The sequence below is a fragment of the Adiantum capillus-veneris genome, chromosome 14 (genome assembly GCF_014529385.1).
Source record: "Adiantum capillus-veneris isolate H3 chromosome 14, ASM1452938v2, whole genome shotgun sequence".
NCBI classification, from domain to species: Eukaryota; Viridiplantae; Streptophyta; class Polypodiopsida; order Polypodiales; family Pteridaceae; genus Adiantum; species Adiantum capillus-veneris.
The window spans coordinates 116,965,537-117,109,715 of NC_140944.1; the positions used below are offsets into that span (position 1 = coordinate 116,965,537).

Here is a 144,179-nt window from a genome sequence, read left to right on the forward strand (position 1 = left end):
TTAAACGAGTTATTATAACGAAGAGGTGTCTAAATGTATACCCAAATTTCAGACTTTCTGGAGGTACTTGAATGTGCAATATAACCTCGGCTCATCTTTCCATGAAAGTACTATGCTGACATACTCATCAGCAGCAACCAAGTCCTTGACTTGCTATGGTTTCTTGCCATTAGCCAACCACATCAAAATTGATGATTAAGGTTGATAACTTGAGAATAACAGGCAGAGACTAAAACTAGCCGTAACATGCCTTGCATCATATGAAGCAAACTCCAAACTAGAAAGGTAACCGATCCAGTTGTTCCACTTCTTGCTAACGTATGCACTTAGAATATCCTTTAGCGTGATTTAACGTATGCACTTTGCATATCCTTTAGTACTAAATAGAATGCTTGTAAACTGCCCATCCTACGCGGGATGAATAGCAGCAGTAAGAGTGAGGTACTTTCCCCCAACCACTTACAGAAAGTCGCCCACGACTGACTACAAACTATGACTCAATCATTGAGTATCCAGCCATATACTCGATATGGAATGGAGACAACCAACTAGGTTGAAAGCAGATTGGAGTTTCAAGCAGCCAATCACAAACACCCATACTCAGCCATCGCGTTGTATGGCAGGGTGTAAACTCATACGAAGTCTGCAAGAGAGATTGCACTGGTAGTGCAAAAAATTGCAGAAACAATAATGTCCATGAAGTTGCATGCCGCTCCGAATAAATTGGTGTTAAACACTAGGGCCCATAACACCTAGTGTGCATGCATTTAACACAAACATATTCGAACCGCAATTCCATGACGAGACTTTGGACCATAACAGAATGTGACAACCCGGTCACCTCTAGGTACCAACCATGAGACATTCTCATGGATATAACATACTTAGCTATATGTAGAAACAACCCTACGTTAAGGTGGTTTCATAGCACTTGTAATCGTAACAAGTTTGTACGTAGTACCCGACAATTTCTGGCCACTGAAATTGCTCCTGATACTGTGTGCTCAAAATGGTCGAATCCATGGATGTGACCAACACCTAGGGACTTCGTCGCGACACATTGTTAAATAGTTGGCGCCAGTGTCAGTCCCAAAGACTCATATTCGCCACGTGTGGAATATGTCTCAAACAAAGATATCAAAAAAAGAGACATCCATCAAGTACGAGCTGATACTTGTGTGTGGAGGTAACTACAAACACTCTGCGACAAGAGTGAGAGGGACCCTCATTATCATGCTCCACACTGGCTAAACTGAACTCCTTGAGTTCCTAGACCATGTTGTATCCCATGTGACAACATGCGCCAAATTGAACCCTACACTAGGTTCATAACAGCAGAATGTATTTTGGACGCTACGGTCCAAAATACCCTTTTCCAACATGCCCTTGACATGGCTTTGAAACATTCAAGCGTATTTATACGACTTGCACTGGAAACCGTGGGTGTTGCCTGCGCAATCCAACCCCTTTGGTTAACATCTACGTAGTCAAACCCCTTGGTAAGACCCTCTGTAGAAACTGCTCAACCAACAGGCAACGGTAACCAACATAGTTAACCGTGTACATTGGAATCAACTCGAAAAGTTGAATGCGTCCGCTACAGTGTGGTAGATTGCGGAATGCTTTCCTTGAAAGTTTAACTGGGAGAGATCAAACTGTGATCCTCAATGCCTATGGGGTGATTTAGCAGTCACCCTCCGGGTCGTACCCCAAACAATATGTCCATAGACACTGCGTAGTGCTATAGAAAGAGCAAGAAATCCACACAAGTGAACTGCCTAGCTCTTGTGGACAGCCATGCTGTCTCAACTGATTGCTGCATCTATACCTCCTTGTAGAGATCAGCTGTTGTGAGTTGAAGATTTATCAAAAACTCAACTTGAGTGTCGCACTGAAAACATGTAGTGCAAAAATGACACTGTATACATCCTGAATGAGAAGACCATTGCTTGTCCATTAACCTCGATGTATACTTCCCTGGGTAGATCTGTTCACTCTTGAAAACAATCACCCAAAGAATGCCAATAGTTGGGTCTTACCCTTGGCCTGACAATGGCTCTTAGCCTGTGTGGCTCATAGCCCTTATGCAAATTAGTGCTCAATGGACGAACCGATGAAGACTAATTTGAGTAGCATCTTAGCCACGTGCTAGCTGAGAGTTAGAGCACCTTGGCTCAGGTGAACTTACGAGCAAAACACGTATCAAAAGATTCTTAGAAAATTTTCATTATTCCCTTAAAGAGAGAGAATGAGAGAGAAGAAGAGCATGCTGGGCTGCGGAACTTTCCTTGAACGACTATGACGTGTATAGTTGATTGCCATGCTCGTGTGCATCTTATGCCTAATGTGCAGCGTATCCTATAAGCATGCAACAAGTTTCTGCTATGACTCTCTCATTGAGAGAGTTAACAGAAAAACACAACCACATCTTGATCTCCTGCCTTACAGGATTGTGATTGTATGCAAATGACTTAGCATTGGCACTTTGCCTGTGAAATAAGTCCTAGATTTAGGTGCCTTTTAGTGTTGGTGGGTGTTGATAGCAACCAGCCATCAGGTTCAACAATCCATCACTTAGTCTGTCCTTGACAGAGTTGCGAGTGTGATAGCGAAAGCATAATGCATGAAGTGGTGGAATCCATGCTATTTGCTTAGCATGCCTTGCATGCGAAAACGTAAGCCCTTGGCTACTATGACTGTCTCAAGCGTGAGAACCAAAACCATAAGTGCCTTGCATAGAATAAACTGGTAGGGATTCTGTGAGCTGACAGTCTCTATTTTGCCATCTCCCCAAACTTGTGTTCCAAAGCCCTTGATTCCAAATCAATGGCAGTATCTCGGCACAAGGGAGAAACCGTGCTTCATGTAAAATTGCCAAAGCACTTTGCTTTGCACAATGACAGTAAATAAGAAAAACTTAAACTTGGCTAACCTGGTAGTTGTTGCTGCAACCAGTCATCATGAAATTCCAAAGGAAAAGCTCGCGTAAAGGTGGCTCGTAGCCAAATCTGCCGTGCGAGAGAGAGTTGTCGCGTATGCTCGTACGCCCTCTTGTATCATGTACACCATGAAAGATCCTTCAAGCATAGTGTCAAATCCCTCCCAAGTTTGTATGCTCATAGCCTATACCAAACGTGAGCAGTTGCGATGCAAGATGCGTAAATTGAAGCCTTGCTGATAGCCAACTGAAGCAGTTGTTGACATACAGATATCAGGACAAAAAGAGTCGACCTTGTCGAGTGAGTTCAACTGAAATTAGCTAGTAATGTGTGGCAAACGTCCTTTGTCCGCTTCTGGACACAGTGACAAGGAGTCGGCCCCCCACAAATTGAAGCCTTGCTTCACAAACACGTTGTTGTGCTCATAGCCAACGTATGTTCCTGCCATGATATAGCTAGCATGGCAACAACGAATCAACCGTGTCGAAAATGACATCGTATGGAGAATCATGAAAGTACCATATGTAACTTGATTGCAGTTGCAAGGTGTACCTGGAATTGCGAATACCACTGCGTGGTAAGTATTCTTCGCCGTCTGCTAGAAGCGGCGATAAGGAGCCAGCCCTGCGGAGCACCTTGGCTCCCTTTATGTCAACGAGCAACAGGTTGTGCCAATCTCCTTGAGATTCTAGACCTTGGCGTTGCCATAGCAAGCAATCACATCCGAATCAAAAATGTAAAATAACTGCATACCTCATGAATTTCGTGACGACTTGGAGTACCATGGTGTCGATCTCTGGCAGCATGCATGAAGATATGGCGTGCCTTGACCTCTTGCTTCCATGGCGTCATAACTTACCCGCACAACTGTTTCTCTCATCGGGCATGTTGTGGTTTCCCCTTTCAAGCATGAGGAAAGGTAAAATTCCCCTTTCAAGCATGAGGAAAGGTATACTTCGATCCTCCTTGTGTAGTGCAAATACAACCTTGTCGTATCCATACGAATGTTCACTGCTGAAGCTCGAGCCATGCTCGAGTCCCTCAATCAACGCATCGAAGTTCCTCGAGGCAATCAACATGATCGTCTATGCCGAGCCATGAGGGGATCTGACAATCTAGGGTCGAACATCCTGTTGTCCATCTCGGATCCTGGACATGTCCTTGTGTGCTTCCATAGCCTCGCATGCCTGCCCTTGGCTGCATGTCACAAGTATGGTGGCCTTTGTGAATCGACACCATGGCCACTGCTTCCTTGAAGAGCTGCGCTTTTGTATGTTGCTCGTCCGCTTCGCCGTGGAGCGCAGCCCTTAGGAGAGAAGGGCCGTATGCAAAATCTGTCTATATCTACCTAAATCATGCGGGTGATTATGGCCCCAACGAGTGGTCCTCATTTTTTAAAAGGCCATTATGCATTGTTGTGGCCTCCACCGCTTGTCGCCTCCGCCATCTCCCCTCTACTCCTTCTGAGTCATTGCTTTCCTCTTCTTGCATCAAACTTCTCTCAGAAGCGCTATCCCTGTTCTTTGCTTCCTCGCAATAGTTGGTTGATTCAACTCTCTCTCTCTCTCTCTCTCTCTCTCTTTTTCTCCCCATTGCTCTACACTTCCACATCCTCGACTTTGGGGGGGAATCACTGTATGTAAACCCTTACTATTTTTGCATGGATAAAAGAACCTCTCTTGCTATTAAATATGTGTCTAATTTCTTAATTGGTAACCTTCTGTATGTGGAAATTGTGTAGAAAGTGGGATTAAGAAATCTTCGGTGCTATGTCTACATAGGAATGAGCCTCTTGAGTTAAAATCTCTCAAAGTTGAGTACAAAATAGTTTATAAACTTCATTCCCTCCCAAGGTTAAAAAAGTAAGGTCACACTACTTTGAGTTACAGTCATACAATCACATAAATGATCAAAATTGTGGGCGCTCTCTCTCTCTCTCTCTCTCTCTCTCTTATATATGGAGAACTATTTCTTCACTACCAAACATCCAAGTGGATTGGCAACACAGGTAAGAAACATTTGCTTCATATTTTATGGAAGGCTATCATTGTCAGGACACGGGTCCACCGGGCAGGGCCCTACCCTAAAGGGGGGTCACGGACCCCGGCCACGGGCCAGCTAGCAGTGTGGACAGGGGATCCTAGGGCTAAGAGCCTATAAGTATGGGCGGTTGGGTGGAGGATCCAGGTCTCTAGCTCCTAGGGTTCTCATATTGGTATCAGAGCTCAGGGGGAGGGAGGAGTCATGGAGGTGGGGGAGGATTGCATGAGGCATGCATGGTCTCTCTCTCTCTCTCTCTCTCTCTCTCTCTCTCTCTCTCTCTCTCTCTCTCTCTCTCTCTCTCTCTCTCTCTCTCTCTCTCTCTCTCTCTCTCTCGGCGGGTTTGGGCCGTGAAGGAAGCTATGCAAGAGGAGCAGGCGACCACGTGAAGGAGCTCTTGTGTCGAGGAGTCCTATGGCGGGATAGACAGAGCTCAGAGGACGCGGGAGTCAACCCTAAGCCGGGGGAAGGCGTATTTTCGGCCAGCACCAAATGGTGCGTTGGTGGAATCAGCGGGTGCGCCCCGACATCCTATGCAACTCCCGTCCCTGCTGCGAGCCCGAACAAAACCCGTGCGGGCCAGGGCGACGGGATTTCTCCCCTGCACAGTTGCCTGCGTCGCCGCCATGGCCAACAGGTTTTGCTGGTTTATTTATTTTATTTTATTTTTAACATTTTGTGGCTTGGCCGACTTGGGCAGCCTTGGGCGTAATATTTTGAGTGAAAATTGATATTTTCCTCTCTCTCCCTTTTCCGAATTTAAAAAACACTAAAGTTCCCTCCTCCTAGGGGCTATTAGGCATCACAAATACCCTAGTATGTGCCCCTATTAGGGGGCTATAGGTGGTACGACCAAAAGGTGCAAAAAGTGGTACCACCTATACATGCTTTTACCCTAGAACATGCAGAGGACACTGAGCAAGACTATATCTTTGTGAAAGTCTTTAATACGGCTTATAATAGACTCAAATGGTCTTTCATGATTGAGCACCTTCATATGATGGGTTGGAACCAAGAACAATCAGTTTTGTTTCAATGTTGTTTGGAAATGCCAAGGCAAGTAGTAGCCATAAATAATGGGACATCTGACCCATTTTAGCTATCTAGGTTGGTCCCTTGGCTTTTAATTTCTATTGTTGGTGATAGACTTAATTGTTTAGTTGGAATTGGAGCTGATCTCTTTAGATAACTGATTCTAGTGTTGGAATTTAGAGCTACTAGTAAGTCGTCAGTTCAGTCAGTGAAACTGGAATAAAGACTACACTGGACTGAAATAGTTATCTGAACTGAAATAGTATACTAAAATGAGAGACAAACTGGACAACTAAAAAGTGTTTGTAGTTTTAGATTCATAGTACATGAACAACCAATACAAGATATAACGGATTGAAGCTCAAATAATTATAACTGCAGTAATGATTACAAGGTGAAGTTACAAGCGAAGGGATTGTAGCTTAGAATACTTGAAAGCTTAAGCCAAGAGAACTAAGAAGCAAGAAGCCCGATTACAATGTAATGGGTCCTATTTATAGCCTTCTAGAAGTTACTATAGTAACTGCCGTGGTAATTACTACTGTGTGACTGATCCACTGTCCAGTGTTCCAGGAGATAGTTCCAGCATGTTGAGACTGTCTTCGCCTTCTACATCCTTCCCTCCTTTCTGAAATTTTGGTATATTTTCAAAATTTCTGGAAAAAAATCCACCGACTGATTCTGAATTGGTGTTGAGAAATCCATCGGGATTTTTGGTTGTGGCTCAAACCCTAAACCCTAAACCCATTTATCTGTTTCTGAGTTGGCCGATGTTCCTCATGGTAGTAGTCCTTTGGAATTGCTAGCCCTTCTGGTATTGCTAGCTTTATGCCATATTTCATGCTTGTTGAGTGCTTGACACCCCTATAATTGTAATTCCAAGGGTGCCCAACCAAAGAAATTCCAGCGCCTCATTGGAAAAATCCATCGTCTGATTCTGAGATGGAACTACCCAGTATCCTTCCACTGAACCCGCTTCCTCTTGCCCTTCTTTAGTGCTGGTGCCTCATAAGTTCCAGTGCTAGCATTGTCCTTCTGGATAAGTCGATAAATGGCCTCCTGCTCAAGTTGATTCCGCCTTGCTGTGGACATCTCCAATTCATAAGGCGTGAGAGGATTATATGTTTTGGTGTCGGGATCATACACCGTGCGTCTACCCTTCGTCAGCCGGCATCTGACCAATTTATGGCAATGCGAAGCTGTGTGGATCCATCCTTTTGGGAGAATTTGTTTTAATCCTAACTTCAAAGAGTATCTCAGCCATTTCTCTATACTGTGGCCCTAGACTTGGTTTAGTCGTAATATCCTTTTCAGGAATCTTAGAGGACTCTATAGTAAGCTGAAGCGGTTGATTGGTGATTTTGGTGAGACCTTTGAGCTGATTTTCCATTGTCCCATACAGAGCTTGACTCTCTTCATTTCTTCTTGCAGTTTCTGAACATCATTTAATTGGAGAGCATCATTGATCAATGTATGCCAGGTTTTCCATTCTACAGTGGCTCACTCATACCAATCCTGAAGATCATCAGTTATGTTATAGTATGTGAGCCGATTCACTGGTTCTAGATGTTGAGGATACAAAGCTGAAAAAAACCTAGGTAGCTCAGCCTTTAAGCAGGCAGTGCATACAGGAGAACTGGGGAATCAGGGACGAGCTCTAGAAAGTTGAGAACATCTTGGTTCTCCTGCTGCATCATCTTCGTGGTGACTCAACCAGCTGAAACAATCTTCGGAGAGCAGTTACATGTTCCCCTGCTTTCATTTGAGTTTGCGGTCCCTTACTGTTGGAAGTTTGATCTTTAATAATAGCTTGTAACCTCTGGTCCAGAACTCCTTTGTCAATTTGCATTTACAATAGGACTTCTTTCAGTTGATTTCTGACCTCTTTCATACGTTTATACGTAGGCCAGTTCCCAAGCAGGAGCTCTAATTCAATGGCTAGGGAATGACAGTCTGCAGTGGACTGCCGTTGCTAGTGTGGATTGACCAGCTTATCACCAGAGTTTAGTGCCCATTCAGGTACTCTCTCTAGCAGTTGAATTCTGCTAGGATGCTCAGGTAGTTGGCACAACTCCTGTAGTAAATGTTGTGGTAATTACTATCGTGTGACTGATCCACTGTCCGGCGTTCCAGGAGACAATTCCCGCCTTGCTGAGACTGTCTTCGCCTTCTACACTAGTCAAAGAGACGACAAAGTTTGATAAAAGGAATAGATATTCCCAACAACAAGCAATATTGCCTATCTCACTTTGCGGATGATACTAACACCCTTCTTAGCAATGACCACTCCTTCCTCAAACACTTTTGGGAAAGTTTGGAGATCTTTTATAAAGCATCAGGCTCCAGAATTAACCACTCCAAAACATGAGTTAGAGCAGCACATGTGCCTCACCCTTCACTCTTATATTAGGGTTGTGTCGTAATCCATGAGGGGAAGATATCAGGCTTCTCGGCATTCCCAGGGGTTTCTAGGTCACTCTCCCACAAAGATGGTAGTGGATTATGATAGATTCACTCTTCCTCTTGTTTTCATCCTATCAATAGCTTTCTACCATCTTTGCAGTAGAGAAAGCATACGAGTGTAGACATGCCTCTAGGAGGGTCTGGCAAAGACGACTGGTGTCCCAAAGAGGTCTCTAGTGCTCCTTCATACACTCATGTCTATATCTCATGGTCATACCAAATCCGTACCAAGCATGAAGGTAGAGGTGGCTGTTTGGGCAGGCCTGAGCTGAAATAGAAGGTGAGAGTGAAAGCTAGAATGGCATGGTCCACTACTACTACAATAGGGGGGTTGCTGACCACCATATCTTAACTACTACACTAGATCGTTTCTCGCTTCATCTTTCCTCTGGGTTCCTATAGATGTGTGCCTCATGGAGTTATAGCTCATTAAGGTTCTTTCTCACTTCTCTTTTCGCACCAGAGTTTGTTTTTGGCTTCTTGTGTTGAATCGAGTAGAATTATTCTTGAGAGGTCAACTGCAGTACGCGAGCCACGGGACTATTTGACACGACCTTGTCAGGTGGGATCGGCGGTCGAGGATCTCTGAAAGATGTGGACCGTCCATTTATTCCCAAAAATAAAAAGATTCCAGTCGTTCTGTCCCCGCGATCTGAACCCACCACCTCTTACACTAGAGACATCGGCTCTCCCATTAAGCTATCGCGCGCCACTTAAGAAGAGGGTGAGAACATAGTATGATATGGCAAAAGTGACGGGGTGGGGATCATACTGTTCACTTGGAGATCACTTTGGAATGTTGGGGTCACACAATGATCACTTGGAGTTCACTTTAGAATGGTTGGGGTCACATGGTGATCACTTTGGAATAGGTAGGTTCACAGGGTGATCACATCTCAATTGGGAATCACACAGGGATCACTTGATGTTCACATTGAGTTTCCTTGGGGTTCACTTCGATTGTGATCACATGACGATCACTTGGGGATTGATTCGCCATTGGACGGTGCAAGAATAATCCCGCCGTCCCCAATTAATAGTGATGATTGGTCCCACCTGACACAAGTGGTGTCAAATAATCTTGAGGGTAGGTGGGTGTGCAATTCTGTTTTCATTCATATTTTATTATAGGTCCTTTTGGCCTAGTTGGTCATAGGTGTGCCTCAAGTGGCTTGAGTATGTGTTTGATTAGTAATCTCTTGGTGCTTTCAAGTTGCTTACTTTGATGCTCTCTTCTTGCAGGTTGTCATGGCAATCAAATGTCATAGTCAAGAACATATGGGTGGTTTGCGTACTGGCATTCAAACTAAGCATGTATTTCAGCCACAAGAAAGATGGTAAGTGGTCTTATCTCTTGGTTAAGTGAGTGTTTGTGAACTTGTTGCTTTTTTCTTTTGCTTTCGTTAGATTTCTAGCTTCATTTAGTTAGCTTTTTTCTTGTTAGATTGCAAATTATACAAGAATGCTGGTCCAACCTCACAAGGCGATTGTTGGAGAAAATGTCAGGTAAGACACAAAAGTACTGTCTAATAAAGGATGGACTGTTGAAGGTCGAAGGAAAGCAAGAGACATTTATGCTTTCCTCGATGCAGGATGGATGCTCAAGTTTAAAGGCACTTACAAAATCCTTTCGCCTGATGATATCAAGATTGCTAGGGTGGATGACTATTTTCAAAAGTGTTTATGTTGAGCCATCCTCTTGTCAAATTTTCAATACAATGGGCGACATGCATTAAAATCTAGGTCTGCGACGCATCCAAGTGATGGCTAACTTTAATCAGCTTTTTTATTTTACTTAAAACAATGCGCAAACTGGAAGCATATGTTCATGTATTTACAAGTCAATACTCCTACCTTTTTTATACCAAAAATTGCCTGCATGCATGCTTGCCCATGTGTGTGAATGAGTGCATGCATACGTGTGCACGTGCGGCCCAAAAAATATGAAGGAAAAATCCTCTTGTTTATACTCTACTTTTTCCCTGTCTTGCTATTTTTTTGAAAGGCTGCAATTTTTGAGCACCTATGTAGAAGGGTGAAACCCCCTTTGAAGGTGTTTGATGCCTTCTAATCTTAGGATCGAGTGCGTACTCACATACATGTATATGGGTTGTGAGTGTGCATGTGCATGTTGGTGTGCACATGGGTGTGGGTGCTAGCACAAAAAGTTTTGGACAAATTCTCATAATATTTCCCACATTGTGACTTACCTCAACATCATGAACTTCTGTGAGGGAGGCGCCACATACCTAGCTAGGTACGATTGGGGGCAGGGGCGGCGGTCCCCTGCCCCCAATTGTACCTAGCTAGGTATGTGGTGCCTCTCGACTAGCAGCTCATGATGTTATGCAATGTACGAAAAACACCGAGGAAGACTTCATTTTCCTACATGAGAAAATTTCTAAATCTTCTTGTGTATATAGTGGCACGTTGGGGCATGGGCACTTCATTGGGGGGCCCGTGTGCAAGCATGTCCCTAGAGGACAAGAGGCTTGATAATCTGAGCTTCAATGGATATTGTGGTGTTGAGTGTGGAGTAGGAGAGGACTTGTATAGTCGTATCTCTCTCTCTCTCTCTCTCTCTCTCTCTCTCTCCATGCTCCTTGTCTCTCATGATGTACTGCTGCTACGGAGCTATGGCTATGACCATCTTCTATGTATTGCTACGCTATGGCGTGGGAGATAGTATGCAGGTAATGCTACAAGAGGAGGGACATATCAACACTGTAGTAGAAGGAGGTAACAAGGTGGGACATCAGGCAGCGGACAGGTTAGGCTTTAGATTAGAGTGAAAGGAGGTACTCGTACATTGATCGGGAGGAAAAACACAGAGCGAGAGAGCATGAGAGAGATTTTGAGGATAACGTGACAAACAACATGTAAGCGCTTGTAAAGCGACATGCGGCTAAGTTGAAGCATTATCAAAGTTTGCGTTTTTTTGCTAGCATCTTGCATTATATCCCTTAATTAACACTGTTTTGGTACTAAGAAAGACATAAAGTGTCCTATTTTCAAGGTTTCCTATAAAATGCTACACAAGTTCTAGAAAACATATCAAGAAACCCTTTTGCAAGCCTATAATATGGTATCCAATGTAATTAGGAAAATTATAATCCTTCATTTTTATGCTCGAGAACTCGAGTAACCACACTCATTAATAGCACCTATGCAAAACAAGAGTTGGTGTGCTCTGAAACTTGTACCTTAGCCTAAGAAGGAAAGAGTGCATACAAGAATCCGTGGTCAATGCTTATATTTGTGCTTCACATTTTTGCAAGTATCATGTGAAGGAGAATTGTGGCTAGAAATAAATATGTAAATTTGTGTGGATGTGCAATATGCAATTTTTGTGAATTGAAAGAACGACAATAAAAAACAGTTAGTTCATGAAAATTGGCAATGTCTTATGCTACATATATACTAGCTCTACCACTACATTGCTTAAGGTGATACTATTCGGTGTTTACCCAAGCCACGTTTGCTAAACTTTGTCACATCTCCAAAACAGCGCACGATGAAAATCTCGTCTTTCTTTTTACCAAGAAGCAGCCTTAAAATTGACTCTTGTTGAAATTTTTCTCGTTTAATAAACAAAAGTACTTCTTATGGACATGATTGGGAATCTACATGCACATTTTCATAGGTTTTTCATAGCAATGTTGGTTTTACAAGAAATTTTGCACTATATTGCTGTTGCAGTAAAGCTTAAAGTACGAGATACATGTAAATTTGAAACCCCAAAAAATGCTTCGTTGATTGGTCTTCGCATATGTGTATTATGCACATTAAGTTTTGCCCCATAATATTATCATGTTGATGAAAGAGGCCTTGACCCGCCAAAACCTACCCCTTTGTGAGCATTTTCAAGATTCTAGGTTTTTCTAATAATTATTACATCCCACATTCAATTAAGAACTAGGTTTAGAAACTCGGGTTCTTGTTATAATATATCCGTTTCTATCCATAAACTTAAAAACCTAAGAAAAACCTTGTCTTGATGAAAAGTTATACTCGTTTTATTGTAATTTTGGTAAAATCCACTAGTTTTTTATCTTTTAGGCTTAAAATTCATATGCTTTATCATAATATGGTATATGTAATGGAAATGGCCTATGAACTTTGAGAATATCGGAATTACGAGAATTAGAGTGAGCTTTTTTGTGAGATTATTTTGAGAACATAGAGGGCGAACTTAATTGATGGTAGCAACACGAACATAGTACTTAACTAACTTTGCATGAACAATACTTTTGCAAGAGAGAGAGTATTAGAGAAGATGACAATAGTTGAGGCCGGATTCACTTGAAGCCAATCCCCCCTTCAAAAGACGTTTGTATTATAGATTCTCCTATCAAAAGAGACTTGTTACAATACAATCTTTATGTTCCTTGTGACCTTGGTGATGCTATGAAGATGGAAAGATTTATGCATCACAAGCTTAACATAAACTTTGCAAAACGCATTAACTATCCCAAGCCTCAGTCCAAAGGCCTCAAACACCTTCGAAGGTGGAGAGAGCTAGCGGGGAATGAGGGTAGGGAAGAAAAAGAAGAATGATCCATAGGAGAAAGAAATAGTTCCTCACTTATCATCACTCTTTTTGCTTAGTATATAATAATAGCATAGTAATGAAGATGAAGAGGATGGCAAGCTGAAGCATTGAAGCATGGCTCTTGGTTGGATTTGCATTCCATAGCCAAGAGTGCTGGTGCAGGCTCTTCACTTCTCAACAAGCTTAGAGAAGGAGATTGAGCTCTTGCACTTTGCACTCCACACGATGAGAGAATGTGTGTGTGTGAGAGTATACCCCCTTCTCATCTCTCTCTCTCTCTCTCTCTCATTATTTTATTATTTCATTTGGACATGTGTCCTTCTCCGGGACTTTGTCGCGACACATAGTTAAAGAAGGCACCAGTGTCATTCTCGGAGAACTCATATGCACCGTGTGATATGTCTCAAAGATGGATGTTAACTATGAACGTCACTCAGTACTCGTACGTACTAATGTGTGGAGAATATATATACACTCTATAACAAGAGTGAGAGGGCCTCATAAAGTGACCCACACAAGAATTCCTTGAATTCTAATCACTGGCTTTGATTGCTTGGCTAGCTTGGACAACATTTGCCCACCCAAATTCTATGAATTTGATTGCTTAGTAATGGTTATCCACTTGAAGGCGACATGTGAGCAATATTTCTTCACTGAGGCCAACTAATAGATGATCAACATATATGCAAGAGGATTCCTTGAATTCCTACCAAAAAAGTAAACCACCTTGGTGTGGTGAAGGGTTGTGAACTTCTCTTGTGCACTTGAATTGCTCTGAATTTGGGTAAGATTGTATACTTAGGCATTGGGTTGAGAATGCTTTGCCCTTGTAGGCGCAAAGTATGTCCCAAAAAAGATTAACTAGACCTTCATGACTGAGAGATGCCGTGCATCAAACCATATATTGCGGATGATAGAGGGAAGATAAATGCCAAAAATTGACAATCCAAAGCTTTAAATAACTGATAAATAGACTCGACCATAAATGAATCGCTGAGACATAAAGAGGCAACGTAAACGCCATAAAAAGTCATAACAATATCAGGCAAAATAAATGCCAATCCCAAGTAAGGGATACACGATTGTGTATAAAAGGAGTGCTCAAGAAGCATATGGCCTCTCATGGTTCCAAAAAAGATCCACATGCCATGCATAGAATAATAAAACACCTTATGTATTCTACACTTACAACCGTGTGCATAGCATGTGTAGAGGTTCTTTAAAACTCAAGAATGAATTAAAACAATGAAATGTTCTAACGAGAACTTTAGAGGTTTCTATGTGAGAAGCTCGTAGCTTATCGTGGGAGAACCTCATTGTATGCGAAACAAGGCTTATAGCCTAGCTTCATGTCCGACAAGCCTTGCTTGCCAAACCTTATTCGTGCCTTACACTAGTCGAGAGAGACCAACACAGTCACGAGTAACTCTAGGCTTGCATCTACAAACTACCAACATGTCATACATGTGGTGCATGCTTTGAACGCAAGCCATGCTTGATAAGATGTTTTCACATAGATTGGAGAGATTTAAAGCTCACTTACCATCATAGATAGTAGAGAAATTCATGCACACCATCATAAGGGGAAACCATCCAAAGCGTTGCGTAGCAAACTGCATGCCTAAGAGAGACCATGCCTCGTCTAACTGTAGACAACGACTTGTAAACTTGCAAAGTTTTGGACCCAAACCGTGACATATGCCATGGATATATGTCTCATAGACAAGAACTTGACATATGCCTACTATATATGTCTCATAGACATGAGTGTATGCCTTGCATACCTTCAAAACAAGCAACTTGTTAACGTAAGTGCTTGCTTTGCCACACATAGCATACACATTCATAGCAGCATATCCTAAAATGCTGTAGCAAGTTGACTATAGTACATGCAATCATAAGGGAGCCATCCTCTTCATGCATCGAGAGGTGTACCCTGATCAAGAATACAAGATCATGCCCATGTCATGAGAGCAATCCTCATCATGCGTGCAGGGAAGAGACCTGTTTGTACAAGCAAGATAGTACCAAATAATGTCATGTACAATTGTCAACTATCACTCAAGCGGACTTGCATTTGTGTGATGGACATAACATGTGCAATTGTCCATCATGAATTGCACCCTGGCTCTAGACATGAGCAAGTAGATATCCAACATATAGATATGTATGTGTGTGCTTGAAAAAAGAGGAGCAAAAGCCTTGATCTTGCTTTGCTAACCTCTTGTACATAGAGAAGTGCAACGCATGTACATTATGCATAGCACAAGGATGGGTTTGACATGCTGTAATGGAAATGGCCTATGAACATTGAGATTAGCGGAATTAAGAGAATTAGAGTGAGCATTTTTGTGAGTTACTTTGAGAACATAGAGGGTGAACTTAATTGTTGATGGTAGCAATATGAACATAGTACTTAATTAACTTGGCATAAACAAGACTTTTGCACGAGAGAGAGTATTAGAGAACATGACAATAATTGAGGACCGGATTTATTTTGGAGACGGTTCCCCCTTCAAAAGACGTTTGTATTATAGATTCTCCCATCAAGAGAGACTTAATACAATACAATCTTTGTGTTCCTTGTGACCTAGGTGATGCAATGAAGATGAAAATCTTCATGCATCACAATCATAACATAACGTTTTAAAGAAGCATTAACTATCCCAAGCCTCAGTCCCAAGGCCTCAAACACCTTCGAAGGTGGACAGAGTTAGTGGGGAATGAGGGTAGGGAAGAGGAAGAAGAATCATCCATAAGAGAAAGAAATAGTTCCTCACTTATCATCACTCTTATTACTTAGCATAACATGATAGCATAGTAATGAAGATAAAGAAAATGGCAAGCTTAAGCTCTCCACTTCTCAACAATTTTGGATAAGGAGATGGCGCTCTTGCACTTTGCACTTCACCAAAATGAGAGAGAGAGTGTGTGTGTGGGAGAGTATACCCCCCTCTCATGCTTGGTCCATCTTTCTCTCTCTCTCTCTCTCTCTCTCTCTCTCTCTCGTATTATTTAATTATATCATTTGGACACGTGTCCTCTTTTTTCTTTTTGAGAGGAAGAACTTAATTATTTATTTTTATGCATCTAAATTCTCATTGGAACCCTTTAAAGCCTATTCAATAGGATTCAAGCACGTCATGAGGGCCACATGTGGAGGATCTTGACATTTGTCTTTTAAGATATCATGTTTGAATTGAACACTTTAAGCACTTAGTCATTTAAGCATGGAAACCGTTTATGCCTCTTGAGAGTATGTTTGAATTGAACACTTCAAGAAACTTAGTCCTTTAAGCATGAGAAGCACCTCAAGCTTGGGCAAGGTTCCCACAAACACTTAGCAAGCCGACAAGCACCTCATGCTTGAAGAGGATTCCCACCTCAAGGTCAGCCCTAGATTGCCTAAGGTCAAAGGACTTTTTAACGCTAACTTTTAGAGGTCTTTAATGAAGCTAACCCTAAGGTCTTTAAGCTCCATTAGGTAGCATTACTCTTTAACAAACCATCTCTCATTTGGACCCCTTTAACCTTGGCCCCATGTTGAGACAGATCCATAAGCACATATCTATATTCTAACCCTTGTTCATGTTTATTCTCCCACATTAAATGATCAGTTTTAATATGAAAAATTATTTGGGTTGGTTAGATATTAGATTTTATGACATGAATTTAGGCTCTTGAAATCATAGTCGTTCTCCACTATGAGGTAGAGGAGATAAAGTCTTAGTCATTAGTCTACATTTCTTAGAGGGTGGAGGATCCCTTTTCACCCTACGACATCATTCTAGAATGGATGACTAGTCCATTTGGTGCTTGGGAGACGTAGCTGCCGCAAGCGTGTCTGATCTTTAGTCCATATCATACTTCCAAAGTAGAGTGAAAAATCCTACTTGGTGTTTGAGTGACATCGTCATCATAAACATGATTCTAAGCATCATTAGGAAAAATCTGGACTCCCCATGGGCCTTGTAAGGATCCCTAATTTTAAGGGATTAGCTACTAAATTGTTGGCCCTTGGGGGACATAGAAAACTACTACTAGGGTCAATGGTGGTTTTTAGGCTCTTAAATGCAACACCTCATATAAAAATCTCTCATATTGAAGAAAGATATATATGACTTTTCTTGAAATTAGGTTGATAATACCTTTCTGCCTCAAAAGCACTTGCAAAAGTCAGTTTGCCAATTTGATTGGTCCGTGTGGCAGCTTTCAAATTTTGAAATGGTATAATTTTCAAAGGAAATCTTTTGAAAACAAGTTAAATAAAATTTCAAATTTTGAAATGGTATAATTTTCAAAGGAAGGCTTTCGAAAACAAGTTAAATAATTTATTTTTGTTCGTGAGCTCTAGGCAATTAGCTTATAAAGGGTAACCGACGAAGTGAAACTGTGACAGGCTGGAGCCCTGTGGAGCGTATAGCGTGGAGCCGTGGGAGCACATAACCTCAAGGCAACGTGGACCAGTAAGAAGTGCATGCGTATTAAGCATGTCAGGCAGCTTCATTGGTACGCGGCAAACCTTGCAGGTTCAGTGAATGGGAGAAGGCCGCGTGCGCTCTGAGGCAAGGAGGGAGTTAATGCAGATGACGCTAGGAGGAAGGGAGGGATGGAGCTGCATGCACTTGCGAAGCATCTTCTGTGACAGTTCCTTTTGCACTTTTGTCTTAGGCAGCGGCCCATGAAGGCGAGGCTTTATTCAAATATAAGTGGCTAGCATGGTCGTCCTGCAGAGCTGCCTCAGATAGTGGCCCATGAAGGCGATGCTTTATTTGAATATAAGTGGGCAACAATGATTGGCTGAGCTCATTTGCACGCCCCAAAAAGCCTTAAAGCCTTCGTATATATTATACTTTCCTTTGCCAATTCTGCATTTAGATTAATGGGCAATATGACTTACGAGAGGGAACTGAACACCCTTGGCCCACTTAAACCATGGTAATGGCTTGAGAAACCGCTTATGACTTGGAAAACCACAAGAGAAAAGGGGACAACATATGACATGCCTAATATTCTTGAGGCTCTAGGTGATATCCCAGCTCTCACCCCATTGGCTAGTTCTTAACCTCCCCTTAATCAAAGAGGCCCATGGAGAGTCCATCTTTTTCCTAATGCATGCATACTATTTAAATTTGTGCACAAAAGAGGATAAGTCTTATAAGACAAAAACATTGTTCATTTAGAAAGCATTTACATTTGCTTACTCTAGTGTAGCATTGTAAGCATGGACAAGGTTCACACTATCCTTAATTTGTATTCCTTGCATCGATCTAGCATCTTCAAAAGGATAATTTTTGAACTTAATAAGATACCGTCAGATAATCTTACCATGTTGTAGTACTTTGTCCTCATGACAAAGGATAGCTTCGGGTTGTAGCACCTCTTCTTGGTCTTCGATTTCTGGTGGGTCTTCAATAATTGGTTCTCTCGGTGGCTCTCCTTTGTAGGGCTTAAGTACGCTCACATGAAAAGCATTATGTATGAGCCAATGGTTGGGCAACTTAAGTTGATAAGCCATCTCATTGATTGGCTTCAAGATTTGAAAAGGACCATATTATCTTTTTGCTAGTTTAACATAATACTTTTGATAGCCTGTAGGAATTTTGCCCGTCATTTGTCTTAATAGAGCCTTGGGAAACTTGAGTAAGACCCAATCATTTTCTTTGAACATTAAGGTCCTTCTGTGCGTATCAGTAGCAACCTTTTCCCTTTGTTGAGAGATGGATATATAATCCTTAATCTTTTGGAAAGATTCTTGCAGGTCACAGCTATACTCATCAGCAACGAAGATCTTCGCATGAACTTTAAGTAGCAAGGGCCTTTTAGGTCTTCCCCTTTATGATCTTAAATGGTGCCTTTCTCGTAGTAGTATGGACAATATTATTGTACGCATACTCTACAAGGGGTAAGTACTTCTCCCATTGTGAGTGTTGATCTACTTCTGTAACATAAGTCTTTAGTAGATTGAGTATCGTAAGATTGACTAACTCACTTTGGCCATCCGTTTATGGGTGATAGGCCGAAGAGAAATTCAATATTGTACCTATATTGTCAAAGAGACCTTTCCATAAATTACTGGTCATTCTAGGATCTTTATCTGACACGATGGATGTTGGTAATCCATGGTGTTTGAAAATTTGAGAGATTAAGATGGTTGCCATTTGGTGTGCCTTAATAGTCTTTTTGATAGGAATAAAGTGTGCTTGCTTGCTAAACCTGTCAACTATTGTCCATATTCCTGTATTCCTATGGATAGACTTGGGTAATCCCCCGAGGGATTCACCATGGAAAACTTACCCACCGCGTGAGTGCAGGAGAGGGGGTTTTTTTAACAAGTTACATAAGAGTATAAGTTAGGGGTAGGCCCCCATAAAATTTATCTCCAAAGTTTAAAAATAATGGAGGGGGTATCATATTTATGGGGGGTGGGGGGCGAGTGAGAAAAGGGGAGCATGAGAGGAAGTTTTTGTGTTTCAAAATCATGGCTTCCCAAAAGATTCTTTCCTCTAACTTGTGAGTCAATAGCTACAAAGATACATGCAAGAACTAACAATGCTTTGTATCAATTGCTTGTTTTGTGATTATAGTTCATTTGTTGAGGGATGACAGCTATAAAGAGTTTGTATATATGCAAATTTACAGGAAGAACTTAAGAAAACTTTATAACATTTTATTGAATTAATTTAGATGGGGTAAGATAGGGGTATGATAGTTTTCTACATTGATTGTCGTATAAGCATAGAAAGGGGGGTCATATTTCCTAATATGAGTCATATATAGGGATTTTATCAAAGTTGTCCGCTCGCAGGTGGCATCCCGTTTGTATATAGAGTGAATCCCTTGGGGGTAATCCAAAGATAAAATCCATGGATATACTCTCCCATGGTGAATTAGGGATTGGCAATGGCTGGAGTAATCCAGGTTTCTTGTCTCTATCATACTTAGTTTTTTGGCATACCACACAATTTGAAACATACTCTTGTATGTCCACTTTCATGGTAGGCCAATAGAAGTATGTTTCTACCCCTTGAAGAGTAGGTTGAATGCCTCTATGCCCTGCATAGAGAGGAGCATGGGATTCATACATGACTTTCTCACGAAGGGAGTGGGTAATGTTAGCCATAGCTAAGTAGATACTTGAGTAGATTACTTACTGGAGAGAGATAATTTTCACACACAAGAGATTATAGAGTAAAGAGAGAGAGAGAGAGAGAGAGAGAGAGAGAGAGAGAGAGAGAGAGAGTATACACGATATACGTGGTTCACCCAATGTGGGCTACGTCTACAGGAAAACAGCCACTCAATGGCTTTAGTACTTCAAACAAGAAGTAAGTTACAAAGAGATTATACCTTTTGGAGCTCGTACTTTGCCTCACTCTCACCACTTCACATCAACTTCACAATGCACCACAATGTTTCACAATCCATTTTTGTGTGTAGAAGAGGCCTCCTTTTATAGGCCAAAAGGGTTGCCCTCTCTTATGAGAGGCAGCCATGTGTAGCCGCCCTTGTGTAGATAAGTCCAAATCGGACCCTCCAATCCACCCATGTGTGTCCGTCCTTAAAAAGATAAGTCCGCTTTTGAATTTGGCCATCAGCCACCGGCCATTATCGACAACATGCCACCGGTCATTGACTACCAGCCACACCGGCCAACCGATCAGTCGTTTTTCGACCACTTTCCGGCTGTCGTCCAACCATAATATTCCGGCAAAAAGGAATATTCAGGTTGCCGTGAAAATTTTGTTTTTCGACGAGTGATTTTAGTTTTCGGTGAGTAATTTTTCTTCACACACGATGGCTTCTCCTCATAATGGGGGCCTCACAAATGTGCGTTTTTAATACAATAAATTACAAGGGGTAAATCAGGCTCCATACTTAACAATCTCCCACTTGGAGACTAATCTCCAAACCAAACTTGTGACTGCTTTCCATCTTGGATTCTTATCCTTAAATGCCGATTGAAGATGAGCAAAAGCTCAACTTCTCCTTGTTGACTACCTTTGTAAACATGTCTGCATGATTTTCACTTGTATGTACCTTTCCTAGCTTTAGCTGTCCGTCTTCCAAAAGAGTGCGTATGAAGTGATATCTCACCTGAATGTGCTTTGTCCTTGAAGGAAAGGCTAAGTTCTTTGCAAGATGGATAGCGCTTTGGCTATCACTGTACAAGACACAATTGTTTTGTTTGAATCCTAGCTCTTCTAGGAATCTGTGAAGCCACATAATTTCTTTGCTTGCCTCCCTCATTACTACATACTGTGCTTCCGTGGTAGAAAGTGAGACCACTTTCTGCAGCTTTGAACCCGAACTTACTGTTGTGCCTCCAACCGGGAAGACATAGCCCGTAGTGCTCCTTCGAGTATCTTTGTCACCTGCCATATCTGCATCAGCATATCCTTAAAGAAAAATATCAGTTCCTCCAAAATACAAAGCATTTGTTGTTGTCCCTTTCAGATACCTAAGTATCCACTTCATAGCTTGCCAGTTCTCTTTACCTGGGTTGTCCATGAACCTACTTACAACTCCCACTGCATGTGCAATGTCTGGCCTTGTCCAGACCATAGCATACATAAGAGAACCTACCGTTGCAGCATATGGAGCTTTAGACATATAGGCTATCTCCTCGTGTCTTTGGGAACATATCCTTGGTTAGTTTAAAGTGACCAGCCAAATGTGTAGAAACCGTTTTTGCATTTTGCATTGCAAACCTTTATAGTACCTTCTTGATGTAATCCTCTTGAGATAGCTTTATTGTCTTCTTTGTCATTTCCCTTGATATCTTCATACCAAGTATCCTCTTTGCACCACAAAATATTTCATTGAAAAAGATTTAGACAACTCTTCTTTTAGGTCTTTGATGTCGTGCATGTTAGCACTTGACACAATCAGCATGTCATTAACATACAACATTAAGATGATGAAGTTCCCATCTCCCAAATTCTTTGTGTAGACGCAAATGAGCTGAGTTGCACCTTCTAAATCCATGATCAAGAATCCATCGATCGAACTTCAAGTACCATTGTCTTGATGCTTGCTTTAAACCATACAAGCTTGTTAACCCTCACGGCTCACGGACACCCTATTACCTACGACGGATGTTGTAACCTACAACAGACATTGTATTATTTATTTGGTAGAGTTAGGTACCGGGCTTGTCGGTCCAATAGGAAAAGGTAAGAGTGATCTTCGATGAGAGGCGCACTCTAACTGGAACATTCAAGGGATTAGTTGGCTAAGCATGGGCGCCCAAGTGTGAATGGGGTGAGCTCATAGCTCACGGACACCCTATTACCTACGACGGATGTTGTAACCTACAACAGACATTGTATTATTTATTTGGTAGAGTTAGGTACCGGGCTTGTCGGTCCAATAGGAAAAGGTAAGAGTGATCTTCGATGAGAGGCGCACTCTAACTGGAACATTCAAGGGATTAGTTGGCTAAGCATGGGCGCCCAAGTGTGAATGGGGTGAGCTCATATAAAAGTCAACTAAACCTAAAATTCACTCATTCTCTCATTTGTGCAATAGAAGAGTGCTCTTGCTCCATCTCCATCTTCTTCTTCTTCACCTCCTTGTGTATGTGTGTGTGTGTGTGTGTGTGTGTGTGTGTGTGTGTGTGAGAGAGAGAGAGAGAGAGAGAGAGAGAGAGAGAGAGAGAGAGAGAGAGAGAGTGCGATTGAGCATTGCGGCGGCACGGCGGTGGTGAGGCGGTTAGCACGGCGTAGCGGCGTCTCCTTCTTCTTTGCGGCGAGGAATCCTCCACGAAGCAAGCGTAGAGCGGTGAGTGACACACCATCACCTTCTTTGAGCTTACTAGTTTAGGCTTGTTGTGTGCTTGGAGCCATTTGTGGCTCGCACACGGTGTATCGGCAAGTTCCTTGCATTGACACGTGCGACATACGCGCACATTTTTGACGCCGTTGTCGGGGAATGCCATACACCAAGCTCGAGTAGCACTCTGTGCTTCTCCGTGGTGCAATTTATATTGTAGGAAAGGTAAGGAAGGAGTGTGTGTGTGTGTGTGTTGAGAAGAGGGATTTGGTGTTATACTGTGTGTTTTTTTTATTAATGGAGTTTTCAAAGGTTCTGTGTTTATTCTCTGTGTATTAAGGTAGGTAGTTTTCTGTGTACAGTAAGTAGGAAGTAGATTAGTGAGAGTTAATAGAGTGTGTTAGTGTGTAAGAGTAGGTGTATTAGTTAGAAGTAGGTAGAGAGAGTGTGTGTGTGCTCTCGCGCAGGCCGCGGTGACCTTATCCTTTAAAAAAAATAATATAAATAAATAAATATATATATAATTAAAGGTAGGACCGGGATCGGGAATATCTCCCAGACCCAAGCCCAAGCTCACGCTCAGGCCTAGGCCTCAGTCGCCTTAAAAAAAAACGAATTTTAGCTTCACACGTAGCTAAAAATCAATTTTTTGAGGATCAACGGAATGTCAGATGCCCGAAAATTATGCTGTAAAGCACACAGCGACCCTTTAAGTGATACGCTCGTTTCGAGCTATCACACACCTCAATCAAAAAAATCAAACATTAAAAAAACATCAAAAACAAGAAAAAATCAAGTAGAAAACGGGATGCAAAACACCCACAAAACAAAGCAAGTAACCTTTGATGGTACTTGCCGACACTTGTAGGGAACCCAAAGCACATGTCTCTACGCTCTGGTCATGTGCTAGAGTCCGAACAACTAGCTAGTGCTTCGATTTACGGGGGTACACTCACTATCCTTCCACGCTAGGTCTACGCCCTCGCGGGGACCCAAGGTAGTGCAACCCAAGACCCAAATATAGCGGCTAGCGACTCTTCCTCTGAGTACGATATTATGGAAGAGCATCTTACACAAAGCCCCGGAGGAACAAATGAAACCGTACCTAGCTGGGCCCAACAACCTGGAACTAGTGTTTTTCGCTGTTTGATGGAAACTTTTAGTAGAGCTACGCGCTCTGAACCTACGGCTAGTGAAGTAAACGAAGGGTGTGGGGAAGTAGAATCACCATTCACATCTCCTGTAGACCCCACACTCCCTCAGAGTGTCCACGTGGACATTCTACCTACCTCATTTAATGAGGGGCCTACCGAGCTACCACCTTCCAAAGTCGCCTCTAAGGTAGGGGTGACTAAAAGTCAAAACACGGGAAGCAACATTGCATCCACCTCACGGAAACCCTCTAGTACACCAAGTTTGGACGGGGTATTTCTCAATGAAAATAGGGAATATGACCTACACACGGAGACTTTGACCGACCTATACATGGGCTACACATAGCATGTGGGTTGGTTAGAAGTTGTACAATCCACATCTAGTGCCACTAGTCTGGAGGAACAACAACACATGATCTGCAATGTCATCCATAGGATTATCTAGTTCGAGAGGCAAAATCGAGGAATAAACATACCTTCGACGCGTCCTATGCGATTTTTAGACACGGGCAAAGGGAAACAACCCACTCTATCACAAATGGAGACTCCCCCAGTGAGTCCCATCGATCCCCCATATGTTGTTTCGCCAGGGGTCTCAATGCAATCTGAGCCCACAAGTGATAGCTTTACTTTTCCAAGTCTAGCTCATCTTTCCGTTGATGACACCACGGCTACCATGCCTACCCCAATGATGGGCATGCCAAGAAACACGCCATGGACCTCATTTGTTAGTAAAGCACCATTACATGGTAACTCAATGCCTGCAATAGTACCTACAAATGCGTACCAATCGTATGCACCTATGGGTCCACGTACTCATGTAGTCCCTACCCCTCCCATTGTTTCAACTACCTTTGCTCCACAACCACAATACACAAGTTCTTATTCCCATGGAACTATACAGGCTAGCATTAGCATGTCACATCTGACGTCTGCTATTGGGATGATGGAAGATCTCAAGATCAAGGTCTTTGGACATAAAATAAGGATTACCTTTATTGTTATGGATTTCTCCAAACACACTATGGCATCGGAGATGATCTTAGGATGTCCTTTCATGAGGGAAGCAAAAATGGTGCATGACTGGTCTAAAAACCATGTCTACTTGCAGTTCCAAGATTCTGTCATTCGAGTGGATCTTGTGACGGGTCGAGCACATCCTTTAGGAAACAGGTTTATAATCGATCATAGATCTGACACCACAGTTCACTCGGCCCCATTGCAGTATTGTTACACGTGTAAAGCGGACACTGATGTTGGGGAAGATTCTCCTTATATGGATGTACTACCTGGGATGACTAAGTCGGACAATGTGGATTGGGTCCACCTAGCAGCAACCATAGATACTTGGGGAAATAGGGGGACGACCTGGGTAACACCTGAGGGGGATAAAATACCACCACTTGTACCCTTAAGCATGCTAGAAGCAATGCATATAGCTTCTGATGATCTACAAGATGAAAGTTTGACTGGCATTGAAACCAGTAGCGCCTCACAAGACTATAGCCCACACGATTTGGGGTCAGAATCATCAGTTGAAATTGACTCTGAGGACAAAGAATCTGAGTTAAATCTTAGTGCAAATGTGGGGACAAACCATTGAGGGCCCAGTGGTAACCTAGATGATAATCTATCCAAGGGAGCAGAAGACACAAGTAGTGATTCATCTAGTGAGTCTTCACTAGAAATCGATTGTAATCGAGAATTAAACAAGAAGAGTACGAGACATAAGAGGCGACGATATCGAGAAAATGTGCGTGCTAGAATAAATGAAAAGAAATCTATCGCAGAATGGCTTAATTATATAGGGGCATGTGATGCTCATCGAAAGTTGGTAGATAACTGGGGTGAATACCTTCAAAGCGTTATGTGGTGTAGTCCACAACCCATTGACATCGCACAACTAGAGGCTACAGAGAAGCCAAAGTTGAGCCGTACCGTAAGGAGACGACAAAATCGAGAGTTAGCTCAACAACAAAAGGAATCAGAAGTTAAATCATTGTCCACAGAACAACAGGACCCCACAGACTTACACCCTGCACCTGAACATTTCAAATCCTATACCACAGAGGAACGTAAGGTTGTGTATACAAAGGCTCAAAGAAAACCTATCGATGGGAGCAATGGAGTCTATGATGGTCCAGCGATAGTTAAGGAAATAGAGTTAGCAGACCCAGGAGAAGAGTCTAAACCTGTTTTCATTGCCCAAGATCTGACCGAGACTGAGGAGTGTGTACTTAAAGAACTTCTCAAGGAATTCAGGGATATATTTTCCTGGACTTATCATGATATGAAAGGTGTTCCACCTTCTGTGGTGCAACACACAATCCCCATGAATAGCATGGCTAAACCAGTTCAACAACGACCCTACCCAATGAATCCTAAATATGCAAAGATCGTTCAAGAAGAGATTGAAAAGCTTGTGGAATGCAGATTCATATACCCTATTGAGCACTCAGAATGGGTGTCTCCAATAGTGATTGTGCCAAAAAAGAACGGGAAACTCAGAGTGTGCGTGGATCTCAAGAAGGTCAATTCCGCCACTAGGAGGGACCATTACCCCTTGCCATATTCAGAACATGTGCTTGAAAGAGTTGCAGGGAAGGAAGCTTATAGCTTTTTGGATGGGTACTCTGGCTACAATCAAATCACAATTGCGATGGAGGACCAAGCTAAAACAGCCTTTATAACCGAATTTGGAGTGTTCGCATTTCGTGTTATGGCTTTTGGCTTAACCAATGCCCCGGCTACCTTTCAAAGATTAATAAACATTGCTTTTAGAGAATATTTGAGGGAGTTTTGTGAAGCTTTTTTAGATGACCTTTGTGTTTATTCCTATTGGAAAGAACATCTATCATGCTTACGAAAAGTGTTTGAGAAGTGTAGATTGTATCGCATCTCCTTAAACCCTTTCAAATGCCAATTTTGGGTTAAACATGGAGTCATTTTAGGGCATATAGTGTTAAAAAATGGGATTTCCACAAATGAGAGCAAAATTAAAGCCATTGCAGAATTGCCACCACCTACAAACTATAAAGGAGTTCAAAGGTTCATGGGCCATGTTGGTTATTACCGACGGTTTATTTTAAACTTTGCCGAGATAGCTCATCCTTTGTACAAGCTTCTTATTGAGTTCCAATGGACTACGGAGTGTGACCATGCTTATGAGTCATTGAAAAAGACCTTGACTAGCGCTCCTATTCTACGAGTGCCCGATTGGAATGTAATTTTTCATGTGCATATTGATGCATCGAACTTTGCTATTGGGTGTGTTCTAGCTCAACTAGGAGAACATAAACTGGACTACCCCATTAGCTTTGCAAGTCGTCAGTTGAATGATGCCGAAAGAAACTACACCACTACAGAGCGAGAAGGTTTAGGTATGATTTATGCAGTGAAGAAATTTCGCTACTACCTTCTGGCCAACAAGTTTGTGTTCTATGTTGATCATCAAGCCTTGTTGTATCTAGTAAATAAACCTTGTTCCACAGGAAGAATTACAAGATGGTTGTTAATTCTCCTTGAGTTTGATTTTACCATTGTGGTGAGACCTGGTAAAAGACATGTCATGGTTGATCATTTGTCTCGCATACCCAATGGGGAAGCCCCTATTGGAGTCGATGATGAATTGCTTGATACTTCTCTATTCCTAGTCGAAACCATACCTGAATGGAGTGAGAAGATTGTGAACTTTCTAGTTGAAGGTTTTCCACCCAAAGAGCTTCGTAAAGACAGAGCTCGAAAACTGTTAAAAGAATGTGAACCTTGCTCTCTCATTGCGAGAACTCTCTACAGGCTAGGGAAGGACGATATTCTGAGACGTTGTGCCCGTGAGGATGAGTATTTGTACATACTGCAAGAAGCCCACATGGGTATAGCCGGAGGACATTTCTCAGGGGAACTAACAACTAGAAAGGTGTTGCAATCAGGCTATTGGTGGCCAACCTTATTTAAGGATGCATCACTTTTTGCAAAAGGATGTGATGAATGCCAACGTTACAAGATCACACAACAAAAGGATAGGATGCCCTTATATCCGGTTAAAGTGACTCAGCCATTTGAAAAATGAAGTTTGGACTTTGTAGGCCCAATTAGTCCGGCAACACGTAGCACTCAATCTCGATATATTATCGTTGCCACTGACTATGTGACAAAGTGGGCGGAAGCCAGGGCGACACGTAAGGCCGATGCAAGGTCAACTACCAAGTTTCTCTTTGAGAACATTGTTACAAGATTTGGTTGTCCCTTTGAGATTGTGAGTGACAATGGTACTCATTTTATAAATGGAGTAATAAAAGAACTCACTACCAACTTTATGATAGCTCACCATAAATCCACACCTTATTATCCACAAGCAAATGGCCAAGCTGAGAGCACCAATAAGACCTTAATCTCTATCTTAACCAAAACAGTGGAAGCTCATCGCACAGATTGGGATTTAAAGCTTACATCAGCTCTATGGGCTTATCGTACTGCGTATAAAGTTGCCATTAACTGCACACCATTCAAGATGGTGTATGGCCAAGAAGCGGTTATGCCATGGGAGTTTGTCATTCCTAGTCTTCGAGTAGCTTCTCAAGAAGGTTGGGATGGTAACCCCTTAGTTGAGCGATTATATATCCTTTAAAGGCTAGATGAAGAGAGGCAATTAGCTGTGCAAAATGCACTTGTGGAGAAAGATAGGAGGAAGAAATGGTTTGACCGTCATCTAAAGAACAAAGATATCAATGTTGGTGATAAAGTCCTTATGTATGGAGTGCGTAACGAAAAGATAAAGTTGAAATATGCGGGAAAAGGACCATATAGAGTATGTGAGATCACCCCACAAGGAACCATTCGTGTGGAGACTCTTGATGGAGTTGAAACCATTGGATTCCTCAATGGGAGCAAATTCAAAAGATACTATGATCCTTTAAGCCAAGAGGAGTTGCGTGCCATCCATACAAAAAAGGCAGCCAAGGCACAAATAGAATTGAAGAAGATACAAGCTCAAGCTGAGGCTAAGGAGCGACAACAACGTATAAGACGAAAACTAGAGGCTAACCTTGGAGTCACACATGCATTCCACCTTGAAATCGATGAGGATTGGTTGGACTCTGACACACCTCTACGATACCCTATTGAGCTAAATAGCACCTATGGAAAAGTGCTATATAACGCCTTATTGGACACGGGTGCAAAATATAATCTGCTATCATGTGGGGTGTGGTGTCAGTTAGGGAAGCCACCTCTATCTGAGAGTATTGTCCAAGTCAAGGGTGTCAACAAGAAAAAAACTACGGTTTTTGGAATCTTACACACTTCTGTCAGTTATGACAATGGGGTTGTAGCTCAAGACTTTTTGGTCATGCCTGTTGGAACTATGGAGGGTAATATAAACCTAGGACGCACGTGGATGATAGCCACCAAATGCACTATTGATTGGGGGACTGGGGGTGTCACAACGCAAAAACCAACTCTTATCCCTACCACTCAAGCCATAGTCCCTGAGATATTGCCTAAGGAAATAAAACCCAAGACATTGCATGTCCAAGAGGTTGAACCATACGTCCCCATAGCCCAACTCTCTAGAGCTTCAACTGATGTAGTTGAAAGAAAGCTTGAGACACACAAGAACCATCCTAATATAACAAAGAAAACATACAAATGGGTCTCTAAAGCTTCTTTAGTAACCATGGCTGATGCTAAAAAACGGAAGCCTCGTAAGAAACGTCCCCCTCACTCCAAGAAATGTAAAGAAACATTGCGTTGGTTTCCTAAGCGACTATTGGAAGCCCAAGGATACTATGAAGGAAATGATCAAATCTGAGTGCCCAAACGTAAATTGTACTCTTACCTGTCACCGGGCCCATGTGAGCTCAATCATGTGGCTCCAAAACAAATTGAAGATCGTGGAAAGGAAAAAATCACAGAATGCGACACACCTGCTCCAGAGCTAGTTTGGGTACCAAAGAAAGAACGATTTGTTCCACATAGCTCAGGAACAGGGAAAGCAAATGAAGCTTCTTTCTCTTCATGTAGTTCCTATACGGAAATAGAAGCTTCGATACAACCTCCACCTACCATTGTACATATCCATACAAGCAAGAAAGAGTTTACACCTCCCGTTGTAAGTTCATCACCTACAACGATGTTGCAAATAAAATCATGGGAGAGTACCTTACCACCCTTGCAACTAGATGAAACGCATAGAGCGGTCGAAAACTATTGGTTAAAGCCTTCACCTATAACAACTTGGAACAACTGGTTTCAAAGGGTGACGACATCATTTCAAATGATATGATCTACCCAAGGAAGGGGGGAGTGTTTGTTGACATCCATCATTCACTTGCTTCCCTCTCAACCTTTCTCCCTGACCTCTTAATCTCCAATCTTAGGGAATGTATATATAAAGCCTTATACTCACAAAAACAAGATAAAAAAGTAAAAGAGCAAGAGCGACTAGCAATGACAGAGCACCCTATCAGATCCTACACATAAGTCTAAATTCACCATGTCACATCAAGAAACACACAAAAACAACTCATGTTTTAAAGACCTAACCAAATCTATTTGTATACTCAGAGATGGCTAGTTCACCAGAGGCATGCGCTTCTATTTTTGATGAAAGGTACCCTTTTTCTTTTTCTCAAGTGTTTCACATCTGCTACCCTGTACTTTCTTGCGAATGGGATTTGGTAGAGAGACTTGCACGAGAGCGAAATTTTGAGGAGTTAGAATGACTGATACGTCTATGGATAACTAGTGATCCCTACCCAGTAGCGAATGTTTCTCCGGTGGCACATGCTTAATTTTTTGCACAGGATGAGTATCCACGCATCTCAAGGTTCTTGATTAACACGCTTGCGCAAGAGGATGATGAAGAAGAAATAATAGAGACCGAGGAAGACTATGGCCTCACGAAAAATGATTTCGTTTATCTAGATGATGAGGATAGAGGCCTAGCCTTAGGGTGGCCACCCGGTTTATATAATATACTCTTTCCTTGATTCTAAAAGGGATGACAGATAGGTAGGTTAGGGGTCTGGATTGTGTTTTGAGTTTGTTTTCTAGGAGTTTTAATTTTTTCACACTGACATGCCTCCTAGAGGTATAGTGCTTGTTTTTTGGATGTGTTAGGTAGGACTTATATGGATCTCCATCCACATGGCTGAGGACATCTGCTTTGACGAAAGGAGCAACTCCATACCTCCAGGTGTACTACTTTCCATGATTCATGTTGGTGGATATGTATAATTGCTAATAATGATTTTTCATGGTTTATTTGAGTGCAATAGTTATGTTTGTTATCTGCCATTATAGATGTATAAATTTGTCTTTGCTTAAGTTGATGGAACTAGAGTTTAATCTTATGGATGAGCCTTGAGATTAGGAGACCGTGACTTTAGGTTAACTCATTTACTTGACCACTAGGCCTAGCTGATAAAATTATATGAGTATTTGAGACCTTAGGAATGCTTAAGGCATAGAGAAGCTTACTCACTTAAACAACAAAAACACTAGTGAGAATACAAAGGAAAAGGAAGCAAAAAACATAAGTGCCACAAATGAAAAATCTAATGCTGGAAGAGAAATCCTGGCTTGATTTGGTACTTCACTCACATGTATTGTCTATGGTACTAGAGCCCTAGAGGTTCCCAGTGTGGGCGCTTTTCCTTGAGAAGCAAAAAGCCCCGGATATACAAAATAAGCACACACGTCAAATGATTGTGAACCAAAGTAAAAAATAGAGAAAGAAAAAAATGAATGACATTTAAAAGACTTCCATCGAGCTTACAATTAACATTTCAAGCTTTTGTTTGCAGTTGTGAGCGCTAGTTGGCTAATCAAAGCTGAAAAGCACAATTAGGGAATCTTGCATTTAGATAATCTTCTTAGCTTAGCCAGTACTAGAGTAGTTGTTTTAACCTTAGTCATAGCTAACTAATTGATAGAATCACCCATAAGCCCAAAACTCTTGATTAATTAATTTACTCAAAGTGCGATTTATTTGTCCTTAATGGCAGTCTAACATTTCATAAATCTTGCATTTACTCATTTCCACATGTACTTTACATTCCCCTCATGAATTATGGAAATATAATTCCGCTTGCTAAAACAATGACTTTGCCTTGCAGATTCAAATCCAGATGCTCTACAACATGGACATAACAAGCTTCAACTCAATAGCTTTCGAAGACGGAATCTACATCAGGAAGGGGGGCATGTTAACCCTCACGGCTCACAGACACCCTATTACCTACGACGGATGTTGTAACCTACAACGGACATTGTATTATTTATTTGGTAGAGTCAGGTACCGGGCTTGTCGGTCCAATAGGAAAAGGTAAGAGTGATCGCCGATGAGAGGTGCACTCTAACTGGAACATTCAAGGGATTAGTTGGCTAAGCATAGGCGCCCAAGTGTGAATGGGGCGAGCTCATATAAAAGTCAACTAAACCTAAAATTCACTCATTCTCTCATTTGTGCAATAGAAGAGTGCTCTTGCTCCATCTCCATCTGCATCTTCTTCTTCTTCACCTCCTTGTGTGTGTGTGTGTGTGTGTGTGTGTGTGTGTGTGTGTGTGTGTGTGTGTGAGAGAGAGAGAGAGAGAGAGAGAGAGAGAGAGAGAGAGAGAGAGAGAGAGTGCGATCGAGCATTGCGGCGGCACGGCGGCGGTGAGGCGGTTGAGCGCGGCGTAGTGGCGTCTCCTTCTTCTTCGCGGCGAGGAATCCTCCACGAAGCAAGCGTAGAGCGGTGAGTGACACACCATCGCCTTCTTTGAGTTTACTAGTTTAGGCTTGTTGTGTGCTTGGAGCCATTTGTGGCTCGTACACGGTGTATCGGCAAGTTCCTTGCATTGACACGTGCGACATATGCGCACAAAGCTCTTTTTTAATCTGCAAACCTTTTTCTCCTTACCTTTTACTTCATACCCCTTTGGTTGAAGCATGTAAATTTTCTCCTCTAAGTCACCGTGAGGGAATGCCGTATTTACATCCATTTGCTCAAGATTTAAATCATGAGCAACCACAAGGATTAAGACAAGCCTAATTGAGTTCATTTTTACAATAGCAGAAAATATTTCATTGAAGTCAATACCTTTCTTTTGAGAAAACCTTTTTACCACAAGCCTAGACTTGTACCTTTTCCTTCATCTTAAACACCCATTTGTTCTGAAGTGCCTGCTTAACTTTATGCAACTCAACCAACTCCCATGTTTGGTTGCAATGTAACGAGTCCATCTCCAGTTGCATGCTCTTTATCCATTCTTCTTTGGATTCGTGTTGCATAGCTTCCTCGTATGATTCCGGCTCTCCAGAATTTGAGATCAAGAGATGGTTGAAGGAAGGAATAAACCTTCTGGAGGTCTACTTGCTCTTGTGGATCTTTGGGGAATTAATTGAGGCTCCTCATTTGGTTGACATTGTTGCACGTTGTCACCGTTTTCACTCCTTGAGTCTGCACCATCCTCAAGCTCCATCTACTCATCACATGTTTCTTTTATTTGTTTTCTTTCCAAGTAATCTTTGTACAGATTTTGTTCATTGAAAATTACATCCCTACTCCTAAAGATTTTACCGTCTTCAGGATTCCATAGGCAATACCCAACTCCATAGCCAATGAAGAAACACTTTTTGGACTTTGCATTTAGCTTTGACCTTAGGCTTCTATCTATGTGTATGAAAGCCTCGCACCCAAACACTCTAAGAAATGAATAGTTCACCGGTTTACCTGTCCACACCTCCTATGGAACTCCCCCATCCAATGCCGTTCAGGGTGACCGATTGATTAAGAAAACAAATGTACTTACTGCTTCCGTCCAAAGCTCAAGCGGTAGGCCTGCATGTAGCCGCATGCTTCGTGCTCGCTCCATGATTGTTCTGTTCATCCTTTCGGAAATTCTATTTTTTTGAGGTGTCCTTGGGGTTGTTCTTTTCATCCGAATGCCATTGCTAGCACAAAATCTTGGTTGCAATATTTGCCTCCATTGTCGGATGTGAGGCATTTAACCTTAGTACCTCTTTCATTCTCCACAAAAGCTTTTCACCTTTGAAATATGAGAAATACATCGGATTTATTCTTCAATACATAAACCCATGTTTTCCTAGTTGCTTTGTCCATGAATGTTATCTGATACAATGAGCCACCAAGGGATGGTGTACTTGCAGGACCCCAAACATCATAATGAACCAATTCAAGTTTTTTATTTTTTCTTTTATTTTTTGATTTTTGAAATTTTACCATCTTTTGTTTACCATAAACACAATCTTCACAGAACTCTAAGTCCACTTCTTTCAAACATGGTAGAAGCTTCTTTGCTTGAAGGATTTGCATTCCTTTGGCACTCATATGCCCAAGCCAATAGTGCCACACCGCACTGTCGACTTTTGTAGCTATTGTACAAGTTGAAGATTGCGTGCTAGCAGTACACAAGTAAAGTGTACTGACCTTTTCTCCCTTGGCAACCACCAAAGATCCCTTTGAGATCTTCCACCATTTACTTCCGAATGCAATGTTGTGACCTTCATCGTCCAATTGTCCTGTAGAGATCAAATTCTTGCGAAGAGAAGGAACATGCCTAACATCTTTAAGCTTCCATTCATTTCCATTAGCAGTTTTGACACAAACTGTACCTTTGCCGACAATTTCACAAGCTTCATCATCTCCCAAGTATACATACCCAAAATTACCTTTGGTGTAATCTTGGAAATGTTGCTTGTGCAGTGTCGCATGGAATGAAGCCCCGAAATCTACTATCTAGGAATTAGACACATTGTCTAATGAAAGAATTAGAGCATTTTGCTCTAATTTACCTGCCACATTTGCCTACGATGTTGGCTTGTTATCTTGAGACTCTGACTCCTTCTTCTTCTTGGACCAAAAATCCTTCTTGACATGGCCCTTCTTGTCGCATTTGCAACATTCAAGAACTAACTTTGTGCGTGACTTGCTCCGCCTTGAGCGATCATGACTTTTTTGGTTTTTGAACCTCTCCTTAGGCCTTCCTCTTGTTTCCATTGACAATGCAACACTTGATGATTCTCATGTGCTTCTCCTTTTCATTTTCTCGCTTAGGAGAACACCCACCACATCATTAAAATTAAGAGTATTTGTGCCAGAGATAGAATTACTTACAACCATGACAGGGCTGTCCTAACTATCCGATAGAGATGATAGCATAAGGAGAGCTCGCACTTCATCATCAAAATTGATTTTCATCGATTGAACTTGACATGTTTGTGTTAAAGTCATTTAGGTGTTTTGCAATTGAACCATTCTCTACCATCTTTAGATTGAACAATGGCTTCATGAGAAATACCATATTAGATGCGGATGATTTCTCGTAGAGGCTGTCAAGTGACTTCATCAAGTCCTCCGTGGTCTTCATCTTCCAAAACATTGAAGGCCACTGTTGACGCCAAGCTTAACCGGATTGTTACCAATGCCTTTCGATCAAGGACAATCCATGCTTCATTTACCATTGTTGCGGGCTTCTTTGCAAGACCGCCTAGTGGCAAATAAAGGTCCTTCTGGTAGAGATAGTCTTCAATCTGCATCTTCCAATGTTGGTAGTTTTTGCCGTTGAACTTCTCCATCTTGAGCTTCCCTTCCTTCGCCATTACTCCCTCAATTCAAGGAATCCTTTCCTTGAGATAATTTAGCTACAAACCTTGCTCTGATACGAGTTGTTAGGAAATAAGACAGTGGATACTTGAGTAGATTACTTAATGGAGAGAGATAATTTTCACACACAAGAGATTATAGAGTAAAGAGAGAGAGGGAGAGAGAGTACACACGATATACATGGTTCACCCAATGTGGACTACATCCACGGGAAAATAGCCACTCAATGGCTTTAGTACTTTGAACAAAAAGTAAGTTACAAAGGGATTATACCCTTTTGAAGCTCCCGCCTTGCTTCACGCTCAACACCTTATATCAACTTCATGATGCACCACAATGCTTCACAATCCATTTTTGTGTGTAGAAGAAGCCTCCTTTTATAGGCCAAAAGGGCTGCCCTCTCTCATGAGAGGCAGCCATGTGTAGTGGCCCTTGTGTAGATAAGTCCAAATCGGACCCTCCAATCCGCCCATGTGTGGCCTCCCTTGAGAAGACAAGTCTGCTTTTAATCGGCCATTGACTTCCAACCACCGGCCACCGGCCAATCGGCCAACCGACCGGTCGTTTTTCGACCACTTTTCGGCCGTCGTCTGGCCTAATATTTTGACGAAAAGGAATATTCCGGTGGTCGTGAAGATTTTATTTACTGGCGAGCGATTTTAGTTTTCGATGAGTAATTTTTCTTCATGCACGATGGCTTCTCCTCATAATGGGAGCCTTACAAATGTGCGTTTTTAACACAGAAAAGTACAAGGGGTAAATCAAGCTCCATACTTAACAAGTAACACATAGCCTATTGCCATGGAGAAGAAAACCATCCTGCAAGGTGAATGATTCATCTTTCTTCCCCAAAGCAAGGATTGGCATTACATCTTTAAAGTCAGGGTCAGAAGCATACTCATCTATCATAGAAGATAAAATCATTGTGAGTTGCTATAGACACCGCATTGACTTTTGGTCCTCGTGAAAGTGCATCGACCACTTAATTGTGCTTACCAGCAATGTGAGCAATATGAAAATAAAATTGCGAAAGAAAAATTTCCCACCCATTTGTTTGTCGGAAAGCTTGGTTAACGTCATGAAGTACTGGAGACTTTGGTGGCCTGTTTGTAAAATGAATGGAGTCCCCAATAAATAGTGCTTCCATGTGTCTCGGGCATGTACAATAGCTAAAAGCTCTTGATCATAAATGCCCAAGACCCGTTAATCCGTATTGAGCCTCGGCTCTCATATGCTATGGCATGCCCTTCTTGAAGCAAGATTGCTTCAAGGCAATCACCACAAGCATCACATTGGAACTCAAATGGCTTTGAGAGATCCGGAAGCATGAGGACTGGTTGAGAGGTAAGCTTCTCTTTGAGCTTGTCGAAAGCATTGTGCTCCTTAACAGTCCATACTTAACGTTCTTCTTTGTTAAGTCATGTAAAGATCCTGCTATTTGAGAAAATTTTGCTATGAAGCGTCTATAGTATGCACGCATACCAATAGAGCTTCTTAGCTCATGTAGATTCCTTGGATTAGTCCATGTTTTTATTACCTCTAACTTTGATGGATCCATACGGATACCATCTTGAGAGATATTATGATCTAAGTATTGAATCTCTTGAAGGAAAAATTCGCTTTTCTTTTGGTTGAGAAAAAGCTTGTTCTCCCTCAATGCTTGAAAAATCACTTGGAGATGCCGCTTATGTTCCTCCAAGGACTTGAAGTAGATAATGATATCATCAAAAGACACTCCAGTGAACTTGCGGTAGGGTCTAAATACTTTCTCCATCAAATGATCGAATGTGGCTGGTGCATTGATCAAGCCAAAAGGCATGACTAGATATTCATAAAGACCAAACATTATATAAAACACGGTCTTTAGTATATCTTCATCCACTTTTAAGGTCAATCCTACTGAAGTAGGTAGAGCCTTGTAGCTTATCAAACATATATTCTACCCGAGGCACGAGAAATCTGCTTTTGATAGTGATATGGTTTAGTGCTCGATAGTCCACACACATACGGTATGTACCATCTTTCTTTTGCACTAAAAGGACTGGAGAACAAAAGAGAGAGGAGCTAGGCCTCACCATCCCTTTGTCTACCAATTCTTATACTTGCCTCATGATCTCCTCTTGTTGAGCTTGGGAAACTCGATAAGAAGGCTTGTTAGGTGGTGAGCTTCCTGGTAGGAGCTCAATTCGATGTTCATCATTCCCTTGTTTTGGAGGTAAGTCCATAGGGATATCATCGATAAAAACATTTTGGAATCCATTTAGAAAAGTAGACAAGTCTAACTCTTCTTGATTCCTACCATTTTCATTTGATAAATCATTAGCGGATTCTTTGACAAAAATCATGTACTTAGAAATCGAGCTTTTCATTTACTTATCAAAAGCCGATGAATTTACAAGTGGTATAGTATGACCAGACTCATTAGCATCTATAGACATGCTCTTTCCCCTGTAGGTGAAGTAGATTCTGGGAACTTCATGTTGGCAGCCATGCGGTTGAACCATGGTGCCCCTAGGATGCTGGAGAGGAGAGATAAAATTTCTTCTTTGTCGACATAACTTTGGACATGAAGCCTCAAATTCCCAATCAAGGGAGTAACAGAGGCTTGTTGTCCCTTGAAAGTCGTGCCAATAGGTACAATATCTCCCATCTCAAAAGCTTGAATGCCCAACTTGGTGGCCAACTCCATTGATATGAAGTTGTGAGTAGAGCCAGGGTCAAAACAAGATGAAGGCATCATGTTCCCTTACCTTTCCCCAAGCATAGAATGAGAGAGGCGATTCTTTGCAATGAGCATCCTCTTTTGGAGCTTTGATGGTGGAAGCTCTAGGAGTCTCACTGCGGGCATTTCTCTTGGGGCAAGAATGATAGCCATGTCCTTTGCTCTCACACTTAAACCACTTATGGTCCTTGCAAAAAGCTTCAAGCTCTTCCTGAGAGAGTTTGTTTTTATCTTTGTAAAATCCCTTCTCCTTGGACCGATTGTTGTTGTTGTTGTTATTGGAATTGCCTTAAGAAGAATTTTGGGCATTGGTTTTTTCCTTTGCATCACTTTTGTCTTTGTTTTACATGGGCTTGACATTCCGTCTAGAACCTTGTTGGAAATTGATGTGAGAAGCAACCATGGTGTGGTGGATTACTTCGGTGATAGAACCAGGCCGTTGGGAGTTGGCATACTTGGCCATTTCCCGCATTAAAACGTTGCTTTTTCTTGGCAAAGTCTATCTTTTGGAAGACAGTAGCCTTGAGATGTAAATCCCAAAACTTGTCCACATATTTGTGAATAGAGTCATGTGAGAGAAGCTTCAAAGTGCACCATTCGGTAAGTACTTTGTCCTTTGCATTGCTTGCAAGAAATTGCTTCATGATGGAAACTTCTAGAGTTTTCCATGTCTTTGGGGCTTCACCGTTGCCACAAAGGCTAACCCACCATTGACGAGCCAATTTGTGGAAGTGCATAGCTACATGGCGCAGCTTGGAGGATTCCGTGAAGCCCTTGTCTCCAAAGGCCACATCAAATTGCTGGATGAAGGCCAATACTTTGTCGGTGGCACCAAAGGTGCCATCATAGGTGAGAAAAGAGGTATTCTTTCCTCCCTGTTTGAACTTCTTGAGCTTTTGTGACCTTCGCCATGCAGGGTATGATTTATGATGTCCTCCCCTCTTAAGCTTGATGCAACCTAGTAGCAAGATAATTGATGAACATGGGGGCATCATCATTAGCACCTTCATGTGAAAAATCAAAGTTATCAATGTTCATTCTATTCTCTTGGTTATTGTCAGTCATGCTAATTATACTTGTGTGTTTACTTAGTGTATTATTTGGCAATTCAAAATTTTGGTTGCTACTCCTCTTAGCCTTTGAAAATAAGCACTTAAGTATCTACACCCACGGCTCGAATTAGTTACCTATAGAGAGTAGTGGGGTGGATCTAACATAGCAGAATTGCTGAGGGATAGCTCCTTTCGGACTTCTTATGGATCGTAAAGCCATACGCAAATCTAAAAAGACCCCATTATTAAGACCAAAGCTCTCGAGGTGTGCACCATATTCCACATAGTGGTCTCAACAAAATCGATAATAGATCCCAGTCCCACTTACCCTAATATAATTAACAAAATCAACCATTAATAGGCTACTTAAGGACCTCTCTTCTTAAGCAAGAAAAGAGAAACCAAATGCTCTGATACCAATGTAATGGAAATGGCCTATGAACTTTGAGAGTATTGGAATTAAGAGAATTAGAGTGAGCATTTTTGTGAGATTACTTTGAGAACATAGAGGGTGAACTTAATTGATGGTAGCAACATGAACATAGTACTTATTTAACTTGGCATGAATAATACTTTTGCAAGAGAGAGAGTATTAGAGAACATGACAATAGTTGAGGACCGGATGTACTTGGAGCCGGTCCCCCCTCCAAAAGGCGTTTGTATTATAGATTCTCCCATCAAGAGAGACTTGATACAATACAATCTTTGTGTTCCTTGTGACCTAGGTGATGCAATGAATATGGAAAGCTTCATGCATCACACGCATAACATCAACTTTGCAAAAAGCATTAACTATCCCAAGCCTCAGTCCCAAGGCCTAAAACACCTTTGAAGGTGGAGAGAGCTAGCGGAGAATGAGGATAGGGAAGAGAAAGAAGAATCATCCATAGGAGAAAGAAATAGTTCATCACTTATCATCACTCTTCTTGCTTAGCATAGTAATGAAGATGAAGAAGATGACAAGCTTAAGCATTGAAGCATGGCTCTTGGTTGGATTTGCATTCCATAACCAAGAGTGTTGGTGTAGGCTCTCCACTTCTAACAATCTTGGAGAAGGAGATGGATCTCTTGCACTTTGCACTTCACCAAAATGAGAGAGAGAGAGAGAGAGAGAGAGAGAGAGAGAGAGAGAGAGAGTGTCTGGGAGAGTAAACCCCCCTCTCATGCTTGGTCCACCTCTCTCTCTCTCTCTCTCTCATATTATTTATTTATATCATTTGGACGTGTGTCCTCTTTTTCCTCTTTGAGAGAAAGAACTTGATTATTTATTTTTATGCATCTAAATTCTCATTGGACCCCTTTAAAGCCTGTTCAATAGGATTCAAGCACATCATGAGGACCTTATGTGGAGGATCTTGACATGTTTCTTTTAAGATATCATGTTCTAATTGAACACTTTAAGCACTTAGTCATTTAAGCATGGAAACCATTTATGCCTCTTGAGAGTTTATGTTTGAATTGAACACTTCAAGAACCTTAATCATTTAAGCATGAGAAGCACCTCAAGCTTGGGCAAGGTTCCCACAAATACTTAGCAAGCCGAAAAGCACCTCATGCTTGGGTGGGATTTCCACCTCAAGGTCAGCCCTAGCTTGCTTAAGGTCAAATGACTTTTTAACACTAACTTTTGGAGGTCGTTAATGAAGCTAACCCTAAGGTCTTTAATCTCCATTAGGTAGCATCGCTCTTTAACATACCATCTCTCATTTGGACCCCTTTAACCTTTGCCCCGTGTTGAAACAGATCCATAAGCATGTCTATTTTCTAACCCTTGTTCCCGTTTATTCTCCCACATTAAATGATTAATTTTAATATGAAAAAATCATTTGGGTTGGTTAGATATTAGATTTTATGACACATGCCTTGCATGACAGAAGCTGTCTAAAATCCTTGTAGGAATAGTATGGCAATCCTCATAGGAGAAATCATTTCGTAGTCTTTGTCACCATCATCATAACATTGGGTCATAAAGCCATGTCTATCATGCGTTGGCCATCTAAGAACATAGAGTATGCCTACAATGGCCTTGTCGGGTCTTTTGGGATCATGGGAAACAGGCCTTGTCGAGCCTTGGAGCAAGTATGCACTCATGCCATTTTATCATGGCAAATAAGCATTCGCCCAATCCTCAACATGGGTACTAGGCCTTGCCCGACCCCAAAAGCCAAAGGCCGTAATTGGGCCAACCTTGAGATGGGCACCAGGCCTTGCCAAGCCCCAAAAAACCAAAACACTCATAAACGAGGGCCTTTCTAGCGCATGGGCCTTGCCCGACTATGCCCTATGCCACAAAAAATAAAAATAAAAAATCACGGCCTTGAAAAAGTGGGCCTTGCCCTGCTTCAGAGGCCATCATCATAAGGAAAATCCCAAGGCCAAGAGGAAAGGGTTATTGAACAAATGCCCAAAATCAAGGCCAAGTTGTGCGGCCATGTCTGAAAAGAAGACATGAAAACTTGAGAAAACCCACGAGCAGCATGGAGAAGCAGATCCGAAGAGAATTTGGCTGAGAACAGGCGAGGGGGGCTCTGATACCAATATTAGAACACAAGAACTGAGACCTAGAGAGCCTCCTCCCTACCACACTTATATAGGCCTAGGTCCTCGCCCTAGCTCTATATTTAGGATCCCTAGTCCACATTGGTCCAATCTAGGCCCTTGACCCCCTAGCGTGGTCCTTGCCCGTAGGACCCTTGTCCTAACAAAAATTAGCTTCAAAGATGTCTTTTTGAGGTCCTTGTTGAAAAGTAATTACATTATTTGATTGTGTTGTTAACAAATGGAGCATGGCCTTGCTCAGATACCACTATTGTGAAGCGAGAGAGTGAGGAAGAAAACTTGGGAACAATTTGATGTGATGCATGCCTCTTGAAAGGAGATCTCATGGTGCATGCACACATGCATTACATGAGAGAGAGAGAGAGAGAGAGAGAGAGAGAGAGAGAGAGAGAGAGAGAGAGAGAGAGAGAAGGAGAACAAGAGGAGGAAGAACTACACAGTGGTTAATCTCTTCTTTGAGAGAGAGAGAGAGAGAGAGAGAGAGAGAGAGAGAGAGAGATAGATAAAGAAGAAGAAGAACGATACATTGGTTGAATCTCTTCCTACACATATTCCTTGATACATTAAAGAGGCTTTCTCCAAATAGTGAGAGGCTAGAATACAAGATCCTCATGTACAACAACCTCCTAAGCTTTACCGGATGTGCTTCTGATGAGAATTGTCCTATTTGCAATTTGGATGCAATGTACTACGCTAATCTTTGCACAGCTTGCATAAACAATAAGATCCTCTTACCAGGATAATAGTTATAGACGCTTCCTTGTGCACCTTAAATGGTATTTTATTGATTTGACAAGCAACGAACAAACTGAAGTTTATTTTGCGCTTCAAAATGCATTGCATACTGGTGGGAAAAACTTATATGTAACACAAGAAGAGGAAATACAATTTAGTCCAATGGAAAGTAAGTATAATCCACATCTAGCTTAAAAATTGCAAAGTGCCTTCCTCTTCCTAGGAAAGAGTAAGTTTTAAGTTGCTCCTTTGCATCTTGCACGTCAAACTTAGGGCCAAAATTTTGTCACCCGTTAACTTGAGTTCACTACAAAGTGTGCAAGAAATCCTTGAAACACACATATATAGTGCGCTTTGATTAGAGTCATTACATTAAAAAGGTGCATATCCCTCAAAATTCGTGACAATCAAAACAAGTGATGGACGCTCGCTCATTCATCACAAACTCTCCTTTCTAACAGACCCATTTGCGCCAGGTTCTTTTTGTAACAATGCTCTTAAGGAAGAAATTTGAACAGATGCAAAAAAAACACTTTATCAGACGACGACTTGGATCAAATGCTGGATCTACCTTTGCCAATAGATAACTAGGAAACAAAACAACTTTCTTGTAGTAGTGAAATTTTGTCCATGCGTAAAGCTAAGAGGGCATTCACACGAGACAGATTCAAAACCGCTCTCAAACTTACCTTAAAAGAACGTAAAGGGCATGTAGTACATTCACACGCTTCACTTGTAATTCGAGAAGACTTGCTACTTCAAGTCATTTTCTTTTGAAATGCAGGACACAACTCCTTTAATTGGGATATTAACCTACAGCAAGGGGTCAAGTTTATAAACTTTTGCTAAAAGGCCAAAGTTTATGAAAAAGGCCAAAGGGGTTCATAAACTTTTGCTAAAAGGCCAAAGTTTATGAAAAAGAACCATTTCTCCTTATTTTGTGCAAACTCACGTTTCCTTTTCCAAACTCACCATGATGGGAAAGTAGCAAAATTAAATCAATTTCCCACAATCCCTTTTCCAAACGCACCGTGTGGAAGGCTTCTAAGGAAGTTCGCGTCGTCTGCAAAATTTTTCGGTACGTGGTTTCGTATCCAATCTGCGTACACATCTCTCTCTCTCTCTCTCTCTCTCTCTCTCTCTAACACACACATAACCGTTATGTGATCGTGTAAAATTGAATGCCCGGTTATGTGTGTGTTAGAGAGATGACGAGTCTTGAGGAGCCGTCGGTTGCAGCTTCGATAAAGCTTCTTGAGGAAGCTGGTATAAACATGGAGCTTCTACAAAAATTGTCAGAGGAGGATTTGAAGGGCCTGTCTCCCAATCCCCTCAAGCCTGTTGACCTCTTAAAGCTGAAATATGCTTTAAGAAGCTTTCATGCAGATCAACAAGATAGAAACATCTACAAGAAAGCTTCCCAATATGTTGGAAAAGTTGAAGTGGAGTTTCAAAACACTGAAGTGCAGCACGGAAACTGTGTGCTTGTTGGAAAAGAGGGATACGCGGTTACGGCCTTTCATGTGACCGAAGATCATGGAGCAGGAGAGAAGACAAAAAAGAGGAAAAAGAATGCCAATGGATTACTTCGCATTAGGGTGGTTCTCCCCAACACAAATCACGGTTGTGTGGAGTATGATGCGGAAATTTGTCACTCTTGGTCTCATGACGATTTAGCCCTGATCAAAGCAGTGAATCCCCAGCAGACGCCAGTGCTTGAAAGCATCGAGGTTCTATCAAAGTGGGAGCATTACTATCCAGAGGAAGGTGATAAGGTCGCGTTCTTATCCTTTCCACCAGGTGCGTGAAATAAATTTGGTGAGCATGGTTTAAAATGCTTAGGTGCGGTTAGGTCTCATAAGGTCCTTTTCAAACTGTTATAACTGCTGTGCCTCTTGTTCCTTACAGTCCTTTTCAAACTGTTATAACTGCTGTGCCTCTTGTTCCTTACAGGCAAGGGTGAGGCACAACCCATATCCCACAATATTTCAGCAGGGGAGGATCTGCCATGGTTGGCAGAGGGATCCGTATCTTGTGTAGATTCAGCGACGGGTCAAGTCTTTGCATCGTATACTTCGTTTGCAGGTCATTGATCATCGACTTATGTTTTTTTCTTTTGTTGTAAAGAACGTGTAATCCAAAATAAGTTGGAAAAGTACATTGAGTCTCAAAGCTAGGGGGAAGGGGCTTCCACAACCATAGAATACAAAGGGATGACAATATCGTGGAGTCTCTTCGATGTATTTGTATACTCAAGAAGTGGATCTTGTCATCAGGGGGCTATGACCTAAAGGATTTTCCACGAATCTCTTAGCTCTAGCTAAACATAAAAAGTTCTGCAAAAATTGACTGTAGGATTTCTTGATGAGATTCCTGCATACTGTCTTGTAACCTTGTGGTCTCCGCGCTTATGATATGGCAGTTCTCTACATTGATGAGATACCAGCATAATGCCATGCAAGGTTGGATAAATTCAACGTATGGATCCATATTTTAGTGTACAACGGACAATCCAGATATGTACGTACACATCAATTTGTACGCGAGCTTTTCTTCCTAAGAAGATTGAATAATGCACATCTGTGGGTGGGCCATTTGGCCTAGCGAGTTTTAGTTGTTTTTTATATGTTGGTGGCGAACCTTGAAAATTTTTAACTTCAAAACTCTTTTGCAATCAAATGCTATAGAAAGAAGCTTTAGGTGCACAATGCTAGAGAGCGTGAAGGTAAGGTTATCTTTGTCTTACATGTGTAGTGTTTGAATTTAACTGTTACATAAATCTGTGCTGCTTTAAGGTTTGTTCAGATCTCAACAAATTTGAGAAAATGTGACGCCCCAGTTTCTGGGCGCGTCGGGGAGGGACTGTTTTCCTTTGCTCTGATACCAAGTGTGACGCCCCAGAATCTGGGCGCGTCGGGGAGGGGGCCCGGCGGGGATTTATACCCGCGCGCGGCGGAGGGGACTTCTGTCTTCAAGGGGCCCGGCGGGGATTTATACCCGCGCGCGGCCGAGGGAACAAGGTGGTGCTTCAAGGGGTCCTGGCGCGGACGGCACCGGCTCAGGAGGGCCCGGCTCGGACGGGACCGGCTCGGGCGTGGTTGCGTTCCATGGGTCGACGGCCGTTTGCCTTTCGCGGGTCTTCGCGGGTCTAGCGTTTCGGGTCCCTAGCCCCACGTAGCCTCAGGCTCCGCCGCACCGCCGACGGGTCATAGCGTGCCCCGGGGAACCTTGCGTGGAGTCCCCACGGTGCGCGAGTGCGTGGAGTGAGGCTACAGTGTCTAGGTGGGGGGTCCCCTCCCGTGGCCGGTCTTCGGGAGGCTCATACCCCTTATATACACCCCCGTTTGAAGAGAGTTCGACGACCGCGTCGAACGTGGGAAAAGAGTGCTCGGCTATGCATGAGGCCGTGGGGACAAAGGGGTGCATATAAGTGCAAGTGACAAAACTGTTCCCAAAATGCAAGTAAATCGGCATGCTTTGTTTTTTGTACTTTTGAGAATAAAGTGAGTGTGTGTATTTTTGGGGTTTTGGCAGAAAGCTGAAAAAGTATGCTTTGAACACCCAAGTAGAATTCCCCGTACTTGAGCGTTCCCCGAATAGGTAACCCAGTGTGCGCGGAGCCACCTGCTGCGTTGGCCCGCGCGGAGGCTTCTTGAAAGCCGAATCTGAAAGAGCGTTCCGTCGCAATGCAGCACTTGCGAGTTGGTCCCTGTTTGGACGTTGTTTGGATCTTCAGCTCAGCATGGGCCACAAAACGTGGCCGGGGCGCGACGAACACCGTTGGCTTGGTTCGTCGCGTTTTTGGTCTTTCTCTGTTTTTGTCATAAAGAGCCCTGTCTGGCTCGTATCTGCCTTTTCTTCATGTGGAGAGCCCTGTCTGGCTCACATCTTTGCTTTTTGTGTTTGGAGGTGCCCGGCTCGGATCGGGGCCGGCGCGGGTCACGGGGGACGGCCCGCGGGTTGGGCGCGTCCTGGAGAGCCCTGTCTGGCTCGCATTTTTCCTTTTTCTCATGGAGGTGCCTGGCTCTGATCGGGGCCGGCGCGGGTCACGGGTGACGGCCCGGTGTTCAGGGAACGCGTCACGGGGCGGAGGGCGTGTGGTTGCTTTCTGGAGCTCTCTTCACCAAGATTTTGACGACCCGGGCCATTGCGGTTGGAGTCGTCGTGAGGATCGTGCGCGTCGGGCACGTCGGTCTTCGGCTCGTTTCCAGGAGCTCGTTCTGGAGCTCTGATACCAAGTGTGACGCCCCAATTTCTGGGCGCGTCGGGGAGGGACCGTTTTCCTTTGCTCTGATACCAAGTGTGACGCCCCAGTTTCTGGGCGCGTCGGGGAGGGACCGTTTTCCTTTGCTCTGATACCAAGTGTAGACGCCCCAGTTTCTGGGCGCGTCGGGGAGGGACCGTTTTCCTTTGCTCTGATACCAAGTGTGACGCCCCAGAATCTGGGCGCGTCGGGGAGGGGGCCCGGCGGGGATTTATACCCGCGCGCGGCAGAGGGGACTTCTGTCTTCAAGGGGCCCGGCGGGGATTTATACCCGCGCGCGGCCGAGGGAACAAGGTGGTGCTTCAAGGGGTCCTGGTGCGGACGGCACCGGCTCAGGAGGGCCCGGCTCGGACGGGACCGGCTCGGGTCAAGTTGCCTTCTCGGGGGCCCGGCTCGGACGGGACCGGCTCGGGCGTGGTTGCGTTCCATGGGTCGACGGCCGTTTGCGTTTCGCGGGTCTTCGCGGGTCTAGCGTTTCGGGTCCCTAGCCCCACGTAGCCTCAGGCTCCGCCGCACCGCCGACGGGTCATAGCGTGCCCCGGGGAACCTTGCGTGGAGTCCCCACGGTGCGCGAGTGCGTGGAGTGAGGCTACAGTGTCTAGGTGGGGGGTCCCCTCCCGTGGCCGGTCTTCGGGGAGGCTCATACCCGAAACGCAAGACCCGCGAAGACCCGCGAAGACCCGCGTAATGCAAACGGCCGTCGACCCATGGAACGCAACCACGCCCGAGCCGGTCCCGTCCGAGCCGGGCCCCCGAGAAGGCAACTTGACCCGAGCCGGTCCCGTCCGAGCCGGGCCCTCCTGAGCCGGTGCCGTCCGCGCCAGGACCCCTTGAAGCAACACCTTGTCCCTCGGCCGCGCGCGGGTATAAATCCCCGCCGAGCCCCCTCCCCGACGCGCCCAGAAACTGGGGCGTCACACTTGGTATCAGAGCAAAGGAAAACGGTCCCTCCCCGACGTGCCCAGAAACTTGGGCGTCACAGAAAAACTCTATTACTTGTAATTCTGTACAGGGATACATAATTTACGTACATAAAAGTTTTTCCCATATTGATCAACGTATAATACGTACAGAACTGTATCGTACACAACATATTTTTCCACCTTGATGCCATGCAGCCTACGGTCCATACGCTTATGGTATGACAATTCTCTGTACTGGTGTATGAGGTCACACTTATACTCTATGCTATGACAGGTCCCTGAATGTGTTTGGGGAGCTTAGTCATTTAACACCGCTAAGAGTCGTTGTGTTTAAATTTGCCCTGAATTTGATGTGAGTGGTTTGGAGTGTCCTACTCTTTGGAAGATCAGTCAACTGGTCATTTTCGCATCTAGATGCAGATTTAACAACGTGTGATCTGGCGATTTTCGCAGATAGATGCAAGCGTAATAGCATTGACAGATTTTGTTGTTCGCTTTTGAAGGCAAGCGTCCTTTTGAGCACAATGCGTGACATCTAACCATAGTGACATGGGACGGACTTTCAGCCCTCTAAGTGGGAACGTCCGTTCTCGTGACGCAACGGCCCAGAAAGGACCTTTGGGGATGGATTTCTCGACGGCTGCACTTGGGAATTAAGTGTCTTGGGAGGGAAAACCAGATAGGTGCCAGACCTCTTTCTCTAAGAGAGATGAGACAACTTTCAAAAACAACAAAACACGCAAGACAAGACCAGATGCAAGGCCTGGATTGCTTGCTCTTTATTAATCCAAAGATGTTCAAAAGGATTTGACATTTGTCAATTGTATAATGCGCTCACTGTGACGCACACCTACAGTTGGATATGTCTTCGTGCCTCTATGCAAACACATCATGGCTAGTACTATAATCGAAGCCCGTTTATCTAATCTTGCTTCACATTTCATGGAGTCTTTGCTTTCTTTCTTCTTTTCTTTTCCCCCGAGCATGTCTAAAAGGTGGGGTTGAAATCCCTAGCTTTTTTTACATATACTAATCATACCACCCCTGAAAGTGTGTTCCAAGCACGTGCTACCATTGCTATATGCCAAGCCACCGTTTGTTTTTACACAGAAAAGGATGTTTTGTACGAACTGGTCCTGAGGCCTACCAACCCACGCGTGGGAACAACCACCCAACGATCGCACATAGGAACAAACTCCCTAGAGATCCCCAATCCACAGACACATGATTGAAATCAACCCATGAGCATCATCATGATAAACCGCCCACCACGCGCGTGCGCACGCGCACACACAAGTAGAGCCCATCCGCAATAGCCGCAACGTTATGAAGCTCTATAAGCTCTTTTGAGCTTTGATGAATGAGAACACCTCCTCAGTATATATTTAAACCCCCACCCTTCAATCCCCACTTTGTATGTGGGATTTCAAAATCTCCTCCTCCTTACTTGCTAATTTTCTCTCTCCCAAACTCTTTCCTCTTACTCTCTTCCTCCTCCTTGCCACCTCTCTCCTTCTCTCACATACCTTTCCTTACTACTACTCCTTTCCCCTTTGTGCCCATATTTGGCTCAACATCCACCTCCTTGAAACCTGCACATCGTCCGGCATGTGCCAATCACTTCTCCAATTGATCATAATTTAAAAACTCATCAGACTCTTCATACGACATACAAATCTCCTCATTGTCTTCTCCTAGCTGTGTCAGCTCCTTATCATCAATCACGAACAAGCCTTCACGTTGCTTGAATAGCTTGACCTGCTTCCCTGCAATTGGTATCTTGAGATCTATACCTTCAAGCTCACATAATTTGTATGTTCCATTACCAAACCCATGCATAATCCTATACGGTCCAAGCCATCGCTTTACCATCTTCCGCATCACTGTGTATTGCTTGTCGAAGCTGCCGTCATACACCTAACACACGATCACCATCTTCGATAACTCTTTTGAGTTGCTAAATCCGTAAGGCAAGCAAATTTTCTCTCCTCATTCCTTTATTCCCAAGGTAAACTCGACCATGTCATCACTGCCTCCTCTGTCGGCATGATCGGCTCTTGGCCATACATGAGTTCAAACGGCATAAGCCCCGTGACACTGCTGTGAATAATATGGTCTTTCCATAGAGTATAAGGTAAAAGCTTCGATCAATCACCGTGTCCTCGACATGTCTTTGCTAAAGCTTTCATAATTGGTGGATTGCCTCGTTTACTCTTACCGTTTCCGTCCGGATTGTAAGCAATCATGAGCACAAGCTTGATGCCAAGCCAAGTAAACTATTTACGCGCTTCATCCGCATCCAACTCTCCTCGATGAGCAGTGATTCCCCCAATGCAACCATACTTGCAGATGACATCTTCAATGGAGAATCCGCGGAAGAGGTTGATCGCGCAAACTATCCTTATTCTTGTTGTGTTCAACACATGCTGTCATAAATTGCAGAGCTTTCTTACCATCTTTGCTTCGAATACACACATAGGGCGATCCATCATCCAAAACCTTTGCTTCCATTCACACAACACTGAATACACACATAGGGCGATCCATCATCCAAACCTTTGTTTCCATTCACACAACACTGACGTACGGTTGTCCCAAGATGAGCGGTTAGGCAGAGTAATCCCGAACAAAGAATTTTTGCTAATTATTACCAATTGTTACCTTGACGTACGGTTGTCCCAAGATGAGCGGTTAGGCAGAGTAATCCCGAACAAAGAATTATTACCAATTGTTACCTTGATTAGCGCAAGCACCATATTCTTGATCAGCCGGCAATTGGCGATTCCTCTTGATAATATTGATTATTTCTTTATGACAATTACGCTTCATTTGAGGAGGTAGAGGAGCTTGAGGTATATCTCCTATTCATGAGCATGGATAGCGCGCTAACATGGCGCACCCTCCGTGAGCCACATCCAACGACACCTATTGAGAATCCACAGATATGGCATGATTATGCAGAGAGATTATATGAGGTGCCAGGGCAGTCTCCCATTCCACAGCCACTCGAGCCACGATCCATGCGCTCCTCCTCCTTTACAGCAGCGATGGTAGAGAGGGCCATACACCGCGTGTAGCACAGACGATCATCTGACCATACTAGATTCCAGAGTGAGCACATCATCTATGCGGCCTCCACTATAGCCTCGTTGATTGCACACGTCTTCAACCGGACTGCAGGGGAGGGTTTCCCAGAGGAGTGGACACCGCACACTGTCACAAACGGGAGCGCATAGGCTATAGCAATATAGAATATTCTCGGATCAATAGAATTTATAACTTAATACTGAAGCCAGAGTGTATATATAGAGAGAGAGAGAGAGAGAGAGAGAGAGAGAGAGAGAGAGAGAGAGAGAGAGAGAGAGAGAGAGAGAGAGAGAGAGAGTACTGGGACCAGAAGATGGGCTGGTTCCCCTCCGTAATAGTATCTTTATTACTGAGGAGAAGTCTATACAAGCACTTGAACCGAACGTATTATCACGTTCGTTCTAGAATGGTTCCCGGAAGCCTCAGCTTTCCTATTTCTTCGGGAGAAACCTTATCCTGAGGAACTTCCGTTTGGAAGTTCCTTATTCCAAATCCTTGAGAACCAAGGTTCTCGCCTCTGGATCTCACCTTCCAGACTCAGGGCAAATAAAGAAAGTAACAATCATGGTATCCATTATTTCAAATTGCTATATCTTATCTATTTAGTGTTACTTAGAAAGAGTGTAACTTGAAAACAAATTAATTGATCTGGAATGATATTGGATCAAGCCGCAAACCATATATATTACTTGTAAAAATCCATACTCAAAGTGCATCCCAAAATAACCATGGTATATAATATTTCAAGTTGCCATATCTTACATGTTTAGTGTTACTTGGAAAGAGTGTAACATGAAAACAAATTAATTAAGTTGTAATGATATTGGATCAAGCCGCAAACTGTATATATTGCTTGTAGAAATCCATACTCAAAGTGCATTTTAAAATAACCAATCCTATTATTTCGTACTTGCAAAGCGAGATCCTATAAGACACTATAACGAGAATTTTGCCATTGTCAAAGAATATCCATGTTAGCCATTATTTTTTTTTAACTCTGTTTCCAGAGTCCTCTTCAAGCAGAACAAATCTGCTTTCCCAAACACGAAGTCCTTACTTGGGAATCCCAACTTCCGGATCACAACTTGAGAGACTATCTCTCTCTGATCCGTGGATCTACTTCCCAAACTCGGGTCTGAAACCCTTGGACTGATATGGCTCTAATTCCTCAGAGCGTTTTTCTCCTACAGAGGCTCATGCCCTCCTCTACTCCTACTCCCTCACTAAAAGGAAGTACACCTGCAAACAAATACTCAGAGTTCATAACATGAAAATCGTTACCTTCAAAGTCTCGACGCTCAAAACGCAATAGCAATTTCCCGGAAAAGATCTCTACATAGAAAATCCTCTCTTCCAATCCTACACACAAAAGAGGTGTGTTCTCGGGTTCCTTCTAGTAAATCAGCCCGTCTATGACGTTTATGGGCTGAAAACAGAGAAAAACAGCAGCTTGTTTCGATGGAAACACGCACCGTAGGCACTTCTTTGCGAGGGAAATCGCGCACTGGGTCCTGGCGACATCTGGTACACGTGGGGCAGCCATGGGCATCACCGGCAACGTCTTCTTTGCGGCAGTAGCATCTCCTTCTTGCGAAAACTAGTCTTTCCTTTGGGAGAGGACGTGTGATGCTTTTATAGCTCCCTGGCCACGACAAAGATAGCAGAGCATTGGCTGCTCGCGTAGAGATGCGGCGCCGTTTTTCGGGTTTTCTTTTATTTTTGGCTCTTCTGTTATAAAAAGAGAGAGAAAAATCACTGGTTGGGTTTTACTGCTTTATTTAATCATAGGCTGCCAACTTATTAAGTGGGCGGCCAGTCACCTTTTAAAAATAGTATGAATCTGTCCAAAAACTCAATAAAACCTTATAAGTTAAAAACAATGCTTTCACAGCACTTCCCAGGCGTCCCTCGATGCAATCACATGCACAATTGCAATGCAGACATGGACTTCCTCGTGGGAAAGCATCTGCTTTCCAAAAAGCAATCCCGCTTTCTCAGAAAGCATCCGTTTTTCCTCAAAGTTTCCTCTGAACCCATCTTCATTCAAGTGCTTTCTTTTCCTTGTGCACAATTCTAACACAGTTCGGAATTTCCTCCTGACTAGGGATATTCCCTTTTCAATGCACCTGTCACCCACTTTGTGACGCATTAGGAATACCCATCACCTAGTCCTTTCCTACTGAACTTACGGTACAATCTCCTTCGCGATGCTCTATGTCACCCATCCTATGATGCATTAGAGATGTCCGTTCCCGGATGGTCGGATACTTCTTCCCGATACTCCCTATCACCCATCCGATGTGACGCATCAGAAGTACTCGTTCCTGGTGGCCTTACGGATATTCCCTTTCACAGTGCTCCCGTCTTACTTTGAATGACGCACTAGGAATACTTTGTACTCGGATGCTTCCAGTGAGAAAAACCCTCTTACTTAAAATTTCAATAATTCATTTAGAATTTCTGGTGCTCCAAGCAAGAAAACCCTCTCACTTATAAATCCAACAATTCATTTAGAATTATTTTCCCGTCAGATAAATCCAATTTAGCAACACCCCTCTCAATTATAAACAATTGTTCTCAACTGTAGAGGTCCAATTGAACTGCTCGGGGAGAGATTGGAAAAATTCCAAATCTTGCTCAATGGTGAGTTGAGCTAGTCCTTTCTCAAAAGAGAACTTAAAAATTAAATTAAACAAAAATTCAGAACTTCAATAATTCAATACTTACCTTACCGGTTCATGTCCTTTCTCTAGTATCTCGAGGATATCCTTCACCAATCATCAAACTTACGAGCCATGTATGAACTTGTCATTCGCTCTTTCCAACAGATTGGAAGTTTTCTCATCCGAGAATCTGTTAACTCACTTTCGCCTTCTCAACCTCGAGAAGAATAATCCTCCTAGAAATCAATCTAGGTGTCTGTCCTTGCGCATAATCCTGCGTTGTTAGTCCAGAGGGTATTAAACCTCTTGTGTCCTCCCACATAGGGAATGCCCAAGTCAGAGCATTAATCTCGATGTCTTTCTTTGACAAATAGAGTGTGCGATCACCTTAAAGAAGATTCTTGTTCCAGGCCGTCGCTAAACGTAGGCAGACGATTCCACTCCGAAGATTCCTTGTGCATTGCCGCAGGTTGTCACCACCTGCAGTGTTTTCTTTACGCCTACTTGCGTCTATTTCATGCGGAAATCATCAAGAATTTTTCACCTAGCAAGCATCTAGGACTGCTCGCAAAATCTTAGGCAGATAAAATTCTAGCCAGACCATTCTGTGAACATAAGTTCAAACTCGACCCACTTAAGGGCGAACCCGCTTTAGATCTCAAGGATGTTCTCCCATATGTGGTTAAGGTAATTCTTACCATTTTAAAATGGTTGGCGAATTATACTCTTACAAACATGATAGTTCGAATTTATTCCAGCAACGTGTAAATGCTACTTGACGTGCTCATGGAGAAACACATACCGCAACCAAAAGTTGCTACTGTAATGGTAAAAGCACATAGCGTACTCAATGATCAACGACCATCAGAAAACCTCTTCTCCGTAGACACTCAAATTCCTTCTACCGAACACATCTCAAATAGAGATTCTTGTGTCAAAATATCCTTGCGTGCAAAAAGGCGCTCAAGAGAGTAACAAACTCCCGTCCAGTTCCTGAAAAGAAAGTTGGTTCATCTCATTCCATTCAGCAGAAAAAAAAATATCGACTGATAGATGACCACCTTGGCATAGGTCTGCATCTTCGTGTGTTATCCATGTACCCAAAGGTGTTAAGCTATGTTAGAGTTTTGGTGAACCTGGGGAATTTACCTTCCCTTCGTAAGATCCTTAGAGCGAAGACGCTCAACCTGACGATCCCTTGGCTCGTTCTTAGAGCAAAATCCGCTCATCAAATATACTTGGATTTCAAATCTGGAATCCTACGAGCATAGGCCAAGGCCGTTTCTTGCTTCTTCCCTCATAAAGAGAGTATTTCTTCACTTGTGCGAAAAGCACTACCATATCTTCCGTTACCGGGTAGGGGGTGTGGGCTTAAAGAGTACTTAAGCTTAATGAAAGCTTTTCTTTGCTTGAAAGCTTAGAATGGTTTCTTCATAATTTCCTACTCGTAGTAGCAGGTAATCTGTTCGAGAATTATCGGATACTAGATCAATCATGGACCTTTCGAATGGTTAAGCAAAGCAGTTCATTGTATAAAACAATGTTTTGACTCAACCCTACTCTCACAAACACTCAAGAGTGATCAGTCCTGGTTAGACATATGCATTCCTCGTGCGAAAAAGAAAACGCACTTTGTAACTTCCTCAAAGATGTAACTTTGATCAGACATGCCCTCTCACTTAAAGTTTGAGGGTCTTCTATTCAAAATCTCAGGAGTTAGTATGAATTCCCTTCCCCCCAATTTTCTTCGGATAGCCACATATCCGTCGAGGAGGCATAACAAAAATTTGATGTTTCTATGCTCCATGGTTCCCGACCCACTACGGGGATTAGATTCTATGTACATTGAGGTGTACACTTTCAGCTTGTATTGCTGACTCCACCATCCGCTGCAAAAGTATCTTGCGGATGCGTCTACAAAATTCGGACGAAAGTCCTTCGTTGAATTTTGTCAAGATTGGAGCTACCTTGGCAAGAGTAAACCACTACTTGTCACAAAGTGATGACGTGGTTGCCCAGAACTGAAACCCTAACTGCTGCTGGAAACCCTAACCCTAAAACCCGCAAACCCTAAAATTCGCCAGAAACCTAACCCTAACCCTAAAACTTGCAAACCCTAAAACCTGCCAAAAACCCTAACCCTAACCCTAGGCAGCAGGGGTGAACCCAAAAATGCATAGACATGATGACGTGGCACCGTACGGTAGGATCCGGAAAACGTGGCGCGTTTCACGCTGGACTATAAGGCAGAATTTTTGCTTTTTTGTGCTGGGAAAAAGCAGCTGGAAGTTCTACGCAATGTTTGGGCAGCTGTTGAATTTTGCTTTAATTTTCAAGCAAGGCTTATGAGACAAATTGCTTTATTTTTAAAAAGATGCTAGCTTTTGGGGCTCTGCTCTTGGCATCCCTTGTAAACAAATAAATAAGTGGTGAGGGCTCACACTCTGCAGAGCATCTGGACGCAGAGTCTGAGAGTGAGGCCCAAACCACTCTTGTACTTTGAACACTGATTACAAAAGAAATACCGAAAGGGGCGCCAATCTTTGGGGCCAGTATCTCTAGGCATGGAACTCCACTGGGCCAGTGCAAATCTATTGTGAACTGTGAACCGTTTTGAAGTGGTTATTTGGTGCTATCGTGATTGATTCTTGACTTGGAGTGTCCAAGTTTGTTACAGTGGTATCAGAGCACGGCCGATTTCTCTTATATGGGAATTCCGATCCCAATTTTTTTTTCCGCGGCACTTATGGCTTCAGGCAAGGATTAGTTGACTCCCTCTGCATCCGGAGATGTGGGAAGGGATCACAATGAAGATTCACGAGAGGAGTATGGCATGCCTCGGCCTACTCCGGCGGAGCGTTGAGAGATGGAGCGCCGACAGTCGATCGGCGATGCAACAAAAATGATGCTTAATTTTGCCAAGGACCTGAAGAGGGCAAAATATATGAGCAAGACCTCTTTGGAGGAGGTGCATACGGAGTGGCAGAGAACCACAACACCACCCCCGAAACCCGCTCTCAAGAAACCTCTTGTTCCCAAGAAGTATACAAAAAAGGAATTAGAAGAGGTGGTGGATGCACGAATTGCTCAGCTTTTTGACGCGCAAAACAAAGCTAAAAAGCACGGCAAAAAGCAAAAGAAAGGCACTGACTTTCCGGGTTATTTGGGTCGCCAGTTGACATTTGAAAAGGCAAAGAAACAAAAGAAGTGTGTTCGATTTGAAGGAGTCATAGTAACAGGGAATGGCCGTTTTAAGGTCTCCGTTCCCTGTTCCCATTCCAAGTTCCCGTTCCGAATCCCCGTTCCGTGTTTTCCGAATCCCCGTTCCGTGTTTCAAAGGTGAGTACCCGTAACAGGGAATGGCATTTTGTTCGGCGTTCCCGTTCCGCGTTCCCGTTCCTGGTAACTATGGAAGGAGTACCCAGTTTTTCTTCTTCTTCTTCTGGCAGTTCTTCTAGCTCTTCTGACTCGAGCAAAGAAGACAGAAAAGGCAAAAAGCAAAGCAAGAGACAACGCTTCGGAAAGGGCAAGAAAAAGGTAAAGAAGTCTAAATCTCGCCCGGTGAGTGACAGTTCTACAGAGGACTCGTCTACAGACAGTTCAGACTTTAATGACGGCTACTTTTATGCGAACAAGAAGAATTTTTATAAAGCTAACCAGTATGACTTTCTGGAAGATAAAAGCAAGAAAGTCTGAGAGTTCAAGGAAGGTGGACATGCAATCAAATTTGACACTTTGTTCAGGATATAAAGATGCTTCGAAGGCTTTGTCTTTTATACAACAGTTTGACATCGCTTTCGCGGGACGACGCTACTCAGAGCACTCCAAGATTCGGAGAGCTGCCTCTTATTTTAAGGGGAACACTCGAACTTGGTGGTCCACGCTTCTTTTAAACAAGACTGCGCCAGTTAAATGGCTGAAATTTAAGAAGCTTTTTATTTCTTCTTGGCTGACTCAAGAGAGTGAACGCGATATACGAGCTGCTTGGAACCATCTTCGGATGACCAAGAGAGATACAATGGATGCTTATTGCGAGAGATTCTGGAGCTCTTTTCTACCGGCCTCTTCATTCAAGAAGATCACGTTCAGAGAACAGATTGAGCGGTTTACCTTGGGTCTACCTACAGAGATCCGAGATCACTGCTTAGAACAGAAGTCAGCTTCTATTCAGGAGTCCATGAGGCATGCGAAACGGGGTTTTTTCATTCACTCTGGCAGTCTGACCTACCCCACCGATGAGGTCATGACACAACGAGCCGAACAGACTTCAGCGAATGAAAGTAGCTTGAGATTGATTGTTTTGTGGCTGCATCTTGTGTATATAAGGGTAGAAAAGAAGGATGCACGACCCAAGCTTACTCCTCAGGAGAGAGCTCGCTTTATCAGGGAAGGGAAGTGCTTTGGATGCGGGGAATTTGGACATATCTCCGCGAAGTGCCCTAAAAAGGCACAGAAAGAATGAAACGACAAGGACGACGAAAGGCCTGAGAGTTTGAGAGCAGCTGAGGAACGTGTAAGAAAAGGCAAGATGAAAACAGGACTGGTTCCAGATTGTGTGGGTACCGATCCCAACACCATGGACGAGAGTACAGAACTTTGCCGAGCTTGGTGCAAAGTGAAAGACCAAGAGGCCTTGATCTTCTTTGATGGAGGAGCCAAGGCCAACTTCATTTCACCGGAATTGGCGGCGCGGCTCGAGATCACTCCCGATCGGATGGGACCACTTGCAGAGGCTGTTCTAGCGGCACCCAGCAGGGACGTAGCCATTACACCTGTCATTGGCAAACTTCGGTTGCATTGTCAGGGGTATTTGGGGCATGAGGACTTTTTCATAATGCCTTTGGAAGGTTGTGATGTTCTCTTAGGGATTCCCTGGTACCACAAGAAGAATGCCGTGGTCGATTATCGGGCGAGGAAAACGACATTGACTACAGAGAAGGGCAGAACCATTGTACTTGATATTAAACTAAAGGGCGAGTCTGTCCCTATTATATCGGCTTTGGCCATTTCTAAATTAATGAAATCCAATTTGTTTGTCTACTTGATCTTTATGAAAGAGTTGAGTGATAAGGATAGGACAAATATGTCTAAACTTGATAAAGAACGCCAAGATTTTCCACACTCTCATGCCGGTTGCTTCTCAGAGGGCCTGCCAGGCGAGTTACCACCTGCTCGTCCTGAAGATTATATCATTGATCTGATACCTGGAAGCACACCACCGAACCGGCCACCATACCGTGTGAGCCGAGCACAGAATGAAGAGATTATGAACCAAGTGAAAGACCTCTTGGAAAAGGGTCTTGTCCAGCCTAGTACTTCACCATATTGCTCTCCAGTGTTGTTGGTTTTGAAGAAGGATAGATCTCGGAGAGTGTGCATCCATTACAGAGCTCTCAACAAAATCACCATCAAGAACAAATTCCAGATTCCTAGGATTGATGATATACTCGACAGATTACTGGGATCCTCGTGCTTTAGCAGGATTGATTTGAAGAGTGGATATAATTAGATCAGAATCACGCCGGGAGACGTCTACAATACAGCTTTTCGGACGACTTTTGGGTTATTTGAGTTTTTGGTGATGCCTTTTGGCTTAACCAATGCTCCTGCGACATTTAACCGGATGATGGACATGATTTTTCGAGAGCACAGGCTATTTGTTGGCACTTTCTTTGACGATATCATTGTTTTCTCCAAGAATGAGGCAGAACATAGAGATCATCTACTTCAGGTCTTTCAGGCATTACGAGATCACAAGTTAGTGATTAATGCAAAGAAAAGGGAATTTTTCCTACCAGAGATACACTTTTTGGGACACATTGTGTCAGCAGCAGCAGGAGTGCAAATGGATCCGGCTAAGATAGAGACTATCCGTGATTGGCCTGATTTGAAGAATGTCCATGAAGTTAGAAGCTTCTTGGGACTGTGTTCGTACTACAGGCGGTTCATTCGAAAGTTTTGCAGAGGTTGCTTCCCCTTTGCATATCTTGACACAGAAAGGAGTCCCTTTCTCGTGGGGCCCTACAAAGGTGACTGCCTTTCAGACATTGAAAGAGAAATTGACTACAGGACCAGTTTTGACTTTTCCGGACTTGTAGAAGTCATTTGAAGTATATTGTGATGCTTGTGGTCGTAGTCTAGGTGCGGTCTTAATGCAAGAAGGCCATGTCATTGCTTACGAGAGTCGATTGTTCTCAAGGCCGGAGATGACAACACAGATTTATGAGAAAGAGCTTTTGGCAGCTATCCATGCTCTTACTTAGTGGCGGCACTACCTACTCGGAGCGGATTTTACTGTCTCTACAGACCATCGGAGTTTGCGCTACTTCTTGTCACAAAAGCAGCTTCTTGTCACAGAAGCTGTCTTTACAGACCATCGGAGTTTGCGCTACTTCTTGTCACAGAAGCAGCTTTCGAAAAAGCAGATGTAGTGGGCAAACATCTTGTCACAGTTTCACTTCAATATTGTCTATGTTCAGGGACAGAAGAATGTGGTGGCAGATGCTTTGTCTTGGAAGCCGTTGGTTCTGGCTATTTCCGCGATACATCATATGAGCTTCGAGGATATGGTCGACTAGTATATAGATTTTGCAGACGTTTTCACACGGATACGGAATGGGGAGACAGTAACAAGATACTCCATTCGGGATGGCTACTTGATGAGAAAAACCATGTTGTGCGTTACACAGCCGTTGAGGGAAAAGGTTATGACTGAATGCCACTGTCCACCTTTTACAGGTCACCGCGGCATTGCTACCACCATAAAAGGGGTAGAGAGATACTTCTTTTGGCCGAGACCCAAGAACGAGGTGGAAGAGTTTGTGCACAGTTGCTTGGTTTGCCAGAAGGTCAAGTTTGACATGCATAAAAGCACATGGATTGTTACAGCCTTTACCCATACCCACCCGCCCCTGAGAAAGTATTGCGATGGATTTTATTTTTGATCTCCCGAGAACACAGAGTGGTCACGATGGTATTTGGACTGTTATTGACAGATTTAGCAAGCAGGCTCATTTCATTCCAGTGAAGAAAACAGTCAAGCCGGATCACTTAGCGAGACTGTTTGTGGCCCAGATTTTCAGATTACATGGCATGCCTAAGACGATTGTCTCCGACAAGGACCCCAGATTACGAGTTTGTTTTGGAAGGCAATCTAGGAGAACATTGGCATGCGGTTGCAATTCTCGTCATCGTTCCACCCGCAGACTGACGGGCAATCTGAGATTGCCAATTCAGTGATTTTAGATTTATTGAAGTCTTATATCTTGGATTAGAAGACTCAATGGGAAAAGTACTTACTTACCTTTGGTGGAATTTGTCTACAGTAACACGATACACCCTTCGACGGGGAAGGCACCATTTGAGATTGTTGAAGGTGCTGCGAAGGTTCCACCCTTTCTAAGCACGAAAGATAAGATTTTTGAAGCTAATGAGTATACGCGCGACTTAGACACGTGTGGCTTTTGCCAAGGTCCACGAGGCTTTGCAGAAATCTCAAGAACAACAGAAGAAGGCAACGGATCGCCATCGACGCGATTTGAAATTGAAGGAGGACGATTGGGTGCTCTTAAGATTTGAGAAGGCACGCCTGAGAAAGAAAAAGGGAAAGGAGAGGCTTTTTCCAAAGCTTAGTATGCGTACTACGGACCTTTCCAGATCTCTGAAAAGATTAATGATGTCTCCTTCCGCTGAAACTGCCTGATACTTGGAGGATTCACAATGCATTTCATGTGAATCTCTTGAAACCTTTCATAAAGGTGATGTGCCTGATGATGGGGAGCCTATGAGCAACCCGAAGTGGAAGAGAATGAGGAGATCCTTGTTCCTGAACAGATTTTGGCACATAAGGATATGAAGAATAAAGGTAAAGTACGAAGACGGTTCTTGGTTAAGTTCAAGAATTATTCTGCATTGGATGCGAAGTGGATGGAGGAGGAGGACCTGACAGATACTCCTCAGATTGTGAAACTTTACCTCGATGCTTTTGGTTTAGCATAGTCTACTCCAAATGGAACTCAGAATTCAGCTTGGTCGGAGATCTGGTGCAGTGGGAATGCACAAGAGGGGAGTCACTCCGCTCCTTTGTCAACAGATGCCTTGATTTTGATACTACAGTCACTGATGTCTCTTTGAGCTTCAGGGATACTGAAAGATGACAGTATTCTGCTGTATGACTTTATGAAATGTCTACTTGATCTCGAATAGACATGGTTGCAATAGGGGTTAGTCAATCGGACATCGATGAGGTCCCGACTGGATCTAGATGCGATTGCTAGCTACATTGCCGATAAATCATGGTCTAAGATCCGAATGAATGTTGAATGTCATGTGATGTCCTGTGATGTGACTGTCGACTGGTACATGTGCTAGATGTGTGTTCCTAGTACGTAGGTACTAATAGTCAGTGTTTGTTAAGACGGTTTATGGCCTTTGTCTGTTTTGCAAGCGTAATCGAGGGCGATTACAATGCTTTCAAGAGGGGGGTATGTCACAAAGTGATGACGTGGCTGCCCAGAACTGAAACCCTAACTGCTGCTGGAAACCTTAACCCTAAAACTTGCAAACCCTAAAATCTGCCAGAAAGCCTAACCCTAACCCCCACTTTAAAACTTGCAAACCCTAAAACCTGCCAAAAACCCTAACCCTAACCCTAACCCTAGGCAGCGGGTTGAACTTGAAAATGCGCAGACATGATGACGTGGCACTGGCATCGTACGACAGGATTTGGAAAACGCGGCGCATTTCACGTTGGATTGTACGGCAGAATTTTCACTTTTTGCGCTGGAAAAAAGGAGCTAGAAGTTCTACGCAATGTTTGGGCAGCTTTTGAATTTTGGTTTAATTTTCAAGCAAGGGTTATGAGACAAATTGCTTTATTTTTAAAAAGATGGCAGCTTTTGTGGCTCTGCTTTTGGCTTCCCTTGTAAATAAATAAATAAGTGGTGAGGGCTCACACTTTGCAGAGCATCTAGACGCAGAGTCTGATAGTGAGGCCCGAACCACTCTTGTACTTTGAACACTGATTAATACAAAAGAAATACTGAAAGGGGCGCCAGTCTTTGGGGCCAATATCTCTAGGCACGGAACTCCGCCGGTCCAGTGCAAATCTATTGTGAACTGTGAACTGTTTTGAAGTGGTTATTTGGTGCTGTCGTGATTTATTCTTGACTTGGAGTGTCCAAGTCTGTTACACTACTTGCTTTGACTCGCTCGTGTTCCTATTGGGCAAACCAATCCCAATCTTCTTGGATGCCTTCCTCAAAGCGTAGAGGAAAAAAATTGTCGAAAAATTCAGCCTTGAATTGAATCCAAGTCTTGTTGTAAGTTCCTTGCAGAGCTTTGGTATACCACCAAGTACTTGCAATCCCCTTGAGGTGTTTGGTCACATGCCTCAGCTTCGACGCTTTTCAAAAATTGCAGTTTGCAAAGGCAACTTCAAACTGTTGAATGAAAGCGGTAGCTTTTGGGACATCTTCCCTTCGTCAAAAGTATCAAACTTGACTGAGTGTTCTGAGGTCTAAAGACCTTCATATCCTTCCCAAAAAGACGGGTTTTCTTGGCTATGGTTCTGGATTGATGTTCATGGATATTTTCTGAATTTTGAAGGATCTTGAGCATTCCGCTCCTTGGATCCTCTCGATTTTTGAGCATCATGCTCTTGTCGCCTTCTCAGAGAATTCCAAGTCTTGTGTCGACTTCTTGCAGAGAGAATTTTTTTTCCAACTCTGCGAGCTTTTCCTGCAGGGCTTAGTGTTCCGCTTGCTAAACTTCTCTCTTGGCTTGTCAAGGCTTCTTCCCGTATCTTTTCGTTCTCCTTTACAGAGAAAGAGAGGAGACCATGCTCTGATACCACTATCACAAACGGGAGCGCATAGCAATATAGAATATACTCGGATGAATAGAATTTCACTTAATATTGAAGCTAGAGTATATAGAGAGAAGTCGATAGATAGATAGACACACACAGAGAGAGAGAGAGAGAGAGAGAGAGAGAGAGAGAGAGAGAGAGAGAGAGAGAGAGAGAGAGAGAGAGAGAGAGAGAGAGAGAGAGAGAGAGAGAGAGAGAGAGAGAGTCACAAACTGGTGACATGGCATGCCCGGACACACTCACTGGTTAGTAGCAGGCCCGTAAAACATGGAGACAGACTGACGTGGCAGTCCCAAAATTTCCAGCGCAAAACGTGCTGATTGGCTGACGTGGCACAGTGTACGGATTCCCTGCTTTTGCGTGAGAGCTAATGATGTGGCAGAGTACGGAAATCCCCGATTTTATGTTGGCCGATTTTAGCAAGGCTTTTGGATAAAATTGCTTTATTTTGGGAAGCTTTTCACTAACTGCTTTTGGGGCTCTCCTTTTGGGCATGCCTTGTAACCAATAACTAAGTGGTTAGGCCCTCACTTCTAAGAGGATCTGGACGTAGAGTCTGAGAGTGAGCACCTACCCACTCTCTTATACTTTGAACACAGATTAATACAGAAAGAAATACCGAATGGGACGCTAGTCTTTGAGGCCAATACCTCTTGGCATGGAACTCCGCCGGGCCGTGTTGAATTAATTGTGAAGTATGTACTGTTTTGAAGTGAATCTCTGCTGTGTTGCGGTAGAATCTTGACTTAAGGTGTCCAAGTTTGTTACAGTGGTATCAAAGCACAAAAAGATTCTTCTTCTATGGAGGATCCGATCCTTTTTGCAGCGCACACAGCTTTTGGGAAAGAATCTTCGTGTCCCGACCCCGGACTTATTAGCCACTTCCACCCTTCATACATCGCGCAGTGGGCGCGCTCCAGTCTTCATCGCTCTGTCTTATAGGGCATAAAGCCATAAAGAATCCTAGATTACACATGGGTTCTCGTGAAGAATCTGACAGAGATGACACCTCTCGGTGGGAAGGCAAAGGAAAGTTGAAAATCCGGCGTGGGAACTAAAAGAATGAAGATTTTGGCAAATTTTTTTTCGGACAAGTTTGCCAGAAAAGGAGTACAAATATCAACTGCAGATTGACATATGCGCGAATAGATTGATTAAGTACTCCAGGGACCCGAGATTGGTGATACACCTGAAGAATTACCCGATTGATAAGATTTACTCGAGATGGCATGTGGCCATCGCTTCTCCTCTCAGGTAGGGAGGAAAAGCCGAAAAGATAGACGAGTGCAGAAAAGCGGAACCTGTATTCGCAGAAAGACATGGACAAGCACTCTTGAAAAGAAGCACTTATACAGAGCCAACCGATAAGACTTTCTCAAAGACAAAAGCAAGAAAGTGAAAGAATTCAAAGAAGGTGGCCAGTCGATTAAATTTGAATCCTTTTCAGTTTCTGAGATGCTCAAACATGGTGGTCCACTTTTCTTCTGAGGAAGGAAGCTCCAGTTACATGGTTGAAATTCAAAAGGCTCTTTATTTTTCTTCTTGGCTGACTCGAAAGTTCGAACGAGATATACGAACCGCTTGGAATCATCTTCGGTTGACCAAGGGAGATTCTTTGGACGCTTATTCGAGAGATTTTGGGACTCTTTTCTACCAGCTTCTTCATTTAAGAAGGTCTCATTTAAAGAACAGATTGAGCGGTTTTGCTGCGGACTTCCTACAGAGATCCGAGACTACTGCTTGGAACAAAAGTCAAATTCTATTCAAGAACTGATGGGTCATGCGAAACGGGGTTTTGCCATTCACTCGGGCAATTTGACTTACCCCACTGATGAGATCTTGACTCAGAGAACCCAACAGATTTCTAATAATGAAAGTAGAAAGAGAGAGAGTTCCCAAGGCAAAGAAAAGAAAGATACACGTCCCTGACAGACTCTTAGAGAAAGGGCTATCTATCTCAAAGAGGGGAAGTGTTTTGGTTGCGGGGAATTTGGACACATCTCCGCAAAGTCCCCCAAAAAGGCACCGCAAGAACAGACTACAGACAGGCCAGAGAGTTCTAGAGCAGCAGAGGAATGTGGCAGAAAAGGCAGATGAAAACAGAACTAGTACCACATTGCGTGGGGCCCAAACCGAATCAGATGAACAAAACTACATAACTTTGCCACACTTACGGCAAAGTGAAAGATCAGGAAGCTGAAGCAAACGAGGAGAGAGTGGATCTCCCGGCTATACGGACCCACGCGTCGGACGAACCACCCAACCATAGCCACCATCTGGCAGCTCTCCCGTGCTGGGGCCAACGTCCGAGGACGTAGGCGTGCACCTATAAGACCGAGCGTCCCATACCACCCGGCCTCACCTCCTCGAGGTGACCTCGTGCACTCCTAGCCTCGGGGCTAATCACTGGCACTCTGTCGGTGGGGGCGATAATTGAAAATGAGACCTTCGCCTCCCTTATATAATAATGGCCGGCCACACTGGCCGGGTTCACACTATGTCCGCCCGAACACTGGACGCCCATCCCGACGGCGTCTGAGCTAGATCCCCTCTCCCAAGAGCGGGACATAATGTCACAAGACGGGCATCACGTGCCAATAGAAAAGAACAGATTGAACATACTTTTAGCCCTTTAATAATAACTGCTCAATAACAACTGAACTGAGAGAGAGAGAGACGACACGCGACACGGAGTGGCGGAATTCCACCCCAGAGAGTATTGGCCCCAAACCTTGGCGCCCCTTTCGGTATTTCTTTATATTATTGCTGATTCGCAAAGTACAATAGCCGGGGAGCACATCCTCTGCAATCTGCGCGTTGAAGAGTGCCAGAGAGGGCCCCCAAGGCTCATATTTAAAGGCCCAAAGCCTAAAAGCATCAAATATGAAAAGCTGACCCCAAAAAATCACTTTCCTAAATTTCGGGATTTCCCTAAAAATCCGCCGCGAATTCCGGATCGTTCGTACATGTGCCACATCATCATATTTTGATGTGCAAAGTCTTTTGAGTGTGTTTTGTGTTATTCTTAATGCCTTTATGTCACTTGGGCCCCATCGGACGGGGTCCCGTAACTTGGTGGGAACTCTTCTTTAAAGGTAGGCCACTCGTCAAGACTTTGTAAGTCTATAAAACTTCTTCTTCTTCTTCTGCTGCTTCTTCGTAGGGTTTTGGCTTCTCGGCCGGGATCTGCAGGTTTGCTCCGTTCTTCAGTGGCTTTGACACGTCAGCAATTTGTTACACATAACATACTTCCCCCCTTAAGAACCATTGATGTCTTCATCAATGAAGTGGGGATACTGAGCTTTTAGAGCTCTAGCTGGTTCCCAAGCAGCAAACCTTTTAGATAATTAGATTGACTCTTCCATTTAATTAAGTACTCGTCATAAGCCTTTTGGCGTGAATGACGGGTACGATGATCTAAAACTACCTCTGGTTCTCGAGGAATATACTCAGTTCGCATATCTTGCCATACGTTTTCCTCGATAGGCAAAACAACGTCGGCTTCGCCTAGTTTTACTTTAAGGCGGCTGACATGAAACATTGGATGTACATTAACATCCGAAGGAAGAGCCAGTTTGTAGGCAACTTGGCCAATTTTCTTTGTGATCAAGAACGGACCACAATATCTAGCTGAAAGCTTCTAATGCTTTCCTGTTCGCATAGTCTTGGAATCCTTGGGTATCTTCAGATAGACCCACTGTCCCACATCTAGAGTCCTTGGAGATCTCTGTTGATTAGCATAAGTAGTGACCCGATCACGAGCCGTTCTTATACTATCTTTAGCCAATTCGAGCATTTCTTGCATGTCATACAGGAAATCACGAGCTTGGTGTTCCTTGACTTTCTCTAAGCCAATAGCAATTGGGGATCTAGGCTCAAATCCATACATCAGCATGAACGGGCTAAATCCAGTAGCAGAATGCTTGCTACTGTTATAGGCAAACTCTAACTGTGGAAGATACCTTTCCCAATCAGACTGCCTGTGAGAGACATAAGCTCTTAACATGTCTTCTAACGTCCGATTCATCCTCTGAGTTTGTCCGTCGGACTCAGGATGGTCAGAAGACGACATACTCAACTTCGTCTGAAGATGAGCCAACACATCTCGCCAAAATCAGCCTGTGAACTTAGTATCTCGATCACTGACGATATCCTCTGGCAGACCATACAACTTATAAAGCTGATCAACAAATAAAACCGCCAACTCATGGCTTTTTACTGTCGACTTCATTGGTATAAACTTCGCCATTTTGTGAGTATATCGACCACAACCCAAATAGCATCATTACCCCGACTAGTATTTGGCAAACCAACGATAAAGTCCATGGAAATACTCTGCCACTTGGCATTTGGGATTTCCAATGGATGTAGCAGGCCAGCTTTCTTAAGGCGCTCTGCCTTATTGACCTGACACTGAGCGCATCTCTTCACATAGCTCTCTATGTAAGAGCGCATTCTTGGCCAATAGAAATATCGCTCGACCAAAGCCAAAGTTCTTTGATGCCCGAGTGCCCAGCGCTAGGAACATTGTGGCATTCGCACAAAATCCTTTGTCGAATCTCATCGATTTTCGGCACGCAGACTTTACCATTTCTGAATAATAGTCCACCTCTAATGGAATATTGTCGTTGTCTCGTCTCTCCAGCACGACTCACTTGGGTCTCTGGACCACCCAAGCCTGTATGCGACTCATGCCCCGCTTCGACCTCGTTCCATATCTTGCCAAAATGGCCATCGGAACGATATAGCCCTCGGAGAGAGAGATAGAAATCCATCGAGATTTCAGCCATAGACAAGGCATGGACCTCAGGAATCCTGCTGAGCGCATCGGCAACTTGATTGCTGCATCCTTTTCTATCACGGATCTCAAAGTCAAAACTCTTGCATAAGCTCAACCCATCTAGCCTTCCGGCCTCTGAGATCACCCTGATCACAGATATAGCGCAAAGAATGATGATCTGTCCATGCAACAAATGTAGAGCCATACAGGTAGTGTCGCCATTTCCTCAAGGCGTGAACTACGGCGTAAAGCTCCTTCATACGTCGGATAACGCATCTCAGCGTTAGAAAGTTTCTTACTTTCAAATGCAACAGGACGTCCATCCTGATATAATGCCGCACCAGTGGCATAATCACTAGCATCCGTCTCAATCACAAACGGTTTGCTAGGATCCACAATGTGCAATATCGGCGCAGTAGTCACCAAGTGCTTTAGCGTCCGAAAGCTCTCGTTGAGACGCTCATTCCAGACAATAGGGGGGCTACCTTTACGATGAGGACCCGAAGTCTTCGGCCCTTTCACCCCTCCTTTCAAAAGTTGCGTAAGCGGAGCAGCAACTTTAGAGTAATCATTGATAAACTTGCGAAAGAATCCGGTAAAGCCTAAAAAGGACTTTACTTGGCGCACATTCTTTAGAATGGGCCAATTTCGCACTTTATTTAACTTTTCAAGGTTGACGCGAATACCATCGCAAGTAATGATGTGACCCAAGTACAGAAGCTCTTTCTTAAAGAATTCACACTTAGAAGCCTTAGCATAAAGCTTCTCAGTTCTCAGTACTTCGAGAACAGCGCATATATGCGCTAAGTGCTCAGACAAACTTCGGCTGTAGATCAAGATGTCATCGAGAAATACAACAATGAAATTGCCTAGAATCGGTCTCAACAGATCATTCCACGTCTGCTGAAACGTAGCTAGAGCATTGGTCACACCAAAAGGCAAGACCAAGAACTCATAGTGAACATAACGCGTATGGAAACTTGTCTTAGGAATATCTTCCAGTTTGATCCGTATCTGATGATAGCTTGATCGCAGGTCTATCTTCGTAAAATACAACGCTCCATGGAGCCGATCTATCAGATTGTCCATCCGTGGGAGCGGATACTTGTTCTTAACAATGAGTTTATTCAACCCTTTGTAATCCACGCGGAAGCGCATAGTGTTATCCTTCTTTCGAGAAAGTAACACTGGCGCTCCCCATGGGGATTTACTTGGCCGAACAAAACCCGTGTCAAGATAATCTTTCAGCTGTCGCTGAATCTCGTTCTCCTCGTGTCACGTGTGCATGCCTTTGCGTACGTGGACATGCTTCTAGCCGTGGTTGAGCATTAGGTCTAGGACTGTGCTTGGCACTTTGTGAGCCTCTGGCAAGACGTGCATGCCCATGCTAGTCAGTAGTTGCATTTACCCTCTCTTGCACAGTTAGTGTCAGTTGCAATTTAGCAGTTCATAGCGTGTGAACGGTCACTTAATTTATTAAGCAACTTTTGCATTTAAACATTAAAAAGACCAAATCGTGGAGCCCTGGCAGACCCAGCCATTCAGGAGTATTTATCCAGCAAGAGGGCACCACATCTTGGAGATCGCAAGGACTTCCATCAGGGGACCTAGCGTTTTCTCCTTGGCTGGACTACATCAGCGATTTCAGTCATCAGCAGCAGGACCTGGCGGTGGCAGATTTCAGCATAACAGCCCAGCGTTTTTGCTTGAAGTAGCAGATCAGGCCAGTGTTTTGCAAGGGCGGCAGCGGGTCACCAGCGTTTTTGCATTGGCATGAGCCCGGAGGTGCAGAAACTCGGCAGACCAGCAATTCAGCCCAGCGTTTTCAGTTTGCAGCAGGTGGGCCATCGATTGCAGTTTTCAGCCCATTGTCCAGGAGCGGACGTGTGGACTCTGTGTTGGCAAGGTAGTCCAGTTGTAGATTGGATTCAGCAGTTGCATTCATTTGCAGTTTTCAGCCTTAGCTTCATCGTGCTTGACATCGCTAGCGTAGTCAGTTTTCAGCCCATTGTCCTCTCACCTCGGGTGCGTCATTCAGCCAAGGTTCGGCCATCGACAACCCACATCGAGATGGATCGGTTGGATCCTAAAGCCATCAGCCTCGTCGTCCACTTCTCTCCTCGACATAGCCTCGTCGTGAACATCCCCGTCTTCGACACACCTATAGCCCGTCGCCGACATTAGCGTCATCGACATCGTCAGTCGCATTTGCATTGTAGCCGCTTTTGTGCAAGGAATAAAGAAAGTACTTGCTCTGGCAACAGAGCAAGGGGGCCCTTGAGGGTTGGGACCCGACAAATCCCTGTGTCGTCTCTCCTTCTCTCTCTCTCGTGTCTATCTCTTTCTTTACAGTTTAGTTTGGCTCTCAAAGTGCAGTGATAGCCTTTGTGTTTGTGTGGAGTACTAGGTCTTGAGATTCCATAAACTCTTCCGTTGCATCGGTCATTGGTGAGAGAGACGGTGTGTGCTCTGTGCTTTGACCCCGTCACCTGACACCTCGGTTTTACTAAACCGATAGGGTTGCTTTGAGAAGGGCTGACTACCAGCCACTAACTCAATGCCATGATCTACTCCTCTCGAAGGTGGCAAGCCAAGAGGTAGATTATCAGGTAAAACATCCTTGAAATCAGTCATGATTTCTTGGATAAGGTTGGATTCGTCGGAATCTCTAAGTTCAACAGAAGAACATGAAACATTTTTACGAAATTCACTGACAGAAGTACCAAGCACTAATGAATCAAACCAAGCAGATGGTACACATCGATAAAAGTCTAACATCAGAAGACTTTATTTCTTTAAACAGTTTCAAAGCAGTAACAACTGGTATTGCAAAACCATTATTTACAGACTTCTGATTACAAAGCGACACAGATACATGAGGCATGTCCTGCTTAACAAAAACAAGAGAGTGATGTACATAGTCTATATACAATGAGTCTTGTTTATCATAAAACCAGGGAATTCCTAAAATAACATCCGCTCTATCCAGGCGCATGATGTGGAAATCCAGGTTCTCTTTGTAATCAGCTAGCTCGAGCGACAAGTCTGGAACCATCCGATTCCATACATCCGTATCCTCGCCACGAGCCATCTTCACGCGATACTCATGGTCACTGTCCCACGTCCAGAGGCTCAGTTTCTGCACCAATTTTGCATCCACAAAATTGTGTGAGCTTCCCGGGGAAACGGAGAAGATCGTGCTTATCAAACACTTTGGTGCTAAAAGTACAGTTAGTGCATGAACTGTGCGCTAAATGATGGATTTCAACTTGAACAACATCAGAGTTACCTGAGATCTCGTGAATTTGAACCGAAGGACGACCTTGCGGTTTCTGTATCTTCTTCTTCTTCTTGGGGCAATCCTTGATTTGGTGACCTGTCTGGCCACATCCAAAGCAAGCTCCCTTCTTCACTGCATCAACAACTGAAGCATTTTTGGCTTTCTTCTTCTCCTAAGAAGATCTCCGCGGTGATTTGGACTTATGCTGGAATCGGGGTCGCTTCCTCGAAGCACCCTCACCGGATTGATGGTCTGCAGTTCTTTTCTTCTCATAGTTCGCTCCATTTATCAAATGGAACGTCATGGCCTTTGCTACTGCATCCTCGACATCAGTCGGGGCTTTGTCCTTGATTAAGGCCCAACGGTAATCCTCATGTAATCCCAGCAGGTACATGTGCACCGCGTGCGTAGAATCCACGTCGCAGAAGGTGAGCGCCTCTTTGAGTTGTCGTATACTTATCAAAAGATAGAGTTTTCATCGAAAGACTCTGCAATTTGGCATAAGCTTTCAAAGGGTCCATTTTAGCGAAATCCCTCTTGGATTTCACACAAAAATCAGCCCACGTCGTAGGCTTCTCTGTCATGTCGTGCCACAAGGTAAGCGCCTTACTGCGCAAATAGAGAGGAATCGTCTGAACCCTCCGTTCATCATGCTCCCCATGGAGATCAAAATACGTGGTTCACTGATGCAGCCAATTATTTATGGCCAGTTCCGTACACTCCTTCTCTTCCCCTGAGAAATTTGTAGTTTTGTACGGAATCGTGGCAGTTGGACCACCCTGTGAACGCCCAAAAGCAGCAATCTGCGTCCGCAATTGCTGGAGATGGGTTTCGCCCTCGAAAATACGCGCAGTCGTCGACTGAGCCGTATTTTCTAAAGCAATAAGCCGGGAACTAAGCCCTTGCACAACCCCTTCGAGAGAGGCCAAGCGAAGGTTCGTTTGAACGTTCGCGTTTTCTAGAGCGGTAACACGTTGGTCGAAACTCTGTAATGCGTGAATGGAATTTGAACATTACCTGGCGCGTCGTCGCGCTGCACATTCGAGTTGGAGGAATCCATGGCAAAGTGCGTGAAAAACTGAAAGTTTCACGTGAAACTCGGCCTTTTTAGCACTTTTCAATCGTGAAAAGTTGAACTTTGATGAGCACCACGCGTCGGCGTAAGCGTCCGAAGGCAAGCAGGTGATGGCGGGAGCGCGGGAGCAGGAGCAGGTGGGAGAGAGCAAACTTGAGAGAGGAGCAGGAGAGCTAAAATGAAGTTCTCTGTAAGTTTCTGCAAATGTCTGTAAGTGAGTTTTTAATAAAACACAGGTTTCAGACCATACTTAAAAAAACCCCCAAGTGACCAGGCCACTTAAAATAAAAGGGGTATCAATAATTAAAGATGAACTTTAAGAGGCCTGAAGCGTAAAAAAAAACTTGACGAATGATTTTCAAACAGCGTTAGAACTGCGCAGATGACGCGTGGAAAAGAAGGGGACGCCCGCTTGCTTGTGCCCACCTGTGGTTGACACACGAAACAAAAGCCACCTAGATGCTAGCGCTATCCGGGCCCTCTACGCTGGAAAAGCCAGCGCTGCCACATCCCCCTTCTTGTTCCTTTGGAGTCCAACGCTAACAGAGAGGTCTGTGTGTGTGTGTGTGTGTGTGTGTTTGTGTTTTTTATACAATAATGAGGAGTTGGTAGCGCTTAAAACTTCTCGAGGAAGCTATCCGCGGGCCGACGACGTGAGGTCAACAGGTGCGTCAGATGGCATCTAGTGGCGTCAGGAGGGCGAACGAGGTCAATATTTGCACGCGGATGAGGACGGACACAACGTGGGTGTTTGCTTGTCAGAATTATGTAGAAAGGTCATCATGAGGACCTTTTTTTGGGGCCACTTCACGTGGTGGCGAGATGCATTATTGGAAAAAAGCTGAGTGCTAGGTGTGCGAATGATGCAAAAAGGTGACAACTATGCGCTGCGAGGTCAGTTTTTGGCCTGTTCGGGGTCCGTTTGAGGTCATCTAAAAGGCCAAGGGTGCCCAAGTAATAAATCTAAGTGTGGGAACTGAAAAAACAGAGAGAAGACCAGAAAAAACGTGGAGAAGAGAGGAGGAACAGCCGCAGGTGTGTTTTTTGGGTTTTTGGAGCCTGTTTTGGCCGTAAACTGCTCATCCGAGGTCGGATTTGAGCACTTTGACATTGTAGACTGGGGTTTTGGGCCGTTCCGGACGCGATGGCGCTGTCCATTTTGCCAAATTCCTCACTCTTTTCCTGCTGTTTTTCTGTGTAAGTTTCTCCTATGAGCGAAGTTTCTGCTCCAGTTTGTGATTGTATCTGGTATCTTTTACCCATATTGTGTAAGCTGTTTGCCCCATTGGTGTTGGCCCAAGCTCATTTGTATCTAAACATCAGAAATTCTCCTCTTTTGAGCTGAGTTTTTTGGGTGTGTGTGTGTGTGTGTGTGTGTGTGTGTGTTTGTGTGGAGTGGGCAAGTGGATAGTCTCTCTCCTCTCACTCCATAGGTGTGTTCCCTGTCTCGGCCAGGTGTGTTGTGTAAGCCGAGTGGTGCCCCATAGTGTGTGTGTGTATCTTCCCAAGAGTGTGTGTCGGGTCGTGTTTTCATTCCGCTCACATTCTTTTGGCGTCCCCACGGAGGATCTTCTTCGAGTACCTTCTGCTTCGAGCTTCAAGCTTCGAGATTCGGGATTACAGGTTGCAGATTACAGGTTACAGGTTACAGGTTACAGGGACAGGTACAGGTACAGGTGATTCACACAGGTACAGGTAGCTGGAGTACAGTGATATACTAGCAGTGATGTCACTTGCAGTTGTTGTGGGAATGCATCACTTGGCGCCTATTTGAGTGCATTGTCTGCTGGATTGTATGTTACTTGTGGAAACTGCCATTGTACGCATTTGTGGAGCCATACTTGGTTGTATTTGGCAGTCCCAGCCATTTCTGAGACTTGGTCTGGAAGATAGTCATTTCTGAGACTTGACTATATGCGATTTGCATTAGCCTTCGTGTGAGGGTCGATAGCGTGAGGTTTTTATTGAGCTGGGGGATTCTCAAATGTGGAGATCCTTTCGGTGATACAAGTAGCTGGAGCACCCTTTTTGTGACCTCGCCATAGGCTATGTACTAGTGAGTCCTACTTGATGCTCGGGTTCTATTGTTGACAATTTATGCATACATAGACAGTCTATATTTTGGGTTCCTACTGCTCTACTTCTGGGGAAACTCTGTCGAAATTTTCCCAAGTTATGATGGCTGGTTTTTTGGTATTTTGAGCCATTTATGCTGTTATGCTGCTGAAATTTTGGCAAAATCAGAGGTTGAGTCAGGTGTGCCTTCTTGGGAGCTTCATGGTTGGCTTTAATGGATGATCAAAATGGCCCTCATTTCACTCCTTTTCATTTAACTCAAAGGATTCAGATTAATGTTCATGTGTCCAGGAAGATCTTTTTCCAGCAGCGCATAGTCTTTATGTTTGGGCCAAGAAGATTGAGAGAGATCCTGGAATGTCCTTTGCCTGTTGTCATTCCGATGATCAACTATGAAAACTCATTTGATGTGCATGTGTTTGTCCTTATCTAAAGCTGAGCTCCATTGAAGTTTCTCGGGATTGGGAAGTGAAAAGTTTTGGGTTCTTGCACGTGTGTTCAAAGGGATTCTCAAAGCATTGTAACTTGGGTAGCCATGGCTTTCTCTTATCCGGAATTTCATGGAAGAAGTGGTGAAGATGCGGAAGACTTTCTGGAGCAAGTCGAGGTGGCATGCATAAGCAACAATATGTGTGATGAGGACAAGATTTTGAGGCTATTTGGATTGCTTTTGAAAGATGAGGCCCGTGTTTGGTTCATGGATTTGGAAGCTAAAGAAGCAGTGGCTTCTTCTTATGGTTTGAGTCTTGACAAGTTTATAGAAGCTTTTTTAGAGCGTTTCCAAGTTTTTGAAGATGCAAATGCAGTATGGAATGAGCTCAATGCTCTTAAGCAAGGTTCTTGTCAAGGTGTTGATGCCTATGTACACGGTTTTACAGATTTATGGACTCGTTGGTGTGTTGCTCTTAAGGATGAGACCCCCCCTTATTCATTGAAGAAAAGTTTTTTTGTTGATGGTCACCTTGGTTGCGGTTCAAGGTTGATTTGAAGAGGCCCGAGTCTTTTGAAGATGCAGTATGCATTGCAAAGCACAAGGAATGGAAGTTTAAGCGTCTTGAGGAACATGGTATCAGTACAGGTATGCATGTGCAAGATGGATTTGACATTGAAGATGAAGTTAAGCCTAAGCAGATGAAAAGTAGCCTATTCTATGATGTTTCTCGTTTCTTCCCAAGGTCTATTGTGAAGCGTAAAGAGGTCTTGCAGGTTGACAGGTTTCTGGAAGAGCCTAAAGAGGTGAGTAATGCTTTGGATACAGGATTGAAAAGTCTTGAAGAGGATGCATTGGCTACTTGTGTACCTTGTGATTCTGGGTGTGAGTGTGAGGTTGAGGTTATTGATGATGAGCACGTATCTTTGGATACTAGTTCCTTGGAAATTAGGGAAGAGGGCAAGGTTGAGAGCCATTTTGTGGATTTGTTGGATGTGGAGCCTGTTTTGAAGCCATATTTTGATGTATGTGCAGTGATTGAACCGATTTATGAGCATGATTGTGGTTTAGAGCAGGGATCTGTATTCTTGGAGACTGATGAACCCATGCTAGAAGCTATGGATAGTGGTGCTAGCCATGATTATGATGTGGATAAAGTTACGTGTGATGATGAGTATGCTTATGATGATGAGAAGGGGTTTGGCATATATGAGTCCAATCTCAGCTATGTGGATGCCTATGCTAGGGATATGTGTGCTGCGGGGATACTTTTGTGCTTTGGATATCAACAACTTTACCTTCACACAATGCTTTTAGCTACTTGGGTGCATGATTTGCAGGTTGTTGCTATGGCTGGTGAAGCCAAGATGCCAGGTGATGAGTCACTTCAGTTGTCTCTATCGGTTGGGTTGAATGTGGCATGCAATATTTATGCTTTTGGAACTCCAGACAGGGCGGATGTGTTAGTTGGATATGCCTATGGTGCATTTTGGTTGATTGTTGACAAATGTAGGTGTGGTGTTATGATGCTTCTTGTGAATCAGGTGATATGCCTTTGGCCTTTTGATCCAGGGGGAATGAGCATCTACTAGTGCTGCTGCTGAGCATGAATGCTCTAGTAGGCTAGGGGGTGGGCAAATTATGTCAGGAGTTTTTTGGAGCAAGGGATTACGCATATGTACATACACATGCATGGTGCATCAAATAAAGTATTGCCCATTTTCCAGAGCCAGGTGGTTACGTGGGGCCCACATGTGTACAGGTAGGACAGCATGTACATAGTGCAACGATTTTCACTATTACCAGTACCAGTGTGTTTTTTATACAATAATGAGGAGTTGGTAGCGCGTAAAACTTCTCGAGGAAGCTATCCGCGGGCCGACGACGTGAGGTCAACAGGTGCGTCAGAGGGCATCTAGTGGCGTCAGGAGGGCGAACGAGGTCAATATTTGCACGCGGATGAGGACGGACACGACGTGGGTGTTTGCTTGTGAGAATTATGCAGAAAGGTCATCATGAGGACCTTTTTTTGGGGCCACTTCACGTGGTGGCGAGATGCATTATTGGAAAAAAGCTGAGTGCCAAGTGTGCGAATGATGCAAAAAGGTGACAACTATGCGCTGCGAGGTCAGTTTTTGGCCTGTTCGGGGTCCGTTTGAGGTCATCTAAAAGGCCAAGGGTGCCCAAGTAATAAATCTAAGTGTGGGAACTGAAGAAACAGAGAGAAGACCAGAAAAAACGTGGAGAAGAGAGGAGGAACAGCCGCAGGTGTGTTTTTTGGGTTTTTGGAGCCTGTTTTGGCCGTAAACTGCTCATCCGAGGTCGGATTTGAGCACTTTGACATTGTAGATTGGGGTTTTGGGCCGTTCCGGACGCGATGGCGCTGTCCATTTTGCCAAATTCCTCACTCTTTTCCTGCTGTTTTTCTGTGTAAGTTTCTCCTATGAGCGAAGTTTCTGCTCCAGTTTGTGATTGTATCTGGTATCTTTTACCTATATTGTGTAAGCTGTTTGCCCCATTGGTGTTGGCCCAAGCTCATTTGTATCTAAACATCAGAAATTCTCCTCTTTTGAGCTGAGTTTTTTGGGTGTGTGTGTGTGTGTGTGTGTTTGTGTGGAGTGGGCAAGTGGATAGTCTCTCTCCTCTCACTCCATAGGTGTGTTCCCTGTCTCGGCCAGGTGTGTTGTGTAAGCCGAGTGGTGCCCCATAGTGTGTGTGTATCTTCCCAAGAGTGTGTGTCGGGTCGTTATAGAGGCGCTGTGTGTGTTTTCATCCCGCTCACAGCGTGCACCTGTAAGACCGAGTGTCCTATACCACCCGGGCTCACCTCCTCAAGGTGACCTCGCGCACTCCTAGCCTCGCGGGCTAACCACTGGCACTCTGCCAGTGGGGGTCGATAATTGAAAATGAGACCTTGGCCTCCCTTTTAGAATAATGGCCGGCCACACTGGCCGGTTTCACACTACGTCCGCCTGGACACTGGACGCCCATCCCGACGGTGTCTGGGCTAGATTCCCTCTCCCAAGAGCGGGACATAACAGAAGCCCTCTTTTTCTTTGACGGAGGAGCCAAGGCCAACTTCTTTTTACTTGAATTGGCGGCTCGATTTGGAATTACGCTCAACAGGCTGAGGCCACAGGCGGAGGTAGTTCTAGTGGCACCCGGATGGGATGTTGCCATTACACCGATCATTGGCAAACTTCGTTTGCAAAATGACAGGGGTGTTTAGGGCACGAGGACTTCTACGTAATGCCCTTAGGAGGTTGTGATGTCCTCCTCGAAATCCCTTGGTACCACAAGAACAATACCGTGGTTGACTATCGGGCTGAGAAATCGACTTTGACAAATGAAGGGCACAGAAATTGTACCTGATGAAATTCAGTTTCTTTACTCGATCTCTGGAGAAATCTGAATGATGATTGAAGGTCGAATATGTTTTGACCTCGAAAAAGAACGCCAAGATTTTCTCCACACTCATGCCGATTGCTTTTGAGAGGGCTTGCCAGGTGAGTTGCAACCAGCTCGTCCTGAGAATTATACAATTGATATGATATCTGGAAGCACACCACTGAACCGGCCACCTTACCGTGTGAGTCGAGCCCAGAATAAAGAGATTATGAACCAAGTGAAAGACCTCTTGGAAAAGGGTCTTATCCAGCTGAGTACTTCACTCTATTGCTCTCAGGTGTTGTTGGTTTTGAAGAAAGACGGATCTTCGAGAATGTGCATTGATTATAGAGCTCTCAATAAAATCACCATCAAAAGCAGATTTTCGATTCCGAGGATCGATGATATTCTTGATAGACTACAGGGATCCTCTTGTTTCAGCAGGATCGATTTGAAAAGCGGATATCATCAGATCTGAATCGCGCTAGGAGATGTCTACAAGACAACTTTTCGGAAGACCTTCGGTTTATATGAATTTTTGGTGATGCCTTTTGGCCTTACCAATGCTCCAACGACTTTTTAACTGAATGATGGACAAGATTTCAGAGAGTACATATCTTTTGTTGGTACTTTCTTTGATGACATTATTGTCTTCTCCAAGGATGAGTCAGAACATAGACATCATATGATATAGGTCTTTCAGGCATTGCGAGATCACAAGTTGGTGATCAATGCAAAGAATAGTGAATTTTTCTTATCCGAGATACACTTTTTGGGACACATCGTCTCAGCAGCAGGAGTGCAGATCGACCCGGCCAAGATTGAGACTATACGTGATTGGCCCAATTTGAAGAATGTCCATGAAGTTAGAAGCTTCTTGGGCTTATGTTCTTACTACCGGCGGTTCATTAGAAAGTTTGCAGAGGTTGCTTCCTCTTTGCATATCTTGACACAGAAAGGAGTCCCTTTCTCGTGGGGACCCACAAAGGTGATTGCCTTTCAGACTTTCAGATGGACCCGGCCAAGATTGAGACTATACGTGATTGGCCCAATTTGAAGAATGTCCATGAAGTTAGAAGCTTCTTGGGCTTATGTTCTTACTACCGGCGGTTCATTAGAAGTTTGCAGAGGTTGCTTCCTCTTTGCATATCTTGACACAGAAAGGAGTCCCTTTCTCGTGGGGACCCACAAAGGTGATTGCCTTTCAGACTTTGAAAGAGAAATTGACTACATGGCCAAATTTGCAGAAGTCATTTGAAGTATATTGTGATGCTTGTGGTCATAGTCTAGGTGTGGTCTTAATGCAAGAAGTCCATGTCATTGCCTATGAGAGCCGATTGTTTTCAAGGCCGGAAATGAGAACACAAATATATGAGAAAGAGCTTTTGGCGGTTATCCATGCTCTTACTCAACGGCAACATTACCTACTCGGAGCCGATTTTATGGTTTTCACTGACCATCAGAGTTTACGCTATTCTTGTCACAGAAGTAGCTTTCGGAAAGGCAGATGCGGTAGGCAAACATCTTGTCAGAGTTTCACTTCCAAATTGTCCATGTGCAGGGACAGAAGAACTTGGTGGTAGATGCTCTGTCCCAGAAGCTTGGTTCTGGCTATTTCCGCGATACACCACAGAAGCTTCGAGGACATGGTCGATCAGTATGCCACAGATACAAATTTTTTAGATGTAGTCAATCCAATATAGAATGGGGAGGTAGTAGCGGGATACTCCATTCGGGATGGCTAGTTGATGAAGAAAACGATGTTGTGCGTTACACAGCCGTTGAGGGAAAAGGTTCTAACCGAATGCCATTTTCCACCGTTTACGGGTCACCGTGGCATTGATACCACCTTGAAAGATGTGGAATGATATTTCTTTTGGCCAAGACTCAAGAAGGACGTGGACGATTTTGTATGCAGTTGCTTGGTATGCCAGAAGGTCATGTTTGACAGGCATAAAGCACAGGGATTGTTACAGCCTTTACCCATTCCCACCCGCCCCTAAGAAAGTATTGCTATGGATTTCATTTTTGAACTCCCAAAGACACAGAGTGGGCACGATGGTATTTGGACTGTTATTGACAGATTTAGCAAGCAAGCTCATTTCATTCTAGTGAATAAAACAGTCAAGCCGGATCATTTAGCAAGCTTGTTCATTGCCCATATATTCAGATTACATGGCATGCTTGGGACAATCGTCTTTGACAGAGATCCCCGATTCACGAATTTGTTTTGGAAGGCTATTTGGGAGAACATTGGCACTCGGTTGTAGTTCTCGTCATCTTTCCACCCGCAGACAGATGAGCAATCTGAGATTGCAAATTCAGTCGTACTGAATTTGTTGATTGAAAAATCTTCTTCTTTGGATCAGAAGACTATATGGGGAAAGTTTTTGCCCTTGATGGAATTTGCCTTCAATAACACGATCCACTCTTCGATGGGGAAGGTGCCATTTGAGATCATTGAAGGTGCTACGAAGGTTCCACCCTTCCTAAGCATGAAAGATAAGATTTTTGAAGCCGACCAGTTTAGGAGAGGGACTTGGACTTGGTCCGGGAGGCTTTAGAGAAATCTTAAGAAAGACATAAGAAGGCAGCAAATCGACATGGTCGCGGTTTGAAATTAAAGGAGAACGATTGTGTGCTCTTACGTTTTGAGAAGGCACGCCTGAGAAAGAAAATGGGAAAGGAGCTGCTTTTTTCAAAGCTTAGCATGAGATACTATGGACCTTTCCAGATAAAAGAAAAGATAAATGATGTCTCCTTTAGACTGAAGCTGCCTGACACTTTGAGAATTCACAATGCTTTTCATGTGAGTCTCTTGAAGCCTTTTAAAGGCTATGTGCCCGATGATGAGGAGCCAATTGAGCAGCCCGAAGTGGAGGAAAGCGAGGAGATACTCGTTCCAGAACAGATATTGGCACATAAAGATAGAAGATTAATGGTAAAGTGATGAGACGGTTCTTGGTTAAATTCAAGAACTAGCCTGCATTGGATGCAAAGTGGATGGAGGAAGAGGACATGGCAGATACTCCTCAGATTGTGAAGCTTTACCTTGAAGCATTCGGTAGAACCCCGATTTCAGCATGGGCAAATCTAGTGCAATGGGCTTGCAAAAGAGGGGAGTCACTCCGCTCCTTTGTCAACAGGTTGCTCCGATTTTTGATATAGAGTCACTAATGTCCCTATTGGGTTTCAGGGATACTGCGGGCTGATTTGTACTTGACTTATTTAAGTGCAGGAACTGATAGATGAGATGACTGCAGCATTTCGGTCTGATAAAACTCTATAGACATGATTGCAATAAGGACTAGTTAATCAGGCATCTGTGAGGTCCCGACTCGATCTACATGCGATTGCTAAATACGTTGCCGATTAATCATCGTCTGAAATTGGAATGAATTTTAAATGTGATTTTAAACTTACTGCTTTTGGGGCTCTGCTTTTGGGCATCCCTTGTAACCAATAAATAAGTGGTTATGCCCTCACTTTTGAGAGCATCTTGAGAGTATCTGGACGCAAAGTCTGAGAGTGAGCACCTACCCACTCTCTTGTACTTTGAACACAAATTAATACAAAAAGAAATACCGAAAGGGGCGCCAGTCTTTGGGGCCAATACCTCTTGGCACGGAACTCCGCCGGGTTGTGTTGAATTAATTGTGAAGTGTGTACTGTTTTGAAGTGAATCTCTGCTGTGTCGCGGTACAATCTTGACTTGGGGTGTCCAAGTTTGTTACAGAGAGTGAGAAGATCGACAGAGTACTGGGGACGAGAAGATGGGCTGGTCCCCCCCCGTAATAGTATCTTTATTACTTAGTAGAAGTCTGTACAAGCACTTGAACTGAACGATTACCATGTTCGTTCTAGAATAAGACTTGATGGTTCCCGGAAGCATCAACTTCCTATTCCTAGGGCGAAACCCTAGGAACTTCCGTTCCTTATTCCAAATCCTTGAGAACGAAGGTTCTTGCCTCTGGATCTCACCTTTCAGACTCAGGGCATGGCATCCCTGCAACTCTTTTTATCAACTCTGTTTCCAGAGTCCTCTTCCTGCAGAACAACTTTGCTTTCTCGAACACGTAGTCCTTACTTGGGAATCCCAACTTCCGGATCACAGCTTGAGAGACTACCTCTCTCTGATCCGTGGATCTACTTCCCAAACTCGGGTCCGAAACCCTTGGACTGATCTGGCTCTAATTCCTCAGAGCGCTTTTCTCCTGTAGAGGCTCATGCCTTCCTCTGCTCCTACTCCCTCACTAAGTGGAAGTACACCTGCAAAGAAATACTCAGAGTTCATAACATGAAAATCCTTACCTTCAAAGTCTCGACGCTCGAAACACAACTCAGTTCTCGAAAAACAATTCCCCGGAAATGATCTCTACATAGAAAATCCTCTCTTCCAATCCTACACACAAAAGAGGTGTGCTCTAGTAAATCAGCCCCGTCTACGACGTGAATGGGATGAAAACAGAGAAAAACAGCAGCTTGTCGCGATGGAAACACGCTCCGTAGGCACTTCTTTGCGAGGGAACTCGCGCACTTTGTCCCTGCGACATCTGGTACATGTTGGGCAGCCATGGCATCACCGGCAACGTCTTCTTTGCAGCAGCAGCATCTCCTGCTTGCGAAAACTGGTCTTTCCTTTGGGAGAGGACGTGTGATGCTTTTATAGCTCCTTGGCCACGGGAAAGATAGGAGAGCATTGGCTGCTCGTGAAACCGGCTTGTACTTTCAAAAAGGGCGGTAGACTTTAACTTAAACCTTATTTGCTTTCACCCATTTAATTTGTCGTCCACTTTACCTGTACTTTCAAGACACAACAAAGGGGAGAGGGATACAGGCTGCTAGATTGCACCTGTATGAGTAGACCGACACCAGATTGGCCCCTAACTTAGGCGCCCCTTTCGGTATTTCTTTATTCTTCAAAAGAGGGAATAAACGCTGTGGTTCCCTACAAGCTGCCCCGCACAAACTTGGCTGAATTTCAACTATTCCGGCCCGATTTCGGCAGCATAACTGTACTAGGACCCTTCACAGTCAGTATTCCCACGCATTGATTGACTTTCCCGACGCATACGGGCACTTTGCAAAACTTGGCGAGAATCTGCAGCACGCTGAATTTTCTGTTTTCAGCCCCGAAAATGTGCCAGATCACTTGTACAGCGGTCCCCTCGCGTCCCCGAACCTCCTGGGGGTATTAGGGACCGTTTAGGGCCAAAACCCTAAACCTGCAAAAATACACAGCAGGCTGTAATTTACTGTTTCGGGCTCCGTTTCGCGTGCCGGTCGCATCCGTAGCAAGTCCTCGAGCTCCCGCACCTGTAGGGCTACTTGCCCTTTGAATCGGACAAGATTTCGGGCATGAAACCTCTTCGAATCACCTGTACCTGCGGGGGATTAGCCGCTAGCTAATCCGGTACTTGTGCAAGAGGCTCTTGCCTCGGCAATCGCGCATGAACCCACACAACTGTACATTGGTCAAATGAAAAGCCCACTAGTGGAACATAACATACTGCCAAAGGGGAGAGAGGGCATTGCGTAGCGTGCAGGGCATCACTCCTGGCACCGCACTGTACATAGGAGGGAAAGCAAGCACTCCATAGCTCTTAACCTGTGACAAAATCTGAAAATGAGCCTCTCCCAGCTTAAAATTCAGCGCCCCCTTCTCTTGCATGAGGAAAGTGCAGCAGAAGGTGCCACTTGGCACATTTATAAGCATTTTCCCGTTTCGGGGTTGCCGCCTAAAAATCTCCCAACCGGTCGCCCAGTTGACTTCACGGCAGAGTAAGAAAATGTTCTCCTTGTCATTCCGGAGGTAATGACGCAAACACATTTTCAAGTCCCAAAATAGCAGTTCCCTAAATTTTAGGAGATGCTGCCATTGTATCTTTCTAGGTCATCCGACCCCCTTTGTACACTGCAGCCACACCCAGAACTGAAATGTAGCCTCTGTAGCAAAGGATTCCACTTTGGCTAGTCAATGACCCCACTTTGGCTAACCATAGTCTTTGTCCAACCTTAGTGCTCTCTTGCCCTCATGCCTTGACTCCCTCTGGACAGTTCCACACTAGCTATGCAATGCAGGGCAGTTAGATTTCCCGAGGGGTGTTTTCAAAAAGTGAAAGTAAATAAATAATAAGAAAGAAATCAACAAAAAGGATAGATAGTAGTCACACGCTGGTGACATACCCCCCTCTTGAAATCTCAAACGTCCTCGTTTGCATCTATGTCGTACATGCTCACAGTCAACACTGATGTATTCAACACCTGTCGACACATGTACGACACATACTTGCTCATTGTCAACCCTGGTGTATTCAACACCTCATCGACACATGTATTGCCTGCGTGTGAACCCTGCCCCAATGACATAGTGGTAGCTTCGCACTCTGCCATTGCTTTGAGTCACTAACTTTCCAATGACAAAATGGTAGCTACAGATTTTGCCACTGTCTTATAGTACACGTTGGATCCCGTAACACTTTCGAGCATACCCAAACCGACAGTCTAGGAATGTAGTTATACATGTACTCTTTAATAGAAGCAATTACTGTATCCTTGACAAACTGACAAGAAATACTCACTTCTATAGCACTAACCAAACTTTTGGACATTCCATAAGAGCAATTGCCAAACTGACAATCTGTACAGCTCTAACATTCATGTAACAGGTATTTCATTTGAGCTCACTTTAAATACCATGTACATCATTTGTTTCAGAAGCCATTGTCACACTGACAAGCCATGTAGCTTTGAAACTCAAGGGGTCAAGGTAGGTTGCAAATCGAAGGCTTCCAGGTAAAGTGATAACACAGTTGGTGACTCTGCAAGTTCACCTTCTTCCATCCACTTAGCATCCATTGGTGGATAGTTTCTGAACTTTACCAAGTAACGCCTAGCAACCTTGCCTTTCACTTTCCTTTCCTTAGTGCCAAAATCTGTTCCGGGACCAAGATCTGGTCAAGTTCCTCGACTTTCGGCTGATCTTCAGCTGGCATATCTTCTGGCACATCACCCACATAGGGTCTGAGAAGACTCACATGAAATGCATTGTGAATCTTCCAACTGTCAGGCAATTTTAGCCTATATGCAACATCACTGATTATGTCGCACACTTGAAAAGGCCCATAGTAACGCATGTTGAGCTTAGGAAGCAGTCTTTCCTTGCCCTTCATCTTCTTTAACCTTGCCTTTTCAAAGTGTAAAAGCACCCAATCACCAAGTGAATATACTACTTCACGACGGTGACGATTAGCTGCTTTCTTTTGCTTTGCCTGAGTCTTTTCTAAGGCCACTTTGACCTTCTTGTACATTTCATCCATGTCGTGAACATACTTATCTGCTTCAAATATCTTGTCCTTTGTATGCAGTATGGGAGGAACTTTCTTGCCACCTTCAACTATCTCAAAAGGTGCCTTGCCAGTTGATGAATGCACTGTCTTATTATATGCATACTCCACCAATGGCAAATACTACTCCCACTTTCCTTCATGCTCTGACACATAGCACTTCAGTAGATCTAGGACAATAGAATTTGCCTCTTCTGACTGCCCATCTGTTTGAGGATGAAATGACGAAGAGAATTTGAGCGTTGTGCCCATATTCTCAAACAAGCCTCTCCAGAACAAACTTGTCATGCGTGGATCACGGTCGCTAACAATCGACTGTGGGATGCCATGATACTTGAAAATATTGCTCATAAACAAGCGTGCCATCTGATCTGGCTTTATCTTCTTCCTCACAGGAATAAAATGAGCCTATTTGCTGAATCTGCAAATGATGGTCCAAATACCATCGTTTCCTGTCTGCGTTCTCGGAAGATCAAAGATAAAATCCATAGCAATACTTTCCCATATTTTATCTGGAATAGGTAGTGGTTGCAATAACCCTGGTGCCTTTTGCCTGTCAAACTTGACCTTCTGGCAAATTAGGCATTCTCGCACAAAGGCATCTACATCTCTTCTCAATGTAGGCCAATAGAAGAATGTCTCAACCGCTTTAACTGCAGCATCGATACCACGATGCCCTGCATACGGTGGGACATGACTCTCTTCCATAACTTTGCGTCGCAATGGCTTTGTGACACACAATTTGCCATGCATCATCATGAACCCATCTTTGAGAAGATAGTGTTCATGACGTTGTCCATCCATTAGCTGTTCGAAGACCCTTGCAAAATCTTCATCATTTGCATACTGTTCTCTCATATCATCAAGTTCATGATGATAAGGAATTGACACAGCTGAAATTTGTGGCTTCCTTGACAAGGCATCAGCCACAACGTTCTTCTTGCCTTCCACATGCACAATCTGAAAATGGAACATGGACAAGATATTTGCCCATCGCATATGCTTCTCAGATAACTTTGTCTGTGTCAAGAAGTATCGCAAGGTCTGATGGTCCGTTTGGACAACGAAATCTGCACCTAGCAGGTAGTGTTTCCAACTTAAGAGCGCATGAATCACAGCCAGTAACTCTTTCTCATAGACCTGCATGGTCATCTCTAGCCCTTGCAAAATTCTACTGTCATAGGCTACTACCCTGCCATCTTGCATTAGCACTGCACCAATGCTACTACCACAGGCATCACACTGGACCACAAATGACTTCCTAAGATCTGGCAACACAATGACTGGATCTGAAGTCATCTTTTCCTTTAAGAGATTAAAAGCTGAAATCTCTTTCTGTGTCCATCTAAAGGCGACTGCCTTCTTTTGAAGAGCATGTAAAGGTGAAGCAATCTCAGCGAAATTTCGGATAAACCTTCTGTAATAGGAGCATAGTCCCAAGAAACTTCGGACATCGTGCACCGTTTTCAAATCTGGCCATGACTTGATCGCTTCAACTTTTGCAGGATCCATTCTGACACCATCCTTTGAAACAATGTGTTCGAGAAAATGAATCTCTTCCAGAAAAAATTCACTTTTCTTTGCATTGATGAGCAACCTATGACTGCGTAGCTCTTTGAACACAATGGCCAAGTGATGCCTATGCTCCTCTTCATTCTTTGAGTAGACTATCATGTCATCAAAGAATGTACCAACAAACTGCTGGTGTGGACGGAAAATTCTGTCCATCATCCTATTGAACGTAGCAGGAGCATTTGTGAGACCAAAGGGCATCACTAAAAATTCGTAAAGGCCAAACGTGGTTCTAAAAGCAGTCTTGTGCAGATCCTCTGATCTAATGCGGATCTGATGGTACCTACTCTTTAGATCTATCCTGCTAAACATAGCTGTTCCTTCTAATTTGTCCAGAATATCATCAATTCTAGGTATAGGGAACCTATTCTTGATGGTATTCTTGTTCAGTGCACGGTAGTCGATGCACATACGCCATGAGCCATCGTTTTTCTGCACCAACAACACTGGAAAACAGAATGGAGATGAACTGGGCTGAATCAGCCCCTTTTCTAACAGCTCCTGTACTTGGCCCATTATCTCTTTCTGCTGAGCCGCACTAACCCTGTATGGAGGCTTATTTGGTGGGCTATTGCCTGGCACCAAATCTATCGCATGGTCCTCGGGTCTGTTTGGCGGTAATTGAGACGGCAATGAATCGGAAAACCAGTCACTATACTGTTGTAAAAACATTGAACTTTCTTTATCTAGCATAGATAAATTTGATTCATCACAATCTGACACTTCACGTGCAAAAACCAAGTACGCAGAAAGATGTTTTTCATTACAGAAGTAATAGAAGAAGCTGATATAGTGGGAATAGACTCCCCTTTAAGCTTTACATCCAGAATGTGAGTCTTTCCCCTGCTGTGTACAATGATCTTTTTGTTGTAGGCATCCATGATTCCCTGTACACGAAATAACCAAGGAATACCTAACAACACATCACATCCGTCCAGTGGCATGATGTAAAATTCTTCAGCATCTACATAGGACTGGATATGTAGACGCAACTTTCCAATGATGGGTGTCACAGCCTCTGTATGGCCAGGACATGCCAAACCTGCCTCTGTTGTATACCCCATCTCTTCAGGTTTGATTCCCAACTTTGAAGCCAATTCTGGGGAAATGAAGTTGACTTTGGCACCTGGATCAAAGAAGATGAGCACTGTTTGATGCCTGACCTTTCCCCATGCTCTGTAAAGCTCACTTGCATCTAAATTTGGCTTGTCGCCCACCATATCTGGCACTAGACCAGCCATGGGCTTCTTTCCTTTCCTGTCCTCCTTGTCTTCAGAATCAGCCGGCCTTTTCTTTGTAGGACAATTGTAAGCAATGTGGCCAGGCTGCTCACAGATGAAGCATTTGTTCTCTGACCTCAGGACCTTCTTTTGCTCTTCCGACTTGCGAGGAAAACGTCTTTTTCATTTCTTCGTTGGTCCCTTTTCTGATTCAGCCGTAGCTTTGTCTTTCCCTGCGTTGGCTGGCTCCCGAGTCCCTTTCGGAGCCTCCTTGGGAACATACTTCTTCGCTGAATTTTTCTTGGCTGATCCTTCCTTGACGCCAGTATTGAATTCACAATCTTCTCCCTTGAGCAAACCATTGCCAGTGTTTGCTACCTCGATGAACTTTGGTCTTTGTGCAGTATTTTCTCAATCCTTTGGGCAGGCCACAACAATATTTTTCAATCTGTTCTGTCAATGGCACAAACCTATAGGATGTTACTGGAAGTAGAGCTTTCCAAAACTTCCGATTGTAATCATCCAGATTCTTGCAAGTGGCAGCATTAAGCTGGTGCCATTTTGTCATGACATCTGCTTCGAAATCATCAGATAAACATACTGCTGCAAAAATCTGCTTGAAATAAATCCATGTGGACGGAGCTTGCCCTTGGAGCAATAAAGTTGTCCACCATTGTTCCGCATTCCCTGTCAAGAAAGTGGCTGCCTTGCGGACCTTTGAAGCCTCTGTAAAGTTCCCCCCCTGCATAGGCCTTGTCAAACTGCTGGAGGAATGAGAGAGCCTTCTTCCTATCATGAAACCATGTAAAGGTCGTGAAAGTCACACCGTTGCCACCTTCTTTGTAGGGAGTTGGCCTCTCCAGCGGCGTTAATTTGCCATATGGAGGTGATTGAAACATGGGAACAGTATTAGGGTTCATTTGTGTTCCCTGACCGCAATTAAGTTGACCTGGAAATGCCATATTTGGCTGCCGATTTGTAATTCCAGCCATACCAAAATTTGCCTGTGGCATCCCAAATTGGCCCTGAGTGCTCTAAAACCCTGGTAGCATGCCCGTGACACCATACATGGGGTTAGGCATCATTGTTTGAGCACCTCCAAACACTGTTCCTGGCGTGTAAAACTGATTTCCAGGTGCATGACCAACCATGCTCTGGAATACCGATCCACCTCCAAAGTAGCCTGGGTGTACTGAAGGTGGCGGGAAGACCTGTTGCATAGCCTGTAGGTTGCTTCCCTGCCCATTAGAACCAACTATAGGCTGCTGAAAAGTGGCTGGCTGAACTGGTACAGTTTGAAAGACTAGCATCTCAGCCACCTGTTCTTGCACCTTAGGCACAGGTTGTGGAGACTGCATGTTCTCCGCCAAGTGTACAGGTGTTTCCATTGACTGTGCAGTATGAATCACCTGTGCTCGAACGTTAACAGGCTTTTGAATATGATCCAGTGACCCAACTTGCTGAGACGGAACAGGAGGTTGCAGAAAGGCTAAAAACCTTGGGTTCTGCATTACTTGTGTGAACATAGCCACAGCAGTAGCCAACTGGGTCCTGAATATATCATCATCCGTCTGTGGTGGTCTTGAGGACTCACCCACTTCATGTGTCTGTTGACCCTGTGAAGAGGAAACCTCTTCAGTCACATCATCTGGTCTGTCAGCCATAATTGCAATTCTCTGTGTCTGTTCTATGATCCCCTGTGTCTTCAAGCCCAACCTGACCAAGGCTCACTTCTATGGGAAAAAGTGATTTGATCCCGGCAATGGAACCATGAAACCGGCCTGTACTTTCAAAAAGGGCGGTAGACTTTAACTTAAACTTTATTTGCTTTCACCCATTTAATTTGTCGTCCACTTTACCTGTACTTTCAAGACACAACAAAGGGGAGAGGGATACAGGCTGCTAGATTGCACCTGTATGAGTAGACCGACACCAGATTGGCCCCTAACTTAGGCGCCCCTCTCAGTATTTCTTTATTCTTCAAAAGAGGGAATAAACGCTGTGGTTCCCTACAAGCTGCCCCGCACAAACTTGGCTGAATTTCAACTATTCCGGCCCGATTTCGGCAGCAGAACTGTACTAGGACCCTTCACAGTCAGTATTCCCACGCATTGACTGACTTTCCCGACGCATACGGGCACTTTGCAAAACCTGGCGAGAATCTGCAGCACGCTGAATTTTCTGTTTTCAGCCCCGAAAATGCGCCAGATCACCTGTACAGCGGTCCCCTCATGTTCCCGAACCTCCTGGGGGTATTAGGGACCATTTAGGGCCAAAACCCTAAACCTGCAAAAATACACAGCAGGCTGTAATTTACTGTTTCGGGCTCCGTTTCGCGTGCCGGTCGCATCCGTAGCAAGTCCTCGAGCTCCCGCACCTGTAGGGCTACTTGCCCTTTGAATCGGACAAGATTTCGGGCATGAAACCTCTTCGAATCACTTGTATCTGCGGGGGATTAGCCGCTAGCTAATCCGGTACCTGTGCAAGAGGCTCTTGCCTCGGCAATCGCGCATGAACCCACACAACTGTACATTGGTCAATTGAAAAGCCCACTAGAGGGGCATAACATACTACCATAGAGGAGAGAGAGGGCAGTGCGTAGCGTGCAGGGCATCAGTCCTGACACTGCACTGTACATAGGAGGGAAAACAAGCACTCCATAGCTCTTAACCTGTGACAAAACTGAAAATGAGCCTCTTTGCTCTTCAAATTCAGCGCCACCTTCTCTTGCATGAGGAAAGTGCACCAGAATGTGCCACTTGGCGCATTTACAAGCATTTTCCCGTGTTGGGGTTGCCGCCTAAAAATCTCCCAACCGGTTGCCCAGTTGACTTCACGGCAGAGTAAGAAAATGCTCTCCTTGTCATTCCGGAGACACAAACACATTTTCAGGTCCCAAATAGCAGTTCCCTAAATTTTAGGAGATGCTGCCATTGTATCTTTCTAGGTCATCCGACCCCCTTTGTACACTGCAGCCACACCCAGAACTGAAATGTAGCCTCTGTAGCAAAGGATTCCACTTTGGCTAGTCAATGACCCCACTTTGGCTAACCATAGTCTTTGTCCAACCTTAGTGCTCTCTTGCCCTCAGGCCTGGACTCCCTCTGGACAGTTCCACACTAGCTATGCAATGCAGGGCAGTTAGATTTCCCGAGGGGTGTTTCCAAAAAGTGAAAGTAAATAAATAATAAGAAAGAAATCAACAAAAAGGATAGATAGTAGTCACACGCTGGTGACAGCTCGCGTAGAGATGCGTCCGTTTTTCGGGTTTCTTTTTTTTTTTTGGGCTCTTCTGCCAAAAAAAGAAAGAGAAAAATCGTTGGTTGGTTTTTATTGCTTTATTTAATCATAGGCTGCCCACTCGGTCACCTTTTAAAAATGGTGTGAATTTGTCCAAAAACTCAATAAGTCCTTTACAAGGTAAAAACAATGCTTTCACAGCACTTCCCAGGCGTCCCTGGATGCAATCACATGCATAGTTGCAATGCAGACATAGACTTCCTCGCGGGAAAGCATCTGCTTTCCGAAAAGCAATCCTGCTGTCTTAGAAAGCATCCGTTTTTCCTCAGTTTCCTCTGAATCCATCTTCATTCAAGTGCTTGCTTTTCCTTGTGCACAATTCTAACACAGCTCGGAATTTCCTCCTGACTATGGATATTCCCTTTTTGATGCATCTTTCACCCACTTTGTGACGCATCAGGAATACCCATCACCTAGTCCTTTCCTACTGAACTTACAATACAATCTCCTTCGCGATGCTCTATGTTACCCATCCTATGACGCATCAGAGATATCTGTTCCCGGATGGTCGGATACTTCTTCCCGATGCTCCCTGTCACCTATCCAATGTGACACATCAGAAGTACCCGTTCCTGGTGGCCTTACAGATGTTCACTTTCACAGTGCTCCCGTCAGAACTCTGAATGATGGACTAGGAATTTACATATACTCTGTACTTGGATGCTTCCAGTGAGACAAACCCTCTATTAAAATTTCAATAATTCATTTAGAATTATTTTTTTCTGGTGTTCCAAGCGAGAAAATCCTCTCAGTTATAAATCCAACAGTTCATTTAGAATTATTTTCCTGTTAGATAAATCCAATTTAGCAACACACACCATCCACAAATCTGGCGACACCCTGGACCCAAGGAGTTAACTACATGACTATCATGATTGGCCACATGATGGCCAAGCTATATGGAGCAGCACTTGAGGCAGATCTCAACTCATACGCAGAGAGCGAGGATTTGTGAGCCCCAGGCCAGTCAGGTTTCAGACAAGCCATTGATCACACCTTCGTTCTGTGTTGCATCATTGATGGGGCGAAGGTGTGGAAGAAGAGGCTTTACTATTGGTTTGTGGATTTCCACAAGGCCTTTGATACATTTCCACACGAGAGGCTCTTCGAGTGCCTTTAGAGTCTCGGGGTACCAACAAAGATGATTTGGGCCATATAGGCTCTCTATGAGAGGGTGACAAACTGAGCTCGATGCCCAGGAGGTTTATCAGAGACCATTGCTAGCGCCATTGGTGTTAAGCAAGGATGCCCACTCTCCCCGACACTCTTTTGGCTCTACATCGACGAGATCTCTGACTACATACTGCGAGCAGGAGGGGAGGGGAGGGGAGCGACTTGGCAGGTACTCCAGTCCACATCATGTTATATGTTGATGATATTGTGTTGATTTCAGAGTCTCCCAAGGGCTTGCAGTGCCATCTTCGGGCTCTGAACGAGTTCTGCACACATAGGGGGTTGACTGTGAACCTTGGCAAAACAAGGTTATGATCTTTCACACATCCAGTACAGTGAGTGTTGCCACCTTCACAGCAGCATGTTAGAGGCTCTTGTATCACCTCCAGATGCTTCTCTCTGGATTCTGGTTACCACCACTTGCACAGGCCCTTGGTTGTGGGTTGGCCGTCCATTGCACCTCCAAACATGGGACTTTGTCGCACTTCTGGCTCGGCCGTCGGGCTTTCCTGCCATGTTCACGTCCACGTCGAGTCTCGACCCCACTTCATGTTCACGTTGATTCCCCCTTATTTACATGCATGGGTTTTCTTTTTGCCCCCCATCGTGGTTTTTGCTTTGCCTAGTTGGGGGTTGGCACCCCATATATAGGGCCACCCGCTTGCTGTTTCTCATCCATCCATTGTAGATTCTTGCCATCTGGAGTTATTGAGCTTGCCAGCTTTCCCAATCTGTCTCTTGTCTTCTTCTCTCTCGTGTTTCTCGTGTGGTTTGTCTCTTCCCTCTCTGCTTCCGTTGAGCACTCCGACATGGTATCCGAGCATCTGTGTGCTTACGCCTAGACTTGGATGACATTCCTGGAGGTTTTCACCACCAAAAGACTAAAAGTACCTGCTGTCCAAGCGTTTCCAGCTGTTGCTCAGGGTTTTCTGGGCTGTGTTTTTGGCGTTTCTTGCTCTGGAACCCTCCTCTTCCCCTCCCACCTCAGGCGCCACCTCCTCCCCAGCATTCCCCTATTGATCGCCCCCCTGCTTGGCTTCTGTCCTTGCGTTTTTGTGGTGGGCTCATCAACGTTTTCTTCAGCACCCCTTGGCGGTCATCTTCCCTTACCCAGTCGGCCACTTGGATCCCCTTCCGACATCCCTTCTCTGGTGTTTTCTCCACATCTGTTTGGTTGCTGTTTTTTTCTGCAGCAGAGGGCTCAAAACAGCCCTCTACCTTTGCCCATAATCTACATCCGTTGCGACCTCTCCTTGGCGCCGGAAACCCTGCTCCTATTTTTACCCGGAACAGCCTGTTTTCAGCGCTATTTGGTCCCTTCCGGTGTGGACAGTAGTGGACTCGTGTAGTTGCTTGCATCCTTGGTGGACATACCTTCCTTTTTCGGTGTTTTCCCTTCCTCTCGACCTCGATCTGGTTGCTTTTGGAGCGGTTGTACATATTCAGCTCTACCTTCTTCTACGTGGACACTTCCTGAGACTGGTTGTGTACTTCTGTCACCTTTGCAGACATGGCTACTGGTCTTGGTCTTCCTATTCTCTCTTTATCAGAGAAGTTTGACGGTTCCAATTACACTGTCTGGAAGATGAAGATCATAGTGCTTCTCATGGCGCATAACCTGTGGGATTGGCTTGATGACAAGCGGAATGCCACTTGTCCCACTGTCACATCGTCATCCTCTGCTGTGGCTTTCACCTCTGCTGCGGCCTCTGCTTTGACCTCTTCACCTCTTGGTACACCGGCGTCTTCACCCTCTATCCCTTCTCTTTTCACTTTTGGCGGATTATTTACAGGACCATCGGTCGTGACACAGGACATGATTGACACCTGTCGTGAGAACAATCGCAGGGTGTTCTCCTTTCTATGCATCAATTGTGCGGTCCCAGTACTTTCACTTCTTACCTCTTATCGGTCAGCATATGATGTATGAGAGTACCTTCACGCACTGTACGAGGCGCATATCCTCGCATTGGAGAAACATCTGCTGATCCTTCAGTTTTCGAAGTTTTCCACTCTCCAAGGTCTCATCTCTCGCATGCAGCAGCTTCGTGACGAGCTTGCAGCTTGCGGCAAGGTGATTAGTTCCGAGGACATGGCAACTCGATTGTTGGCATAGCTTCCTCCTCAGTACGATTCTCTATTCCAAGTGTTTCCTCTTCCCTTGCCACTTGGGAGAATCTTCTCCCTGCTTTGCAGCAGATTGCTCAGCATATTCAAGAGAGGCATCCTACCAGTGCTTCTGACGGCGCGTTTGTAGCCCGTGGCGGAGGAGCTGCTCAACAAGGTCAACCCAGTTCCGGTTCTTAGCCCACTAGACCTGATGTTGTGTGTACATATTGTGGACGACAAGGCCATACAGAGGCTCTTTTGTTTATCGGAGACGGTGTGATCACCGTAGAGACGGAGACTCGGATGCTCCATCAGGGATCAGTTCCTCGTCTACGACTGCTGCTGCTGCGGTTGCGGATGGTGTCATTCTGTAGCCTTTCTGTCATCTACCCTTGATCACTCTTTGACCTGGAGTGTTGCCTGTCTATCCTTGACATCGGTAGTTTTCTCTTGGTGGTCGGATTTTTTGCTTCAGGGGGGTGCCTTTCATCTCACTCTCCGCTTTTCTCTCTCCTCCACATTCCCTTGTACATTCTTTGCCGCGATTTACCCGCTTCTAGGCCATTTTGTATAGCTTCCTTGTGCGATTTTATCAGTGTTAGCCATCACTTTGATCCTCATCACTTGGTGCTGGGCGGTTCATTGTTTCTTGAGCTGACGCTTCTTCCTTTCTTCTTCTCAAGATTGTCCAGACATGCGCATTTTCTGTTGGAATCTTTTCCATCAGCATCTTTTCGCATCTATTGTTGAGGGGGGGTGTTAGAGGTTCTTGTATCACCTCCAGATGCTTCCCTCTAGATTCCAGTTTTCACAACTTGCACAGGCCCTTGGTTGTGGGTTGGCCGCCCATTACACCTTCCGACATGGGAATCCGTCGCACTTCAGGCACGGCCAACTCCACAGGTACAGCCCCAAACCTCGCAAATCTCACCTCCCCGCAGCAGATGCTCGCCTCACGGTCGGATCAGCCAGCGTTTTCAGTTTCAGCCCGTTGTTCGCAGATTTCAGCATCTGCGTTTTCAGCGCATTGTCGTCGCGTCGTCGCCAACGCCATCCTCACCGACATAGAGTTAGAATTCAGCTGATAGCAGATTTGCAGATTTCAGCCCCTAGCGTTTTTAGATTTTAGCCTGTCTCGTCGCCATCATCATTGTCGTTGACATCGTCAGCAAGTCCATTGCATTGTACCAGATTTGTGCAATCAATAGCATAGACCTCTCTCGCCATGGAGAGTGGGGCTGGAGGAGGGTTTGACAACATTCTGGTGTCGTATTCTTCTCTCTCTCTCTCTCTCTCTCTCTCTCTCTCTCTCTCTCTCTCTCTCTCTCTCTCAGTCTCAACACCTTCATTCACAATGTTACACTTTGTTTGTGATCATTTGCACTCTCTCATTAAAGGAACGGAAGGCTCTCCCTTCCGTAAGTAAAAGGAAAGGAACCCTTGAGCACAGTTCGAAGCACTCATCTTGAGCAAAGTTCAACATTCACTTCCGCAGCACCTTACATTGGTACCAGAGCTTTGGTAGTGTTATGTATCACTCAAGGAAAGAACCACATAATTTTTTTTGCTTGTTGCGGTTGCACAATCGTGTTTTGAAGAGTGACAGGTAACCCAAGAAAGAAGGGCTTGTCTGGCCTCCCCTTGTTCCTCTTTTCACTCATTGAGAGCGGACCGTGCACTTAGTGGCCGGCCAATCGATGTGAGGTGGGAAAAAGCAACCTTGGTGTGAGCGCAAGACCGCCAAGGGGTGTGCCCGCAGGGAAGAGTAGAGCTTGGGTAAGAGGAAAGCCTTCTCTAACATAGATTGCAAGCTAAAGAAAGAACTTAAGAACCTCAAGAACCCAAGAACCCAAGAACCTCAAGAACCCAAGTTCCTCGAGAACTTAAGTACCCAAGATCTCAGTGTATGGTCATCACCCGAAGCGGAAGGGATACTTTGCGTGGAGGTGATGAGCATGGAGGTGCCGAAGAATAATTTTCCCCACCAAGAGGTTTCTTCGACCCTCCCCCTTCCCCATCTACGCCAAGGGTTGCACCAAATCCTATGGAGGCTTTGGTCAAGACAATGATGGACATGATGTTACGACAAGAAGCGCAACACGCCGCCTTGGAGTGCGAGTATGAAGAAAGAAAGACAGCCTTGGATCGCGAGCGTGATCAAGCGCGCTTGGCGGCCGAGGAAAGAAAGGCAAAATTGGATCGCGAGCGCAAAGAAAGACGAGCGGCCTTGGAGTTAGAGCGTGAGACGTAGAGAGACCAACGCATGCAAGAGCTGGTCCTACAGGTACTCACCTCGAAGCTCGAGCCGGTCAAAGATGTTGGTAGTTCACCAAGTAGCACAAGCAGAGATTCGGACTCCAACAACCGCGTCACAAAGAAGTTGACGTTTAGTAAGTATGACGGTAAGATGGATGCTACTATTATTCATTCTTGGTTGCATCAATTTAATGCTTACTTTGCGACAACTAAGAAGACAGGAAATAGCAAGGTTTTGACGGCAGCCATGTACCTTGCCAATGATGCCATTAATTGGTATCACGCATGGCAAGAGGCACCTAGAGGAAGCCGAAGAAGGCACGCCCCTTTCCTTCAATTGGGCCGACTTCCAAGACAAGCTCAAGGTGTAGCTTATGCCACTCCAGTACCTAGCACGGTTGAAAGACGATTGGCGTAGTCTCAAGCAAAATGGTATGCCAGTTATGTCTTTCTCTAATTGTGTTTTGCAGCTCGGCACCCAATTAGGCAAATCGGATGATGAGCGCAAAGAGGCATTTCTTTATGGATTGGAAGAGTATATCAAGTATGATGTCGAAGTACTCGATCCAATAGATCTCAACAAGGCGGTAGCGATTGCTCTGGCACAGGAGATGAAGCACAAAAAGGGAAAGCCTAAGGAGTACAAGTCTTCTCAAACAAAGCTACCCTTAAGACCAAGCGGCCAATGAGCTCGCTGGTGTTGTCCGCAACCCCCCCCCCCCCCCCCCCCCCCCCCCCCCCCCCCCTCCCGTAGTCCTTCCCCCCTCACCTCCTGCGCGCAGTCCCTCAGCCCGCGTCCCCTGCGTGTAGTGTTCTGCTTGCTGTCCGCTGCCCGCCCATCCCCCGCCGCTGCCCAACCCCGCCTGCCTGCCCACTGCCCCGCCCGGCTGTACACGCCTTTAGCTTGTCCCCTCTTCTTTCCTGCCAGTCGGGCCTCGCCAGCACCCTCGACGTGCTCGGTCCAACAAGAGTTCCCATGTTCACCGACGCTTCTCCGCCCTTCTTCACAGCAGCATACACAGATGGAGGCTCAAGCTCTGCCACAGAGGGACTCCAATGAGGTCCCCTTGCCTGACCCCATTGAGCCCACCATTCGACTTGCTCTCTCGCCGACAGAGCAAGCGAGCCTAGCCGCAGAGGTGGAACGCATGCATGCGACTTCCGTCATTTGTAAGATTTTCGGCACTAAACCCAGCAGAGGAGAGCTGCGTGATCTTCTCCAGGCCCGCCTTCGCAGAGGTGGACAAGATCTTGGACGTTCAATTCATCGGACCCGGTTATTATCAGATAGAGTTTGAGACCTCCGAGATGGCGTCCAAGCTCATCGCGATGAGCCCTTTGATCATCCGCGTAGTTCGAGCCCACTTTTGACAGTGGAGACATGGTTTTGACCCAGCTTTAGATGTTCTGGTAGAGGAGGCAGACCTTCCCATCTCAGTTTGCTTTCTTGGTTTGAGGAGGGAGTACTTACCACTTTTGTCCAGGATAGGCTCAACGATTGGGACTGTCCTGGAGACACCTCGCACGACAGCCTCAGTAGCTGCCAAGGCGGCCGGCATTCCCTCAGTACGTGTTCTAGTTAGGGACACCCACACTCTCCCGAAGGTCATCCTACTTCCTTGGGTGAGTGGGGGTTGGTTCCGACAGAGCGTGGAGTATTCGGGCCTCCTGAATCAGTGTTTCATTTGTCGACAGACTGGCCATCTTGCGAAGGCCTATCCACGGAGGAGACCCCGACCTACACCACAGGCCCAGCCCCAGCCCTCAAGGGCTGGCCAGCAGCAGCAGGCAGAGTCACAGAGTACGCAGGCTAGGCCACCCTCCGAGCTTGGGGCTCAAGCAGAGGAGGGTTGGCAGCAGATTCGTGGTTGACGTTGGTAGGGGCCACCGCGTCAGCCTGGCACTCAGAGTGGTCCTCAGGCTCTTGCCCAGCAGTAGTGGGTTTCCACGGGAAACGGATTCGACCCTCTTCAGCAGGACGAGGTCCCTGCTCCAGCCTCCACCTCAGCCTCACCCTTGACAGCCCCTCCTCCCCCCCCTTCCGTCCCCTCCCCTCCTCCTCCTCCCTTTGCCTTTCCATCTCGCCCTCCTCTCTGCCGATCCCCCCTCCCCCTTTCTTCCCCTGCTCCCTCAGCTCCTCCCACTCTAGTCCCGGAGCCGTCCTAGGGGGCAGGGCCTTCCTCAGCTGCTTGGAGATCTCTTGGCAGCGCCTTTGCCACAAGTCGCTTGGCAAGAGAGGGACAACCTTTCTTGCGACCTCCTCTTTTGGTGCAGACGTCTCCTTTTGCAGTAGTTCCTCGTGGTTTGACGAGCTTCGACGTTCAGCGTCGTTGGGATTTCTTTGCCTACGACTTTACATGGTTTCTCCGCGATCCCTCACTAGACCTTGAGGCAGCCTGCTTCAGAGTTCATGTACTGTTCCTTGCAGCTAGGGGGATAGAGGCCTGGACTTAGCGGTTGGCTTCTCTTTTTCCCTATGCGGCAGGGACCAGGCTGAGTGGACTACAGACTCAGTGTTGGAGTGGCTGCAGACACAGGCCCTAGAGTTCTCTCATCACATGGGAGACCTAGGGGTTACAGACTTGCTTCAGACTCTTTGGCCATTGGCCAAGTTTGTCGTGACACCTCCAGACGCAGCTGACATGCAGAGCCCGCCATGCTATGTACACATACATGAGGACTTCTGTACAGAGGAGGTTGCTTTACGCATGGCTCGATCTACTTGGGCTTGGGCTAGACACTCTTTGCAGTCACACCTATCTCGAGGACGCTTGGATGCGGATTACTCCCCGACCAAGCCTGCCTCGAAGATAGCATGGTTAGCTGCTGCGGCAACATCAGTTCTCTCTTGCTCCCCATGAGGATTGTCTCATGGAATGTAGAGGGATTAGGTGGGCCCCAGTTTCAGCGTTAGAGGGGCCGACTGTGTCAGGAGCTTCAGCGATGCCTTGTGGGAGGAGAGATTGACCTTCTTATGCTAGAGGAGCATCATCTGTGTGAGAGCCGCATTAGACGTTGTGGTCAGTTTTTGCCTGGACGGTATGAGACTTTTTGGTCAGCTGCATTTTGACCTGGAGGCATCCAGGGCGGGGTATGTATGACTATTGCGGTTTCTTTGCAGCAAGCTACTGTGGGCAGAGGGATTATTGTGCGAGGCAAGGCTCAGTGGATCACTATGCAGATTCAAGGTTGTCTCGTGGGCTTGCTGAACATCTATGCGCCCAATGTGGCGAGTGCACGTGTAGAGTTTTGGTCTCAAATTGTTGAGTCTCTGTCGCAGGTAGAGCAATGGTGCATAGGGGGTGACTACAACATGTTGGAGGAACCCTTTGACAGGATTGGTGGTAGCCATACTACTGTGCATGGAGTTGAGCTGGCAGCTTGGGAGAGGTTTTGTACGACTACGGGTTTCAGATGTGTGGGAGCATTCTAGCTTTGTGAGACCCCCAGATAGCATGGCCTTCTCTCGTTCGGACCGCAGAGTGGAAGCGTGAATCTATCTCGGATAGATCGCTTCTACACTAGTGACCACTTCTGTGACTTGGGTGGGACAGTTGGCATTCTGGCAGGGACTTCCTTTTCGGACCATGCACCAATGATTCTTACAGTGACTGATAGGCAGAGGAGGGGGAGTACGATGCTTCGCATCCCAGAGAGGGTCTTGCTAGACTCAACGCTTAATGAACGAGTGGAGGCTCTTTAAACAAAGAGCTTAGACATGCAGGATTTCTTTTGTAGACAGAGTGGCCTCAGGACTTGCTCAGCTTAGTGGACTCTTTCTTCATGAGTCTTCGGCGTGCCTGGCTGCAGCGAGAAGAGGAGGAGTAGCGTCTTCGACGGGGCGTTGCTTCCTTGTAGAGGATGGAAGAGCAGCATCCAGACATTCCTTGGGTGGAGGAGCAGTTACAGCAGGCTTGCCAGGAGCTCATTGGCACAGAGGAGAGGCGCCATGAGTTTGCTTATATCGACAGGCATCTCAGTGGACCCATGTGGGTGACAGAGTGACAGGTGCTTTCTTTGGGGCAGTGGGACCTCGGCATACGCATGCCAAGGTCAGCTAGTTGAGGAGGCCCGATGGGTCAGTTGCTTTAGAGCCAGAGGACATGCATGCAGTTGCTACTGACTTCTACCATGATGTACTGTCTGCAGCGTCTCGATCAGAGCGTCAGGATGCATGCAGAGAGCAGGTGTGGGCACAAATGCCTTGTCTTGTGACTGAGGAGATGCGCCAGAGGCTTGAGCTGCCTCTTCAGCTAGAGGAGTTACACACGGCTCTTAGAGCACTCCCCCGTGGTAGCTGTTCAGGTGAAAATGGCTTGACTCCCAGCTTTTTCTTGGAGTATTGGGACTTGCTTGGCTCAGATCTCTGCAGTGCTTTTCAGTTCATCCTGTAGACAGGAGAGATGCCTGACAGCATGAGTGAGAGCCTCATCACCATTCTCAACTCAGCCTACAAAATTCTTGCTAAGGCTCTGAGTTTGAGAATTCAGCCACTTCTAGAGAGCATTATACATGGGACACAGACAGGTTTTGTCAAGGAGCGTAGTATCCTTAACAACATCTTTACTTTTTCGGAGACTTCTGCCCTCGCGCGGCTCCGCGGTGAGGATCTGGTGATTCTACTTCTCGATTTTGAGAAGGCCTATGAGAGAGTTGACTGGGACTTCTTGGAGAGCACTCTTAGCACTCTTCGCAGGATGGGCTTCTCTGATGCTTGGATCAGAGGGGTGTCAGCTTTGTACAGACGGGCACACAGTCAGGTGCTTTCGTCAGGAGGTAGAGGTGATCGTTTCATGCTCTCACGTTCGGTCAGACAGGGCTGCCCTCTTGCCCCCTTCCTCTTTCTGTTCTATGCTGAGGTGATGAGCAGGTTTTTGGTTTCACAGCATGTTGGTTTACGTGGCTTAGCGTTCCCGATTCGGGGAGATGAGCTACTGGACGCTGAGTTTGCAGACGACTCAGCCTTGTGCTTGGATGGCCAGGAGGCCAACCTTCACAGGTGTGAGCAGGCTCTTGAGACCTTTTGTTGTGCATCAGGCGCACTGATCAATTTGAGAAAGACAATGGCCTTCTCGGTTGGTAGTGCTCCTAAGCTTGCTTGGATGCCAGGTGAGGGTTTCAGGTGGATTCCCCCAGGGACTGCAGTTCGGTACTTGGGCTGTCAGGTTGGTCTGGACTTGTCTCCCGAGCAGCAGGTTGCTCCCCTCCTCCTGTCTATCAGGAGGAAGTTGTTACATTGGAGCTCCGCACGACTTTCTCTGGCAGGCAGAGCTGTAGTGGCCAACTAGGTGTTGTTGGCTACTATGTGGTACATCACTTCTTGTTGGATCTTTTCGAGTTCTTGTATCAGCCAGGTAGAGAGGCTAATCAGGAACTTCCTTTGGTCAGGGTGTGACACTCAGATAGCCCGGGCCAAAGTGGCATGGGAGGTCATCACTCTTTCTTGTTCTCAGGGAGGATTGGGGATCATAGACCCAACACAGCAAAGCAGAGCCCTTCTTGGGAAGCTCATCATCAGAGGACTTCTTCCAGGAGAGGAGCCCTGGTAGGAGTTCTTTCTTCAACGGCTTAGTGCTAGGGTGCCTCAGGCTGGAGGCCCCTAGCGACCCTCGACTAGATGGGTTTTCACAGAGATGATGCGCAGAGTTGGCTTGAGCAGGAGACTGGAGGACCGCTTTGCTGTGAGTTTGCTCCGATCTTGAAAGCAACTACGGAGGGGCTTGGAGCAACGTCAACCTACTTGCACGGAGGAGTGCCTAAGACAGCTCCTTGTTTGGAACCCCATGGTTAGCACTCAGAGAGGCCACTTGGTTGGTAGTCGGTCTCATGTTTCCTGGGGTCCCATGGCAGAGGGTCCAGCACGCTCTTTAGGTGATTGGCTACAGTTTTCAGGCTTGTCAGAGGAGCTTCAGGGCATTCAACTACAGGGCATGAGAGGGGTGCAGAATATGTGTCAGGACATCTCAAAGGCAGTACCAGCTGAGTGGCTCACACCTCTCGAGTCAACAGCGCCCAGATGGATGGGAGCCTTCACGCGACTGAAGGTTCTCATCTCAGTTCGGGCTTGCTTAGAGACTATACTCTCTCTGTTTTTCGAGCTACAGGGTGAGGGACGCCTACACCGAGTTGCAGTAGAGGCCCCACAGGTGGCAGAGTGCTGTTTTCAGAGGATCCGAGTGGTGGGCATCTGTAGGAGGACTTGTGTCATAGATCCCGACCCAGCAGCTCTTGAGACTGGCCATTGGAGATTGTGGGCTTGGGAGAGTTGTCCACTCGCATGGGCTTTGGAGGGACCCTTTCTCCTGAGCAGACCATCCAGGTGTCCCTTTCTTTCAGTATAGTGTTCGACTAGGACATCACATACTGGCAGCGCAGAGAGAGGCTCGTCCTGCTGCAGCACCTCATTGGCAGTAGGAGGGTCTCACAGCTGAGTTCTTGACAGTTTTTTGGGAGAGGTTGTGGGACTCCAGACAACCGAGGCGAGTCACTTTGTTCCAGTGGCTGGTTGCACACCGAGCTACAGCAGTTGGGAGCTCGCTTGTACATAGTGGTCTCTTGGCTGCATGTGTAGCTTGTGACCATCTTGTGGAGAGTCAGCGTCACTGTCTTTGGGACTGTCCTTTGGCACAACAGGTGTGGCTTCGTGTTCTTCGATTGATGCCAGCTCTTTCCACAGCTTGGCATTACACTTGGGGGGCAGCTGCTTGGTCCACTCTCACGGGCCTTGCACTTCAGTTTGTGCTATCCTCCATCAGCAGGATGATAGTGATGCAGGGAGGTCGACCTACACTCGAGCCTGCTACAGAGCTTACTCCACAGGAGTGGTGCATTGAGAGAGAGGAGTGTTGGGATGTCACCAGGAGGTGTATTTTTCCTGTTGCCTTCCGTAAATAAGTATTAGATATATTTATTTTATTTTTACTTGTTTGTCCCAAAACCCTTTAAAAGGTGCAAGTGGACATTGCATGGCCAGTGTGAAACGGCTGCAGCCAAATGGGTTTCTCACATCGGGGATCTAGGTCGGTCAGACAGGGACTGCCCGGGCCAGTTAGCACTGAATTCTGATGAGTATGGAAGCTCGTGTGCGCCAAACTGGAATTTGGGCCACTCGTCAAGTCACTGCAACTTTATAAGTTGAAAGGGGCCAGTAAATTAACCCATATTGTAGATGTTGGTCAAATGGTAGTCTTCAATGATGGTGAGGAGACCGATAGGGACACCATGGAAGCATCTCCTAAAATTTAGGGAACTGCTATTTTTGACCGGAAAATGTGTTCGCGTCATTAGCTTTGGAATGACAAGGGGAACATTTTATTGCTCTGCTGCCAAGTCAACTGACGCACCAGTTGAGATATTTTTAGCAGGGAAAGCCCAAACTCGAAAACTGGGCGACGTGTCAGCCTATGAGTGATTCTGCCACTCTGGGAGGCCAAAACGAGCTGCATATCAATAAAGGGGGCGCCATTTTCAGCCTCAGGTGGATTGTAGCAGGTACAGAAGCTATGGAATGCTTACCTTGCCCTCTATGCACAGTATGGTGACGGGAGTGATGCCCCGCACGCTACATACTGCTCTCTTTCTTCCCTACGTACAGTATGTTATGCCCCACTAGTGGACTTCTCATTTGACCTATGTACAGTTCTGGGGGTTTATGCGCGTTTGCCAAGGCAAGAGCCTTTTGAACAGGAACCGGATTAGCTAATTGCTAATCCCCCACAGGTACGCACAGTTCCATCACGAAAGATTGCGAGTTTGGAGAGTTTTCTCGCGTGAAAACTCGTCCAATTCACAGGGGAACTGTCCCATTGCCTGCGGGAGCCCTTGGGACACGCGTAGGCGTGTTCGCTCCGCTAAAAACGATCCGAAACAGGGAATTACAGCCTGTTGTGTTTTTCTGCAGGTTTAGGGTTTCGCACCTAAACTGCAAGGGAACATCGGGGGAGCCTTGTGAGAGACTTGGGATGCGTGTACAGGCTTTTGGGCTCCCGGCAGTAAAAAACAGAGAATTACAGCCCGCTGAATTTCTGTGACAGCTCACCAGAAAGCTTCCAGATATCGAGGAAATCCGTCCTAGACAGGTGTTTTTGACCTACAGGGGTTTTTGCGCCGTTATGCTATCGAAATCCGGTCGAAAACCTGCGTTTTCAGCCCTCGCCAGGTTTGGACAGCTTTGTGAAAGCTTGTGCTAAGTGGTCGGATCGTCTACCTTAATTTGAATAAAGAAATACCGAAAGGGGCGCCAGTCTTTGGGGCCTACAGGGTGTCGGTCTCGTGTGCGCAGTGACATTCTAGTCGCTGGACGCAACTGTGTTCTCTTCCCTTCTCAGTGCTATGTGTAAAGTTAACAGGTAATTGAAATAGTGCCGCCCTCTACGTTGTACGGGCCGGTTTTATGGTTCCATCGACGGGATAGTCACTTTTTCTTCAAAAAGTGCAGTGTGGATTGTCGTGGGTGAAAGCAACACAGAGCTTGTCGATATGGTAGAGAAGAGAGACCAAGTACTTGAAGAGGGATCTTCCTCACATGGCACAGAGAAAATTCCTTCAACTCTTCAAGAAGAGGACAGGTTGTTTAGAACTCAACTGCGTTGTTGCATGGACATGTTTCAGCAGTTGGCTAACAACCCAAGGATGCAGGAATTCTTACAGGCTCCGACACAGGGTTTTCAGCCTCCTACACAGGGCATGACTGAGCCGTTGCAGGAAAAGGAGATTTCCAATGCGCAGAGGACTCATGATGCTCGAGGGAAAGCCCATGTGGTTGAGCAACTAGCGGTGTCCAATGATCCAAAGCAACTTGCTTTAGTTGGACAGGAACCGTTTGTGAATGGTCAAGGGAGCAATGAACATGCTATGCGTCAGACCCTTCCATTACCTAATACTTATCCTGGTTATTTTGGAGGTGGTTCAGTGTTTCAAGCTATGGCTGGACCTTCCACAGGTTATATGCCAGGGAATGTGTTCGGGACAATGCAAACAGGCATGGGTAACCCTATATACGCGAACATGGGTGTCCAACCAGGTTTTCAGGGTGCCTTTGGCCAGTTTCGAGTGCCTGGAACACAATTTGGTATGGCTGGTTTTTCGCAGCCATACGTACAAAATGCAGATATGACAGGGAAAACAGTTGATGCGAGTGCTGGAATGAACACTCATGGAGCACCACTGCTACAGGCACCCGTTTTTTATGATAATGTGGCTCCTTTGAGTCAGCCTAAGGATTACAAGGAAGGTGGGCAGGGAGTGAAGTTTGAAACTTTCAGAGGAACTGAGGACCAATTAAAGGCTTTGACCTTTATACAGCAGTTCGATGCAGCTTATGCTGGAGGCAACTTCACGGAATCTTCAAAGATACGCAAGGCTGTCACTTTCTTGAAAGGGAATGCGCTTCAATGGTGGACCGCATTGTTGAACCCCAAGGTCAAGCCCCAACAACGTGGGTCCAATTCAAACAACTTTTTGCGCCTGCATGGTTGACAAGCACTTTTGAAGTGGATGTGATGACGGAATGGCACGAGTTGAATGCTAAACAGTGTGCAGATCTGGAAGAGTACAATAAACGGTTTTGGGCCGCACTGTTGCCAGTCACCTCTTACAGGTTTGTGCCTTTGTCAGAACAAATTGAGAAGTACTATTGCGGATTGCCCAAGAAAATCAGGGACTACTGCACAAAGACTACTGTCATGAATATGTTTCAATTGATAGAGAATGCAAGAGTGGCCAACAATCTGTCGAAGGGAGATTCCGATGGATTTAATAGCCACAAGAAAGGGGCCCAGGGCAAACAGTTTTCAGCCAAGGGCAATGTTGCAGCAAAGCCTTCTGAGTCTCCTGCAAAGAAGCCCTCCACTGAAGAAGCTTATACGTCCAAGAAGCAGTCTAAATCTTCTTAGGAACGAGGACAAGGACAAAAAAGGCATTTTTCTGGCAAAACTTTTCAAGAAAGGAAAGCTCTTAGGGAGGCCAAGAAATGCTACATTTGTGAACAGGAAGGACATTTTGCAAATGAGTGCCCACAGAAGAAGTCACAGGATAAGGATGACAAGTCAGACCATAAAGGGAAGAAGCCAAAGCCGAGTGCAGGACTTGTTCCAGATTTGGTTGGAGATCAGCCAAACACAGATGCCACGGAGCTTTGCAGAGCTTGGGGCAAAGTTAGAGACCAGACAGTGCTGGTTTTCTTTGATCCAGGAGCCCGTGCAAATTTCATATCACTAGAATTGGCATCAAAGTTGGGCATTCGTGCAGAGGAGATAGGTATGACAGGCGAAGCAGGTTTGGCATGCCCAGGACATTCAGAGCCTGTTACTCCCATCCTGGGAAAGCTTCGTCGTCTACACATTCAGAGCTATGTGGATGCGGAAGAATTTCATATTATGCCGCTTGAGGGCTATGATGTGTTATTGGGTATCCCATGGTGTTACAGGTTGCATGCTATGGTGGATACTTACAACAAAAATATTACCCTTGTACATAGAGGAAAGACTCATGTCCTTGATGTAAAGCTTAAAGGCGAGTCTGTTCCAGTTGTTTCTGCTTCTGCTATTTCATCTGTAATAAAGAATCATCTTTCTGCGTACTTGATCTTTGCAAAAGATGTACCTCAAGTTGTATCTAATTTGTCTACCTTAGATAAAGACAGGTCAACTTTTTTGAGTGGTTTCAGTGATTGTTTTTCGAACTCTTTGCCAGGGGAGTTACCTCCTGAGAGACCTGAGGATCATACTATAGATCTTGTGCCAGGTTCTAGTCCACCGAATAGACCACCATACAGGGTTAGTGCAGCCCAGCAGAAAGAGATTATGGGTCAGGTCAACGAGCTTTTAGAGAAGGGGCTGATTCAGCCCAGTTCATCCCCTTTTTGTTCGCCTGTACTCTTAGTGCAGAAGAAGGATGGTTCATGGCGCATGTGCATTGACTATCGCGCCTTGAATAAGAATACCATCAAGAACAGGTTCCCCATACCGAGGATAGATGACATTCTTGATCGGCTTGAGGGAGCGTCATTGTTTACAAGAATAGACCTAAAGAGCGGGTATCATCAGATACGCATCAAACCAGAAGATTTCCATAAGACTGCGTTCAGGACAACATTTGGTCTCTATGAGTTTCTTGTCATGCCATTTGGTCTCACAAATGCTCCTACCACGTTTAATAGAATGATGGACAGAATTTTTAGACCACATAGAAACTTCGTGGGTACCTTCTTTGATGACATGATTGTCTACTCAAAGTCTGAAGAGGAGCATAGGGATCACTTGACTGCAGTTTTCAATGAGTTACGTAAGAACAGGCTACTCATTAATGCGAAGAAGAGTGAATTCTTTTTGCAAGAGATTCACTTCGGGCACATTGTTTCAAAGGATGGGGTACGCATGGATCCCGCTAAAGTGGAAACAATTAGGTCATGGCCAGACTTGAAGTCCGTACATGACATTCGAAGCTTTCTAGGCTTATGTTCCTACTACAAGAGGTTCATCCGAAATTTTTCTGAGATTGCTTCTCCACTCCATGCACTGCAAGGAAAAGGAGTTATTTTCAAGTGGACAGCCAAGGAAATTTTAGCGTTTAAACACTTGAAAGAGAAGCTGACTTCAGATCCTGTAATTATTTTGCCAAATCTTTCTAAACCTTTTGTGGTTCAATGTGATGCGTGTGGCCATAGTCTTGGTGCAGTTCTAATGCAGAATGACCGAGTAGTCGCATATGAGAGCAGAATTCTTTTGAAGACTGAAAGGAACTTGCAAGTCTATGAGAAAGAATTGCTGGCAGTAATTCATGCTCTCACTAGTTGGAAACACTATATGCTAGGGGCTGATTTTGTTGTCCAAACGGATCATCAAACCTTGCGATATTTTCTCACACAGACGAAGTTGTCTGAGAAGCACATGCGATGGGCAAACATCTTGTCAATGTTTCATTTTCAGATTGTGCATGTGCAAGGGAAAAAGAACGTGGTGGCTGATGCGTTGTCACGAAAGCCCCTAATTTCAGCAGTGTCAATTCCGTACTATTGTGAACTAGACGAAATGAAGACACAATATGCTGAAGATTCAGATTTTGCAAGGATCTATGACCAGCTTGTTGATGGGCAACATCATGAGCACTATATGCTTAAGAATGACTTTCTTATGATGCATGGAAAGTTATGCGTTACTAAACAGTTACGGCCAAAGATTTTGATGGAAAGTCATGCTCCACCTTATGCTGGGCATCGTGGAATTGATGCGACAGTGAAAGGGGTTGAGGCATTCTTCTATTGGCCAGCTTTGCGTCAAGATGTTGACATTTTTGTAAGATCATGCTTAGTATGCCAAAAAGTCAAATTTGACAGACAAAAGCAATCGGGATTGTTGCAGCCATTGCCGATCCCTGATAGGCCATGGGAAAGTATAGCAATGGACTTTATCTTTGATCTTCCAAGGACGCAAACAAGAAATGATGGGATTTGGACTATCATTTGTAGGTTCAGTAAGCAGGCCCATTTCATTCCTGTTAGGAAGAAGATAAAGCCAGAACACATGGTCAAGATATTCATGAGCAATATCTTTAAATATCATGGGATGCCTCAGTCAATTGTCAGTGACAGGGATCCTCGTATGACGAGTCTTTTCTGGAAGGCATTGTTTGAGAACATGGGCACTACGCCCAAGTTCTCTTCTTCGTTTCATCTGCAAATTGATGGACAGTCAGAAGAGGCAAATTCTACTGTCTTGGACCTGCTCAAATGTTATGTCTCAGAGCACAAGGCAACTTGGGAACACCATCTCCCATTGGTTGAATATGCTTACAATAACACTGTGCATACGTCAACAGGTAAGGCACCATTTGAGATAGTGGAAGGAGGAAAGAAAGTCCCGCCCATTTTGCAGACTAAGGACAAGATATTTGAGGCAGACAAGTATGTGCAAGATATGGATGAAACATACAGGAAGATAAAGATTGCTCTTGAGAAGACTCAGGCTAAGCAAAAGAAAGCTGCTGATCGTCACCGTCGTGAACTTGTATTTTCACTTGGTGATTGGGTACTTTTGCGCTTTGAAAAGGCCAGGTTAAGGAAAAGGAAAGGCAAGGAACGCTTGTTTCCTAAGCTCAGTATGCGATATTATGGTCCTTTTCAGATTTCAGAAAAGATCAGCGATGTAGCTTACAGGTTAAAGCTACCAGAAGGCTGGAAAATACATAATGCTTTTCATGTCAGCCTTCTAAGGCCCTTTGTTGGTGATGTGCCAGAGAATATGCTTGATGAGGAACAACCCGAAGTGGAAGAATTGGATGAAATCCTTGTTCCTGAACAGATATTGGCACATAAAGAAAGAAAGGTTAGAGGAAAAGTTGCAAGACGCTATTTGGTGAAGTTCAAGAACTATCCATCATTAGATGCCAAATGGATGGAAGAGTCTGAATTGCTTGATTCACCTCAGCTATTGCAATTGTATCTTGAAGCCTTTCAAATGGAACCCACAGTGACTTGATGCAACCTTTTTGGAGCAAGGCAAGAGTTCATGATGCTCAAGAGAGTAGTTAAGCAATTGTATCTACTCTTTCCATACAGAATTTAGCTAGAGAAGTTCGCGCTCAAGAGTACACTAGAAGACTTCTATGCTTGATATATGTGTCGTAGCCAGGTTGGTGGGATTGTTTAATCGTCCAACGCTACATTTCTGGAAGCATGTAAATCTTGGATTCCCATCATAGAATATATGTGATATGAGGAGATATCTGCATGTATTATTGGCATGCAAGCGAGGTCACCAGGAGGTGTGTCACCAGGAGGGTGGGGTGTGTCGCCAGGAGGTGTATTTTTCCTGTTGCCTTCCGTAAATAAGTATTAGATATATTTATTTTATTTTTACTTGTTTGTCCCAAAACCCTTGAAAAGGTGCAAGTGGACATTGCATGGTCAGTGTGAAACGGTTGCAGCCAAATGGGTTTCTCACATCGGGGATCTAGGTCGGTCAGACAGGGACTGCCCGGGCCAGTTAGCACTGAATTCGGATGAGTATGGAAGCTCGTGTGCGCCAAACTGGAATTTGGGCCACTCGTCAAGTCACTGCAACTTTGTAAGTTGAAAGGGGCCAGTAAATTAACCCATATTGTAGATGTTGGTCAAATGGTAGTCTTCAATGATGGTCAGGAGACCGATAGGGACGCCATGGAAGCATCTCCTAAAATTTAGGGAACTGCTATTTTTGACCGGAAAATGTGTTCGCGTCATTAGCTTTGGAATGACAAGGGGAACATTTTATTGCTCTGCTGCCAAGTCAACTGACGCACCAGTTGAGATATTTTTAGCAGGGAAAGCCCAAACTCGAAAACTGGGCGACGTGTCAGCCTATGAGTGATTCTGCCACTCTGGGAGGCCAAAACGAGCTGCATATCAATAAAGGGGGCGCCATTTTCAGCCTCAGGTGGATTGTAGCAGGTACAGAAGCTATGGAATGCTTACCTTGCCCTCTATGCACAGTATGGTGACGGGAGTGATGCCCCGCACGCTACATACTGCTCTCTTTCTTCCCTACGTACAGTATGTTATGCCCCACTAGTGGGCTTCTCATTTGACCTATGTACAGTTCTGGGGGTTTATGCGCGTTTGCCAAGGCAAGAGCCTTTTGAACAGGAACCGGATTAGCTAATTGCTAATCCCCCACAGGTACGCACAGTTCCATCATGAAAGATTGCGAGTTTGGAGAGTTTTCTCGCGTGAAAACTCGTCCAATTCACAGGGAACTGTCCCATTGCCTGCGGGAGCCCTTGGGACACGCGTAGGCGTGTTCGCTCCGCTAAAAACGATCCGAAACAGGGAATTACAGCCTGTTGTGTTTTTCTGCAGGTTTAGGGTTTCGCACCTAAACTGCAAGGGAACATCGGGGGAGCCTCGTGAGAGCCTTGGGATGCGTGTACAGGCTTTTGGGCTCCCGGCAGTAAAAAACAGAGAATTACAGCCCGCTGAATTTCTGTGACAGCTCACCAGAAAGCTTCCAGATATCGAGGGAATCCGTCCTAGACAGGTGTTTTTGACCTATAGGGGTTTTTGCGCCGTTATGCTGTTGAAATCCGGTCGAAAACCTGCGTTTTCAGCCCTCGCCAGGTTTGGACAGCTTTGTGAAAGCTTGTGCTAAGTGGTCGGATCGTCTACCTTAATTTGAATAAAGAAATACCGAAAGGGGTGCCAGTCTTTGGGGCCTATAGGGTGTCGGTCTCGTGTGCGTAGTGACATTCTAGTCGCTGGACGCAACTGTGTTCTCTTCCCTTCTCAGTGCTCTGTGTAAAGTTAACAGGTAATTGAAATAGTACCGCCCTCTACGTTGTACGGCCGGTTATATGGGATCTCATCAGCAGCCTGACACTCTGGTTCATCTGGCGGGCCCGCTGCTTCTGCATCTTCGAGGCTCGCCTTGTACCACCGGTAGAGACTGTCCGGGATCTTTGGCTAGAGCTAATCCATACTCTCAGAGGACAGTTTGAGAGGCTCCAGGGCAGCTCCGACCGCATGCGGGAGTGCAGAGAGGCTTTCCTCGGACTCTGGCATCCTGGGCCTTTTTTCACCATGGTCTAGGGTGTGCTCAGATGGCACTATCGTCCACTTGTGTGGCTGTTCCCTCCTCCTATCTCTTGATTTAGCCTCATTGTACATCTGCTGTTTTTTCATTGGGAGAGTCTCCCCATCATGATTGTTGTATCCCTCTCCGATAGAGGTGGTTGTAGCCGTATGGGCAGTTTCATTAACTAATAGAAGGTTCTTTTTCTCGAAAAAAAAAACAAGTCTTCTCAAAGTACCTCTCAGACTCCTCAGAACCCTCAGAACGGTAAGAATGGTAAGAACGGTAACTCTCTAGCCAATCTTCCTCTAATCCTTCGGAAAAGAACTTACAAAATGAATCTAAGGGTAAAGCTAAAACACCTGCTAAACCTAAGTTAACCCCATATGAAAAAGCCGCAAAAGGAATCATAGGAGGATACATAACGGCAGAAGAACAAGTCATTTATGCTAAGGAAGGTCGTTGTTATCAATGTCACGTCAAGGGTTACATTAAAGCGGCTTGTCCTAAGACAGCCCCACCTAAGGAACCCAAAGCACCAATAGCTACCATAAGCACTTTAATGAACCAATTTGAATCTTCACATGTTTCTGACACACACATTGATGAGTCTCTCTATAAGTGTTATGGTCATGTGAAGGGTCAGGGTTTTTGTTCTTTCTCAAGATGAGTGCTCCGTACTGTGCTCAAGGTTCCTTTTGTTCTTATGGAAGGGAGAGCCTTCCGTTCTTAATGAGAGAGTGCAATGATCACAAACAAGTGAATGGACACTGTGCGTGAAAGTGTATGAGACTGAGAGATAGAGAGAGAAGAGAATACGACACCAGAGACGTTGTAAAACCCTCCTCCGAAGGCCCCACTCTCTATGGCGAGAGTGGTCTACTTATGATTGCACAAATCTCTACAATGCTTGGACTTGTTGACGACGATGAGGACGACGACGAGACGGGCTGAAATCTGAAAACGCTAGGGACTGAAATCTGCAAATCTTTATCTACTGAATTCTGACTCTATGTCGATGACGATGACGATGCGACGGCGACACGCTGAAAATGCAGATGCTGAAATCTGCGTTTTCCGGGCTGAAACTAGAAAGCTTGCAGAAACTGACGGTGCGGTGAGGATCTGCTGCGGGAAGGTGAGATCTGTGAGGTTCGGGACTTCTTCTGCGATGTCTAAAGGCTGAAAACTGAAAACGCTGATGCTTCTTGGTGTTCCGTCGCGGTGAATATGCAAAACGCCGGGGCTGATCTGCAAACCAAAAACGCTAGGGCTGAAAACTGTTCTGCTGTCGTCGGATGTCTTGCAAATGCAAAATGCTAGGCTGATCTGCTGTGTCGTGATGACGCCGGGCTGATCTGCTGTGCACAAAACGCCAAGGCTGGTCTTGTAGATGATCTAGGTCCTTGCTTCTGTTGCAAAAACGCTAGGCCTTGCTGGGGTACTGCTAAGAAGTTGCCTTTTGAGCAAGTGCTCCTGCTGCCTCTTTTGCCAGAAAGTGCTAGCGCTAGGTTTTTATTTATACAAACTTAGCAAAATTGCCCTACCTACTTTCCAACAAAAGTCACTTAAAAATAATAAGTGAAAAATGTTAAAAATAGGAAAAATAGGTCTATGCACTGTGAAAATGCTCTTGATGGGATCTGACTGAAACCTGATGGTCATGCTGTGTGCAACCAGAGGATATGCATCTAATCTGAGTGTCTGAATATGCACGGTCTGCGAACAGACTCACAAAGGTGCCAGATCATTTCCTATTTTAGACTGACTTGACTGAACTGTGCATGCAACGTAGATGAACAAATAGACGGAGTGCCAAACCGTTCAGCACATACATGCAAACAATGCGATCGAATCTTGTCTTGATTATCTAAATCAATCAACTGTGGCAAACCACAACGGAAATGCCCATGCTTGGTGCTCATACTTTCATGTGCTCTTTCTACCATAGTTACCCGGAACGCAGAACGGGAACGGCGACGGGATCCCCGCGGAACAGGGGAACGGCTAGGGGTCCGGAACGGGAACGGCGCGGAACGGGAGGTATAAAAAACACCCAAATAGTGCATTTTTTAGCTCCTTGTGTTTAAATACAAGGAGTATTAGAGTGCTTTGACTCTAATACTCACAAAAAACTCGTTTTGAAGACCATTCAACCTTGCTATGACTAGATGATGAGAGAGAGAGAGAGAGAGAGAGAGAGAGAGAGAGAAGAGGGAGAGACTCGAGAGAGTGAGAGGGAGAGGGAGAGATTTGAGAGAGTGGGAGGGAGAGGAAGAGAGCTTGAAGGCTTGAAGCCTTGAGCCTTGAGAGAGTGAGTCTTGAGAGAGAGAGATCTTGAGAGAGTGAGAGGGAGAGAGCTTGAGCCTTAAGGATTAGCTTGTGGAGAGAAAGGGGGAGGGGGGTGCATTTTATGAGTCCTTGAGGCCTTGCACACTTCAAACAGAAGCCTAAACATTTACTTCAATTTTTTCAATTTTTGCCAAATTTGTTTGTAGTCGTTGGCCGTTCCAGGGGCATTCCGGAACGTTCCGGAACGGCCGTTCCGGTTTGCACTGGCCACCCGAAACGTCAGATGTTCCAGGACGTTTCGGAACGTTCGGGAAGGGAACTGCCCCCCGGAACGCTGGAACGGAGGCTAGGGGGCGTTCCCCGGTAACTCTGCTTTCTACAACTGTGTCGTGCCAAGGAAGAGACATGGAATGTGACTTCCTTGAATGCATACTTTTCAGCTTTTCATGAACAATCCGCATACATTCGTGCTCATTCATGAGGGAAACGTGCTCAACGTACAATATATCATGCTTAGGAAAAGGGATGACATAAAGAAGCTGACGAAAATACAGGAAACGATCACGAATGCAACACTCAAACAATGCGTGCTGACGAATCATTCGAACACATAATACTTCTTGTAAGGGTTCTTTAGACCATCCACTGAAGGCTTGGGTTCTCGTGGTCTTGGGTTCTTAAGTTCATGAGGAACTTGGATTCTTGTGGGTCTTGGTTCTTGGGGTTCTTGAGTTTTTGAGGTTCTTGTGGGTCTTGAGGTTCTTCTCTAGCTTGCAATCTGTGTTCGAGAAAGATCTTCTCTTCACCCGAGTTCTGCTCTTTTCCGTAGGCGCACCCCTTGGCGGCCTTGCGCTCACACCAAGGTTGCTTTTTCCCAACTGACGTCGATTGGCCGGCCGCTAAGTGCACGGTTTGCTCTCAATGAGTGAAAAGAGGCACAAGGGGAGGTTGGACAAGCCCTTCTTTCTTGGGATTCCTGGCACTCTTCAAAAAGACGATTAGGAATCGACACGCCCAAGCGAACTTGGGTTCATGCGACCTCAACAAGCAAAAAGAATTTCTGTGGTTCTTTCCTTGAGTGATACAGAACACTGCCAAAGCTCTGATACCAACGTAAGGTGCAGCGGAATGAATGTTGTTCTTTCTCAAGATGAGTGCTCCGTACTGTGCTCAAGGTTCCTTTTGTTCTTATGGAAGGGAGAGCCTTCCGTTCTTAATAAGAGAGTGCAATGATCACAAACAAGTGAATGGACACTGTGCGTGAAAGTGTATGAGACTGAGAGATAGAGAGAGAAGAGAATACGACACCAGAGACGTAAAACCCTCCTCCGAAGGCCCCACTCTCTATGGCAAGAGCGGTCTGCTTATGATTGCACAAATCTCTACAATGCTTGGACTTGACGACGATGAGGACGACGACGAGACGGGCTGAAATCTGAAAACGCTAGGGACTGAAATCTGCAAATCTTTATCTACTGAATTTTGACTCTATGTCGATGACGACGACGATGCGACGACGACGCGCTGAAAACGCAGATACTGAAATCTGCGTTTTCCGGGCTGAAACTGTAAACCTTGCGGAAATTGACCGTGTGGCGAGGATCTGCTACAGGAAGGTGAGATGTGCGAGGTTCGGGACTTCTTCTGCGATGTCTAAAGGCTGAAAACTGAAAACGCTCTCCCCGCCACCCCCCCCCCCCCCCCCCCCCCCCCCCAACACACCCGAGACTTAGAGGGGAGTGACACTCCCGCGGGCGGAGAGGGCTAGACGACGACCATGGGTTGATGAGTTAAAACATTCTTGACACCAGTCACTGGCTACAGGTGCATGAGCCTCCACCATCGATAGATCGAGGAGATCCGGACCCTGGAGCGTCGTGCCACTGAGGAGCAAGTGGCTCAAAGGAGGGCCGACCCTGCAACTTTCATCTGGGCAGCCCTGGCTCCAGACCCGCCCTTGTACCACATCTTACAGCCCCCCCATTTGTGCAGGGTGGCTAGATAGCTTGATGCATTCTCATGATTGTACTACCCTGGGCATATAGACATGCATGTACCCCTAGAGATACTAGATAGAGCTCCAACCCTCCTCAGATACCCCATGGATATATCATCACCATCACCTCCAGTACATCACTACCTATGTTCAGTTTTGTATCAGTTTTGTTTCATTTGTCTTTCCGATAGATGGATGACATACACACCATGTACATTTGATTTGTCTCATTGGCCGATTTCGGCGTGAGATAGACATAAAAAATCTTTCTTTCTCTCTCGGTCTCTCCTTTCCCCTCGTGCACAAGAATCAGCACGACATTGTGTCATGACACGGGACGCGTTCCCACAACGTGGAACGACAAGAAGTGGGGATGGCCAAGTCAAAGAAGATTGACTTTAAGACAAAAACATTGGCCTTTTTCCGGTGGGGCCTTGGGCTCTCTCTCTCTCTCTCTCTCTCTCAGGCCTTGCTCTAGCTTTTTGTAGCCCATCTAGAGTGTACACTCTCCTCCCAGTTTGTTGCTAACCATTCTATTTGGATTGTACACTCTATTCTGGTTTTCGCATGATTTTCCCCCATTGTAGTGTTTTGCTAGGGTGACTATCTATTGTGCCAATTTGTTGCAAATAGGCTTTTTAATTTTGAAAGAAAGTTCGTTTTAGTGTGGCGTTCTGGGCATCGTTCCTGGGATGGTATATTGGACGTTCCCATTCTCTGTCCCCTTTCCATGTTTCTATGCGTTTAACTCTCTGTTGAGCATGAGCTCTTTATGTTGTTTGCTTCTATTACTTGTCCTAGTGAACGTCGAGTTTGCTCATTCATCATCCTTGTTGTAACCTCATGAACAAATATTTTTTTGTAGGATGCTCTGGTGGACTGGTTATCCATTCAAAGCCAGGCATTGGCTTCTATCCAGGCTTACATTTGGGTATATATCATGAGACACAAGATTTGGAAGCGTGGAACAAGAATCAACTGGACAAGCTCAACATGGGCCTTGGACAAAAAGGTGCCATGGGCTATTTTTCCTTGAGAGTGAGGCAGTTTTTGAAGGAGTTCTTGTATCCAAATATTGACCAAGGAAGAGTCCCCGCTCATCACCTTCATCATCAGGTACATGTGTGTGTGTGTGTGTGTGTGGAGAGAGAGAGAGAGAGAGAGAGAGAGAGAGAGAGAGAGGGAGAGAGAATTTCAGGTGGTGAGGCGAGTGAAACGAATGAAGCAAATAGAAGCTGATGGTTGTGCCACAGTGGTAGAGGTGTGTTTTGTTTTTTTTTTTGAATGGCTTGTGTTCATCATGAAGGTTTGCTCATTGAGAGTCTCTTTTGTGTTTCAGGCTGTCAAAGAAGCGAGTCCGGAGCTGGAAGAGGTGGCTTCCTCCGAGACAGGAGCTGAGGAGCAAGAGCTGGCTGATTCAGGAATGGAGCAGCAGGAGCCAGCGGAGTTCGATGTGGAGACATTGGATCTCTTTGGCCCTTGGCCGGTACGTACATGTGAAAACCGCGCATCATTTCTATGAAGCATTGTTGGTGATGAAATTTCTTTGGATATGCAGGGACTCGAGTCATAGGTGCACCTCGGATGTTGGCGTGTTTTCAAGCAAGAATCAATGAAACCTGGTTCCTTTTTGCTCATGCCTTAAAGGGCAATGCTGTGAAACTATTGCCGTCGTCTTTAGCTTCCACATCCCCAAGTGCTACCAGTCTTTTTCATGTGGCCTGGGGCGGAACCATGGCTCAGTTTTGACTGCTGTGATTGGGAGACCCACACAATGTTCGTAAATTTCTTTGATGGGCACTTGCTGCTGGTAGAGTGCATTCGCCGAAAGAGGAGCATTGTTGTCGAGGTTTGTTTAGCATCTGGCGTGGCTGCTTATGATGCCATCTTATGTCTTTTCAGTTGGATGGCTCTATGAAGGGGAACTCTGGGTTCGGGCTCATGCATGTCAGTAGGTTGCTAATCGGATGTTATGGTCCTTGAACAATGCCATGGCAAATCGGGAGAGTTTCCCCTCTGTGTGAATGAACATTCTAGCGTATAAGGCGTGCATTTTGTTGGCACGCTCTTTCGAAAGTGGTTTTTGTCAAGGTTCAGCTTTGAATGTGTGCTTATATTCTATAATCAGCACAATGTTGATAGCAATGCTGTGATATGACGAAGGCTATATGGAGAAGGGGAGCAAGCTCTAATGGATGAACATGGAGTTTCTTTTTAAAAAAAAAAACTTGTAATGTTTTGCTTGGTTGCCTGGACTGCAACTAAACACTTGGTTGGCTCCAGTATGTGATTATCGTGGGCCAATCCATCGAACAAGAGTGGTAGATGTTTGCAAGCAAGTAGTGTGCGCGGCCCCTCTAATGTTCATCTCATGGACCTTCCTCGCGCAAAACCTTTAGAGGTAAGTTTGCACAAAGATGATTGCTTCCACCTTAGTGCGTTACACGTGCATAGCGAGGATGTGGAGAGATGTTCAATGGAATAGCAAATATGGTAATCCTGTGCAAGTGTAGATGCAAATGGCTTGCCACAATCAAGAAGATCAACCCAAGGAACCCATAACCTGGACAAAGTCCCTGGATTTTACTGTTACAATGGATTTGAACACTTTGTCATGCGCAAGCAAGGCCTAGGTGCGAAGTGATCTTTTGTTGTGCCTGTGTAGCAAAAACAGGGCCATCTAGGTAGTGATGGGACCATGATGAGTACCCTAGGCTATACTATTTGTCACCATGCACTGATATGGGCTTAGTGTCGCCAACACCAAGCCCAAGAGATGGGTCATTGTGAAAAACACCAGTGAGTGAGAAAATCTGATTGACCTTTGGACCAATCATCGACAATCGAGCTTTGCATGGTTTCGTTAAATTTAGATGTTTCTCAGTGTTTTAAGCAAGGGCTTCTCCCGAAGGCGCACACAGAGATTGGTATTGTCCATATTTCACATATGCTTGAAAAGAGTAGAATCTTCAATAAAGAAAAGTAGGCTCCATGACATTCAAAAATAATATGCCTTGCAAAATTTTGGCCATTGCCCATTTGATGCATTTGCATGCACTTATCGAGTGTGGTTGTTGGCCCTATAAAGGTTCTCGTAACCGCATAACATTGGGCATTATGGTGGAAGTTTGAGACTTCATCTGAAGCGATGGGGACCCTTTTCATCTTGGAGTTGAGAAGTGTGCCTTCGTCATGTCCATAATCCGAGGGTATGTCTCGTCAAATCAACCACAAGACGAGGTATCATGTTACGACAAGGCCTCGGTTTTAGCTTTATATGCAACGTTTTGGCATTATACATGATAGAGCGTGGAGTTTGAAGTGCCCATATAGCTCTGTTGTATGCAAGAGCAAGGTAAGCAACCCTTACATGATGGCACACGATGGCGTTTTCATGTCAGTGCTCTTGTTGTTCGCAGTGGGTCATTCAAGCCTCCCTCCCTTACATTAGCAGTGGGCGTAGTAAAAAGCAAGTTGTATTCTTTGCTAGAAGTCCCTTCTATACTTTGTAATGCATTTAATCTGATATTTTTGGATTTAAGCTAAATTCATTGCAAAACTCAAACCTTGTAAACTTGATCACTTTGAAGGCGTGCTTCTATTCTAGCATTTGCGAATTGTACTGATCTATTTATTTGCTGTTTTTTTTTTTTTTTTGGGTTTGGAGGGGGGGTCAAGGCGTTTCTATGCCATAGCCAATATGATAACTGTATGCAACTGTAGATGCAGATGGCTTGTGACAATCAACAAGATCAACCTAAGGATCCATGACATCAACAAAGCCCTTGGTTTTAAAAATTACAGTGGCTTTAAACACTTTGTTGCGCCTTTTAAGAGACCAAGAGCGAGGCTAGCGGTCTTGTATTGTGCAAAAGAGTTGTTTCTACAGCGGAAATGAGGCCCATTCAGGTCGTGATGGACCCTTGATGAGTACCTAAAGCTATACTATTTGTTACCACGCACTGCCCAAATAGTAAGACATATGTGCCTTAATAAAAACTATACTAAGACCAAGAGATGCATCATTGTAAAAAACACCAATGGATTTGGTTGTTATTTGTGACATGTGAGCAACTTCATGTGAAGAAAATTTGATTGATATGCACACACTGGTACAAAACTTTGGTCCAATCATAGTGACTCAAGCTGTCAGCATGATTCTCATGAGATTTAGATGGTACTAGTATGTGACCCACACGTTGCTGCAGCTAATTAGAAGCAAGGCTTAACTTTGTGGCACTCTCCTCTCTCACCTTCCCCTCGAGGTGGCAACATGTGCAAACATTTTCTATGCATCAATAAAGTAGTGCCAAATATATTCTTGGATGCTTCATTACTAAATAAGATCATCCTCCAAAGCTATGATAAGGCAACTATAGCTACCTACCAATACTGACATCCCATAAAGAAAAACGGAAGAGATGATATCTAAATGATCTCAAAAGAAAATTCGATCGTACCATGCGTAGCAAGTACCTACTTGGTACCTACTTGATATGTGTAACTAATCTCGGTTGTAATCCTCTGTCCCTCAAGGCTCGGCTTGAGCTTGAGACTGATCTGTAATCTATTGGTTACCTTATACTACAATCACTCACAATTATGAGTTTTGCAAAAATAAAAAGTGAAAAATCCACCCGTATCAATGTGTTTATCCTTATAACCTTTTTGAAACTTAAATTCATTGTTGGTTTTTTTACTTGCTCTATTGAATTGGCTATTCTTTTATGTTTAAACAACTTAGAGGTGATACATTTTTTCTAATTGTTTAGGATCTATAGCTAGGACTAATGTGTGACCCGCACGTTGATGCGACCAAGAAAAGCATGGTCGTTGGGTCACACACACACGCACCAATGTGTGTGTGTATCTGTATGTACACAAGTGGAGAGGGGGTGGACTTTAATACTTGTAATCACTCAAAGTAGATGACAATTCTCTCTCTCTCTCTCACTCACTCTCTCTCTCTCTCTCTCTCTCTCTCTCTCTCTCTCTCTCACACACACACACACACACACACACACACACACACACACACACACACATGGAGTTCTGATGTCAAGACTTGGCAAGTAGATCTTTGAGATCTCCCTTAGCGAGTTAGTGAATAAAAAGAGAAAACTATTATTACCATTGAGGGTGATGGATTGGTTATCACGATTCCCTCTTTAAAACCAACTCTTAAATTAAAGATTTGTCAGGTTAGAGATTTGAGGTCTCTTAGTGTGTTCCTATAATATCAAAACTTCTCTCTCTCTCTCTCTCACTCTCTCTCACACACACACACACACACACACACACACACACACACACACACACAAAAGATGTCACGGGACAAAAAAAAGCTTAGCTAATGAGCTTTGCAGCTACATCTCTATTATGCCGCCCATCACATGATCACACAAACAACTATCACAGTAGAAGCAAGTATTTGGCCTCTCTGCCAAAGGCACGATACGTGTCGCCAAGGCTACCCCATACTCCCGAGTGTGGTGAGTACAATTAAAATATCCTCGTAGCTGATGACCATAACTACGGTATAGGAAAATCTTATGAGGAGGTAGAAACTGGGCTAGCAGATATAGCCGATCTGAAAAACCAGGCTTTATGGAATGCTCGATATGATAATACTTAGGCCCTAGACCCACTGCTTCAGTAAGCATCACCAATCGGATATTATTTTTGAAATGTTCACGACCCCAAAGTGTCACTCTGGTCACTCGATCCTGATATGTCCACCACTTTGTTTTAGAAACAGAGGTTCCTAACTGCGGGAATAGATGCTGTTCATAACGGAGTAATGTTGCTCGAGGTATAGATTCATGTGACATAAAGAGATGTGCAGTTGCTATGAAAAAAACCTGGTCATGACAGTAGGCCATAATACACCAAGGATGCAAAATAGATGAAGAATGCCAAACTCTGGAATGATACTCTATACTTGGGGCTTTATATTTGACCAACCATCTCTAATAAAAACATTTTTTTAAATAGGAAAGTGTGCCTAATATGGTGTTGTCTCTCACACTTTAAAAGGTGTTTTTTTTCACATTATTGTGCGGGTGGAAGCCTTGCATAGGGCATGGCTAGCATGTATAAATACCTACTGTATACCCGAGACCTAATACAGCTTACTTGCTATGGGTCTAGAGACCTTGGTATGAATATGGGAATCATTGCTATTTAAATTTTACCTTGGGGTGATGTAGTCTGTCTGATCGGGCTTTACAATTAAATAGTTGAAAACCATTTACTCTGGAAATGATACTCGAGATTTGTTTGTTTAACCAACGATTTAGAATTAAAACAGGTTATTAACTCCTGTGACTTATTATGATTTGGAATGTTTTCCCAGAAATATATCATATACTCACAGTATAGAAAGGTGTTTTACACTAAGGAAATGCTAAAACCTAAGGTCATGCTAGGATAGCAGATAAAAATACCTACTGGGGTGTAAATACCCGACACCATATATAATCGCTTCTAGTGAATAATACTGGGCTTTTTACTATGGGAATATATGCTATCTTATACCATTGTGGAGGTGACTGTCCGACTTGGCTTCACATTATTTGGTCTCAGTACAAATCCTTAATTTTCTGTAAGCGTGGCTTATGGTCCTTCTTGCATCCACTGCACGCCACTGCTTAGGTTTTTGTGGAAAGGCCGGCGATGACAGACTTCCCCGCCATTTTTTCTTGAGCAGTAGGTGCTGATTTTGTGGAATCTTACCTGCTAAACCTCTGGATTCTGCCTCCGGATCTTAGGCTATGGGGGATACTGGTGTACGTGCCTGGACTGACGTCCTCGATTGGGGACTTAACCGGTCCAACTCAACTGTCTCGTCTGCTACAGAGGAGCATCAACTATTTAAACTTGACTTCTAAGGTGAGTTATCATACTCACATAGCTGCGTCTCTGTTATCATTTTTTTGCGTGTGTTAGTTCAAAACCTTGCGTATTCCATCTACTGGTGGCTGTGGCTCAAACATGCCGAAAAAATCGGAGAAAGCCAGTGTGGAGGCGTCATCGTCTCCTAATCTTCAAGTTAACAGAAATTTTCTGTCTTGCTCTAGGGAATTTCTTTAAACACTATGTAGCTTTGCTGAGACTGATTTTTGGGAAATTTTTTTTAAAAAACCTGTTAAATAATTTCCGGATACTGAGCTTTCATGTGAATGGTGTAAGAGGATATATAAGATTGGCTTGCTTTGTCATCAATGCAAGTTATGGTTTTTCTTTGACTAATGTGGTATGGGTTCGTGAAATCAGTGGAAGGGGAATGAAAAATCTAGTTTTTTATATCGTTTTTTGAGGGGATTAGTCTGACACTGTCGGCTATGGAATAAAATGACTTGAGCATGTCTAATGGCATGATTATGGAGCGGACTGCATTGGAAAAAGTAAAGTTAAGCTGGGTTTATTCAACTATTTGATGTATGTCTCGCTGGTCTTTACATAGAGCCAGAAATTCACAAAGTTTTTTTTAAAAATAATAAGCTAAAAATAGTGTGCATATAATGTCAGAAACTTATATCTGCTGTAAAACTAAGGAGTCGGAGTACAATTTTTTACATGTGCTGACCTCAGACTGAATAGACTCAGATTACAGGTATCGAATTTTTGGAATGAAGAAACTTTGAATAAATTAAAGGATGTTTTCTGATTTGCTATTGGATACTGACCTTTTTCTTGTGTCAAACTGAAATTATCTCTTACTCTAGAGACTGTCAAGTGTTATCCTTTTGACTGATGGTGTTTGTTTTCATAAAATAAACAAAAAAATATAATAGATATATAACCTGGTTCTGGAATCTGACTCTTACTGCTAAGGGAAGAAGCGCGAATGGCTCAAGTTAAACTAAGAATTACCTCCTAATCTTCAGGTTAACAGAAATTGTTTTTTGATTCCTATATTTTGCCTTAAAAAAACTAGGTAAGTAGACGGTTTTCTCTTGCTCCGGTGACTGTTCTTAAAAAATTCATAGGGAGAAAAGTATATGGTAAAGTATGAAAATTTTGATAAGATTGGAATGGGGTTTTGCTTCGACTAAAGATGTGTTTTTGATATGTAAAGTATTGGGAGACTGGCTCCAAAATATGGCTCTTCCTGGTTATGAAGAAAGCGTTAAAAAAAACCAGTATCTACTGAGTAAAGTTTGATGGAAATGATTTAAAAAAAAAGAAAAAAAAAGGGGGGGGGACTGTCTAACTGGTTTTTTTGTGTCCTATATTAATTTTTTGAAAAAAAGCAGATGGCCAGGTGTATGTCTTATCTTTTGACTGCATAAAAATGGGGATGGTGGGGTATTAAAAAGACATGAAGGGTATATAATGTTGACTGTGGTAATATTGTTACTCAAATGGGTAATGTACTCATGAACGGTGTACTGCAGATCTGAAAATAACCTGTCTTACACAAAAAAAAAAGAGATATTTGTGAGTGGTTGGATAAATTTGGTGACTTTGCTGAGGTAATTTCGGAAAAAGGACTTACCCAGAATTGAATCTGTTACTAAATCTGGTGCCTATTTTAGTAAAAACTACTTGAGAGGATTCAGAGGTCATTCAAAACTGTTTTTTTTGGAAATAGTGGCCAGGCATCTTAATTTACAGTAGGGTATGATAGGTTTCGCATACCCGATTATAAGATTAAATAATGTTTTTTCAAACTTAACTCAACTTTTTTTACAAGTAAGATTGATCTTTTTTACCGGTGGCCTTTGTACTGAATCGGCTGAAAAGGTTATTCTGAGTACTGGCTTCGGGTATGTTGCCCTTGATGCTGACAACACATACAGGACTGAGGTTAAATAAAATGCAAGTTTATAATTTACTGTTTTTTTCAGCATTGTCATATACTAAGAAGAATAGCGGTAGGTTCTGATTAACCTATCACTAAGTTCAAAGAGGTGACAGATTTCTGATGGTAGAAGTTCGGTCGAACCTTGGCTTCTCAATTCTTTTTTAACTTCTTCTGCTGGCTTCTTTTTCTCATTTAAAGTATATAGGCACTTGGCCTTACCTAACATCTTGCTAGTAGGTTTGATCTCGATACCATAGGGTAAATCATATAGTGACCTTAAGTGGATCCTGGCTGGTGAAATCTGATGTTTTTAAATAGCAGACGTTTTTTATGGTTTTAACTAAAATGATACTTTGAATTTACAGATTACTTCAGTGTTATTGCCCTAACTTCTGATAGTTGATAGGAAGGAATGCATGATATGGTAGTTGAGCATGGCATACAGTTCCCTCTATCTGGGAAGAACCTGAGATTGGAATTTTTTTTTTCCGGACCGAGTCTAAGTTGGATCACTATGACTAAGTGGTCCAATATATTGTAGTATACATTTGTTAGCTGGCATACGGCAGCAGTAGGAATGACATAACATAATAGTAAGGAATTTTGGGAATAATGGTTATGAAATTTCTCTAAAGAAGGGGTATCTCAGTTAGGTAATAAGTGGTAAAAACTAAAAGTTTTGTTTTTCTTGGGGGATATCTCAGCCCGATTATAAAATAAGTCTCGAATAAAAGGCTCTATTACAAATGTTGTTGATATACAAGGTAGTGGGTATTTTTGATCTGGCCTGAGACTACTTCAAATGGAATAATCTAGTTAAGGATGAAGTTCTGGAAATTTGTTTTGCTACTTAAGTTTTTTTTAAAAAAAAACCTTAAGATTGGTAATATTACGCTGTTTGAGAAAAAATAAAACAGAATTTATGGCTGCTCTATGGGGGTGGGTACCGTCTGTATCAGATTGGCTAATAAGCCAAGGATCTTCATTCTTACCATTTTTTTTCAAAAAAAGAACAAATATTCAAGTTAAGGACTATGATGTTTTTTTTTATGGTGACATGGATAACAACTAGGATGCCCAGCATCACCTGCGTACAGTCACGTGCTAACGAACTATTTTCTTGTGGCTATGGGTGTAGGTGAGGGCTACCTTGCTTGATTAAAACGTCCAGTTCTTAACAAATGGTGGATCTCGTAGTGTGATACAAGATTTCCCAGACTTTGGGTTTAAGGATACTTGAGTTGTATTTTGTTATCTTCATTACCTTGTACATAATTTATTTTCAACTGCAAATAAATTACTGTGCAAAGCCACTGTACTTTTCTAGAATCGTTGTCTGTGAACAGTTAGTGTTCGTTTGCGTATAATTTTATAGATTTAGAACTGCCACACACACACACACACACACACACACACACACACACACACACACACACACACACATGCATAATGGCGTTCAACCCCCCGAACCCCCGGTCACCCTCTTTATCTCCCGCCATCAATATTTCTCTTTGATAGATGCAATCTCTCTCTCTCTCTCTCTCTCACACACACACACACACACACACACACACACACACACACACACACACACACACACACACACACACACACACACACACACACACACACACACACACACGCGCGCATGCATATTGGCGTTTAGCCCTCGGAACCCCTAGTCATCCTCTTTGTCTCCCTCCATCAATATATCTCTTTTGATAGTTGCAATCTCTCTCTCTCTCTCTCTCTCTCTCTCTCTCTCAGGAAATCATAGTTGGAAGCATGCCATGAAAATGTCTAAAAAATGTATATGTAATACAATTCTAATAGTTGATCCTTGTTGGTATCCTGTCCAGTAAAATATGCCCATTTGAATGGATTTGATCTCTTTATGTGGAAGAAATTATCATGATAAACAATCCTTCACGCAATCGATGCCTCTATATGGAAGAAATCTTTAGGAGTTCTATGTCAAATGTGATCTTACGTAGCACAAATGCAAGATCCTCTCCCTAGAGAAAGTTGTTGAGATCGTTATCTAGAAATCCATATTCTAATGATAATATAATTCTGCACAATTTACTGAAGCTCATGAGTCCAAAGCCGCATTTTCAATAACACATCTCACTTCCCTCAAAAGAACCATCCTTTGCTTTATTTTGAGCCTAAAATATATGAACTCAATAGCCAATAGTGCAACCATCTCAATCCATCCCTATAGTTTCACCCTCTTATGGTGTTCATAACCGAGTCAAGTCATTGAGCCGTAATCAAGACTGTATCAATGTATAATTAGGATACTTCATCTTTGGCTTTCCATAATCTTTTCTTTGCAAGGCTGGCATGTCTACAAACTCTAACATCGACAATCTTTTATTTTATGAAAGCCAAAGTAGCGAGTGCTAGTTAGATAAAGCATTTTCTCATTATAGAATGCTTAACTCCCTTTTTCCTTGAAATGGTATGTACTTGGCTTTGGAAGGTTGCCACCTTGCGAGGGAATATCAACCAACCCCCCCCCCCCCCCCCCCCCCCCCCCCCTCCCTCTCTCTCTCTCTCTCTCTCTCTCTGTCTCTGTCTCTGGTGTCCCATGCAAGGGAGTGATAATTTTTTAATAGGTTCACCTCTCCTCTTTGTGCATAGCTTGTGCTCGAGGTGGTGAGAGTGACCGTGGGTCTACTGAGTGTCCAACTTTTTAGTGCCTCTCATGCCTTTCTATTTTGTGTCTATTGGAGACATATGTTCGCAAAAAAATTGGACTTCATTGTATTTTTAATTGACTAAGGTTGTAAAACCCGATCGACATTCCAAGCTTCCCTTGAAGAAAATCAATAAATTTTGTAAGTTTTACTATAAATAATGATAATTCCTCATATTTTAACCTAAAAATCAAAAGAGCTTTATTTGTGCCCTAACTTATTGAATTAATTCAATTAGTAGAAATAGTATAAGTAGATGAAACATTTCTTATCGTAGAATTAACTCCCCTTTTTTTGAAACAATATGTAATTGCTTTTGGAGCGCTGCCAAGTTATTAGGAAAAATCTCTCTCTCTCTCTCTCTCTCTCTCTCTCTCTCTCTCTCTCACGCACGCACACACACACACACACACACACACACACACACACACACACACACACACACACACACACACCCCTCGGTGTTCCATGCGAGGGTGTAATAGATTTTTGACAGGTGCATAGCTTGTGCTCGTGGTGGTGAGAGAGTGACCATGGATATACTAAGCATCCAGGTTTTCAACGCCTTTCATGCCCTCCCATTTTTTGGAGTTATTAGAGACTCGTGTTTGCAAAAAAAAAAGGGTTAAGCGTTTTTTAAAATGGCTAAAATTGTAAACCCTAGGCTACATTTTAAGCTTTCCTTGAAGAAAATTGATAAAAATTTATGAGTTTTAGTGTACCGATAATTCTTAAAATTTCAACCTAAAAATTGGAAGGGTTTTATTTATTCTTGTATTTTTTAAATTGCTTCAACAATATAAGTAGATGAAACATTTCTTATCATAGAATTGACTCCCTTTTTTTTTTGAAACAATATGTAATTGCTTTTGGTTTGTTGCCAGGTTGTTGGTGGGAAAACTCTCTCTGTTTGTCTCTCTCTCTCTCTCTCTCTTGTTTGTGGCCCACGTGAGTATGTAACAAATTTTCTATTGGTGCACCCATCCTTTTGTCAAATACTATCCTTTGGGTGGTAAGAGAGTGAGAGTGGATATATTGAGCTTCCAACTCTTCTACATCCATCATGCCTTTCCATTTTGAGGCTAGTCAAAGTCCATGTTCACAAAAAATTGGCGTTTAGTATATTTGTAATATAACTGGATAAATTTACGTAGTTTGGGCTAGATTCCAAGGTCGCTTTGAAAACCGGTAAAATTTTGCAAGTTTTAGTGTAAATATTTGCAATTCTTCAAATTTTGACATGAAAAATAAAAGTTATTTTATTGTGCCCTTATATATTTTCAATTTTTGCATTCAAAATTATTTTTGAAAAAATATATATTTGGCACCCTTGTCGAGACCTCTCTCTCTCTCTCTCTCTCTCTCTCTCTCTCTCTCACACACACACACACACACATATGCCCTTCCATTTTGGTGCTATTCAAATTTGGTGTTTGATATTCGATAAAAATTGGGGTTTATTGCTTTTTTAAGGGGCTAAGATTACAAAATCCTAGCTAGATTTGAAATTTGCCTTGAAATAAACTGGTAAACTTTTGCAAGAGTACAATTAAACAGTTCTCTAAATTTTAAAGTTTTATGGCCATTTGCGCACAAAAAACAAAGTTGAGCCACCCTTCAATTGGCTTTCAAAAGAAAAAGTAGAGTGTGCTTTCAAAAGGAAAACTAGAGTCAACTCCATTTTTTTAAAAACTTGTCAGGTTGAAAGTTCAAAAGGTTCACAAGTCCCAAGCTTCATTGTAAGGTGTATTTTTGAAGTGAAGCAAGGAATAACACGTGGAGGCCCTCTCCTTCCTCAGTAATTTTAAGCTGCTTCATATGTAGTATAGATTGTGTGCGTTTTACAGTCTAAGTAAGCATCTCCCAAGGCACATAGAAACATTTCTACTATCCATACTTCACTTTTGCTTGAAAGAGTAAAATCATCAACAAAGAGAAGTAAGCCCCATGACATTCAAGAATGACATGCCTCGCAAAATTAGTGGCTGCCAAAGGAGATGCATTTGAATGTGCTCATCTACTATGGTTGTTGGCCCTTTAAATGTTCTAAAAACGGTTTCAATTTGAGACCTAGTCTGTAGATATGGGGGGTTTTTTAATCTTGGAGTTGAAAGAGTGCCTTGTCTAATCGTGGCCAATGACCCAAGGGGCCAAGTTAGGGCCACCTAAGTTGGGCGGTTGTTTCTGGTGATGTACTGAGTTGTTTTTGCCCGGGAGAGGTGCTATTTGAAAAGCACATGAGCACCTCCTGTCCACAACAAAAATACGGCTCCGATAGAGCTCCCTCGATTGCGCACGACCATGACAAAGAAACTCTCTGTATCAAAATTGGCAATGGATGAGAAGCTATACCAAGGGGTAAGTAGAGACAATGGTGCTAGCAGGGCTTGAAACCACATGTGATGGCCCTTAGGCAATACGTAACTGAGCTAATCACTTCACCACCTAGTACTTGGTGGTCCAAAATGGGATCTCTTTTCTCGGATTTTTTACTAGCCACTTTACCCTATGTGACTTTGTACGAGACAAAGCCTCGCTTCTAAGCTAACATGCAACTTTTTGAAGTTCCTCGGTTGTCACTATATGGCACCATTCTTTTCGAGGTGCAATCTAGGGCCCAAATCAAGCATCGCGAGGCAGGCGCGATCTCGAACGTTGGATCTTGCGGTGAACTAGAGGTGAAGTTGGGGTGAACTAGGTCACCTCGAGTTAACCCATAGTTCACCTTGAGATTGAACGGTCGAGATTGCGCCCGCCTCTCGCAATGCTTTTTTTGGGTCCTAGATTACACCTAGAAAAGTAACGTTGCCATAGAGTGACGAGACTTGGAGGAAAGTGTGCCTTGTCAAGTCATGTCCCATGATCCACGGTGTGCCTTGTCAAATGAACCACAAGAAGAGGCATCACGTTACTTTGTACGAGACAAAGCCTCGCTTCTAATCTTACATGCAACTTTTTGGTGTGATACATGATGGAGCTTGGGGTTTGAAAATGTCCATGTAGTATTGGCATATGAAAGAGCCCTCTTCCCAATGCTACACTAGTGTGACTCCTCCCAATCACACTTTAGAACCCACACCATCTTTTATACACACTAGTATGTGACCCGCACGTTGCTGCGGTCAAAGAAACATCACCTCTATTTTCAAAGGGCTATCTTCTCTTCCAAGTGGAACACCTATCAATACTCTCTTCCTACATGTATAGTCTGTCGCATTTCTAACGGTAATGCATGACACAATCTCTTGATAGATCCTAACAAACATGAATATATGTAAAATACCACAAATATCACCTCTATTCTCATAGGGCTATCTTCTCTTCCAAGTGGGACACTATCAATACTCTCTTTCTACATGTATAGTCTCTTGCATTTCCAAAAGTGATGCATGACGCGATCTCTTGATAGATTCTAACAAACATGAATATATGGAAAATGCCGCAAACTGTTCTTTGATACCAAGCTTGGGAGCTTTCATAGACATTACTTTTCACGAGGTTTTTTATGAGGTGCTAGCTCTTGCTCAACAAACTAAGGAGTGCTCTACTTCTATTGTGTGTGTTTGTGTGTGTGTGTGTGTGTGAGAGAGAGAGAGAGAGAGAGAGAGAGAGAGACTCTTCATTTTGGTTTATCTTTGTCTACCAATTCTACAAAGCTTGATTATGAAGAGCAGATAAGTTAGCATGGTGTGAAAAGATGAAAGATAAGAGAAGTCAATGTAATCATAAAACATTCTTTGACAATGGAGTGGGTTTTAGAATCGGTCCAAAAGTACAAATTGGGTAAGTCATCAAGTTTTTAAAGATGAAGGCTCAAAACTACTTCACTGTTATCATAAAACTTTTCATGTCTAAGAGTGGAGTTGTGAAAAGATTAGGGCTCATAGTTTCCAATATACCACGAGAGCTTCAAATTTCAAAGAGATGAGTTGTCTTTCTTTTAATATCAAGAATTTGATTGACCATTCCATCTATGTTGCTTTCTAAATGGCTCGTTTGCATCTCTATCTATGTTTTGTGCACAAGCATGGTAACAATGTACATCGTTACCTAATCATAACAATGCATAGGTAGCTTACTACAGTAAGGTGCACACTACTTTTTCATGTACACTTTCATGCCATATTCAACTTAAAATGTGATAGAAATAAAAGAAAAATAAGGTTGCTCAATTGTTTATTTTTGCAAGATTTTTGGCCATTATGCTAAACTAAAGGACATCGTGCAAAATTGAGGTTGTGACCTAAAATCATTCAGGTCATTGATCTCTCTCTCCCACTCTTCCAAAATTACAAAAAGCATGTTCCTCTATGAGAGAACAGACTGTGTTCAACCATATACATGGTTGAGCCTATTTCGTTACGCACAATATACACAACACCAACCATTTGGATTAGCTACTATTCCCTTAAATGTGAGATCGGACATTGAGATAGTGTAGGAGAGCCCTTTATGTATACATATTATGCCTCTTAAGAAGTTAAAAGCATGAGCATCATATCCTACTTGATCACATCAAACTTACTTTTCTTACGTTTTAGCCTGCGAGTCCACGGCCTACATTTCTTTCTCTTGCAGAAACTTCATGGATTCATTTCGTCAATTGTCACCATTATATCCATAGCCTTTAAGCATGCTACATGCTGTATTTGGTCCCATAGGTAAATCTAATCTTTAAGGACAATCTTTCTTTCTCTCTCTCTCTCTCTCTCAAGCTATGCAATAGGGGGATTCCTTGCCAACAATGTTTGGAGAAGGTTTGCTTAAGCTTAGTAATTGAGAGTTTAGGTTAGCCAATCGGGTTAACACGAAGTAAAGCAATTAAAGATAGTAAAAAAAAGCTCTAAAATTTCAATTTTTATTAGTAATTTTGGTCTCTGTCTTAATGGGGAGGTACATCAACAAAATGAAGGGCATTTTGGCTACAAAGAGCATGCGCGAGAAGGGTCTCAAGGGCTTGGGGGGGGGGGGGGGGGGGGGGGGGGGGGGGGGGGGGGAGAGAGAGAGAGAGAGAGAGAGAGAGAGAGAGAGAGAGAGAGAGGCACGTCACCTGGTCAAGGGAGACTCACACAGGCCCATCGCTCTTTGTTGATATGCTCGGTTGCGAGCATCCTCTCGTTGAGCACTATGCAGAGATAGAAGGGGACGGTTATGTGTGGACATGTCAAGAGTTAAGGAAACTTTTAATGCCAATAAAAAAGGTTATTGAATATTTTAACATCATACACAGAATCCCAACTTATATTAAAGATTTGAAGCATATGATAAAATTGGAATGATACATAGGTGACACGCATAAGTTGAGACCTCTCTCTCTCTCTCTCTCTCTCTCTCTCTCTCTCACCCACACACACACGCACACACACGCACACACAATGTGCGCTTGAGTTCAAGACCCTATAGATAGATATTTGAGAGCAATTATCGTTGTTCTTATGGAGTCAAATTCTCTCTCTCTCTTACACACACACACATGTATGTATGTGTGTGTGTGACACACACAATCACACACACACATATATATATACTTGAATCGAGATTTTGTCACATAGATCTTGAGGCCTTTTGCTATTGTTCCAATTTAATAACGATGACATTCAAGATTTCTATAGTTCGCTCATGTCCCCCCCTTCCAAATCTCTCTCTCTCTCTCTCTCTCTCTCTCTCTCTCTCTTTCTCTCTCTCTCACACACACACACCCATGTGTTGGGATGGATAGCAATCTCATGTGTGCATACACATGAGATTGCTATCCATGTCCCCCCGTCCAAACCTCTCTCTCTCTCTCTGTCTCTCTCTCTCTCTCACACACACACACACACACACACACACACACACACACACACACCTATGTGTGCATACCCAAGTCATATGTGTATGCACACATACACACATGACTTGCCAATGTGACATAGTAGTTGACAAATTGGCACTGTAGCTAAAGAGACGGCCCCAAGTTGACATGTGAACATGGGAGCGATCTCTTTTTTGTCAATTTCTTTAAAGAAAAGCATAGATGGCTATGATTGCTTTCTATCTCTCTCTCTCTCTCTCTCACATTGATTTTTGATAGACACCCTTGTCTGCCAAAATTCATAGAATAAATAGACATTTAAGCATGGCCTACATGTTCACTCTTAAAGATTAAAAGAATAACATACCCCACAATTGGTAAAAGGTCCATTAACTGGGAAATGTCTCTCCCTATTCGAGGTGCCAATGTTAGGTTTGGTTTTTGTTGGGATTTTACCTACTCTAAGGCATTTATCTTATTTTTGACGTGATGAAAAATGTTAGCTACCTTTTGAAAATATCCCCCGGTATGATGGAGTCCCTATGAGCTTGACAATAAAATCTCTCTCTCTTTCTCTCTCTCTCTCTCTCTCTCTCACACACACACACACACACACACACACACACACACACACATACAACAACAACAACAACAACAACAACAAAAGGCTTGTCAAGTGGGAAATGTCTCTCCCTATTCGAGGTGCCAATGTTGGTATTGGTTTTTACTGGGATTTTACCTAGTATAAAGCATTTATCTCATTGTCGACGGATGAAAAATGTTAGCTACCTTTTAAAAATATCCCCTGGTGAGATGGAGTCCTTATGAGCTTGACGATAATATATATATATATATATATATAATGCGGATAACAATCTCTTCATTTGCATGCGTGTCTTCAATGCGAGACATCCCTCTCCCAAGTCGATGCATGAATAGGCGAGCGTTTTTCTTTTTCTCAATCTCTTTAAAAAATATAAACTTTGATAAATCTTTAAAAGAAAACATCCATATTAGTCTTAAAAAACTCTCTTGAAGAAATAAAGCCAAATATTTAAAAAAAATATATTTTTTTTAATAAATAATTAAATCTTCATTAAAATCACCTTTTTTTTTTGTTATGTGTATTTAGACTTTACATTGTCAATAGGTTTTAATTTCCTAGAAACTGACCTTTCACTTTCACATTTCAAATCTTACCTTATTCTAGTTGGAGTAGAAAGTCTTTTCACTTTACACTGTCGCCATGTCAACAGCTTTTGATTTCATACAAACTTACCCTTCACTTTAACATTTTAAATCTTACCCTTAAATTTTGCTTTCAGATTGGATATTTTGTAAGGTTCTTTTTGAAATGAACCAATTGGTGACACTTGGAGGCCCTCTCCTTCCTAAAATTTTTAAAGCTCCATTATATATATTAGTATGTGACCTGCGCGTTGCTGCGGGGCTTTTAGTATTATGAAACAAACCTATGCTTCAATAAATAAAGTATCAATGTACAATGGATGTTACATTAATGTATATTAATTTTTTTTAAACATTCAATACTTTTTGAATTTATTCGATCATATTAATACAACAGAATAAAGAAATTAAGGTGGACCTACAAACCATTGTATAAATTTATGTACACTGTAGGGTCACCAATGATTAAGATTGAATAAATCTCCTCTCTCTCTCTCTCTCTCTCTCTCTCTATATATATATATATATATCTTGAGTTCATAACTTGTTGGTTAGATCTTTCAACTCTTTTGTAACATGTTTTAAGTTTAGCACTTGTTTCTACACATCTTTTCCAAAGGAGTTAGCTTGGTTGGTTGAGAACTCGACCTCCGTGACCTGGGTCATGGGTTCAAGTGCGACCAAGCAACCATATGTACTTATAAGGATGCAATTTGTCATCTCGCACTAGATGAGTGCGATTTGCTTTAAAAAAAAGTTTAGTACTTGTCAGATAATATATAAGGTCTCTTAGGATTGTTCCAATGTCACATGCCTCTCTTTACAACTTTTAATTCAAAGATTTGTTGGATAGACCTTCAAAACGTTTTGGGATGTTTCCTACAATGTTATCATTTTGGGATGTTTCCTACACTGTTATCATATCTCTTCTTCTTCTTCTTCTTCTTTCCCACCTCTCTCTCTCTCTCTCTCTCTCTCTCTCTCTCACACACACACACACACACACACACACACACACACACACACACACACACACACACACACACACACACACACACACACACACACACACACACATGCACACGTGTTTGAGAAAAGTGTTTGAGCCCTCATGTCATGACAAATTGGAAATGACATGAAGAATTGGATACTCAGCTATTTGTATCCACACTATAAGTGACACTGATCACCATAAGGTAAACTTTCAACAAAATAGGGCACAACCATATGAAGTCATACCAAAGTTTGTGCTATCTTCGAGACACTCATTTAGAAGCCATATTTAAAGAAAGACTTACCTATCATCATCATCATCTTATTATTGATCATTAATTTCTTCTTCGTTATATATGATGAACTCTGGAGCATCAAGTATTTTGCATGCCTTGTGCGTGAGCACCCACCTCTGATGCTAAAGTCATACCATCCACTCAAAACCACAAAAGCTATCAAATCATAAATATAATCCAAATCGATATATTCATAATGATCCCTACACAACAACCAAACCCATGACTGATTGAGAAGAGTGAATGCTACACCTATAGTAAAGTTTCCACCACAAACTGTTATCGGGATATACGGTCAATGTCATCATCATCATCATCAAAATCTAGCTCACTTGCATGCTTGATCCTTTTACCATCCTTGGATTGTGTCCACCTACGCTTTGCATATTAACTAGGTCCATGCCTTGTAGGCTAGTTAACTTGCATCTCTGACCAATGCCATTCATTCTACCATCAGAATCACAACCAAATGTATGCTCCTCAACCACAATTAACATGGCTATCAATAAGGAAAACAACATATCCTCAGGCTAAAATGTTTTTGGTTGTTTCAAATTGCTTGCACCTCAATTTTGATGAAACTAAACATTCAAACCCTTTTTGAAACATTTGAAACTTTTTTGGTTGTTTCAAACGGCTTGCACCTCAATGTTGATGAAAGGAAACCTTCAAACCCTTTTAGCACATTCGCAACTTGACTAACGGTAGTTTCAAGGTCTCAAACCTATTTCTCAACCTAACGAAGCTCCTCTTATAGCTTTTCTCTCTTGGCGAGCAATGAGGCAAGAGTTGCCTGAGGGTTGGATGCATCCCAACTAAGACAGAGTCGATAATGTGAATCACCAAATCCCGCACCACGTACACAGTTCCAACAATCAACATTAGAGCCACGAGTGACATAGTTGATGACAGATTCACCTCTTATGGCTCCGCCAATACCACATCCAAGGCTTGGCCCACCATTACTGTCAAATTTTGTAGTGGAAACTCAATCGTCAGAGCCATAGATGTCTTGTCAAAGAAAGTTACAATATTGGTACCCAAACCAAGAAAATGTCCACCCTTCACCATGGTGTATCCCATTGCACTCATAGGTTGCAATATGTGCTAAGCACCAGCATAGATAGTGTAGCTGGTAAGGAAAATTTACAAACGGCGAGGTGTGAGACCCATCCTCTCTCTCTCTCTCTCTCTCTCTCTCTCTCACACACACACACACACACACACACACACACACACACACACACACACACAGAGGTGCCAGCCGTGCTCTCTCTCTCTCTCTCTCTCTATCTCTCTCTCCAATCATTGAGTCTCGTTGATCTCTCTCTCTCTCTCTCTCTCTCTCTCTCTCTCTCTCTCTCTCACACACACACACACACACACACACACACACACACACACACACATTCAATCAAGTGACTATAGGTCTGAATAACATAGCTTAAGTATCCAAATGCCATTTGAAAGGTGCATTTGCACTGCAAGTCCGTGCAAACGCTCCAAGAGATGACATGTGGAGGCCTTCTCCTTCTTGAAAAATTTTAAGCTCCATTATATATAGTATATATAGAATAGTGTAGATATAAATGTAGAAGATTATTTAGAAAAAAAATAGGTGTATGCCCTTCCAATTTCTGTAGAAAGAAAAAGGAAGTTTTCTTATGACTTTCTGAAAAAGGAAAAGTAGTAGGTCACCCTTCAAATTTGAGGGTTGTTTGTGATTCATGAACCTTATGAAATGCTTAATTGGAACCAGTGTTCACAACTAATCGGTTTTAGTGTATTTTAACCGGCTATATTTGCAAAATTAGTCTCTCTCTCTCTCTCTCTCTCTCTCTCTCTCTCTCTCTCTTGTGCACGTGTGTGTGCGCGCACACACACACACACACACAATTACTTACTGCAGACACATCACTATGGGATGTAGCTGCAGTATATCAATTCTCCTTGATTTTCTCCCGCATGAGCTCCAGGTGATGTGACTCGCGTTCTCTCTCTCTCTCTCTCTCTCTCACACACACACACACACACACACACACACACACACACACACACACACACACACACACACACACACATGCACAACAACAAAAATAATGAGCCATGTTCTCTCTCTCTCTCTCTCTCTCTCACACACACACACACACACACACACACACACACACACACACACACACACACACACACACACACACACACACACATCGCAACTGGATGTATAAGGCGTGACTCCGTTCCGTGACTTCGGAGGCTTGGATTTATTCTCTCTCTCTCTCTCTCTCTCTCTCTCTCTCTCCTCATTGACACATAGGGTTCATAGGTCCGGCTCTCTCTCTCTCTCTCTCTCTCTCTCTCTCTCTCTCTCTCTCTCTCTCTCTACTCATTGACACACACACAGGGTTCGTAGGCATGGCTTCCTTCTCTCTCTCTCTCTCTCTCTCTCTCTCTCTCGCTCACTCACACACACACACACACACACACACACACACACACACACACACTGGTATACTGTTCATAAGTTATATTTGTCTAAAAAGGAAAACTTCCAAAAAGAAACCCCCCCCCCTTGCCCCCCCTTGCTGCTCTTTTTGCCTGGACCATACTAGGTCAAACTTAAGAAATTGGGGTTTTTTTTAAAAAATGGACCACTACTACCGGGGGGCCAAGCCCTTGAATGTATTATGATGCTTTGTACTTCTGGAGAGTCGAGCGTGATAAATGTCATTTACTCTCATGGCGTAGTGAAGGCGGCCTTCTTCCCCCCTGACTATCGATCCCCATTGAAGGCCATAGGCGTGCAACTCTATGCTATCACACACTCATGGTGGAGTGCGGCCTAGCTCTCTCGATACCGTGGCATAGCATACGGACAAGACCTGCCTCCTCCTGCTATAAAAACAGGTGAGGGCGCATCTCTGCCCCTTACTTAGCCATCGTGGGTGTGTTGAGTTATTTTGTGAAACACCTCTTGTTTGCTTTACTACCAAGGAGAATGGAGCTCTCCACGCAGGTGATTCAGGTGTTCAATCTTACCCCTGCCGAGTTTGCTGGTTTACAACACTATTTATGCATGATTAAAATGGTTCTAATCTAAAGAAAGTGGTCTTACCTTATGCTTGTGGCAAGCACACATACTGTGCGATAAAAAATATGGCTATGGTAGTCTTGTAAACTGTTTGCAAACGGAGCTTTTTTGTAGCTCCTCCTGACCGTGGACTGGTTAGGTCACCTCTGTGGTTTACTGTCGGGGACTGTCGGGCTCTACATATTAAGATGGGTTGGCATCTCTTGGGCAGATCAATTGAAGTGACTGGATGTAATAACTATGGCATATTTTGGTGGGTAGTGGTTGTTCTGCTGCTTTATTTGAAAAGGAACTTTGGGTAGTCAAGCTTGTTACTGCATATAGTTTTATGAATGGGTTTTTCATAACCAAGCCCTTATCTAGTTGTATTGAAAACACTGTACATAGAAAAAATCTGCTAGGCGTAGGTATTATTGATGGCCTTGGGATTACTTGTGCATAAAAAACGACGGTCGGTGTTTTTGATTGAAAGTAAAACTTGCATAGAAGCTGGGGCTTGCCACAGTATGATGAAATGGCTCTGTAAACAGCCACTGAAGGACTTCACCTCTGCATAAATTATTAGGTGTGTGTGGGGCAGTATGTATGTGTGTATAGGTGTATGTGGTTGGGAGTATGATGGTTGGCTTGGCTTAATGGCCGTTCTTAACATCTGCTACATCGGGATGTATACATTGCTTGACGAAAAACTGGTTCTTTGTCCCTTCTATGTAAATGGAAGCATTTGGTGATGACCTACTGGTCACTTGGCTCTAACTCTAGCCGCTGCAGGACGGAAAAAAAACCCAGCATATTGATTGGTTCTATCGTTGTTTTAACTGGTTTTTTTTGGCCGGACACTACAGTCCGTGATAACTTGGCATCTTTTGAAAGTAAGTATACAACAATTAATTATTTTTTTTGCCAAAAAAGGGGGATATGTAGAGCCGTACACTACTGTTCTTAAATGCCGCTAATGACTTATGGATATGAAGGTATGTATATGGTCGGGTTTTGTTTCGGCTTGGGTATAGCTTCCAAGCTATTGCTCTTAAAAATGAGGTTCTACTCTAAAAAAAGAGGGAGTCTTGCTACTCTGTTGACAGGTGACACTGGTGTCTTATTGGTTATAAAAAATGAGTTAGTCATCATCATCATTTGATACCTTTTGTTGGCAAAAAGTAGTCGGATTTCACATCTCTTTGTATAAAGAAATACCTTTGATACCTTGGGTTTACTGATTTTGAAGGTAAGTATATGGTTGCTTTTTTGTCTTAAGCATAGCTACTGTGCTATGGCTCTTGAAATAATTTGACTTTTGATGGACTTCACCATCTAGAAGATAGACTGTAAAGTAATAAGAAAGACTGCTAACATACCAGTTCTAAAATGAAAAAACTAGCTTGTCTAAAGTAATTGAAACCTATAAGATGGACATGGATAACAACTGATATAGTCCGTTGATACCTGTAAAACACATCCAAGGCTAACAGAATTGTTGTCTTGTTTGGATGGATGCAGGTAAGGACTCTATCTTATCTTGGATGGATTTCTTTTCTTTGGCAAGCAACATTTCTGTAATGAAATACTCACTGAGGAATGGGGAAGTTCTTTTACTTCTAGTCTTATTGAAAGAGGGTATCTTTCCTACAATCATTGTACCTAAGTAATTCTATTACTGAGTTATTTTTGTACATATCAGTTCATTATTGCATGGCCAGTTGTCTTTTGAATGTAAAAATTCAATTATGTCTTATTAGTTGAGATTTAAACAGCTACACACACATCCTATACATAAGGTTTCTTCTTTCCGGTGGAAACCAGATGCTAGCCTATGAAATTATCATAGGAATGGAGCTCTAAATTGGACCCACAGTCGGTAAATCCTTCATTGGTAGACTGGTGTTAGGTGGCCCCTTTTAGACTCTTTTTTTGGTTCCCTGCTTACGGCTACCATAGTCTCCGACTTTGCCGGTTGAAGGTTTCCAGGACCAAGTATACTTTACAATCTAGACACTTTGCTAATCTTTATGTCACTTCTGTTTCAAGACTGCTCACATTATAGAATGACAGCTCGCATGAGCACTAATCACAACCCTGAGAATCATGCAAAGATTCTTGATCAGATTAAGCTTTACATAAAAAACAAAACACCAAAGAATGCTTTGGCTACTAGAACTAGACCTTTCCTTGCTAGGAAAGCCAAATTATGTATTACATACCATGGCAAGAAAAATTAAACCTGACCTCACTGTTTTTGCAGACTCTTGCCTTATCTCAAGGATTGGAACTTACCTCATAGCCCCTCTTCGTGGCCTCCTCTCTTGTCCTCAGATGTATTAGCAGTTTGGATGCTTCACAGCTTATTTATGATTCAGCTCTTGTCTCGGATAAAAAACTGTCTATCTTGCATAGGTTGTCATTTAATGACTGGGTAAAAATTCTGGCTACATTGGACAAAGACTCCCTAGAAGGTGTTAACTTGTCGACCCAATATATTTCCCAACTTCTTGTCCTTGCTTCACAATATCAGCAAGAGCTTGCCCAGTTTTCCTCATCTGGAGCTGAGCTGTCAAACTTCCTTAGTAAACTCTGTGGGCTTAACCCCTCGTTTGTCTGCACCCCAAATACTCCCTCCATCCCTCCAACCGGTGGAATTTTCTATAGAGATAGTGCAACACTAGAAGTAGTAAAAGAATTCCAAAATAATCTTTGCTCTCTCAATGATGTTAACCTCCTTGAGATGGTACCAAAAATATCTAAAGTGTTCCCTGTCTTACCAATAAGACAAATAGAAATTGAATCTCTCGGAGTTGACCATCAACAGTGGGCTCTGCCGAACAAAGCCTTCCTAGCCCCTATTCTTAGTGAAACCTGGGTGTACTTGGCCAATCTCCCTGCCTCAACAGTGGAAGACTGTAAACTTAAGATTCTCAAAGGTGGGCAGTTCTTGGACAAGGGAGAACTGATTAAAGCACCCTTTAACCTTCACCTCATCGACCAGTCCAAATGCCCCTCAAATGCTGGATTGTACATACGTACTAAAGGTAGTATGGAATTTGCAAAAAGTAACCCAGATTTCTACACAGAGTCCATCTGGAATATCTTCCGCCCCTATGTGAAATATGCTTGCAGGTTTCTTGACCCCAAAGTTACCTGTGAATCAAGCATCATGTGGTTTGATCATGCAATATGGTTTATCCTCAACCATTTGGATCTGTTATTCCCAGAGAAACCAGTCTACTTTCATCTATCCCTCATCTGCTCATGGCTTGGTGGATAGGTGAAGCAGATTGTGATTGCACAAATTGCCTTTAATATCTTCCATGGTCTTATGCATGATATTCTGAAAGAGCTTAAAGTAGATGAGCTCGGTCTATACCTCACCACTTATGCTAACTGTAAAGGGGTCAAGTTCATCACTAATCTGCTTAAACCTTGTAATAAAGATGATGATTCTCCTGCTCTAAAAAAAGCTAACTCTTTGGCTACTCCCATTGGCTACTCCCAACTCCTTCACATCTTTTTCTACACCTAGCTCCTTGTCTAATCAAGGAAAATCTCGTAGTTTTACAAGAGGGAGAGGTAGATTCCCTGCAATCAGAAACTTCCTTGAAATCTAACCCATGAATATATTGCAAGTCTCTACAAACCCATGTGGAAGAAGAATTCTCAGCAAAGATGATTCAAATTGTGGCGCTATTTACATACACTGTCTGTTTCACAATATCCTTCTCGATTGGATCTTACCAAAAAATCTTTTTTGTGAGTGCTTTGACTTATTTTTTGGTAATCATAAACTGCTTGACAATATTCTCATAGGATGGAAATACCATCATCCTATAAAAGGATTAGTTTTAAATAATGACTTTCTTAGACAAGAAACAATCCCTTACTGTACATGCATTCAATCTACCTCATTTTGCAGGAATTTTGAAGGATTTGGTAACCATGTCTGTACTTAGGACCTTAGCATTATCGATAATGTCACAATACGTAAGTTACTGGCCAAAGGGCTCAATCACATACCCAACTATCCAAAAAACCCTTACCTTGCCCT

General features: G+C 44.0%; 1 protein-coding gene across 3 annotated transcripts; it reads left to right on the forward strand.

The window, feature by feature from the left end:
* Nucleotides 1-43,571: 43,571 nt before the first annotated feature.
* Nucleotides 43,572-119,605, forward strand: LOC147443003 (uncharacterized). Of its 3 annotated transcripts, XM_086528955.1 has the most exons (7): nt 43,572-43,709; nt 43,836-44,431; nt 44,585-44,716; nt 118,136-118,386; nt 118,469-118,531; nt 118,610-118,756; nt 118,829-119,605. In XM_086528955.1, the coding sequence occupies exons 2-7, from the start codon at nt 43,840-43,842 to the stop codon at nt 118,841-118,843; spliced, it is 1,200 nt and encodes a 399-aa protein (XP_086385081.1). In that variant the 5' UTR covers nt 43,572-43,709; nt 43,836-43,839; the 3' UTR covers nt 118,844-119,605. The 3 variants fall into 3 exon arrangements, with proteins under 3 accessions (XP_086385081.1, XP_086385080.1, XP_086385082.1); XM_086528954.1 differs by lacking the exon at nt 43,572-43,709 and having other exon boundaries at nt 43,725-44,431; XM_086528956.1 differs by lacking the exons at nt 43,572-43,709; nt 118,469-118,531 and having other exon boundaries at nt 43,725-44,431.
* Nucleotides 119,606-144,179: the final 24,574 nt, after the last annotated feature.

What these genes read in the sequence shown, in the direction of transcription:
- LOC147443003 (XM_086528954.1), top strand. Translation starts at nt 43,813, where the DNA reads ATGCCCGGTTATGTGTGTGTTAGAGAGATGACGAGTCTTGAGGAGCCG. An exon ending in GTTCTTATCCTTTCCACCAG is followed by an intron (nt 44,432 to 44,584) that starts GTGCGTGAAATA and finishes TGTTCCTTACAG; the next exon opens with GCAAGGGTGAGGCACAACCC. An exon ending in ATCGTATACTTCGTTTGCAG is followed by an intron (nt 44,717 to 118,135) that starts GTCATTGATCAT and finishes ATTTTTTTGTAG; the next exon opens with GATGCTCTGGTGGACTGGTT.